The sequence below is a fragment of the Epinephelus lanceolatus genome, chromosome 14 (assembly GCF_041903045.1).
Source record: "Epinephelus lanceolatus isolate andai-2023 chromosome 14, ASM4190304v1, whole genome shotgun sequence".
In the NCBI taxonomy this organism is placed as follows: domain Eukaryota; kingdom Metazoa; phylum Chordata; class Actinopteri; order Perciformes; family Serranidae; genus Epinephelus; species Epinephelus lanceolatus.
The window spans coordinates 7,841,060-7,985,238 of NC_135747.1; the positions used below are offsets into that span (position 1 = coordinate 7,841,060).

Consider the following 144,179-nt stretch of genomic DNA (forward strand, 5'->3'; position numbering starts at 1 on the left):
CGAGGGAGCGTGCCATTGGCATGCAGACTGCAGGAATGTCTACCAAAGCTGCGCATGAAGTTGAACACATGGAATAATGAACACCTGAAACATGAAACACACTTCTCATTGTTCTTGTCATCAGTGACTCATATTTGGTTTCCTTTGTGGACGGCTTTATCGCCATGCCAGATAGCTGGCTCAGCTTTGGCGTCACATCTACATCTGGAGCTGATGTACAGATGCAGATGCTTTGTAAAGGGAAGCACGGCATCCTGGTGACCCTCCTCTCACTTCTGATGTACATAGTTTGCCTCCGTTTCCAAGGCAACAACAAGTCTGGCTGCAACACTGCTGAGATGGCCACAAAAGATTTGCTTTGTATAGTTGGCCCATACACCCCCACATTCAGTGAGCGCAAAAACCTTTGTCTTCTGTGTTATTGTCCCTAGTCTAGGGAAACCTAGACATAACATACCATGTGACTCCCTACACTTCCCACAACCAAGAAAGGCCAGCTACACAGTATTTATCAGAAATCAAAATTAGCAGTTTATTTCAAACTTCAGAGTTGAGCTACGCCCAAAATATAAAACAAAAGTCCACTTGTTTAACCCACGCAGCAGCCTCAGAGGCTGAAAATGAAGCCAATGCAGAAGTGCCGACAACTGCAGTTCATCAAATTGCCACTTGAGGCTGGCTCCAATAGACTCCCATATTGAAATGCCCAACTTAACAGCAGAATGTTGACAGCATTTTACAAAAAACACTTTTGGTCTCTAACTAATTTCAACATTCATGACAACTGTTCAGGGCATGAATGTTTTCACAACTTCACATTTGATCAAGGCTTAGCATTATGCATATTTAAGGCAAGGGTGGAAATTCAATTTCATTGTTGAGGGGGGCAATAAACAAATATTTCACAAGAGCAATTTTTGGGGGGGGGCAACAAAGTTGCAGTCAGATTTACTGTTGTAACACATCTAAATGGAACGGGCAAATGTATTTAATAATTATATTAAAAGTAATAATAATGGTTAGAATGGTAAATGGTACCCATTCACACACACATTTATACACTGGTGGCCGAGGCTACCATACAAGGTGCCACCTGCTACTCAGTTTTTAACACACTTGCACACCGATGGCAGCATCATCGGGAGCAATTTGGGGTTCGGTATCTTGCTCAAGGATACTTCGACATGCAGAATGGAGGAGCCAGGGATCGAACTACTGATCTTCTGATTGGTGGACGACCCGCTCTACCTCTGAGAACAGCATCCCTTATCAATACAGTAGCCCCTATATTAAGATTTTTAATAATGTTCAACCTGCATTACCAAGAATGACTAGGAAGTGATGTAAAGGATATAATATTTTTATACATATTCTTTACTACATCCACAAATTTGCCATTAATACCTGCTTTTAACAATTTGTACCATAGTACAGTCCTCCAAACTTTATCAAATGCCTTACTATAGTTAATAAAAGAACAGAACAAACTTTTTTTTAAAAAAACATATACAACAATACATTTCAGTCAGTTTCAACAAAAGATGATATATGATTGATAGTGGAGTAACTCCCAAATCCTGCCTGAGTTTCCCCTCAGGATAGAATTATCCTCACAAAACTTACATAACCTTACATTTACTACATTTGTGAACAGAGGTCAGAGGTTCAAGTTTCACCTTTCAATAAATTGTTACAACCATTTCTGAAAGAAGGTGCAACACAAGTGATGACAATTGTTATTCATATCTACCAGGGTCGCCCAAACCAACCATTACTGATGGTTACAGTGTCGTTACCAACAGAAATATCAAAGATGTAAAAACAAAGTCCCTCATAATGAAGACTGAAATAGTGAGTGATGCAAGGGGCCATCCAACTGGTAAGAATTAATATTTCTCATGTATTCTGTGCAGAATGTAATCCTAAAATGAAAAGTTGTAAAATACATAACTTGGCTTCAGTAAAGCTTATTTACATCTCCATCTTGGTTTAGGCCTTTTATACACACACTTTTTAGTGCAAGAAGGCAACATTTACATGGAGCTTTTTATTTCTACTTTCAGGAGATGCTGTTGGACAGTAGGCACATTTCACTGCACTTGGTTCCAGTGTAATTTGTGCTGATAACGTATCTGGTGTCACTGTGACAGGGAACATGGATCTATCAGTAACTGTGAAACCATCACGAGTATGTGTAGGGAACATTTTACCAACTTCTGTTACATATTTCTTTTGTTTATATAGATTCTGTCTGGACATTACAGTAACACTGCTTTCTTCCTCTCAGGCATGGTAGATGGGACATCGCTTTCCTCTCAGGTACAGTACATACACAGTAAAATGCACATTTTTAGGTTAAGCACATATAGCGAGCAGCAGCAGCGACCCACCATCTGACACCGGCACACCGTGAGGACAGAAACAGAGAGTTTTTGTAAACACATATCTGAAGAACACCTTGAGGGAAGCTCTTCAAATTTGACACAAATGTCCACTTTGACTTAACAATAAACTCATTAGATTTTGAAGCTAAAGGTTAAGGTCACTGTGACCTTGTGTCTGTCTCATTCTTGTGAACAAATATCTTAATAGCACCTTCAGTGATTTTTCATAAATTTTTCACAAACACCCAGTTTGACTCAAGAATTAACTGAGAAGAATTTGGGGGCTGAAGGTCAAAGGTCACTGTGACCTCACAAACTCAAGCATCATATGCTAATTATGACAACATTTTCCACAAATGTCTAATAGGATAAAATGATGGATTGATGACATTTTATATCCAAAAGGTCAAAGGTCAACTTCGCTGTGACATCATAACATTCTGCAAAAACAACTCAGGAACAGAAGGGGAGACATTTGGTTAGATACTGAATTGGTGACACTAATCTTGAGTGTCTACCTTGAAACTGTGCTGATTGTATAGCTCGTCTGTGCTGTTGGGTTGAAGATGTGTGTGAGGCATCCATGTTTTCACAGACATGGATTTAAACTGTAAGAGCAACTTTACCGGTTAGTGGAGGCGTACAGCCATGAGGCCACCCCCACATGAAAAAGTTTATTTAGTTGAAATAATTCAACAAATATACTTGTTGTATAAACTATATACAGTATCTCACATAAGTGAGTTCATCTCTCCCATTTTTGGAAATATTTAATTTTATCTTTTCATGGGACAACACTATAGAAATGACACTTTGATATAACTTAAAGTAGTCAGCGTACAGCTTGTATAGTAGTATAGATTTACCTTCCTCTGAAAATTACTCAAAACACAGCCATCAACATGTAAACAGCTGGCAACATAAGTGAGTACACCCCACAGTGAACATGTCCAAATTGTGCCTAAAGTGTCAATATTTTGTGTGCCAGTCATTATTATCTAGCACTGCCTTAACCCTTTTGGGCATGGAATTCACCAGAGCTCACAGGTTGCTTCAGGAATCCTCTCCCACTCCTCCATGATGACATCATGGAGCAGATGGATGTGAAGACACCTTGAGCTCCTCCACCTTCAGCTTGAGGATGCCCCACAGGTGCACAGGTGAGTTTAGGGCTGGATACATACTTGGCCAGTCCATCACCTTCACCTTCAGCTTCCTCAGCAAGGCAGCTGTCATCTACTAGGTGTGTTTTGGGTCATTATCATGTTGGAAAACTTGATAATGCACACAAAATATTGACACTTTAGGCACAACACGTGTTCTTCCATCCACCAAATTTCTGTACTCACCATGCTGTTCAGGGAAGTTTATCTTACATACAAGGTGAGAAAGGGGACTACAAGCTGGACAGGTTACCAGTGACAAGGCAGAGAAACATTCACACTCAGGCAGACACTAAGAAAACAGTTGATCTCCACATGCACACCTACAAAATGCGCAGAAACATAAAAGCGGTGGCCAAGACTTTGTCCCATAGTTTCAAAAAATAAAATTGGTACTCAATGAGTGGAAGCAATAAGCTTCTCATTGAAATGTCACTGAAAATTAAGCTGGCTGTAAAGATTCACTCAAAATACATGAGTGATATGGTTTATCTGTGTGCTTTGTTTTTTAACTGCCCCATTTTACAGCTCAAAATACTGTTACAGGTACCTACCAAGCCACTAGATGTCACAAGTGTACAAGTTTTGTTTTTTTTGTTTGCCTTGTTAAAGGGTTCCAAGGTCATGAAAAACCTGACAGTCATAGAATTTCACAATTAATTTTCTTACAATAATTACCATTTGGAATAAAGTATGGTATGCAGTTCTGTTTGTGTTGTATGTTGTGTGTGGTCTTGGAAATTTTATTTTGAAAAAGTCAGGGAAAAGTTCTGAAATTTTGTACATGGAAATATGTGGGAACCCTGATGTTAATAAAAGTTGTCATGTATTTAATATACAGTGTTCCTATGCTCATGGAAAACTTGGAAATGACATCAATGAAAATTTTGTAAAAGTCATAGAATTTTGCTGTGTGTAAAAAAATTGATACAATAGTCTTTCATGGGTAACCTTCCACATTATGTAACATAACAGCAACATGGTAACTGGAAAAGTTTTTAAATACTGTCCATGAAAATATGCAGAACCCTGAATAACCCTGAATTTGTGATTCTGACGGGCATATAACATATAACATAGACATATAACATATTTAAACTTATTCAACTTTAAAGAAATTTACCTTAAAGTGGAAATAGAGTTAAAATTGTATTTAAAGTGGACATAGACATGCCATGTGATTGAACATATAATGAAGTAAATGTTGATTGCACAATGTAATGGCTGTAAAGACACCATCTGCATTTAGATTGGTTCCCTATAAGCAAATGAAAAAGTTGCAAGGCACTGAGGGTAGCAGAAAGTGATCCTGTTGTCTTTGCAACAGCGGCACCAACAATAATACCACTTGGAAACACATGACAGGTGAAAAGTTGAAAAGTTGTCTGCTTCCACTGTAAGGTTCCTCTGGAAATATGTCCTATATTTTTGTTTTCTTCTTCAACTCAACTTCCACATGCTCTGTTATAAACACATTCAATTTCCAAGATGAAAGCCAATGATCAAAACAAAGCATGAACATGAGTGCAACATGGGTGTTTTATTGGTTACACATTTCTCCTGACACTCATCCAGGTTTGGTGAACTGACCGCTGGGTAATGTGCTGTCCTGTGTGCTGTCCTGTGTAGTTGTGCCCAACAGATTGTCACAGTATGTCCGCTTTTGAATGCGCTGTATCATACGGCGTCCATAAAAGTCCCGATAATCTGCTGGGAGCTCATCCAGAGTGTGCAGTGCTCTCTCCAGTGCCTGAAGGGCGCGAGTCGCAGCCACAGGGTCCTTATTACCGTATGGGTCCTTTCTGTCATAGCTATCCACAGGTAGATGGCGCCAGAACACATTTACACCCACACCAAACTGCAGAGCCAGGGTATTGTGGAACCACAGAGCTGGGGAGAACAGGAGACTTGATGATGTAAAATCTGTCATATATGAGGAACTGTTTTCAGTATCACAAGTTTTTGTCACATTTGATGGAACTGTCACTATATCGAGACATTATTACATGAGATATACACCTCCCCATGGTGCTTCTGGTGGCATTTGCTAGAATCAACTGCTGCTGAACACAAACAACCAATCAGAGGTGAGGAGGTTTCTCACCTCAAATGTTTTCAGAAACATATTTCAGCGTACTGTTTAGCAGTGAAAGTTAGAGCCTGGCTGTCATGTTGGAAACACTCGAGCCAAAAGGAAGCACTGCCCACCAGCTGGGGCAAATGTTCTCATGCTACAGCTAAACAGTACACTAAAATATGTTTTCGGAAACATTTGAGGTGACAAATAAGCAGTGATTGACATGACTGATAGCTGCATTAAGGACTGTTTGGCTTTGATTGGTTGTTTTTGTGATTCTTGCAAATGCCATTAAGCCCGATCACACCGAGACACATCGCTAGAAGCACATCACAAGCAAGACCATGGAGGCGTGAGCTCCTGTCTTGCACTGCTGTTTTTAGACAGCATAAAAGTTAAAATATTCTCAACTTTTCAGCACAAGGCACAGAGTCACACCACTTGTCAATATTGCACTTGGCCCAAGCAGCCAATCAAAACAAGGAAGAAATGGCCGTGACTACTGTTTTAATGCTGGTAGATGTGGTAGGAACAGTGGGACAACGGCGAATGCAAATGAAAGGTTGATATTAGTGGAAAGTCACTCTATTACTGAAATACTAATCAACGATCACATGCATGGAGCTGCCAAGTGAGTTCCCCTGGTGAGTGTAATGCTGTTTACTATGCCGATGGCTCGCTAGTTAGCTGTTGGACTGTGAGAGCTCTACAAGGTATGTGAGAGGGAATTCCTATCTCATGTCATGATGGTATCAGATAGATAACTATCTGAGAGAGCCTACATGTGGGAGGGGCATGGGGGAAATTACAGGAAATAAGTTTGTGTGTGTTTTTTGTTAATCACATTTGATCACCCAGTTGCGAATGCAGCCCTGCTTCACAGGCAAACCGCCCTGTTATGCACGACACGCTTTAACAAGATGTTTTTGTAGCGGCAGCGCCTTTGGGTTGTATTCATATGAATGCTGTAACACATCTTGATGTGATCGGGGCCTTAGAAGCACTACGAGGAGGAGGAACATGATTTTTATATAACAAAAAGTTATTTTCATTACAAATTTTTGTTACTGGTTTAGCTTTAGCTTTAATGTGGACGGTTTGACCTACCAGGGATAAAAAGTAGATCTCCAGGCTCCAACACACACTCGTATCGCTTTGCCTTCACAAACTCAGGAAACCGTTTCAGGTCTGGGGAGTCGATGTCCAGAACTTCTGATTTATCACCTAATGGGTTACATTATACCAACTTTTCAAAAATAATTAGGTAGATGCAGTTATATTTTGAGCATTAAAACAAAGTGGCATCTTTCCACAGCTGCTTGCCTGACAGGTAAAGGTGCAATGCATCCTGGGGGCTGTAGAGAACCACTCTCTTCATCCCTGTCACCTGAGCCAGCAGGTTATCCATCACCTGAAGGAATGAAAGAGGGAGAAAAATTTTGTAAGAGAGAAAAGTTTAAGCATTAATTCAGTGACACTTAACCTAAGGTCCTCAGACCAAATCTAGCACACAATAGGGTGTTGGATGGCCCACAGACCATTCTCTATTTCACAGTGAATGTGAACTAATAACACTGGGAAGTTTTTGTTGTACTTTAAATGTAAATAAGGTGCCAGGGTGCATTAAAAGGAAAATAACAACAATAAACCTTGTAGATCAATAAAAAGTGCCCCCGGCCCTTGGGCAAAACAAGTTAAAAATTATACTCATGCACTGCCCACACCTGTGCTCACTGGCCCTGACGCTGCACGTCCCACATTATGAGACCAGTGTCTGACTCAATGATACAGACAGGCAAAAAAAATAAAAATAAAAATGGAAATTATTGGTAGAGAAACTACATGCAGGATACTCACATCGTAGTGTGTCCACAGCTGCAGACCACAGGAGCTGATGCGGAACACACTGGAGAAAAACTGCTCGGGTTCAAAGAACTGCGGGATGTGAAAATCCTCTGCCAAGTCTGGGAACTGTTTGCTCAGATCAGCAGGTTCCTGTGAGAGAGACATTTATATTCCTGGTCAAGAGCTTTTGCAGAGTCAGACTGAAGACATTTTGCCACATAAATAACAAAAACTCTCAGGTACAAAACCTAATGATTCATCTTCACAGATTCCACAACACTGAGTCCTCTTAATACCTTTCGTACGTCTTCTCCTAGTGATCGAAGATAGTAGCTCTCATCCTATAATAACACCAAAAACTTTGTGTCATTTAAGGATATATCATACTGTGAAAAAAACAGTTTATACCATATCCGTATTTTATGACCCTTGCCTCACACAGGAAGAAATCAGAGTGCTTTTTCTCAGATGCTCTTTTCACAAACTCCTTGAATGGCAGAGTCCTGTGAATAAAGAGGCATAGCTGGGAACTCTGCAGAGAAGGAGGACTGATTGGTGTGTTTGTGTGTATGTGTGTGTGTGTGTGTGTGTGTGTGAGAGAGAGAGAGCTCACTTGTAAACAAAGTTTTTGCGAAGGAAGTCCATCTGTGGCACAGTGGATACATGAATCTTCACTTCCTTATCTCTCCCTTTCTGTCCAAGATATTCAGCTGTCCATTTTTCTAGGCATGGTCCAAGACACATCCCTCTGAGCACGGCTGGTCTGCGCTGGAAAAGAATTGGTATAATTTAGCTGCCAATTCACATCTGCACAGCCTGTCTGATGGCAAATAAATGGACCCAGGATCTAATATTATTCACATTATTACACCTAACTTATAGTAGCACTCCACCAGTCACACAGGAGCTCTTTTAAGTTATAGAAAATAACCCAGATAATGTCATCAGACATTGTGTTACAAACTGAGGTCACAGAGTTTAACAGAGGTCCCTATTTACCAGGCTGGAGTGCTCTCATAGATAGACACTACTAAAATATATGATGGGAATTGTAGGAGTTTTTGGAACTCAGTATACCTGAAGTCAGGATACTTTGACCTTGAATGTCACTTCACACGCATGCAACAACAAAAACTGACAAACTGGAAGCTAGTGGACTCTTCATATCAACAACTTTGACTTCATTTGGTAATGTCGTTTATAGTGATCTAAAACAGAGAAAATCAGTGCTTTGGCATAGGAAATGTCTACACTCATTAACTGATTCTCATCATTGTAGGCGAATAATCTTCTATCATCATCTGTTATTAATTAATGCTGCAGAGCCTCTCTGTAAACACCACCAGTAACGTAAGACCTGACCTGAGACATTGCCTTTTATATATGTCTAAGAAGTACCCAATGAATTGTCTTTCAAGTGTCAAATGACAGTTTTTCTTGTAACAATGAGAGTGACAGCAGCAGAAAAAGTCAAAGAAGCAGCAGCAGTCTAGAAACACGGTTGGATACTGTCATAATGACACTAGTCTCCAGGGTTTATCTCACCTCTGGATAAATCTGTCGCAGAAACACGTCCTTATCAACTTCTGTAAATATCGGCACAGGTAACGTTACTTTTTCCTGGAGCTCCATTTCACATGATTTGCTTCAGATATCCACCAGCTAGTGACAGTAAACAGCTCTTGAACGTATGGGGCGTCACATTATTAGTGTTCCCCATTGAAACAAAAAAGACTAAGTGAAAGTGGACTGTAAACCCCCCTCCCCCCCAAAAAAATTGCTTCTTAGTTACAAAACGATGTGCTTGTTTGATAAATGCCAAAAATGGCGTCTGATTATCAGTATTTTGTGACATTAATATCTGTATATTTAAAATTGGCGATATGTTTCTAGCCGGAAGATATAAGTCCACGAACAAGAACGCTTCCGAGGAAAAACAAAGATGTCGCTTCCCATGTTAAGAGGTTGTTATAAGTTTCCATCGACATATAGCTTTACTCGTCTATTTTTAAATGAAAGTCTCGTTCTGAATCGGTCGGGTAAAACGCGGCTTCCGTCTTCATCGCCTGCCGCTTCGGCAGCAGCAGTCCGCCCGTACAGCTCCCACCGGGGCGGACAGAACCAGAAGGTGGTGGTTGTCGACATCCCAAATCCTTTTATCTGGTTTCGCACCCGAATATACTACTTCCTGATCAGGGCTTACTTTGATAAAGAGTTCAGCATTGAAGAGTTCACGGAGGGAGCCAAGCAGGTCTGTAAATACCTGGAAACACTGGGTGACAAAGTGGCTGTTACTCGACAGCTACAACTTCTCTGACAGATGTCAAGTACAAACATAAAATACATTTAATTTATAGGTCCCATATTATGTTAATTTTCAGGTTCATGAATGCATTTTGGGTTTCTACAACAACATATTTGCATGGTTTAGTGTTCTAAAACACCTTATTTTTCTCATACTGTCTGCCTGACTATAACTGCGTTCATCCTCTTTCTAAAATGCTCCCTCTCAGCGCCTGTCTCTTTAAGTCCCCCTCCTGAAAGGCCCAGTCTTGTCTGATTGGTCAGTGTTTCAGGGTCTTTCACATCTATGTTTTTGATAGGTCTTATTACACAGAGATGGTGCTGTAGAGCTGCTATGACGTGTCTTCTTTATGCTGCCTTTACATTTTAACATATACAACATATGCTTTGTCAGCACTTAATTAACAATAACAATGACATAGCATGGAAATAACAATCATTTACAATCTCTGATACATTGTGGCTGATCTTGTCCTCTACTTGGAGGGTAAGGAGCTCCCAGGACCTAATTGTTTTCCCAATTTGCTGACATTTTTAGCCACTATTCTTCTTCTTTGAGTAAGCTGCTAACTGCCATCCATGATTCCGTCCTGCTGACTGTCCCGTTTATACAGACATCATTTAGGCGCTGTTCTATTTCTGACTTAGAGGCAGCTCTGTCCCCCCCATTCCGCCATTGTACCTTTTTATACAGAATGGCAAGGCAACATAACAGCATGATATTTCCACAAGCCGGGAAATGACTGTAACAGCACTGTGGCAGCCCTTTCTATCTTTATAGACCATTTTGCTGGAATTGCATTGCTATGCAGCAGCTCGGGTTGTGACATCACAAATTCACAGGTGTCCTGACGGCTCATTTAAAGGCGCAGTTTTTAAATACGGACGACTTTGTGGATTTAGCATTTTGATTCTTTCACAGTATTTATATCGCACCTATACCTGCTTTATATTAAAAAAAAGACATGAAAATCTGACTTTATAAAATATGGGACCTTTAACCTTAACCCCAGTTAATACAGTGTTAGTTCTGTTCTATTGTTACTGAGATTGCTGTGTTAACTTTTGCAGGCCTTCTCCCATGTTTCCAGACTGTTGTCACAGTGCCAGTTTGAAGCTTTAGAAGGGCTTGTGGCTAAAGACGTGAGTATGGGAACCCAGCAAGTCCAAACTTGTATTATCCATTCTGTACCTGTCCATACTACTACGGAAAACTACTACTATTTATTTGTTTGTTTTGCTGTTAGTATTCAATGAATCCACTTCCGTCATGAGACATCTGTTTAAATGTCATAAATATGATACAAAGTGGTTGTCCAAGAATTTAACATTAATTTGATTGTTTTCCTAAATCTCTTTGGTGCTTTTTCCACCACTATCTGTATTGTGTGTCATGTTTAGCAGCTCTGAGTCCTGCCTCCATTTCTGCATTAGATTGTCAGTCAATAGTATGCATCATCTAGGGATCCGATACACCGGATCATTATCAGCATCCATACATTGTTAAGCAGATGTGGTACTGACCAAGACATCAATTTATTTTTTCAATGTCATTGCACAAATTTGTATCCATTGTTAGTTATGTTTGTTAACTGCAATCCCTGGCCCCAATAAGTGCCGTACAAACACAGACATGGCACCAAAGCAATGATATAAAGCAACCAGCTTTATATCATAACAATGTGGGTAGAATGTATAAATGAACTGTGGTAAACTTCCCTCCATCTTACCAGTGCCCAGATCCCACTGGCAGAACTGAGCTTGCTCTCGGGCTGATGCTCGAATGACAGATTGTATTTCCTCACTTTCATTGCCTGCCACCACAGAAACAAAGAGTATAGAAGTGGATTGGGAGAAAGAGACGCCCCTCTCTCTCTTTCTCTAAACCTGAGATCAAACTGTAAAACTAGGCAGTGCTGATCACATATAAACCTTTTATAAATCTTCAGAACATATTTCAATGTGCTGTTTAACTGTAATTCGCAATCATTTGTTACCAGTGGGCCACCATAGGCTATTGTTTCCTGTGTCAAAACAGACAAGCTCTCATTACGTCATGCACCTGCGGGTTTGTTTATTGGTCCAGTGTGGCGCAGTGCACTCTGGTACTTGTAGGTTTTCTACCTCATTAGCAAAAGCAAATGCTCTATCCCTTTATCTCTGTTTTCTCTGGTCACGTAGCACCAATTTCATAAGTATTTGCATCTTTCATCTGCAAAGACAGACAAGTTTTATGAAAGACTATTACCAATATACAGGATATTGGATTATAGTAGACAAGGCCAGTGGTTCCAAAAAAAAAAAAAGTATATTTCTTTCTTTTTTCAGACTATACTTTACTCTACATTTTCTCTTGTGGAAAAAGAGCAAATTGTCATGAAGGAATTGCTTTAATATACATGGTCACAAGCCAAATAGTTTGGAACCAGTCGTATAGGAGAATACAAAGGTGTGGATAACTAGTCATAACAATTATCTTAATGGACTTCCAGGTTGTCCCACAAGCCTGTTTGTAAGCAAACTAATAATAAAAGATGAACTGATAATACCAATCATAATTTAATAATTTGTAGAATGTAATCAATTAATAATATTACTGCCAAACATATCCCAATCTATTCAAGACTTGTTTTCTTGTATCAAAGGATATGCTATCTAACAGGCTTTCTCATTTTCATGTTGTCGCAGTTGATTGGAAAGCTTGAGGAAAAGTGTAATCTGCTGCCATCGAGCCACAAGAAAGCTCTCTCTGCACATCCTGATGAGATCATGTACACAACACCTGGAGACGTGGGAATCTACTATGATGACAATGGTCAGTATGTTTACCTTAAATCAACAACAATCCCACCAACAAGTAATTTCTACCCAGCCAAAGCCTGATATGTCTTCTTCCTCTGTGCCATAGAGCTCAGTTGTTGTCCAGAAACTATTAAAAACATATCAGTGTGTCACACTGTTGCACTGGGTGATATGTTCCTTCATTACTATGAATACACACACACTGTCGTTTATTTTGATTTAGTCCTACATATACCAGCCTGCTGTTGTAAATACTCACCTTTACCAGGGAAAAATGGAAGAAATCTGAGGCAGAGTAACTGAGGGAGAATCCTCTTCCAGGACAGCCAAACATGCAATAGAAGTGTGATTATTTGTGCTGTGTTAATCAGTGTCCGTACCATTTTCCCAGGGAGAAAATTTGTCAGTATTCTGATGCGTTTCTGGTATCTGACAAGTGCACGTCTTCCCAATGACACCATGGAGGGAACCCGTGTCTTCCAGGTGGCCATTGGTGGGGAGGGAGAAGCAGAAACTAAGAGACTGCTAAGTGCAAACTATGAGTGAGTATATCTTTTCTGTCAGGAGTGCAGTGACTTGTGCATATAGTGTACTGAAAATCCTGTGTGATGTAGAGTATTTGTTCTGACCTTTCTTTTTGATTTTCTGACAGATTCCAAAGGGAGTTTACTAAGGGAGTGGCTCCAGACTGGACCATTACGAGGATAGAGCACTCCAGACTCCTGGACTAAGGTGCTTTTGATTTGAGTCAGCGGTGCCAGTGGAAACTAGTCAAAGACACAAAATTCACCTCAGTATTTGTTTTCTAAAATTAAATTTAAAGAAAACAAAAACAGCAAAACTCCTCACTGGGAAGTCAGATGAAACCACCAGGACAAACTTGGATTCCACTGTTCAATGTAGAAAAGACACATGAGCCAACCTATCTATTATCCTAGATACTGCCCAGAACTGTCTGCAGCATAACAGTGTTTCTTATGGTTCTCTTCATTATCTCTTATCCCCCACCCCCACAATAAAAGAAACTGTGATCAAAACTTGACTAGGTTTATGAACTGGTGATTTGAAAGATTTTGTACATTAATTAATCTTGCCAGAGGAGTCTCCTCTTATTTTCAAATCAATTGTGGCTTTATTTCAACTTTTGTGTAACATCATATGAATTGGTCTTGCTGCAGCTGTTTTGGAAACTATTGTTTCTCTATGTAGGACTGTGTGGTACAAAGACAATGAAATGTACCAGATTTGCTTTCACACAGGAGATAACTGTCTTTTAATTTTAACACAACCTGTTGCACCTGACTCTGAAGCACATATTATATATGTACCATATGTGTGTACATGTAGGAGCTTGATGCAGCTGCAGCAGACCCTGATTGTTTTATTAAAGATTTGAGAGATGAAGAATGTGTCATTGATTTCCTATAGTTTCTTCACTTAACAGGGTTTGTGTTCACTTATTGTTTTCCTGTATATACTTTGACACAATGATTGCACAAACCATGGGACTTGTCTGCACAATTATGTATATTTTGTTGTTAAAAGGGTTAAAATTAAAATGTACACCAGTTAGCCAAAACATTAGAATAAAAGGCGTGTTAAGTGAATAACATTGATTGTCTTGTTATAATGCAATGTTGTGCTGGGAAACCTTGGGTCCTGGTATTCATGTGGATGCCACTGGACACACTCCATTCACCCAAACACTGTTGCACTCCCAGTATCCCCCCTCATGGCAATGGCACTCCCAGATGGCAGCCCAGTGTTGCATGGTGCATTAATGCACCATGCAACACTGCAAAACCTGCTCAGGAATGGACCAAGGAACATGACAAAGAGCTCAAGGTCTCGACCTGGCCTCCAAAATCTCCAGATCCCAAACTGATCAAGTATTCATGGGACATGCCAGTACCCCAGAGGTACCCCCCAGCTACAGTGGGGCCTCCTTGGATCAGACTTGGCTCTGACCTGTCAAGGCATGGACACAGGACCTTTGGGGGATGTCCTGTGATGTCTTGCACTGGGCTGCAGATTGTTTGAGTCCTGTGGGTTGTGAAGTGGGGTATCAGCAAGTCCCACAGATGCTTGATCAGATTGGAATCTGGGGAATTTTAAGGCCACTTCGATGCCTTGAGTTCTTTGTCATGTTCAACATGCCATTCCTGAGCAGTTTTTGCAGTGTTGCAAGGTGCATTGTCCTGGTGGGGGGGGGCATTGCCATTGGGGAGTACCGTTGCCATGAGGTCGGAGGACTTGGTCTAAAATGGTGTTTGGATGGGTGGAGCATGTGAAATGACATCCACATGAATGCCAGGACCAAAGGTTTCAAGATTAGCAATGTTTTTCACCTCACCCACCAGTGGTTTTATGTTTGTTGTCTGATCAGTGTATTTCTAATAACTGAACATGCAAACAGCTACTTATAAACATTATATTAAGGCCATTTGGAAATGCAGTTCTAGAAGACAAGTAAAAAAAATAATAAAACACAGCATGAAAAAACAAATCAAACTTGACTGAAGCAGCTAAATTTAGCAATTCCTGACATATAGTTGTGTCAGTCGCTGTCTGCTCTCCTATTGGTCTTTCCTCAAGTTCCCTCCTCCCATTGGCCGAAAAACCTGACAATCACTACTGTTTGTACAGTATATGGTTCCTGTTGTCAATGTTCAGCCGGTGAGCGTGGCAACCTGTGTAGTATCTTATGTGGTTGGGTGTTAACAGACTGACAATGAAAACATGGAGATGAGACACCTGTAATGTATGAAACCCGGAGTCGTAACTGAACCATGAAACTCGTCACTGTGGCCTTTTACGCTTTGGCTCTGGGGCTTCTGGCGGTTGGCCTGCGAGAGTTGCTGACTGGCTTCGAGGAGAACAGATGCAGTATGACCTATATGTTTGAATACCCAGAATACCGGGTGAGTAGCTAGGCTAATTATTTCACTCAACACCTCATACAATACGTTACGTTACCCCCGTTAGCCTATAGCGTAGCGCATTTGTCGCGTTGTTTCTCGCATAGGCTACAGTATCTTGCTAAATTGTTTTGGTCCTTTCAACACCGCAAACAGAAACGTATTTCCACCTGAACAGGCAACATGTATTATTCCTGTCGAGCGTCTGTGAAGCTATTTCCTGAATCCAGCTAACGTTACAGAGCCAGTTACACCAGGTGAAGGGTTGTGTTGCCTGATAACAGGGCTCATGTATGTATTTTAATGTGACATAACCAGTTTGGGAATGTTCCTGGACATTACCTTTTTATTTTTTCATGTAATGCTACTTTTATATTGGTCTTTTTTATTTTGTCTATTTCATAGTTTATATTATTTTACTCTATTGTAAATATTTGTAATATCTTTTTATACTTTAACAAGGAAGAGACTAAATGGCTACATAGTGATGCACATGAATAGCAAAAAGACACAAAGTAACAAACACAGCATGATCTCAGAGACATACACAAAATAACCACATACTAAATTACCACAAGGAGACACAAGAACACAATAAGATGCATTATTACTATAAAGAGTCGCTGAATAAGAAATACATTTAAAAATGTAGGAGAGGTGGTGGGGCCCTTTGCATACCTGTGCCCAGTGGCCCATTGTCTCATAGTCTGTCCATGGATGTGTGGCGTGAGAGCATGTGAAATGCGTCAGTTGCATGAATCTCAGTCAGTTTAGCTTTGGCAGCCCTGCTGTTTAACAGTTTCCGCTGACAACTCTGGCCGGGGACAGGCCACCAAAAACAGGGACTGTCCCTGGCAAAGGGGGGTGTCTGGTCACCCTAATGAATTTCCTCAATGGTTCCCATAAACACACACCTGTCTGGTTGGAAGTGTGTGTGTTTGTTAAGGAGTCAGATTAGATGATCCCAAGTTAGCCATGTTAAAACCATAAATCAACTGCTGATCCTTGAATCCTCTCAGCAGATCAGCTTTGCGAGATGTGGGGATGTGTGTTCCACATAAACTACAAGCCAGGTAAAGACTGTTGAAGATGCTGTTAGTTAATGTTAGTAATGCAATGTAGGTCACCTTCCCCTGCTTTATGCTCACTAATGTGTTCATCTGTCCAGAAGTGGAGCGCAGCTGGGGGCAATGCACTGTATGGGCAAAGACCCTAATTCAGACAGGAGTGTGTGCTTTTTGTTACGTTAAAAGGGAGGAAGACAAAAAATAGCTCCATATGTTTTAAATAAAAGCTTTGTTTTTGTTTTTGCAAATGAAAAAGAAAATCATTATTCAGTAGATACTTCTTGCAAGTAGGTTTAAAGGGATAGTTCAAATTTTTTTTTTAAGCTGGGTTGTAGGAGGGACCTATCCCTAGTCAGTGTACCAAAAACACTAGATGACAGCGATCTACTGCTGTGGATGGGGGTCAGCAACACAGCATATTTTAGCCACCCAAAAAAAAATCATTATATGTATATATATATATATATATATATATATATATATATATATATATATATATATATATATATCTTTAGGTAGCTAAATTAGATTTTGTTGCTGACCCCTGTTCGCAGCAGTAAATTGCTTAGCCTCTGTGTAGGACTTAAGTCTGCTCCTCCAAACTAGCAGCATGCCGACTAACATCTAATGTGCAATACACTGACTAAGTACCACGTACAACTTCACTTCAGAAACTCTGAACTATCCCTTTAAGTTTGAAAAGCTCTGACATCATGATCATGATCATGATCAAATCATGATCTGAAATCAGTTATTTTGGTCATTGTAATGTTGTGATTCAGCTATGTCTGTACTAACTACTAATCATAATTTTCGAATAATTGTATTGCTCTGTGTATTTTCTTCATTAATTGTTTGGTATAGAAAAAAAAGAAAAGTCCATCATCATACCATCAAGCACCCCAAGTAGATGTATTCAAACTCCTTGTTTTGTTCAGTATTTATTTACTGTAATAAGAAACTGATAAAAGCAGTAAATCCCCACATTTAAGAGACTGGAAACAGCACATTTTTGGCAATTTTGCTTTTAAAAATACTTTAAATGACTTATCAATTATAAAAAATTATGTATATTATGTATTGTATATTCATTTACTTTCAGTTGACTGCTTGATTAATAGACTCAATGTTTGAGCTCTAATCAATCCTACACATTCCCAGATGTAGCCTTACACTTGAACAGCACATGTGTCATTATCTAAAATGAAGGTCATGTCTTGAGCACATTAAGGGTTAACTAGGCCTATATCAAATACATCTCATTACTTCTCACATAAAAGTAGATTTAGAGTAGATTTACTTAGTGCTGGAGCTGCTTCACTGTGCTTCTTAGTGAGACAGGTGTGTGGTGTGTTTACAAGTGAGACCTAAAGGTTAATGAATTGTCTGAGATTGATGTGACTGTGGGACTTCACCCCCTAATCCGTGTCTGTGTGGGTGCATGTTGGGTTCACAGCGTGTGGCTCTGCCTCGTCGTGTCGCCAGATTGTACCCAGCGTACGGGCTCTACCTATATGGAGAGGGTCTGTACGCCCAGGAGACCAGAGCACTCAAACTCACCGGTGCCCCTGTGCTCTTCCTGCCTGGAAATGCAGGCAGTTACAAACAAGGTAAGTGCACAAAATGAATGGAGGGTTGAACAAAGGGAGAAAACAAGGCAAGTGAAAGTTGTGTGTTACAGCTTTGAACAGCAAAGACAGATGTTGAAGAGGAAAGAGGTGAAATTGTGGACAGTGGACATGCTGAGGTTGTTTAAGGACACGAGCGTGGTTTCATGCTTTTTGTTGATTAGTGTCTCCCTGACTGGCAAGTAGGCTCGATTGTCCTTCACAGTTTGACACACTAGCTTTCAGGTTGTTTTTTTATAAGACAATGGATGTTAGAGCTTTATTATGTAGCCTAAGAGAAATCAAGTTTCCACATTTCGTTTTGTGTATGTGGGGCTGGAATTCACATGTAAACATTAGAAAATTGTATTAATCTTGAAAACCTGACTTTTGAAAACATTTTTCAGTAGTGTTTGGTTTTTGTTGTTGTAGTAAGGAGGATGTGTTCTCCCAGAGCTACACACAATGTTGCACTGGATGACACGTTCCTTTATTACCATGAACACACCCACTGTAGTTTATTTTGAGTAAATCCCACATGCACCGTCTTGCTGCTTTAAATACTCGCTTAAGCACCAAATTTGTGTTAATCCACGACTAAGAATAGTCCTCAAGAAGCACACAGTTGACTCCAGTGTATGTAATGTTTGCTAAAATCTACAGTGCCTAGTAAGGCTGGGCAATATATTGATATTGTTTCAATGTTATGATATTAGACTAGATAATGTCCTAGATTTTTCAATTTCGTAATATCATAAGTGCTGTCTTTTCCTGTCTGAATCCTGATTTGATTTTCTGAACTTACCAGACTCTTCTAGCTGCACTGCTATTTGCCTTTACCCATTAGTCATCATAGCTACATTGCTGGTGATTATTCATGAAAAAGCTCATAAATATTTTGTGAAAGCACCAATATTCAACCCTGCAATATCATCCAGGTATCAATATTGAAGTATTTGGTCAAAAATACTGTAATGTTTGATTTTCTCTGTATTGCTTGGCCCTAGCCAGCTGTTTCAGAAAATGACATAGCAACTATAATGAAAGGAAACTGTATTGGTGACGCCATTTTAAAGATGTATGTCCTCAATAGGGACATATGTGCTTGGGTCTGAGCTCCACAGGTTAGGAAAACTAATGGACTAATGCAGTGCGGTTTTGGTCTTTTCATGAGTTTTGTTCACAATAAGAAATGTAGATACTTGCACACTGTATTGTCTATTATATTTTCAATTTATATTGGAGTTGGACATGAATTTGTTGTGGGAACTCAAGCATGGTACCTCTGGTGACATAAGTCTTGCACCCAGTATAAAGCAGCGCACTGCGCAGTGCAACTGTAATTTATAGTTTTTTCATGGCCAGCACCCACATAGTATAAGCAGCAAATGTACTTGCACCCATCTGTGCGCCCATGAGTGTGTAGATCTTGAAATGAGGTGTGGTCAGGTGCATTGTTGGTGTATTGCTATTTTCAGGCAGTAGAAAGCGATTTTGCCATTGACTGGCAACAAAAAACAAAAACCTGGTCTAAATTCAGAAAGACGCAGTGTTTTCCTGCTATTTAAATGCTGCATTATTCAAATAGTAAGACATGCTTAGCCAGATTAACAACACGTGTACACTAATTTTTTAAATGCTGAAAGAGAAGTTTCATTCTTAAGATTCACAAGTGGACCCACCAAAATCTTAACCCTTTTCCACCAACATGGAACAGGTTCTGTTGTGGTTACCGTACCCATTTTTGAACCGTTCTGGGCATTTTGACCAAAAAAATAAATTGGTTTGGAACTGAAGCTGTCGGTGAAGATTCTCAGTCATACAGGTCATGGTAATCATAAGTGCTAATATCGTAGGCGACTGGACTTGCTTGCGTTTCTTGAAGACGTTTCTTCTTGGATGAGAGGAGAAGTGTCTTCGAGAAACACAAGTCCAGTTGCCTACGATATTAGCACTTACAAACTGAAGCTGTGTGGCAAACAAAGCCAAAGGCTTCTCCAAGTATTAAATAAATTACAGTGAGCATGTTCATTACACTGTATCATTCCACTCTATTGCACATACTTATTATGGATTGAAATATTCTGATTTATATATCAGTGTGGTTTTATTGAGTTATTACCAATGTCCAGTCTAAATTTTAATGTGAATAACTGCATTTGAAATGTGTAATGGAAAAAATGTTAAATACTTATTTACCCCACAGGATGTTGAAAAGGATTTGCCATTCATTGCATTCTGTTTTTATTTATGTTTTATACTGCATCCCAATGTTTTTGAATTGGATTTGCAAGTGCACCTGGCTTTTAAAGAGAGTGGGAACTACATTTACATGCACACTAATATTTCACAATTATTGAGAATATGACAATTTTCAAACAGCACATTCCATGTGAGCATTCCTAATGTAGTATTTTCTGATTAGGCATGTGAGATATGCTAGTGTTATTCAGGTTTTAGGAGCATTCTTTGGACATGTATACAGCGCATTCAAAATATGCTTCCCAACTGGGGTTTTTACAGCAGTTTGCAACACACAGCATCTTGCCTGTTTATAGTCGGCTCTATAGATTGCCATGGATACATTGCACACATACCAACTTGCCAGCAGTTTGCAGGCTGTGGTAGAGAGAAAAGCCCACATTTCTGGTCCGAAGGAGAAACACACCAACTTTTAAACATCATGAAAGACTTGGATATGAAAGAGGGATACTGTGTTTGCATGGAAGAATAAGTGTGCCACTAGTGGAAAACTTTGAAAAAAAAGATTTTGATGCAAAGAAGCTAAATGGCATGAGTAGCTCCAGCCTTCCACTTTTCCACGTGCTGACGTGTTAAACAAGGGCAAGTTAATGGAAGTATACTTAGCTGCATGTAAACAAGAATATCAGTGGAATATTCATTTTCACTAGCCATGTAAATGGCTTGGTAAGAATATTGTCCTTTTCAGAATAAGGGCAAAAACTGGAATAATTTGTGCATGTAAATGTAGTCTCTGAATAGCTAAATTCATGTTACACCCAAAACACCTATACTTAACTGATTCAATACAACCCTTTCAGCCCCTTCCACCCTACTTTGCGCACACATTATGCGCTGTTTAACTAACAGTGTGGAGTCAGACACACCCTAAAAGCGCTTGCACCATGCACTTTCAACCGCACGCTATAGGTCATCTAAACAGGGCCGGTAATCTTTTCTTCAACTGATAACTTAGTTATGCTCTCAATGATACAAATCCTTTCTGAAATTATGCTGGTCCCCTGTTCTTGCTATCAGTTGTGTGTAGGAGGAGAACACCCACGCTTTTATTCATGTGAAAACAAACACATTTTGCTGTTACTGTAGTGTGTGTGATGATGGTGCATGCTCTCTGTTCGTAACATTTCTTGTCTTGCATTGAGACTTATCAAGCCAATGTATGAACAACAGCTTCCTAATGTCACAAGTTACAACAGCTTGATGGTATACCAGCATATGTAGGTGTAAATGAGATCAGGGTGTTACTGGTATGTTTCAGGGGCCTGCCTTACAGAAAAATGGTACAGTCTTTGTAAATTTAATGAGCTTTCTTAACAGTAACTAGAGAGTTGTATTTTTAGGTCACGAATAGCCTCCCCAGGGATCCAAAGAAGCCGAAGACGTGATGACTCTGATCAATAATTCAAAATATAAAAAAATTATTTGCACATAAGAGCTGTGCATAAATAATTATTGCAGCCTGTCAGTTGGCAGAGCATCTGAGCATATGGTTGTGATGAGCTAGGACTAGCATTGACCCCACATCTGTATGATTTTACTAAATTTTTCACACTTAATGCTGTCTGTATAAACACTGAGCCCAATCGCACTACTTGTCTCTGTCAAATGTCTGTTTCTCTTCTCTGAAGCTCGCTCTCTGGGCTCTGTAGCCTTGAGGAAGGCTGAGAACATGGATGGGGGGCTCCACTTCAATGTGTTCACTGTGGACTTCAATGAGGAGCTGGTGGCCCTTTATGGTGGCAGTTTGCTCAGACAAACTCACTTCCTGCATGAGAGCATTAAGGCCATCCTGAGGCTCTACAAGGTCAGTCCTCAAATATCAGCCACTCGTCAGACAGAGTTACTGACGGATATTGCCGGTGGAGTAATATTTCAGTGTTGGGGATACATATCACATTTCATCACCCTCCACATTTAAATTTTGATGCATATATATAATCCCTCTGGACTGCACAAGTTGACAAGGCAACAGTGGAATAAACTAAAATACCTAAATTGCCAAAATTACAAGAAGCCAGTGCAATCAAAATGCACGATTAACAGTAGATATACTAGTGTCCATTAAATGTTTATGTCTGTCAACCTGCAGGGGATAATTACCTGAACCATTTGCGATAGTAAACACAGCTACAGGGGAGCAGGATTATATTAGGATGAATGACAGTTAGCAACTTTCCCCAGTGGTCAAAGCAGTCTGGCAAGCAGCTCCTGGATGTGATGTTTAAAAAAAAAAACAATAATCAACTGGCAATGCTCCGATGAAGTCAGATAATTTGTGCTAAAACTGCAGGTCTAGTAGTCTAGTGATGCAAAATTGCAAAGTCATTTAATTAGGGATCAAAAGGAGCAGTCTTCAAAAACGATGACTAATCCCAAACACAAAGTGCAACATCAAAGACAAACAGAGGTCATAAGTTGGAACTGACAGTGTGAGGCACAAGAATGTTTGTTTTTTGCCTACCCCTACATATGGCACTATTGGATGCGATTACTAAGCCTTTCATTTTTCTAATGCTATGCTACTTTCTTGTAATTATTTGACCCTTAACCACATACGCGGATTAGGTTTTTAACCGACTGCTTTCTCCTTTTCTCTGCCTGCCAGCACCTGAAGACGCCCCCGCAGAGCGTGGTGCTTGTTGGTCACTCCATGGGAGGAGTGGTGGCCCGGGCGCTGTTCACTTTGCCCCGCTTTAACACCAATCTGGTCAGCCTCATCATCACCCAGGCCTCACCCCACCTAGCTCCAGTGCTTGCCTTGGACCCGTACCTGCTGGGTAAGGAGAACTCTCATGCTGGTACTTTGATACCTTGACCTCTGAGATGTGTCTGCAAGTCCTGATTTCAAGCCAACAGGACAACAGCAATAAAAAAACAGTAATGCCATCACAAATTTTCTGACAGTAACCCCTTAGGAAACCTAAATTCAAAACTCAAATGCAGGCTGTCTTATTCCTAAATGTGACTTGCTTATATGTGAAAATACAGAAAGAACTTTTTGAGATCACAAGATAAGAAACTTTTGTCATTATACGAAGTTACGATGGCACTTCCTAATATTTAAAACAATATAAAATTAAGTGCAAAATAAAAGCAGCACTGTATATCATAGCAATAATGTAAAATATGAATTCAGATTATTTAACTTGTCCTTGTCTCTGCTCTTTGTAGATTTCTACTCTGCAGTGAGACAGAAGTGGGTGAACCACGCGAAAAAGCTCAGGAATGTCACAGTTCTGTCTGTTGGGGGTGGTTACCGCGACTACCAGGTCCGCTCCGGCCTGACATCCCTACCTTGTCCGCCTGGAGACCCCAATAAGTTGTCACTGGTGGTAAGTATTGTTTGTGAATTGGTTAAGTTGCAATTGACCTTGTCATTGTAGCTCCCGCAGCAAGTTTTCCAGAAACCCTGGAATTTTTTCAGGAACTGAGGAGCTTTACCGATTTTTGCACTGAATGCACAAGATCAGAAATTAGTTCCTGCTCCAGAGGTAGCCATTTTTGCCTTGTTGGCAAACCATGCTAAAAGTTACTGGAAGTTTTGCAAAGGGGCTCTGTAGGTTGTGTTTGATCCTGCGCTGCTCTTGACACTTTGTTTCAATGTCATCTTGTTTTTGTCAAGGCAACTGCAGTACCCAGGACATGGGTGTCCACTGACCATCTGTCCATCGTTTGGTAAAAGACGTGGCATTATGTTTGGTAGACTATGCATTCCTTTAAAACCACATTTAAATAGAATGCAGATCATTAATATACAGTGTATATGTCTTTGTGTTCCAGGTGCAAAGAGCTTGTTCTTGCTACTGTCAGGGCATTCTTTGACCTCATCGACCCTGAAACCAGACAGGTCAGAATAACAGACATTAATATTACACACACGCTATGTGAAAAACATGCTGTCATAGATGAAAGACGTAATAGACGAAATAGTGTGCCCTCTGAAAAAAAAACAAAGCCCATGAAGGCTTAGAGGATATTTCCACAAATTTGCCTCAAACATCCACTTGGACTCCAGAATGAACTGATTAGAATTTGGTGGTCAAAGGTCACTGTGACCTCACAAAACATATTCTCAGCCATAACTCAAGAATTCATGCGCTAATCATGACAAAATTTAACACAAATGTCTAATGGGACAAAATGATGAAGTGATAACATTTTATATCCAAAAGGTCAAAGGTTAGCATCACTGTGACATAATAATTTTCTGCAAAAACACTTAAACTCTAGTTTTGATAGATTCTGACTTAACAACCCTCTAGAATTATTGGAAATGTTTGGATCACACCAAGGCTGGGTTAAAATAATGGATTCATCCAGTCGAAATTGATCTTCATGTTTAGCAACTTGTAAACATGTAGAAAAGTGATATTTCAATCTGCTTTGTCTGCAGTCTCTCATCCGCTGTCGCTAACATATGTTTTAAAGGAGCACAGAGAGCATTCCAGCTAATAGCAGTTTTAGCTTAGTTTGCCACGCATCTCAAAACTTACCAACGGTAATGCTACCTGCAGGCAGTGAATCTCCTCTGCAGCAGAGGGAGGAGCAGAGAGGACAGGAGGACTGATACTGACTGATCTATGTGTTCTTTATTCTTTCACTCAGTATTGTGATGTCAGGAATAATACTGTTGGTGCTCTAGAAACAACATTTAGTTATAAAATATTCTATTTTAATCCTGCTCTGAATTTCTTCTTCTTTAAAAAATATTCCTTGTAAAATTTACAGTATTAGTTCTGTGAGAATCTCTTTCACATTCTAGCAAACATTGGTATTGTAGCTAAAATATCCTCAAACAAATATATAAATATAATATATACAAAAAGTATAACACTAATAATATGAGTGTAGCCTAATCTGCAACTGTGCAGAAATACCAGGTTTAAATAGAATGGATTAAAAAAAGTCAACATTAGCCCTAATGCCATGTCATCCGTTTGCAAACTAACCATTGTGCTCTTATTAGTTCACAGTAAACCCAGAGAAGAAAATGGCTGTACTTAACCATCACTTCATCAGACATCCTGTCAGGATGGTGGGAGAGACTCAAGACACCTCAATCTCCATCTCAGGTTAGAGAGAAACACTTAACCACGGAGAGGCTTTAATAAATGGAGACATTATTCATTTGTCTCCTATTCTGAGCACATTCCTGTCCATGTACATTTAGAGACTTATCCTTTTGTATTTTTGCCAAATAGTTTTAATTTTTTTAAATTTTTAATAGTTTTTTGGAGTTTTCATTAACTCTATGAAGTGAAGTGAAAGACTCAAGTTTTGATAAAGTGACACTATTGAAGAATCACTCATATCTGTGTCCTGTTTCTTCCATTTTTCTTTCCAGATTTTCCTGAAGCATGGAGTGAAGTTAACACACTGCGTCTAGCTTACAGCACACCAAAGGTACCTGACTTTGTATCAATATAATAAATGGGTTATTTATATTAATCTGAGAAAATAAAGTCCTGATACAGAGAGAAAAAACTTTTTGTCTTCAGTGTTGCTCTCTGTCTACAGGAAGGACAGGTTAAATACTTTATGTTTGCCCTGTCGAGTCGCAGGAAAGCCTACAGCCATTTCTACTGCAGGAGCAACAACCTGGTGAGTTTTCAGCAATGTATTAATGTTATCATCCCCCTTGGGTTTGAGCTACAACCTTTGCAATGCTTCATGTTGTTAGCCAGGTGTCAGACTTATAAATCACCACCCACATCTTTGATTTGTTCAGTGATTCATATACAGTCAGGTCCATAATTATTTGGACAATGATACAGTTGTCGTCATTTTGGCTCTGTATACCACCACAATGGGTTTTAAATGAAACAATGAATACCTGCTTAAAGTGCAGACTCTCAGCTTTCATTTAAGGCTTTTTTCAAAAATGTAGTATGAAGCAGGATGAAAACTGAAGTGTTTGGGGCACCATTATCTGCTCAGATTCAACCAAATGCTTCAAAACTCATTGGACGATGCTTCACAGTGCAGTTGGACAATGACCTGAAGCATACTGCAAAAGCAACCAAAGACATTTTTAAGGCAAAGAAGTGGAATGTTCTGCAATGGCCAAGTCATATCATCTGACCTGAATCCAATTGAGCATGCGTTTCTCTTGCTGAAGCCAAAACTGAGGGCAAAACACCCAAAACACAAGCAGGAAGTGCAGACGGCTGCAGTAAAGGGCTGGCAGAGCATCACCAGGGAAGAAACCCAGCATCTGATGATGCCTATGTGTCCAACACTTGAGGCAGTCATTGACTGCAAAGGATTTGCAACCAAGTATTAAAACTGACTGTTTAATTGATGATTATGTTAGTTTGTCCAAATACTTATGAGCCCTTAAAGTCGGGGGACTGTGTGAAGAAATGGTTGTCATTCCTACACGGTTCATACTACATTTTTGAAAAAAGCCTTAAATGAAAGCTGAGAGTCTGCACTTTAGCAGGTATTCATTGTTTCATTTAAAACCCATTGTGGTGGTGTACAGAGCCAAAATGATGACAACTGTATCATTGTCCAAATAATTATGGACCTGACTGTAGATGAAGTAAAATGAAGCAGCAGTTCAGTGTGATTATCAGGCTACCATTTTGCTGTTTAAGATTTCAGTGAAAAGCCACATATTTAGTAAAGCAGAAAGCAGAGTAATCAAAGTTCAAAGTTCAATTCAGATTCTGTTTTGTTGATTTTGTTCAACAGGAGATGACTAGCTGGGTGTATGGCTGCGTGCACAAGAACAGTTCTTCATGGTAAGAATATGATAATGATGTTCGTCTTTCTCCATCACCTATATCCTCAATCAACATCTGAATTTTTTTACTGTCCTGATTTTTCTTCAGTGTGTTATCACTATAAGTGGTGGTGGTTATATTACAGTAGATATATGTTTATTTATATTCATAATTGCTCTTTAAAATTTTCAGTGTGCATGCAGTGGATCTGTCCATGGGAACTGAGCTTCTGCCACCCTACAAGGTAATTCTCTGAAGAGACACCATCTAGTCCCATCTGAGCTGCTGTTGGTTGCTCACTGCTGTCTGTTATTCCTCAGGTTCTAATTCTCAGTCTCAGTGACTTGTCATCAGTTACTCATCTGGTTGTTTCTGCCTCCAACCTCAATGGCAAACAGGTACTTAAAAATTATAACTCAAGATTCTCTGATGATAAAATGCTTCTCTCTCTGTTCTGTCTCTGTCTGTCTTGCTGAAATGCCCCCCTAATATAATGGTAGGGGAAACACTGATAACAGATATTGTATGTCTCACAACCACTAACACTGTGCTAGCTACTTCCAGTTACAGGCTAACAAGCTAATAAACAACATAAACTAATAAAAGATGCTAACAACACTCAGCATGATGATGCATCTGCTAGTTGCTGATTTTGGTGCACAACAGACTTCTCATTTTATTGAGGCTCAAACATGTATGGCTACATGTCTCCAATGTTTTCTTTAACGCTAATGTTAGCCATATTGATGTACACTGCTTTTTAAGCAGTCATCTTAGTGTGAGCAGCTCTGGAGAAAACGCGGAAAGGAAAGGTGAAACTTGGTGCAAGCAGCAGTGTTGGGCAGGGTGGAGGCCAGATCCAGAATTTCCTCATAAGGGAGAAAGAATTGATCTGCTTCCAGCCCCTTTTCAGTTTTTTTTCTCCTTTTTTCATGAAAAGACACATTGCATAAAACATTTAACATAGCAGAGTATTTCTTCACATTTTAAAACGTGTCAGGAGGGGGACTTCAAGGGTGTTGACACGCTAGCATCTTTTAATTAGCATTACAGCTGAGGATGATGGGATGATGGAATTTTATTAGTTTTCAACGTATTTGGTCATTAAGTAATATAATTGCCTGTTTTGACCCAATGATGCGCCAGAGGAAAAGTCAGAGGAAAACCAAAGTCAGTAGGATACATCATCTGGAAACCATGAATGTCCGAACAAAACAAAAGCAACCAGTGGAATCAGAATTAGAATCAGGGTTGAAACAAATTTAAAAAGAGATTTTGTGGAATATAAAAGCCTGAGACAAAGCAGCAAAAGCAGTCAGGAGAATAAAGTAAAGTAATGTTTATTTATACAAAAATCATTATAAAGTGTATCTGGTCCGCAGTTCACGGTGGAGTGCGAGTGGCAGAGACAAGAATCTCAGACTGTGTCTCTCCCAGCACCACATGTTCTGTCCTTCGGTGAGTAGTCTTACTGTGAATGCTGATTCTTTAAAACTTAAGAGAGAAAGACACAGTCCTGTTCAGTAACTGTTGGTTTTCCAGGTTTGTCCGTCAGCGATGTTTCAGTCAACTCCTCTGGACTTCTTCACACCATCAGGCTGCAACACTTCCACCAGGTAGCTTTCATTATTTCATGAAGTGCTTGCTGGATTCAGTATCTCTGCTCTTGCTGTGTTACTACATCTTGAACACCTCTGTGTCTTTAGGTCTATCAGGCTTTCAGAATCACTGTTGCAAGCCAGTGCAAAGTACATAAAGGTAAGTTTGTCTTGATCAGTAGGCAGGCACACATGTTGAAATGTAATAATAATCCTTGTATGTCTGTCTGCAGATAGGCTGCCCAATGTGTACAGACTAAATGTACCGTGGTTTCGAGAGGATTCTTTAACCACAGTCAGGTCAGTCATGTCTAACTGTGTCTAAGCTGATCCTTCTGGTTCTGACAGATCTATGTGTCATACTCACTGGTTCTGTCATGACTTTATGTGTCTGCCAGTGTGCCATCAGTGACTGAGATCTCAGGGATGCTTCACACAAGTCGCCCAGACAACACCTCAGGTGTCCTCCTTCAGCTCCACACTGCCCCCAACTGCCAATATAAGGTACTACTCAAGTGCTGGAAAGAACTACAGCCTTCACCCTCCTGCACATTCTGATGACAGTTCATTTTATCAAATGTGTTTTTTTTATCATTATCAGTTTAAAACATTACATGAAATAAATGATGTGTTAAACGTATGATTTTATCCTCAGGTGTCATTAAGGACTTCATTACCCAAGGTGCTGGGACAGGTACAACTCTCTTGTCTTGTTTTTTTGTCTTTTTCTTGACCGTTTGTTTGTTTTGTTTGAATAAGAACAGTCTTACGTTTGTTTATTGTTTTTCATGAGCAAAGAGGAGAAAGCTTATAGGTCTGATCTTCTCTTTCTTATCTGACAGATTTTGAGGTTCTGTGGCGCCATGGTGCCAGTGTACACAGCTGTAACCCTCCTCCTGGCCTGTGGGGGGCAGCTGTCCTCCATCCTGGCATCTGGGCGAGCCACAGACATGAGCCAGGTTGTGGGCAGAGGCCTGCAGCCTCATAAAGTCAATCTGCCTGTTTATATTCTGCACATCTTACTTAGGTAAGTAGTGTCATGTACTTACTAGCCGCTTTAATTACATCTCACACTATAGGAATGTTGTTTTTGAATATTGTATTAAAAATATGTGGATATTCTCAAATCCTGCATATTTTTTTCTTGTTTATGTTCCTTTTCCTCCCTCTCCTCAGCTGTAGCTGCTTTCAGGAGGTCTGGTCAATTCTTTACCTCCCCCCTATGGATACCCTCCCCCCAACTATCCCTGATGAGGGTGTGGTACCTGCTGAAGAATGGCCCCACCTCCTGTCCCCTCTACACTACATCTTCGGGGCAGCTGTGGCTTACTGGGGCAGCACACTGCTCCGCCTCCTAATGAGAGTGATCTCACTAATATTAGCTCCTCTACACAGGTATGATTGGTCATCTAAACATCAGAGTATGTGATTTTAAACTGTAACTGAATGGTCTTTGGGCATGCAGAATATAATACTACTACTACTAATAATAATAATAATGATAAAATTTATTTATAGAGCACTTTTCTTATAAGGGATGCTGCTCAACGTGCTTTGAAATAAAGATGCAACACAGAAGCAAAAAGAACAACAAGATTAGACAATAAAAAGACAGTTGATGATAAACGAAATGTAAAAGTGAAGGTAAAAAGTAATTTTGGGAGTGTAAATTGCCTGGAGGTGTAAATGTGAGTGTATGTTGTCTGCCCTGTGATTGTCTGGCGACCTGTCCATGGTGTAACCCGCCTCTTGCCCCCCCCCCCCCCCCCCCCCCCCACAACCCTGTTACAGGATAAGAGGTTAAAGATAATGAATGAATGACTAAAAGCCAGACTAAATGAATAGGTTTTCAGCTGTCATTTTAAAATGTTCACAAGCCCGCATCTTTTACAGCTTTTGGAAGGGTATTCTATAATTTTGGAGCATAGTTAACAAAAGTTGTGCTGCCCATTTTCTTGAGTGTATGATTGTGTTAAGTTAAAAACCCAGCAGTCTAAGATCTGAGAACTCATGAAGAATTCTAAAATGATCGAGATTCTGCAATGTTGGCTTATCCCAAACCATTAAGTGATTTAAAAACATGTTAAAGAGCCTTAAAATGTATTCTAAAAGATACTTGGAGCTTAAATGTCTCATACAACATTTTTTAACTGTAATAACGTTTATTTGCAGACCATCGGTCTCCAGAGACTGTGGTACCCTGCGACTGCGGACTCAGCTTCTCATCAGTGTGTGTCTGACTGTTATGGGTGGGATGTCCTGCGGGGCGTTGTCAATATCTGCTGCCTTTCTGCTCCACTTTTACAGGGTGAGTCGCATCATTAGCATCAATAATTAAACCAGTTTAAAGTGGAAACAGACAACTTTTTAGCTTTCCTTTCCCAGTGTATCCAAGTGGTGTAAGTGTTGGCACTGCTGTCGCAAAGACAATCAGGTCGTTTTCGGTTTTCCTTAGAGCCTAGCAACTACCAACAACACAGGATACACTACATTGTGTTTTCCACAGTTACGTTGGTTGTCCCAGTTTCCGCTACTGGGGAGAGAGATGTAGCCAAGTGTTGTGAGTTGTGCCTATCCTTCTGAAGGTATTAAAATAATAACATGGGGCTCAGTAGTCTGACCCAAGATGAAAAACCTCTTTGCTTCTCAGCAGCTCACAGCATCAGCCTTTAGTGTGACATAAAACATAAGCGTCGACCTATGGCGTCGACAGAGCTTTATAAACAATAACAATGGCATTAACATGGCAATAACGTTTATTTACTGTCCCTGTTATATGAGGGCTGATATTGTCCTCTCCTCTGAGGGTGAGGAGCACCTGGTCCTCATAGTTTTCCTAATTTGCAGACATATTCAGCCTCTGTTCTTCTTCTTTGAGTTAGCTGCTAACTGCTACGAACTACTTACTAAGTCTGTCTTGTTTGCCTTTGCATGTTCAGGTACTGAGGCTACAGATGACAGAAAGATCTTTGAGTCACATGTTGAATCTGGTAAGACTTTGCTCCATTCACACCACCGGCACCAGTTTGATGTTACTGTGGTTTGCTAGTGATGTAAATGCAGAGCAAGGGTTCATAATCTATTACAGTATTAATTGATTCTTGTCAAATTACACTTTGAAATAATTTAAGTTTTCCACTTTCATCTTTTCAGGCACCCCGGCAGCACAAAGAAGCTGAGAACGGCACAGTCGAAGCTGAATCCTTGAGCAAGTCTAAAGAATGCAATAGTGCCACCCTGCTGTCTGAGTGTGTTCTGCAGGAGGTGAGAGATGACTTACAGCTCCACCTCTGCCTATCAGCACTCTTCACTCTACCCCTCATGCTCATCGCACCCTCTCTCATCCACTGGATCCGCAACCTGAGGTACAGTAGGAAAATGGAAGGAGTATCTGAGAGAGCTTTGAGAGACAAAGCACCTGCACGGCTGAGCTGTTTTTGAGCGTCACATCTAAGGCTGGGTTTATTAGAGAGTAAACTAATTACCAGAGGTGGGGGGCTTGAGTCACATGAATTGACTTGGGTCAGACATGAGTTTGACTAACATTGATAGGAGAGTCAACTTAACTTTGAAATGGTATTCATGACTTATATATATTATACTTTTTCCTCCCTCTCCAGCGGTGCACTGATGTAATACCTTTGCAGAAAACTGAAAATGAAACTTAAGATCTAGGATTTCATACAGTTACTCCTAAAATGAGTGTGATGAGTAACCTTTCACTGAAAAGAGAGACATTGATCACATAACTTATTTATGTTTAATATAAATTTGTATTTGAAAATGATTTGCTGTGAATGTAATGTCTTAATGAACTCTTATAATAGTATGTGTGTGTGTGTGTGTGTGTGTGTGTGAAACAAAATGTATTAAATTCATCTGACATACCCCCACATTTCCAGGTATGAATTGGCACATTTTATGCAAGCTACTTCCTTCATGCAGCCTTAAAGATTTTATGAATATAGCTGTTGAATCTTTAACAGCTCTTGGGGTGCTGGTGTGGGTCAAAATTTGACCTCTGATTTATTTGTGTAACGGCTGAAAACTGAACTTTGCCAGCATTTTAACTTTATGTCATGGTCATTTCCACACAATAGCTGGATGAGGTGGCTGAAATCATTATACTAGTAGGATTATTTTTCCAGTATATTTGAATCACAATGTGGCAAATATACGTCCAGATCCGTAAAGTAATAACTGAAGTTTGACACAATGTTGAGGAGGTGTACATGGTGAATGGGTGTATGTTGTGATCCTCTGCAGGTATTCCACCCAGTTGGACCCAGACCCTTGTTGGCCACTCATTGTGCCTCTTATTACTGTGTACATGCTGCTTATTAACTGCAACACTTTAAAACTCAGCAACAGGTAAGAGCACATCGTCACCAACACACACATTCCCACACATTAGATTTATTATCCTGTCGGAGCCAAAGGGATTTCTGCTGCTATATCCACCTTGTTCTTCGTCTCTTTCAGTAAATTTCTGCCTCTGGCATCCTGCCTTCCTCTCCCCTTGTCCATCGCCATGGTGACCTTCTCTCCACTCCACCTCTACAGAGTCACCTATCTCCTGTTGGCAGCACTTGTCCCTCTGGCCTTGTGCTGTCTGCTCTGACGGTATCTGTATGGTTTTTGTCCACATCTCTACCATAACAAGCCTTTCCCTAAGCCTGACTTGCTGAAGCTGCTTGAGACTGATTTGGTCCAGGAAGACGTGCTCTATCTGGCTGCCGTGGAGCAGAGCCATAGACATACATAGCTTGGGGGAACTGTCTGCTCAATGTTAGCACTAAAAGCTCCATGGCAATTACACTATGTTTTAAAATGAGAGGCTGTAATGGCCTTGGAACATTTAGTGCGAATATGGCTCCAAAGGATTGACCTGAAACCAAGTTTGCCTTACTCTGTATATCTATAGCTCTGCCTTCAAGGAGCAACAACTCCACAACCAGTGAAGCTACTGATACTAGAGATTCTCAACAGGGTGTTACTGTTAAAATGTGTCATTTCTGGTGTCTACAGTGGCATTGTTCACTGCAGTCACTACGCTGTAAACTACTTCACTGCCTACTGCTTAGCAATGACTTATAGCTGTGTGTTATCTTAACCTATTGACTGTCGTAGCACCACCACAGGTTTTTCCATAAGAAAAATCCAAAGTAATCATGTTTACATTCTCCCATATACACCTTTTGATACAGATAGCAGCAAAATGAAGGTTTGCACTGGAAAAGGCTTCAGTGCATGTGCAGGTTCTAATCAGTCTGTCATTTTTCTGAAGAAGAAAATTATGATTGACTCCATCTTCTGTAAAATACAGTGGTGTAGCCCAACAGTTTTTATAGATGTGGCCAGTCTGTGAGCTATATTTGTTCTGGGTTGGCATATAAATTCTGTGACTTGTTTTGTCTTCTTTCTGCGTGGCAGTTCACCTTCATGTCATTCACTCTTTAATTCCCTTACTTAGGCAACACTGACTGTTAAATAAGGAGCAGGCTAGCAGCTTATCCTAAAATAAGCACCTAATAGTCTTCTGGACAGAAATAAAAGTGATTTATTTTCCTACTTGAAAGAAGTGTGTCAAGAACTCAAAGAGAAAGGCTACTTGGACTTTCAAAATAATCTAAAGTCAATATGTGGGTGTTGTGCATGTGCAAAAACCTTTTCTCTCCACTTAATGAAACTAGTCCAACCCAGCACTCCATGTTCAGTCATTCTCTTTATAAATTCAGGATAATGTTTATTATCACAGCACTGCTTCCATTGGTACAGTTACACAATTCCTCTTTAACAAAAACACTATTCTCACTCACCCCCTACTTTGCTTTTGTTGTGTAAAATGAAATGTCAATGAAAGAAAAAACTTCCTGCACAGATGTTTCAATTAAAAGCTTCCCAGTGGATCATATTCCATAATTCTTCCTCGCTTTTCTTAGTAGGCTTTTTATGTGAAATATCAGTGCAGGAAGTCTTTAGTTTCACTGACTGTAGCTTAACTAGATAAAGAAAACAGCAAAGCAAAGGCAAATTTATTTGCGAATGATTTTAAAAAAGCAGTGTGGTAGCACTGATGGAATAAATGCAATTGAAATGTACATTATGCTGATCTGACCGTGTGAGTGCAGCTACAAACTGTCCCCAGTGGTGCTGTGTGGCGGTGCAGCAATGGTTCAGTACCAAAATAAAAGTGACCCATAACAGTGCTGTATGGGGTTGTTCTCCTATAAATCAGTGATCTCCCTGCCAGCTGTTGACGTGCCAAATAAAAAATGGCACCTCTGAATGGGGCAGAGCCACAGAAACATTCAAAGCCACGGTGCCTCTCAAAAACAAGTTAGCTACAGAAGGTGGCCGGGCAGCTCAGTCAGTCAACTGCCAGCAAGAGCAGTAACCTGTCACACAACAACAAGCAGCTGGCATCAGCTGTAGCTCATAACCTATGATCTAAATAGCTTTGATTGGTTGAGTCATATGTGAACAGGACACCTTCCTCTGTTGTGGAAATCATCTTTATGCTTCATCATGGCTTCAATGGTTTGTTAGCTCAGCCAGAGGTTCCTAATGACTGTAATTATAATGTGGTCGTTGTTGGTAGGTTGGGGGCTGTACGTTGTACGTTGTTCTTGGTAAAATTTCAAATTGGCAAAGCTTAAAAAGCAGATTATTTACTTTCTCCAAGCCGCGGATTGATGTCCTGTGGCGGATTATGGGATGTCTGTTCAGTATTGCAGCTGATACACATATACTGTATGATTGGAGCTTTGAACAGCAACTTCAGGCTTTTAACAGGAAGTGTTTAAACCATGTATTGTGTTTGGAATTGGCATTGCTTTGCTGCTGTATCGTGGATAATAAGAAAGGTGTCTTGTATTTCATGCTTCGTGTTTATTAAGACAGGCATAACTATCCTCATGGTAGGTATACAGGTGAATACTTCTGACCAAGGAAACACCATCTTTTGTCTTACTTTATTTTTTCGTTTTGTTGTAAAGACCCTATTATCTGAAACCTTTTTAATAGGAATTTAGAAGAGGAGGCTGGAGTAGTTCTATATTTTTCTTACTGTCAACAAAAGCCATTAATGCGTTATTTTGTCTTAGTCCACAGTGTTTCCTACTGATGATGTAAATCTTAAAAAACTGCTCACAAACATAGTGGTTACATTTTTTGTTTAAAGGTTCAGTAATTTCCTAAAACAGCTGGGCATTGTAGTTTTTACTGAACACAACTCAAAGAGACAGAAATAGTTTATTTGCGTGGGACTATTTACAGCTGTGGATTAATCACATTTGGTGATCTAGTGCGGTGGTTTTCAGCCTTAGGTCACAGACCCCATGTGATTAGATTTTGCTTTGGGGACCTCCATCTGAAAATATTTTGGTTTGTTAGATATGATTAACACCAAATTTTTATAGTTGTCTTCAACAGTTGAGGAGAGAATGGTGGAGGAAGCAAAACCTCTGACCAAAATAGTCACTCTTATGACTCTCTTATGATGTCGTATCCACGTGCTTCTCGGTTAGTCCCAATTTCCCAGTTTGGAAGTGGTTTTTCCGATTGTGGTGTGTTCATGAGCTTTAAATCGTAATGTAGAAACAACATGGGCGCTACATACAGGATGCGATGCATTTCATTGCTTAGAGCATTTAAACAGCACATTGATTATAGTTTGAACCTTTACATTACAAAGTGAATTTGGCTCAGATTTACTGCTGCACCAGTACATCCCCTAAAACCACTAATATATTGCCTTAACTGACTAATGCTAATAAATAACTTTTCCAACTAATCTAGGTCACTCTACATAAACAGCAACTAATTACACATGAGCAATAAATTGACATGCAATATATAAATTCATAAAAAGTTCATTACCATCAACTGAACATTTACTTTCATCCCCTGTTTTCTTGCATATAACAACTCTAAATTTTTTTGCCAACTTTCAGAGTTGTTGTTCCAACTTGAGAGGGTGTTTGCATGAATTTTCCCAGTCGTGCACTAATTTTTCACATTATTCTGACAACACATGAATACAGGGTGACCCACATCGAGCTGACTTTCATAGTGAATTAAATAGTGAATATAAATTATTCCCCATTTTTCTGTGGACCCTCTGAAACTCTCTCAATGACCCCTTGGGGTTTGGAACTACTGCTCTAGTGAGTATTTACAGCAGAAGTATTGTGTGTGGGATTGAGTCACAATTAGCAATAGTGTGTGTGAGGAAACATGCCACTCAGTGCAGCAGTGTGACTCACTGATGTGTTTTTGATAGTTTCTGGACAACAATGGAGCTCTGTGGCACAGAGAAAGAAGATATATTAAGCTTTAGATACACACAAAATACTTATTAATAGGATCAATTTGTTGTTGGCTTTGGTTGTGCAATGGTATTTGTTGACCGAAAGAGAAGTATAGAATATCACCAGACTTCAGGATTTCTGTTTCCACAGTTGCTTCACACCATCATTATGATTGTTGTTGAACTGTTTCCTGTGTGCTGCTGGTGCGTGTTATGAATGTGGTGTATTGTTTTGCCATATAGGCCAAACATTTTGTTGTTGTTGTTTTTTTTTTACTTTAGTTTTGGTAGCCAGTCACTTTTTAAAGCCGGTTAACTGTTGCACTCACTCTCACAGCCTTTAGCTGTTAGAGTTTCATAATTGAGTTTTATGATTAAATGAGATTCAGAAAAAAATCAACTTAAAAATGTATGAAACATAACTCATGACTTGTGATTTAGTGTGTGAGTAACATGACGTGATCAGTATTGATCTACCACAGCTGTGCTGTAGTTTGAGTTAACCTTTTTTGTACTTGATGCCTCTCTGTGTTGAAAATTGTGTCTTATTGCTTCGTCTTACATCCTCCTGCTGTTGCTCACACCCCCTCATGTCAGTGAAGCAGCTGTCGTGCCTTTCTGCTTTCTCGTGTATGCAGCAGTGCGTCTGTTTCATAACTGCCTATCAGTTGAAAACCATTCAGTCCTCAGCAGCAGTGTCGTGGCTAAACGATGAAGGCCAACAGTGAATGTAAGTGTACTTCAATGGCTCTGCGTGAATGTGTTAACTCACTTAAACATTTCCTCAACAAGGTACTAATGATTTTAGATTTGCGTGACTTTATAAAGACAAGATACTAAAGATCAGTTCATTAGGGACCAATGACGCTTGCCCTTCAAGCAAGCATACAATCTTACGTCAGCATGCTCTGCAAAGACACCACTGTTGTTCCCAATGTGAATGTACCTGCACCAAATGTCTGTACGTCTGTTTCAATTTATACAGTAACCACTGGTGTAAGTGATCAGCTTTTCTGTGCACTTGTCTGTCTGGTGCAGTTTTAGTGCTTTGAGATGCACATCATCTGCCTCGTTGTGAATTGGTGGCATACGCTACTTTGTAGAACAGGTTAGTAGAGATGAGAGCTGTGTTTTATATAAATATAAATGTGATTTATATCGGTGTTCACTGTGATCATGTCGTAGTTTCAGATTTACTCAAGAGTGTTATCTTTCTAAACTGGAAAATCATCACTTGGAAAAAAAGATGTGACATTTCCTCAGACATGATAATGGTTTGGAATATCAGGCATTTAAAATGAGGTAACATTTGGGGTTTTTGTCTCTCCTCTGAAAAGGAATATCTCACATTCCAGCTCCTTGAATACATCTAGCATTAGGTTGAAAAACGTTTAAAGTGGGACTAAAATAATATGGGGTATCCAATTTCACATTTTATAAACACTTAGTCTTAAATGCTGCCATTTTAAAACTGGTAAAGCAAACTGTGGTCCTGTTGCTTTCTTGTTGTGCAGCAGTGAAAAATGTGTCCATATGTCATCTATTTATTTGTGCTACATTTGGCAACATAGTTTGAATTCAGACAAGGGTTTCTCCAGGTTATTGTTAGTTATTTTCTCCCTATTAAAATGCTTCTGGATTTGTAAAAATGGAGTAAAGAGTAGACTATTGTCCAGTAACTTTTCTGTCTTGATTGTGCAGTGGGTGATACCTCAGGCTATTTTGGTAGCTTATTATTTTGTTATCTTGTCAAATGCACATTCACTCCTACAGCATATAGTACGATCAAATACCATCATATATCCTACAGACAGACGTCAACACAGACAGAGATTTCTCCCTTCTTTTTGAGAGCTTACTTTTCTTGTTTCTGAGCATTTTAGCATTTAAATCAAAGCACACTTACTAAAAATCATCTGCTCCACTCACTGGGATTGATGGCTGTAAACATCCATTTGGCAAATGCTGTGCAGGTGCCTGAATTTAAGCTGAAAACACAGAATGGGCTCTCAGTTCAATTTACTGAAAATAAGTCAGTCAAAACAAATTCCTTTTTAGAATCAAGTTTTCAACAGAATTTTTTTTTGCGCATTGGGGAAGTTTATTCCATTGTAGATCCTGTGATGTTTCAAGCACATAGCTCTTGCATTAATTAAACTGGAGTACAACACCGCAGTATGACATGACTTATGACAACCAACATTGAACTCTATGAGACTATGAAATTCAGTGTCAAAGCTGGCCATTGTTGAAAAGTTATCACAACCTGAGTGTTAGTAGTGTTTTTTATTATTTTAGAGATGGCTGTGAAAATGATCTTACATTGGTTGTTTGTATTCACTATCATTTTACTGGCCAAGTAATGATAAATGTCTTAAACATGGCCATTTCCACTGTTTATCTGTTAATATAGAAGTAAAAATCATATTAAATGTTACTACTATTTATAAGTGCTTTACAGTCTGGTAACCCTATCAGTTTCCTTTCTTCTGCTTCTGCCTAGAGTGACTTTAAAACCTGTAACCTCCCGCTAGCTGGTCCTTGTTGTGCAGAACTAGTTAGTCCTCTGACCTTCGCTAATATCCTGTAACGGGCAGTCAGGTGAAAGAAGTGTAAATGTACCATATCTGAGGGAAAGTTTCTTTAGTTTATTGTTTTCTGGTGAGGCTCCGGTGTGGAAGAGTATTTTCTCCTCAGGTTTAAGCATTATTGTGTCAAAACTGATTGCTTTGATGTTTTTATATTTCTCACATTTTTATCTGATGTCATTGTAAATGGGCAAACTGTGCAATTTTTGGCACTATTGTTGTTGGAATAAAACCAAGAAAAATAAATATAGTTGTTTTTTTATTATTACTTTAGAAATGTTATGGGTATAAAGAAGTATGCTTTAAAAGCCTGCAACACCCACACAGATGTTTGCTCTTACTCTGGCTTGTTAGACCCAGACATGTTGACTTGAGTCACAAATTTGATTTCTGAAGACTTGACTTTACTCGACTTGGATTTGAGCCTGAAAACACCAGATACCTTCTCCCAAGCCCAAAGATTAAAACGTATGTCATTTAAAAAGTGTGGCAAGAATCAATTCATTTCCTGAGTCAAACAACATTAACACTATTCATTAGCAGCAAGTTGACACTTAATTCCCCAGATTCACTTTGTTTGAATTAAGTGAACAGCATTCAGATAAATTGCAGGAGAGAACCATGAAGAACTAACGTTACGTTTCTGACCATCAATTGGAAAAAAAGATAACAGATTATTTGTTACCGTACAAAAACTACACAGTGGCCAACAAACTTTTTTATAACCAAAAAGCACAAATTTTAAAAGCATTCATGATTTTCATGAATTTAATATATCTTTTCTCTTCTGTTAAAATGGCATTACATTTGGTAAAGAGTGCAGTATGACTTGTTCAGGACTCAAACTCAAGATTTAAGACCTAGGACCAAATTCATTAGGATTTTTGCACAATGACGCCAAAGTTAGACTGCCTAGCCCAGCTTTAAGTCATACAGAGGAAAACGGATATCCTATCAGTCACTACAGAGTAACATGGCTTTTTCCCCATTAAAGGTTTTTTTTGGTGGGAGTTTTTCCTTATCCACTGTGAGGGTCTAAAGGACAGAGGGATGTCGTATGCTGTAAAGCCATCTGAGGCAAATTGTTATTTGTGATATTAGGCTTTATAAATAAAACTGATTGATTGACTTGACTTGGGACTTGTGAGTCTTGACTTGGGACTTGTGTATGACTTGAGCTGACACCTTCTCTTGACTTGCAAGGCAATGACTTGGTCCCACCTCGGAGACCTCTATTCAAGTTGAAGATAGGTGGGGCTGCACTGGGAATCACACAAGGTCATTTAACTACATGTACCAATGCCAATAAGGTGTAAGTAGTCCTACCTTTAAAGGTGCAACAAGAAAGTGAGGAAGATGTGTTGCACACTGTAGGCACCCACAAACTTGGTCCTATTAGGTGTAGCAAGTGGAAACACCTGTGGAAATGTGCCACCGTTTTATATTAGATTCAATTTTATTGCACAGAGTACATCCCCTGAGACAATAAAATAGAGGAAACACCGAGTTGAGACCACCTGGCCAACGTGACTAACAAAGGCCTTTAGTTTTCTTACATTCTCTTGGGAAATGGACAATAATGGACAAAAATGGCAAATACTTTTGAGCTGTAATTTGAACTGGAACTGTTAATTATGATTTGGGGGAGAAAGAAAGAAAGAAGTCACACCCCAGTCCCTTACTGAAGGCAAGTGTGTGGAGGGAAATACAGTCATGCAGTCTTTAAACCACAGGGAATGTAATAAGGCTTCCACTCTACAGGCAGTTTGTTCTGTATATATGAATTTATTTATGAGGTATGTTTTGTTATTTCATTTAGACTTTAAAGGTGCATTAAATATTAATATGGAATCAAATAATTGAAAGAGATTGCTACTACTGTACTATGCTACTACTCCCATCACTGACAACAGGCAGCTGCTTACAGAAGAGGAGCTCAAGCTGACTGTACCGGTCTGTCCTGCACTGAGAAGCAAAGTGCTAAAACTGCAAAATAATGAAGAAAGTCTTACATTTAGTAGGCTATAGGCGTCTTTTGTTACACCAAACCTGGCCTAAAAGGTAAGTGAATACTTGGCGTATATGTTCAACAGTTGACCGGGCAGAAATAATGTCGCAGTCATCTTCTAAAACCTTACATACTGCAACTTAGCTGTTTGATAAGCTAGTTGGCTTCGTTGCTACTTTTGTTGTGCTAGTTTCCTGTCCCCTGGTGGTCAAACATTCTCACTGCAGCTGTAACAGGTCGCTAAATGCCAGTTAGATGTGTTGTAGTAGTTAGAAAATAAACTATTGAACTCAGGTTTTTTAATTGAGACTGGATAAGGTTAGCGCAACTGCGGACCCTCCACCACCGCCACCTGCTCAACTGTCTCCTCCACTTTTGATGTAGCACTCCACTGCTCTTCATCCTCACCATCTGTAGTCAGGACGTCAGACATCAGGTAAAATGGGACACGTGCTTTATAAGAAATAGTCATTTTTATTGGTCTGAGATAACTAGGATGGGCAGTGCAAATATTAAAAAAAAAAAAACACTGGTCTCAGAGGTTGCCAGGAAAGCCATGGGGCATGGATGTTGCTTTTTTATAGTAGTTTGACTTATAATTACAATACACTTTAAATGAGAAAGGTTTTTGAGTGAGTACTTAATGCATTCAGGTAAATTGGGACATATTTCTGAAGGTAAACGTGCATGTTTTAGGCTACCAGGTGTCACAAGTGATACTACTTTGTGCCACCCTGTAATATTACACTTTTTGGGGGTTATTTTTGTCACTTACAAAACATCAAAGATGATGTGTGAGGATAAAGATGATGAGTAAGTCCCTGTCAGTTAACTAAGTCCAGAATTGCCTATGATTTTTTTTTTTACACACAAACATGTCTTTTATCGACAGTTGGCACCAAGGAAAAGAAAAAGCATGTCAAAAAAAGTTTCAAATGAATAGTTAGGTTACTCAGTGTTTTAATAAATTAATGACTGAACTGATAAATGGATTCAACTGTATAAAAACCATTTTAAATCTCCCATTTTACCTGAAAACATCATCCAGAGGCATTGTAGTGGGGAGAAAAGGGGGACCAAATACCTAGGGCCTAAATGAAAAGACAGGTGATAAATACTTATTTCGAAGTATTTAGTTTAGGGCAGTAGTCACCATATACATTGAGGGGGACACATTCCCATCATCTAAATAAATACATTGTTTGGGAGGCTAAGCTTTGTGATAAAAACAAACGAACAAAAAAATAATAGTGAAGGAACATCACTATACTATAGTGGAATGCCATTGCTCCTTCTTTCTGTTTTCTCTGATCATTTAGCACCAATTTCAAAAGTATTTGCATCTTTCTACCGCATAGACAGCCTAATCTTGTTGAAAGACGATCCTTCCAGTGACACAGTTCTTTAAGCACCTATCACTTACTTTTATTGTTTATATGTGATGAGAACCATTCATAATGACTGCCATAATAATTAGTGACAGATTTGTGTGTATGGTTGTTGGCTCAATTATTTAAATTACCATAAAACTTCAATTAGTAGCCCGGGCTAATATTTGCTTAAATCACTGAAATCAGCATGCTTGTATTTGGGACAGATGTCTATATGAGAGAGGGGTTGAATTCCTTCTATGCGAAACTGCTGCTTAGCAAGGATGAAAAAAATTATCGAATTGTTTATTTGAACCAGTATGAATATTACTTGTATAAAAATTAGCCATCAAATAAAAAAATCAATCATCTAGCTAGACAGACAAGGCATCAGAGAGTGAGCATTATGACACTCTTTTTACAGCACTCTAGGATTAGGGCACCCAACATGGAATTCTGGAATTTCTCCATTATGGGATCAATAAAGGTGTATCTTATCTTAACATACTGACCCAGCACCACTTTATTCTGTTAAAACAATATTCACAACTTAGATTAGTTTATATTACAAACCCTTTTCATTATTTTCATCAGTGTACTTTTAAGAACTAAAGGAATATGAATAACTTACCGGGTAATCAAGGAATGGACATGTATTCTGACTTTATGACCGCTTCAGAGGAACCCATTTTCTTTTCCTTATGCCAATAATTCTGAATGAATAATGGTCTTTTCTGGTGTTCATGGTTTCAGTAAAATGACCTGAAAGATTAAAATGAGGAGAATCTCACAGAGCTAACAATGTGTAGCATCTCCATATTGACAAAAGTTTAGACATTTATATCTGTATGTGTGATCTAAGCAGCTAACTAACACTAGCTCCAGTGGGTAGCCAACAACTTGTTTTATACATCCAAAGAACTTTGTAAAAATGAACTGCTTGGCTGCCAGACCAGGCATCTAACTGACACAGGTGTATATTTGTCAAAATGTGTAGCCACACTGTGCTAGTAAGAGGGACTGGATGTTAAATTGAGACTAGGCTTTTAACTGAAGTTTTACAGTATTTATGGGGGAAAAAAAATAAAAAAAATCAAAAGATGCATGAGAGCGATGTGGATCAAGAGAGAAGGAGGGCCCCCAGAGACTGCTTGTGCATAGGGCCCAACATTTGGTCCTATTCCCCTGATGTCATCGTAGTAAGGTTGGTATTTTTGATGTGTTTGGAGGCCCAACGTTTCTAGTGTTTTACTTGGTAACATATTTCTTTCAGTAGGCTAAATATAGCAAAGATCCATGTCAAGATCTAAAAGTAACACTTGAGGTAGTCATCGGAAAAGGTGGTAATCTATCAAAAAGAGCCCCACATTAACTGACTTCACCCCTACTGTAAGCTTCTTGCTGTGTTAATGGATTTTGGAGTAGCCTACTGCTGCACCTCTGCTGACCGGCCACAGGGGGGCGCCGTGTCCCAGCCAACACCTGATTACAGACTGCGACAATGGAAAGTATGAAGTTGCAATACGGCTGAATGAATGTATACTTTCTTTATGTTTGCTGTAGTGTGTTAATGTAGGTGCCTCCTTTCACTTCCTCGGACCATTATTCTTCTCCTTTGTGATGGAAAGTGTTAAATCGGAATCCCATAGGTCCTAATTTGGTTTAGGCTCATTGGCACAGGACTATCTGGCATTAATTGAAAATTACTGATTAATGTCATGTATGTGTTGTCTCCACTCTCCAGGCGTGTATGCTTATTCACCTGCGTATGTTCAGTGTGGAAAAGACATGGGAATAAAAGCAATACCACAACGTAAATATACTCAGGTAAAAGTCCTGCAATCAAATGTTACTTCAAGTGTTGTCAGTACTCACTATGCAGGAGTGACAAGTCTCAATATAATATCCTGTTATTATAACTGATGCATCAGTGCAGAAGCAACATTTTAATGCTGCAGTTAGTTGACATGGAGTTTTTAAACATGCTCTCCTTAATCCACTGCTCATTTGTATTCACTGCTCCTTATTATTATCATTATTATTATTATTATTATTATTATTATTATTGCCATTTCTTGTATTTTTGTACTTTTTTGCATGCCTAATTTTTAAGTTTTTAAATTTTGAAATTTTTAATCTGACTCTTTCTCCTTGACTGCTGTAACACTGGAATTTCTCAACTGTGGGATCAATAAAGGTGTAGCTTATCTTATCTGTTTACTGTTGAGTGTTAAATCTCTAACAGTGCATCATAGTGATCACGGTTTTTATTATTGTAGCACAGAAAACACTATTTTACCACTGAAATGTAGTGGTAGTCGATTACTGTAGATAATATAAGGTAAGCCTACTTCAAAATTGCACTTAAGAGCAATACTTGAGTAAATGCTCTCATTGGATGTATCTGTGCAGTGTAATTGTTCTACAGGTTGAGTGATTCAGAGTGTGTGTGTGTGTGTGTGTGTGTGTGTGTGTGTGTGTGTGTGTGTGTGTTCCCTCTCTCTCCTCCCACTCTGGCATTTTCCCACATTAATATGCAGTGTGTATATATTTTATCAACAGCAAAAAACATGTCAGGCTCGACAATGCTCTGAATAAATCCCTCCACGCCCCCCAGCAAGGAGAGCCACTCCACTGCAAATAACCAAACATTACGCCATCCTCCGGTAGGCTACGTTTTTTTCTCCTCCTTTTGGACTGACAGCGGTTACACGCTCTGCCCAGTCAGATTTTGTGCATCTGCTGGGACTGGTGGGAGGACGTCGACTCTGACTGCAGCGCATTGCAATGCAGAGAGGGAGAATGCGATGCCTGTGTGAGCTGCACGCCTGAAGCCCACAGCAGCAGCAGCAGCCTCCTGTGCGGACAGGGAGCAGGGAGGTGCTGGTGGAGTTATGCGCACACACCTCTGGCCGCTGCTACCAAAGAGGGCCGAGGTGTCTCTGCAGCGCCGCAGCAGCTTTTCAGAGGGATACCGTCTCGATACGTGACTTCGAGCCCAAAGCTGCCCTGGCTCGGGATCTGAGAGGGAGGGGGGGCCCTACCGCGGCACCCCGCCCGTCCCGCCTCATTTGGACTGCAGGGATAACGACCTAAACCGTGATATCCCCGCGCAGAAAGCACCGAGCAGGTGTTGGTGGCAGCGCTGTCATCATCCGTACACCGTTCTCTTCCATCCCGCACCTCTGCGCCAAAGGTAAGCTCTGCCACCCAGTGCGCCGTCAGGAATGGAGGGACGTGTAGGTGTTCATGGCTTCCAGCAGTGATGGTGATAATGATGATGATGATGATGATGCTTTAAGCAGCCGAATCTGTCATTAAACAACCGCAGCGTCGTCTTCTGCGTATCGTGTTCTTTTGTTGTTGTGGTTTTGCACTGAAGGAGATAATTGATCGATTTTGGTTTCATGCATGCGTCTTGTGAAAGGGGTGCATTAGAAGGAAAATGACGTAGGGAATTCCCACAGTAATCCAATAGCGAGCGATGACACCTGCACATTCCGCCAGTGCGGTCCCTGTATGGCCTGCTCAGTCATGTACGCAAAGCGGCCGTGCGCGGCCTCGGAGGCGCACAGATTGACTTGAAATGATTAAAGTTGGAGACAAACTGTTATGTAACGTGATTTTGCTGACGTGATCTTGCTGTAAGCGGGAGTTACCTTCACGTCTCTGTAGCTCCGAGATGTTGAGATGCCCGTAGTCCAGAAAGTGGCCTGTGTTTACATTTATTATCACTAAGCTCAGACATGTAAGACCTCTGGCATTTATCTGCAGTGAAATAATGACATGGTCATAATTGAGATTGGGTGCTGTAAGCTTTCATATGGGCCTGCAGTGTCTTTGCTAAATTCCCTTTGACATCTTACAGTGCAGAAACTGCTTATTTCCAAGTGTGATCAGTTTCTAAGGTAGGGTTTGGCTGAAATCTGAAAAACTGCACAGCTTTCTCAAAAACATGATCCATTAAGCAAATCTGTAATCTGAGACAAACTGGAACAAGCAGAAATACAGTTTTGTTAGAGTTTTGTCCCTGCAGATCATCACAAAACTCCCATATTTCCTCACTTGACAGAATTTGACAAGGGGACAACCTGTGAACATTTGGCTCTGACAACTGCCCAGACTGTGCACAAAACCTATAATATCATTTGTGTTTGATAACTGATGGGTAAATATGTGAAGTTTTTTGAGTTGTGGATGGGTAGATGGGTGAGAGAAAAGTTAGGGAATCCAAAATGCCCTCCTGTGTACTGCAGAGTCCATAATTACCTGCTACACCCCTAAATGAAAGGTAGTGGCAAAGGCGATGTAGAAATCCTCTTTGACCCCACCATTTAATATTTATAAGAAATGCTGTCTACACACTAAACATGCAGACAAAGAGCTGGCTGCACACCTTCACACAAGTACATATCTGTCTATCTGCCTTCAAAGCAGATTCGTACCTTCTAATGATAACAGTGACTATCCTTTGCCCTGTGTCACCAATATATCATGCCTCAGTACCCACACTAAAGTGATCAAAGTGGCAGATTAAAGCACTGTGAATAAGGGTCACTGTTAGAATCCATCATAAGCCCTCCTTACACGAAGACCAGCTGTCCTTTAGATGACCTGAGGTCGACTTTAGAGGAAGTGATGTTTGATGTGTTTGACTGCTGAGGGAAACGAAATGGGGCTGTCCTTTTATAGCGTATACTATTTGTCGAAGCCCATACAGACTAATGCTACCACGCAGGTGTTTTCACTAGGGATGGCAATCGAGAGAGAGAGCCAGTTCGAATTGTCCAGTCTATCGCAATCATATTCCTCTGAGCTTATCAATTCCTCTTATTGATGCTGGCATGTTTTTTCAGTTGTGCATTTTAAAACAATAAGGTCAAACTCATGCGTCTACACTGCTGGAAACTTTAAGTAAGAGAGCTGGCGTTGGATTGCAATGGTATGACATTTTCAAGGTACAATAACTGTCTCAGAAAATATCGTAGTTTCATGGTATTACAGAATTATTGATTATATCGGACAGAGTGACCCTTAAAGGAATAAAAACAGAGGGAATATTTTGGTTTGATAAACGTTTTAGTCCTATAATTTAAACTTGAAACTATTATTTTAATGGAAGTATGTGTAAAAAGTCTCCCTACTGAGAATAACTTCAATAAAGGTGACATTCTCCATCATAGATAAACAAATGTACAGGGTATAATGTCATTTTTTATATCACAGTATACCTTGAAACTGGCATACTGCTGCAATCCTATGGTAGAGAGAAAACAGTCTCAAGCATGGCTTTGTTTCATGAAGAAAGATGGCACTGCATGTCAAGTAAGGGTTGAAAAATCAGTAAAACATCTGTTTGCTCAACATAGGCTAAGAGTCCAGGATTGTCATGTTTTTGACTACGACATCCTTGGGCAAGAAACTGAACCCCACATTGCTCCTGATGGCTGTTCCGTCAGTGTGTGACTGCATGTGATTGGTTACTAAGTAGCAGGTCGCACCATGCACGGTAGCCTTGGTCACCAGTGTGTGAATGTGTGTGTGTGAATGGGTGATTGTGACCCGTACTGTAAAAGTGCTTTGAATGGTCGGATGACTAGAAAAACACTATACAGGTGCAGTCCACTCATCATTTACCATTTAAAAATGTTGCCATTTGCTATATATCATTGAAAAGGAAAACCCCATCTCCATCATCATTCTGTTTGTGTGTGTGTAAAATAGTCAGTAGCAATCAATAACAAAATAATAAGCTTATTCTATATTCAAGTAAATGAATATTTTCTTATTTTCTTTGGTATTTGTGTCATATACAGGTATGAAATCATGATTGTGGGCTAATATATATGTCGATGTCATCCAGTGTCAAGTCTCTTTTTGATCATGTGATGAGACGAGATAATACATGGTAGCTAGTTCAGATACAAAACTTGGCATGGGGGCCCATCATAAAAGCCTGCACTGGTGCTTGTTGTAACTACCTTACGTCACTATGTTACCGAGGGTATATATCCTGTTATAAAAACAGTAGCACCATGCACGCAGGGTTAGACGTTTTTTTCTTTGAATCACTAAACTTAAATAAAAAAATGCTGCTGTATTCTCTCATTTCATCAGCACAGTTTGCAGACTCAGAGATTATAGAACAGTTGTGTTGACACTGAAAACCTGTGCAGGCCTACTCTTTTTGCAAACAGAAAATCGATCAGGAATCAGTAAGGGCATCAACAAAGAATTGGACAATTGGAGTAGATAATGGCATTGTATTAATAAAATCTTTTCAATATCTATCCCAAGTTTTTACTTATTTTACCTGATCAGACTTCCCCTTGAGGATCTATGGGTGTGTGCAAACTGCTCTTCACTGACATCTTCCTTAATAGTTTTGTTACACCTGTCGGAGTAGGGGCAACTTGCTTCGTTATAATTCTTGTTACTACAAGGAGTTTGGCGACGTTACTTAATTTGCAGCAATGATCCACCCAACTTTATATCTGACTGGAGTTTTCATCAGAGGTTTTAAAAACACCTTTGTGGGTATACAGGGCCTTTAGATAGTCGTCTTTCACATCAGACATTTTGATTTGTTGTAGCAGGAATGGCACAGGTATTACTAATAAAATAGCTCTGTTCTATTAAAGTCTCAGTAAGTCATGACTGTGTGACAGTGGGCCAACATGCACAATACTAGGACCCTGAAACTGAAGTAGCTAAATGAAAGCCATCATTTGTCTGATTTACGCTTGTGATTTTCCCACTGTGACATGTCAAAATGTCTTCTGGTAAAAAAAGGCCTGTTGTTATGCTGTCGTGAAGGTTTGTGTCGATCACAGTGTCAGATTTTTTGTTTGGTTCCTGCGGCTGCAATCCAACATCAACTGAGTGAAGTTGACACACTCAAGTATTTGCAAAGTCCAGTCAGCGATGCTACTGTATATACAACATTATGTAACGATCGCAAGAGATCTTCAAACTTAATCTGTTCCCACATTCCATCGTAATGGTCCAGTGTGTAGGATTTAGGGGGATCTAATGGCAGATATGGAATATAATATTCATGAATATGTTTTAATTTTTGTATAATTACTTGAAGCCAAGAATCCTTGTGTTTTCATTAGCCTAGAATGAGCCCTTCATATTTGCATAGGGGGCGGGTCCTCTTCTGCAGAAGCTCTACAGTAGCCCAGAACGGACAAATACTGGCTCTGGAGAGGGTCTTTTGCTTTTCAGCATTACCTGAAGGCCACTGTAGGTTCTCTACATGCTTGGAAAGAGAGGGGTGAGGGGAGAGGTACTCAGTTGATTGAACCTCACCACTAGATGCCACTAAACCCTACACACTGCTCCTTTGATACCCCTTTCCCACAAGAAACAGCACCTGCAGGTATATGCCTTTCCCATTGCCAGTAAACCAGAGCCATGTACACAGCACTGCAGTAGACGAGTATGCCTGTCTTTCTTTTTTGTTTTGTCTTTTCCCACTGATGTGTTATGTACGTTGTCACAGACACACCGGAAAACGGGTTAGTAAACAGTAGAAAGCAGCATGGAGGCCAGTGGAAATGCTACAGTGGTTACTTCTCATCCATTACTTATTCAGTCTCTCTTTCAAACTCATTTGGAGTGATGTGTGAAGGACGCTTGGATGGAGGCACTGCACCATAAATGGGGCAGAAATTAGAGTGTCCACCCCATTGCCCTGTTTCCATTACTGCCGACTGCAACCAATTGGAGCTGGAACTGATAAATACCTGTGAGTCATTTGTCCCAGGAATGAATGCTGATCGTAACCTTTCCCATTAAAGACAGAAGCTAAATGTTAGTGGGTGTTAGAGGGTTTCATCCCGTTGGAAATAAACTTAAGGTGATATTAGAGTGACCACACCCAAAATGAGCTGGGTATTGGACCATAAAACTTTATTGATACCAATGAAAATGCACCTGTAGCAGCAATTGTTGAAAAATGTCGATTATCAAAAGCTGGCATTTAATATCAGATTCATCGTCTTGTTTGCTTACCCTTCAATAAAAGTATTTCAGATAACATTTTACAGTTTTAAGGTTCGGTAAGTTCCCACCTGGCTGCTTGCATTTGACAATATGTAATTTTTGTTGAAAATGTACTTGTCTTTTCAACTGAAAAAGACTTTGTGGAAAAACATGTATATTTCTCAAAGTATGGTACCAGAATTTTTTTTTTATTGAAACTTAAACTGAGGCACTTTATTGGCACTACTGTATCAAACAATACCCAGCCCCTTATGTACCCTTCCCAGCTGGCTACCAACGTTGTTAGATGTTGATATTTGGTTGAGTTTAGTTTGTGACGTCTTGCCAACGTCATTTTGATGATGTTGATATTTTGTCGGTTTTAACTTGTGTTGTAAAATAACCACAATCTAACATCTTCCAAATATATCATGCCAACATCATCTTGACGTAGAATACCAGCATTTAGATGTTAAGTATATGGAGAACAAAACCCAGCGTCTACAGAATGCCACAATGTTATTGTCCATGCAACGTAAAGTTCTAAAGTTTTTAGACATTTGAAATATTGTAAACCAGATTTTAATTCCAACTAAAAATTAACATCTGTTTATCAGAGTCCAACGTCTTTCTGACATCATTTTGACGTCTGGTGCCAGGGCGCTAATTCACCAGCATGCGTTCTGTTTGTAGAGAGAGTTGTGGAGTGTGAGTTAAGGTGAAATATAATGGTTTAGTGCAGTGATGTGGTGAGAAAGAGACTGATGATTGAATTAAAAACGTACACTGACTTCACAAGCTGTAAAGCATTGAATGAGTAAGGAGTTAAAATGGGAGAGGGACACAGAGGTTGTGTCACCCTGCAGTGATGTCAATGTCTGCTTCATGGACGGGTCTTTATTAATCCATCGTTAACCCTTTAGCACACAGTTTTCCCCTTTTATTTCCCCTCAAGTAGTTTTAAGGTTGTTAAAGCCATCTTTTCCCACACTGTCTTACAGTATTGTATGTCTTCATGTTCTGGCACAGCTTCAAGTTTGCTTTTTGGGGTGCATTTTTGCCTAAACTGCAAAACTGACAGCGATGAGGCAGATAGGAAATTAGGGGAGAGAGAGAGGGGGATATGACATGCAGCGAAGGTCCATGGCTGGAATCCAAGCAGCAGCATTGCTGTTGTGCACCATGCACTCTAACAATTCAGCTATAAAGGTGCTCCAAATGGAATTACCCTACATATATTGCGCATCATTTGATATACATTAACTCAAAATTCAACCTGTGATATCTGGTATTTTTGGAGTCTCTGCTTGAATATGAAATATAGTCATGTCAGTTTGTACAATGTGCACTTGCTGTACAACTAGAATTTTGTTTTGGGTTGAAGAAGAGAGATTTGTCTGTTGAGCAGCTGAAGTGCCTCCAGCACATCCATCTGTATGCTTTTGTACATGTCTGTATGCAGTTTTTATGTCTCTCATAAATCCATACACAACCCACTTTCCCATTTATAGAAAGGTCAGCGTTCTAAACTTGGAGAGGGTGATATCAATCAGTCTTCAGGCGTAAATGCCATTTCTGACTCGCTGTGGCCTGTCATGAAGGGATACCTCCCGAGGAGTGACTCATCCCAGACATGTTCTCCCAGGGGGATGTGTTTAGAGAACTACCCTGAGTGGGACAGTGCTGCACTTTTTCTGGGAAGTGGAAGCACTCTGGCACCAACCTTGTAGCCTGTGTTCTCTCAGAATGACTCACAAAGCCGCGTCCTCCAGCGAGACCTCGCTGCGGTGAGTTGTAGTCAGGTGGACCGCTCAGTCTTCATCCACCTTTAGGGTGAAGTTAGAGCTCTGTGAGGAGGTAGTTTGTGAAGAGAATGTATTTTCATCTTCTGAGTCAGAAACACTGTTTGTATAAGCGTGGATAAGAATGTGTGTGTGTGGTTTTGTTGAGGGGCGGTGCATGTGTTTTAGTGTGTGATGCCTCTTTGTGCTGGTTTTGTGTTTTGTTCTTAACATTATGTGTCAGTGAGGCACAATAAGACCTCAGTGCCACTGTGTGCGTCTGTGCCAGCTCCCCAAGGTGCCCGTTCTGTCAGGCTGTACAGTGCAGCAGTCACCTCCACAGGGGCACAGAGGGGTCCCTCTGCTGACACCAATACACACACACACACACACACACACACATAGCCAGAGAGGAACAGAGGGAAAGCGGGAGAGGAGGAGGAATCCCTTTACTGACATCACAGTACCAACAGCTCACAACACATATTCAGTTTGCAAAAACACAGGTTTAAACTGATAATTATAATGTATTACTGATACATCTCTTGATTATTTACATTCATTGTTTCCATGTAATGCCAGAAATGAGTGAAATATGCCCACCACAAGTCTCTAGTTATGTAAATGTGAACAAATAACTTGGTTTGTTAAACTGACAGAATCCCAAAATCATCCAAACACATTCAAACCAAAAATTAAATCAGTAGTTTCTAACATTTTTGTGTTGTAAACCCTTAAAACAAAGTGAAATCTTCGGTGTACCTTTTTCATTAAAGATGTAAATGATGTAAACATTTTCCTAAATCAGCTGGGCATTGTAGGTTTTAGCAAGCATTACTTAGAGGAGGAGGAAATAGTGCATTTAGTGGATTGACCAACTGAAAGTATGTGTGTATTCATGGTAGGAACATGTCACCCAGGGCAATACTGTGGCTCATAGATGTGCTGTTAACAGTTTAACCAACTCAGTTGTCAGAAGAAAATGTTGGCATTGTACGTTTCATCAAACCATGGATACATTTGTAAGTTTATATGTATCATTTCAACATTTTTAAAGTAACATACTTATGATAACATGTATATATGAGCTGAGTTTTCCTTTAGGAGGTGAAGGGGAGGCTGGATGGTGTGACACCTTGGTGAGACAGCTGCCAAGCTGCAGATCACTGTTTGAGAACAACAAATAACAAAACTGGTTGTTTTTTATTGAGACATCACAGCATTTCCAGCCATGACTGCGCTACCAAAAGCAGGTACTCTAAAGGGACATTTTGGATTTTTTGAAGTGGGGTTGTATGAGGTACTTATCCATAGTCAGTGTATTACCTGCAGTAGATGTCAGTCGGCACGTCCCCCAGTTTAGAGAAGCAGCCCTGGAGAAGCTAAGCAAGGTAGTGCTGTGGATGGGTCAGCAACAAAACGTATTTCAGCTACTTAAAAAAGTCCCACCTAAAAATATCAATATCACTTTAAGTGTAGGCCTACGCTATATTGAGAGGGGCATGCTGTCTGACATCAACTGATTGTAACTTACTGTCTATGATACATGTAAGTACCCCATACAACCCCACTTCAAAAAATCTGAACTATCCCTTGAAGCCAAAACATGACCTAACCATAACCAATCAGTTTTTGTGCCCAAACCTAACTACACTTTATCCACAGTGTTGTTGAAATGTAAAGTTTCAATGTATGTGCTGCAAGATAACGCACAAATGTTACATATCAGAGGTTTGCAGAAATGAACAATGCCAACCTTTATTCTGGCTTTTTGGTTGAGTTTTCCTTTAAATGATTATCCAAAGTTATTAACTGTGCAGTTCTGTTATTTAATTGTCTGTCAATAAACTCTAGATTAATCGTGTGTGTGTGTGTGTGTGTGTGTGTGTGTGTGTGTGTGTGTGTGTGTGTGTGTGTGTGTGCATGCGTGCGTGCGTGTGTGCGTGTCATTGTGGAGATTCAGCACGTCTTCTTCTGGCAGTAGGTGTGTAAGGGGAGGTGTGCAGCCGTATTGCTACGACGGTGCCTGTCAGTCATGACTGTCACATGGGACACTAAACAAGACAGACTTTTTCAGCCTCTACATTCATAAAACAGAGAGCTGTCACAATGAATGACATTATTATAATTCCCAAATACCTAGAAATCCTCTAATGTCATCCTGTTGTAGAAACAGTTTCTTGACAAGATATAAGAAAACAATAATCCAGCACATTCTACCATGCTCCATCAGATCCTCTGCTGCAGATGTGTTTCTTTTTAGTATTCACTGCACAGCAATGCAGAGTACAAAGTATTTGGTGCCTATTAACAGAACAGTACTCAAATAACTGTCTTTGCAAGACAGGTGTCAAATTTAACATTGTCCCAGAGAATGGTTAGAATTAGAAACGCAATTTGATTTTGGGATACTCATATAACACCTTGTTTATCTACGTCTATTTCCTGAGAATCAATCACTAATCCCGTATCGAGTCAAAGCTGTGCAGAGCAGTCAAACTGGGGTTTTAAAGGGAAATGACAGTCTTTTAGAAGAAAAAGCACTGGGCTGAGTCCAGATTGTTCAGTGCTCCCTCCTGAGGTCATGTTTTGGTCTGTGCTGCTCTTAGCTGGTAGACAGACTCCTCATCCCCTCTGCTTTGAGTGGGACGAGTGCAGCCACGGCATCTCCCACTCCACGTCACAGTTAGACAATGCCTGGCAAACATGAGGGGGGGCACTTGCACCGCAGGAACACTTACATAACAACTCAGCAGTTACATATACACTTTTTTTTAGTTTCTTCTTCAACAGAGTAAGCTTCTGCTTGTTTATGGAAATAAATGACCCCTCCCTTCTGGTGCTTCATGACTGTGTGTGAGGCCATGAGCACACGTGAGCGGGATTTACGTATTCCTACATCTGTGATGAAGGTTTTATTCTGTCATAAATCCCTGTATGCCATGTTCGTGTGTGTGTGTGTGTGTGTGTGTGTGTGTGTGTGTGTGTGTGTGTGTGTGCGCGCGCGCGTGCGCGCGCGTGCAATAGAGCCGCACTCTGGTAATCTTGTTGAGTCAGGGACGTCCAGGCTTTCCCCCATGTCAAATGCAGCAGATCTTGTTTCAATATAAGGCCTGGGTTATCCGGAAACAGAGCCAATCCACATGCATCAGCACAGAGGCCACTTCATCATTTCTGTTCAGTCAGTTCAAAATGCAAAGTGAATTGATTCAGAAGCTCAAGAGCAATATACACAGTATATTAGACAATTTGTCATACAAGTCACTGCATCTGAATGGCTTTTGAAATTATTTCCAATCTTTGCATGATAAAGAATTTGCAACATCAAACTCACACGCAGTCTGTTAGCTCTCTACATGGAAAGTGCAAATGGATGATACAACTGACACAAGCAGAGGAGACTCTTTGAGTCATAACTCAGTCAAATCTCAAAACACAGATTCAGTGTTACTTATTCTTTATAGTGATAACATAATCTCCAATCATTTATCTTGAATTAATATTATTAAGTCTTCTTAGAAATCTGAGAAGAAAGATGCTCCCAGTGTCCAAAATGAACCTTCTGACTCACCAGCAAAGGGGACTGGTTGATAAAAAACAAATCCACCAGCCAAGCATATTTTTACCAGACGAAATAATAAATTGCCCCCTTGTGTCACATATACATTTGTTTCAGTACATTTCTTTAAGATGATAATAATTTAATAATGATAATGATTTGATAATACTTTTGTTGAATACAAATTTAAAGTGGCCAGAATAAACTGTGAAGCTGAATTATTTCAATATCAACAGTTAATCAAGTCAAGCCAGAATATTAAGAAGTACCGTAAATGTATCTTAAATCTCTTCATCAAACTCCTCGCTCTCTACCGCAGTTACCCACTTCTTTGCACAGTCCATTAAGTCTGGACTCCTGCTCCTGGTTTTTATTTTAATGGTTGGCTTACTCCGCTTTTTACCAGTAGACAGATGGCGAGTAATAGTTTAGCAGAGTAGCTGAGGTCTAATACGGTGCGGTACCACAAAACTAGAAGCTCTTGAGATGATCATTTTCGTGGTATGACACACACGACAGAGTGTGTGTGTTTTAAACTCTGGCACAGTCAACAGAGGACAAAAGCAGCTACCCAGCCTGTTGTCTGAACTCTTCAAATACTGCCGCTTAGAGCAACACATTCTCACTCCGACCCCATCACATATTGACGTTTGGTCATGGACTGTCCATGTCCAGATACAACATGCAATACTCTGGGTGCATTGGTTGTTAACGTTCTGGGACGCCATGTCAACTTCTGCCTGCTACATACATTGTCTGTTTTCAAAATATACTTCTGTTTTCACAGGAAATGTACAGTTTGCATACTGTTTCTTTCAAAATAAATGCACTGTGTAGGTACAACACTGGGAATTGCCTTTCTTTTACTTCAACAACAAATAAACATGGTTACATTTTGCCAACACACACAGGGTTGGGTGTAGGAAAAAAGAACAGGGTTTGGCTTTACAGTCTTATGGAAAGCAAGCACCAGCCTCCTGGGTGAAAGTCGAGGGTTGTTAGACCCATCCACCCCTCTCTCCAAACCTACTTGGGCTTTCGCTGCCTTAACTTTTGTTCTTGTCCCACCACGTTTCCCTCAGACGCCACCTCCGGCACACCCTCAGTTTTTTTTTTTGTTTGTTTTTTTTTCCAGTGGTAGATTGTCATCACTGGTGCTTTGCTGTAATTTGCTGGGTACAATAAAGCGATCCATTGTCCCACATGTTTTTTCTCCATTTAAATGTTATCAGTCCTCATGCTGGCTGCCAATCAGGGCTCTTAAAGTGTCACACACTTATAATTCCCACATAACAATGCCGACAAACAGGTCCCCTTTCAAGGTTTTTTAAATTAAATTAAATTACATTTTTTTAGCTAGAGTTTGCCATTTTATTAGAAAATGGGTGCACACCACATACAAATACAGTCAATTAAAAATTAATTTATAACTTTTTGTATAGGCCCAGTTGAATATTGCAGTAATAATGTGTGGTTATCACAAAATCCCATGGCACACCTAGATTGACATCATGGCACACCATTTGAGAGCCACAGATTTAGAGGCACCTTTCATTTCGGTATGATAGGCACTAGGCACGTCAGTTTTAGAGGCAGTGGGCAACAACCAAAATTGTCAAATAACGCTGGTTTGTCAGTGGATGTTGGTGTAAGACACAATTTGTGATGCCACAGACAAGCTACGTATACGGCAGGCAGGTGGGGAGATGAATGGGTCAGGAAAACTCTGGACTGTCACGTGGGAGCTGACTTTTCAGTTCCCGTGTAAATTTTAAGTCAAACCATGATGTTTTTTTGTGAACCTGACCACATGCTTTTGTTGTCTTACCTACGTTGTAAGTTTACTTTAAAAAAGACGGTATGCCTGTAACAAGCAAAAATTTGACATTTCCTGTGGGGAAATGGGAATGTATTTTGAAAAGACACAATGCATGTAACAAGTGGAAATTGACATGCTGTCTGTGAATGTCCAAAACAGAGGCAGGAGGGTACCTAGCACATCATATTTTGACGTGTAGGTCCACTGACAAAGCCTCAGTATATGACGAGTTGGGATGAGAAAATGTTGGCATGCCCTTAAATGACACCAAAACACAGAAGAGACTCTCTAACTTTTAGTCTGTTATTTTATTGCATGACTATACTTATAGGAACATTTACCCGCCAGTAGGGTAAATGGCCTTCCAAGATTTTTACCCAAACAGAAAATCTACCTGCATTTGGCCCTTGGCGGGTGTTACACTCCTTGTAACTCCAGAACTTGCCTGAAAATCATTTTATTTTTAAGTTTTCTTCAGTATCAAAGTATCAAGTGACAGTTATTTGTACATCTATTTGTACACTGCAAAAAGGAACTACTAAGCATGTTTTTAATGGTGCCAGCTTGCCAAAATATAAACAAATGTAGGCTTTAAAAGTCCCTAGACCCAGCAACAGTTGTCAAACAGCAAACAGTCTGATTATTTTTCTTGTACGTTTTGGACAGAGCCAGGCTAGCTCTTTTCCCCTCTTTCCACTCTTTATGACAAGCTAAGCTAAGCTAACTGGGTGCTGGTTTTAGCTTCATATTTTCCATACTGATATTGATCTTGTCATCTAGCTCTTGGCAAGAAAGTGAATAATATTTTAATAATAATATTTCCCACAATGTTGAACTGTTCCTTTAATATCAAAATATAAGCGGGAGTGTAAGCTTTCAATGACAGTTCTGTTCAGTCATTTCAACTGGAGTGACATCTAGCCCGGGTTTTTAGTTTTGCTCACATGAAGGATAATAATTTATCAATCCAAATGTTTTTATTAAATACAGTGATGCATACAGTGCAGACTACACACAGGCCTGCAGACGAAGCAGTGATTTCAAAGCATCACTGAACAGCTCAGCTTTTGAGACGTATACGCACTTAAAATGCCAAAGATATCAGGGCTTAGCTCAGACTTCAGCCCACATGGTTTTCCAGTGACTGCACCAGGCACATATTAGCTGAATATTACCAAACCTATTCTCCGTCAGGAAAAAAATAAAAAAAACCTCTGCTTCTCAGCCCGTCTAAAACCAGCTGCCTCTAGGTAGATTCTGAAGTCACATGCCATCCTCCCTTAAAAAACAAAATGGCTCTGGTTGAGACTCTGATGGCACTCCCCAGACAGTTCCCAAACTGGCATTTGCTGATTGAAGAGCTTCCTGGGAGGCAGATACAGCTGCCAGTCTCCTTTCTCTGTTCTTATTACTAAGGCAGCTTCTATAGACAGAAACCATAGAAACCCACTTGCAGAGATGTGTGTGTGCGTGTGTGTGTGGGTGTGTGTGTGTGTGTGTGCGCGCGCGCGCGTGCGTGTGTGTGTGCATGAGCGGGGGAATCTGTGTGTGTGTGTGTGTGTGTGTGTGTGTGTGTGTGTGTGTGTGTGTGTGTGTGTGTATTAGGATGATTTAAAGATTTCTTTTTCCAGTGGTCACGTAGAGATAATGGATTTCAAATGAGATCATTTCAGTCTACTCTTCCCCACTGTGGGAAGGTCTGTTTGTACCACCAACATATTCACTTTAATTAAGTGTTTCATTAATCATTCAATAAAGTAAATCGAGTATTGTGTTTCATCCTTACCAGTCTGACACTAGTATGCAATAAATTCATTAAACATATATATCTAAATGAGCAATAAAAATAAAAGGAATTGTGCACAGTTGAAGCCATCCTCACATCCATTTCTTCTTTCATTAGATGGGTTGTCATAGAAGATGGTGTGAAATGTTTTGTTATTTGTGTTGGTGACAAATTCTTTGACTGCAGACAACTCCCCTGGTGACTAATGCTTGTTTAGTCATTTGTTGATTGCAACTTACTGCATTTTATTGTGTGAGAGCAGTTTTGTAGCTTACTGTTTTCTCTTTCTCTCTCCTCTTTCCCCATCTTTAGGGTCCCATTTTCATTGGACAGCATGAAATGTGAGTGGCGAAGATTGTGACTGTTGTTGGATATCTTCTACTTCAACAGTTCTGATATGATGCAAGGATCAGAAGGGCCGATAAGAGGAGCCTCTATGGAGAAGGAATCAACACATTATTTCTAAAGTTTCCTCATGTTTCCAGGCATGATGGCCTCTTCAAACCAGCTCTCACAGTTTAGGATTTAGGGTTTAAGATTAGTCTGCGGGGATGAATCAGTAAAATGTGTCTTAACATTGCCAACCAGCCCAATCGATAAGAAGGTCCTACCCATCTCTGCCTCTTTTCGGGCTGTTTCCAACAGTTTTTACTTCTTGTTGCTGTCTCCTTACCAATCGCCAAACATGCGTCCTTCCCTCGCCACAGCAGTCCTACCGCCCAGGACCCGCTCCCACAATCCACCCAACCTCTCAGTGGGGGGCCGCGAACACCTGTCAGCTCCACGAAGGCGTAGCCCCCACCTCCGGCACACCCTTAGCCCTGAGAACTTGCGAACTCTGGCAGAGAGGGGCGGGGCTGCCGTTGATACAGTCTCCGTTATCAGCAGTCCTATTGGGCTTCCCCGGGCTAACAGTGACACAGATCTGGTGACCTCCCAGAGCCGGTCTTCGCTAACAGCGTCCACTCTGGAGTACACGCTAAATCGCGGCCAGAACCTTGTCATATCCTGGGACATCAAGGAGGAAGTGGATGCCACTGACTGGATCGGGCTGTACCACATTGGTGAGATGATGATTTTTACATTTGTAGTTGCTTGTAGAGCTGCTCTAACTCTCCTGGGTCAGATCCAGAGGCAGAAGGACAAATCTCCAGTCACTCAAAGCAAGTCCGAGCCAAGACTCAAGTCCTTGAGGACTGGTTCAAATTGCAAATCAAGATGAAATCCTTTAGGTTTGAATGCTGACCTGAAAAATGACACAGCATTTGAACAGCTTTCTCTCAAAGCTGTGTTGATGGTGTTTACTGCATAAGTGAAATCAATGCAAAGTTCACATAACAAATATACAAGGTTTGCAGCTATGCAAGGCTTTCTTGTTGCTGTCCTATTCTTTTTTTAATGATCTGGGATTTGAATAGATCAGAACTTGAATGTTTCTGCTTTTAGGTCTGTAGTCAAGACTTTACATACAGTACCAGAGCAGTTGTTATCAACAGCAATCCATAAGAATTCTACTCTACCTTGGCTTGGAAATGGCATCTAAAGCATTATATTGATATTGTCTGTGGAGTGGCTGACTGGGGTAGTGGTTCCCATTTGTCAAAAATGGGGCTGGAGGGTGTGATTTTCCAGGGTATCATACTGCTCAGCCTCCCTGGTAAAGTTTATTCTAGGGTGCTGGAAAAGAGGTGCCAATTGATTATCGGACCTCAGATTCATAAGGAGAAATGCTGATTCGGTCCTGGCCATGAAACAGTGAACCAGCTCTTTACCCTTGCAGGGCTGCTGGAGTGCTGGTGGGAGTTTGTCCATCTAATCTAGATGTGTTTTTGGAGAAGACTGACACTTGTGTCTGCCAGGGAGTCCTGTGGGGGATACTGCGGGGATATGGGGTACGGGGTTGTTGCTACAAGCTATTCAATCCTTGTATAACCAAAGTGAGAGCTGTGTCTGTATTATCAGGACAAAGTCAAACACATTTTGATTGACTGTTGGCCTCCTGGCGCCCCCTGTTTGAGTTTTTCCAGGCACGTCCAACTAGTATGAGACCCTGGGGTAGACCCAGAACACACTGGAGGGATTATAAACCTTATCTGGCCTGAGAATGCCTCATTGCTGGAAAGAGGGGTGTCTGCAATACCTTGCTCAGCCTGCTGCCCCCATGACCTGACCCCAGAAATGGGGGATGATGAAAATGGATAGATGGATAGATGGATGAATATTTGATTCTTAAAGTCATTACAGCTACTGTGTTTGCATTGCAATTGATCCATCTCCATGACAATCAGCAAACTTCAACTAGTTGGGATCATCTTGTCAAACTACAGTTTTTAATACTAAGAATTCACTTTTATTCTTTAAAATTAGCTGTTTTTTAAAATTATTTTCAGGTTTTATTAAAAAAAATTGCGTCATTGACCTCTTTCACAACAGACAGATTGCCTTGTGATGGTATCAAAAGCACAGGAATTACTAATAATTTTAGACAAGAGTCACAACCAAAAAATTCACCATGTTCTTTTCTGATTGTCAAATACCGTCATCGAATCAGGGCCTTAAGTCAACTTTTAGAGCAGTCAAGTCCAAATAAGTGTCAAGTGCGAACTTTTACGTCTGACTTGAGTCCAAGTCTTAAGTCTACGAGTCTGAATGCAAGTGACTTGAAATTTTAAGAGGGGTGATTGCTTGATTTTCTCAGTCTGCCTCTACACAGTTTTTTGTGCTTTCCCCCAAAATATTTTTGTTGAGCTATTTGGGAAACTTGCAGGCATCCAGGACTTGAGCTGACTTGACCCTACCTGTCCTCAAAGCTTTTCAGCTGATCCAGGTTTCTTACTTATTGGGAGCTGAGAATAGCCAGGTAGAGTCTTGTGTAGGAGCTTCCAACTCCGAGTCAATACTGCAACAGGAGCTGTTGAGACTTTACACAGGACTGGAGGCTGAGTCAACATGTAACAGCTCTACCTCGGTGTACAATAACATACACACCATCACAAAGCTTGCACGTCTCCGAGGCGAATGGGGTGGTCTCCAATAATGTATGCTAATCCTGCTTAGAGACAGGAATTTGACAGGGGGGAATACATTGACCTCTGTGCTGAGGAAGGCTATCAGGCTCAAACTGTCAGACAGATCCGGCCATCGAGGTGAAAAGTAATACAGAAGCAATAGTGATAATCAGCAATTTTGTTATAAAGAATCTATGACTTATACCCTGTTTATTCACATTCCACTAGCTTCTGTAACTCAGTGTCCAATTCAGCATTTCTTTCATCGTCTTTCTGGAAAAATTAAGTGTGTTTCTGTATGTGTGTTCTCCACATACAGACTTTGCTGATAAAGGGTGAAACCTTTGCAATTTTAAAGGACAGTTCACCCCAAAAACAACAATTCATGTTTTTCCTCTTACCTGTAGTGCTATTAATCAGTCTAGATTGTTTTGGTGTGAGTTGCCGAGTGTTGGAGATATCGGCTGTAGAGATATCTGCCTTCTCTCCAATATAATGGAACTAGATGGCACTCGACCAAAAGTCTCTGTTTTAGTGACCTAAAACTTTGTTTACGTGTAGACAAGAGGCCAAAACAGAGATAAAAATATCTGTTTGGTAAGATATCTGTATACATGTAGACAGGGCCTAAGAGTCAGGATATCTTTGCCAGTGTTGCTTTGATACTGATCATACATTTTAACCTGTCTCTTGAAAATTTATACCTGCTGTTAGTCACTGGAGTAAGCCTTTAAATTAACCCAATGAATAGATTGTTTTATAGAACTGACCTTCCTTATCGCGACATATGAAGTGAACCATACGTCATACTGTTAGACATACAGTTATGTGAAGAGACTGGATTTGTAGTTACAGTCAGGTCCATAATTATTTGGACAATGATACAGTTGTCGTCATTTTGGCTCTGTACACCACCACAATGGGTTTTAAATGAAACAATGAATACCTGCTTAAAGTGCAGACTCTCAGCTTTCATTTAAGGCTTTTTTCAAAAATGTAGTATGAACCATGTAGGAATGACAACCATTTCTTCACACAGTCCCCCGACTTTAAGGGCTCATAAGTATTTGGACAAACTAACATAATCAACAATTAAACAGTCAGTTTTAATACTTGGTTGCAAATCCTTTACAGTCAATGACTGCCTGAAGTGTTGGACACATAGGCATCATCAGATGCTGGGTTTCTTCCCTGGTGATGCTCTGCCAGCCCTTTACTGCAGCCGTCTGCACTTCCTGCTTGTGTTTTGGGTGTTTTGCCCTCAGTTTTGGCTTCAGCAAGAGAAACGCATGCTCAGTTGGATTCAGGTCAGATGATATGACTTGGCCATTGCAGAACATTCCACTTCTTTGCCTTAAAAATGTCTTTGGTTGCTTTTGCAATATGCTTCAGGTCATTGTCCATCTGTACTGTGAAGCATCGTCCAATGAGTTTTGAAGCATTTGGTTGAATCTGAGCAGATAATGGTGCCCCAAACACTTCAGCTTTCATCCTGCTGCTCTTGTCAGCAGTCACATCATCAATAAATACAAGAGAACCAGTTCCACTGGCAGCCATACATGGCCATGACATAACAGTACCTCCACCATGCTTCACTGATGAGGTGGAGTGCTTTGGATCATGAGCAGTTCCTTCCCTTCTTTCTTCTCTTGTCTTCCCATCATTCTGGTAGTTGATCTTTGATTTATCTGTCCATAGTATGCTGTTCCACAACTGTACAGGCTTTTTAGATGGTTTTTGACAAACTCTAATCTGGCCTTCCATTTTTAAGGCTAACCAATGGTTTGCATCTTGTGATAAACCCTCTGTATTTATTCTAGTGAAGTCCTGTCTTGCTTACAAGAGCAGCAGGATGAAAGCTGAAGTGTTTGGGGCACCATTATCTGCTCAGATTCAATTAAATGTTTCAAAACTCATTGGACGATGCTTCACAGTGCAGATGGACATTGACCTGAAGCATATTGCAAAAGCAACCAAAGACATTTTTAAGGCAAAGAAGTGGAATGTTCTGCAATGGCCAAGTCATATCATCTGACCTGAATCCAACTGAGCGTGCGTTTCTCTTGCTGAAGCCAAAACTGAGGGCAAAACACCCAAAACACAAGCAGGAAGTGCAGACGGCTGCAGTAAAGGGCTGGCAGAGCATCACCAGGGAAGAAACCCAGCATCTGATGATGCCTATGTGTCCAACACTTGAGGCAGTCATTGACTGTAAAGGATTTGCAACCAAGTATTAAAACTGACTGTTTAATTGATGATTATGTTAGTTTGTCCAAATACTTATGAGCCCTTAAAGTCGGGGGACTGTGTGAAGAAATGGTTGTAATTCCTACATGGTTCATACTACATTTTTGAAAAAAGCCTTAAATGAAAGCTGAGAGTCTGCACTTTAAGCAGGTATTCATTGTTTCATTTAAAACCCATTGTGGTGGTGTACAGAGCCAAAATGATGACAACTGTATCATTGTCCAAATAATTATGGACTTGACTGTATATGTGCTACTACAAATGTGACTTTGAATGAGGCTCTCTTACTTCTGGAACAGAAAGCAAACCTTTTGGTTTGACTTGAGCTCACTATAGTGCCATTTTATTTTATCTCATAATGATTAAAACCTGCTAAATATCTAAAGCTTCCACTGGTTTCCAGATACACACTGAAAACAGCTCCCGGAGACATCCTGCTGCCCTGAAGAATATAGTAAGGGATTTAAAAAATGTATTGCCATTTTTGCTAGTATGATTTTTTTAACTACAGAAGCAGTGTTGTTCCAGTCTGACAAACTGATCACTGTAATCGTTGCCTGGCACATAAATTTGCCTTTACCCAGTTCTGATGGGTGCATAACTGTTACGGTACATTATACAGTAAGGCAAAAAAAGTTGTCTCTTTACACAAGATAATTATTAGTATAATGCAGTGACGTTCAGAGGAAAATTACAGCCTGTGAGCTGTTCAGTATGATGTATTGTGTTAGTAATGGATAATGGATTTCTGAAAGCAATGGGTGTCTTTGACTTGTGAGAGGTCAGACAAACTTGCAGTACAACACACAGCAAGAGATTGTTGACAGCATGTGCTTATTTTATTAAAGAATGGATCATAATCATTTTAACTTGTTTACCAAACCATTAGTTACATCTCTGAGGACCTCCTGGACTTCATCCATCTTGATTAGTTGGTTAGATATTCTAAATGCTTCCTTGTAGGTGAGAATGCTGTATCGGAGAAAGATAGTGTAAACTGCTGGTGCCTGGCAGGGCGTCAGGTCACTTCATATTGATCATAAGGCCGCCAGGACTTCATTACCTTCTGCAGGGTCTTATACCCCAGTGGGGCTACCGCTTTCCTCGACTAAGCAGACATTCAATGATAAACAACTTGCCCTAGTCTCCTCCACTCCCCTTCAAACACACACACACACACACACACACACACACACACACACACACACACAGGCATGCTCATGCACACACATATACAGCACAGACTCCTGTCTCACTCTCTCCACCAGTCAGCTGAGTTTGGTACTTCATTAATCTGTGTACGAAAGTGCTACGTACAGCGGAATTCCCCCTCCCTGTTTTTAACTCAGAGGAAGTTTGGTGTTTGTCCTTCTGCTTAGAGGTTGTAGGGAGGCTATTTTGGGAATGGATTTCACTGATTAAAGGCAAACTTGTGTTTTGGACAAGAGAGTCCACAGACTAAACATACTGAAAGATGGAGCAGATGCAGCTTCGCTGCAGTTTTTCTTAGCGAGAAGCAGGATCTAGAGCCTGAACACTGTCATCTGTTGTTTGTTATGTTTAACAGTTGGCTTGAAATCAGGGGTAATGTAAACACAGCAAGAACACAATTTGTCGAAGCCCAGAGTTTACATACCCTCACATAACTAACAGTTCTCCTCTTCTTTAGATGAAACCAGTCCGTCCAACGTGTGGGACTGTAAGAACCGAGGAGTGAATGGCACCCAGAAGGGTCAGATTGTTTGGAGACTGGAGCCCGGGCCCTACTTTATGGAGCGTAAGTTACCATAGGCAGTCGTACCTGAGAATAGTTTCATTCCATTTTTCACTTTGAAAATGTTCTGTAAAATATTTAATAATCAAAAGTGTTAATGTTCTCCTACAACAATAGCTTGAAATGGCTTAAAGTTTTACTTACCCTGATCATAGGATGTAATGAAATGTAATGATTCTTAAATCAATGCAGTGTATTTAGATATGTTACATATTATATATACAGTACAGGCCAAAAGTTTGGACACACCTTCTCATTCAATGCGTTTTCTTTATTTTCATGACTATTTACATTGTAGATTCTCACTGAAGGCATCAAAACTATGAATGAACACATGTGGAGTTATGTACTTAACAAAAAAAGGTGAAATAACTGAAAACATGTTTTATATTCTAGTTTCTTCAAAATAGCCACCCTTTGCTCTGATTACTGCTTTGCACACTCTTGGCATTCTCTCCATGAGCTTCAAGAGGTAGTCACCTGAAATGGTTTTCCAACAGTCTTGAAGGAGTTCCCAGAGGTGTTTAGCACTTGTTGGCCCCTTTGCCTTCACTCTGCGGTCCAGCTCATCCCAAACCATCTCGATTGGGTTCAGGTCCGGTGACTGTGGAGGCCAGGTCATCTGCCGCAGCACTCCATCACTCTCCTTCTTGGTCAAATAGCCCTTACACAGCCTGGAGGTGTGTTTGGGGTCATTGTCCTGTTGAAAAATAAATGATCGTCCAACTAAACGCAAACCGGATGGGATGGCATGTCGCTGCAGGATGCTGTGGTAGCCATGCTGGTTCAGTGTGCCTTCAAGTTTGAATAAATCCCCAACAGTGTCACCAGCAAAACACCCCCACACCATCACACCTCCTCCTCCATGCTTCACAGTGGGAACCAGGCATGTGGAATCCATCCGTTCACCTTTTCTGCGTCTCACAAAGACACGGCGGTTGGAACCAAAGATCTCAAATTTGGACTCATCAGACCAAAGCACAGATTTCCACTGGTCTAATGTCCATTCCTTGTGTTTCTTGGCCCAAACAAATCTCTTCTGCTTGTTGCCTCTCCTTAGCAGTGGTTTCCTAGCAGCTATTTGACCATGAAGGCCTGATTCGCGCAGTCTCCTCTTAACAGTTGTTCTAGAGATGGGTCTGCTGCTAGAACTCTGTGTGGCATTCATCTGGTCTCTGATCTGAGCTGCTGTTGCGATTTCTGAGGCTGGTGACTCGGATGAACTTATCCTCAGAAGCAGAGGTGACTCTTGGTCTTCCTTTCCTGGGTCGGTCCTCATGTGTGCCAGTTTCGTTGTAGCGCTTGATGGTTTTTGCGACTCCACTTGGGGACACATTTAAAGCTTTTGCAATTTTCCGGACTGACTGACCTTCATTTCTTAAAGTAATGATGGCCACTCGTTTTTCTTTCGTTAGCTGATTGGTTCTTGCCATAATATGAATTTTAACAGTTGTCCAATAGGGCTGTCGGCTGTGTATTAACCTGACTTCTGCACAACACAACTGATGGTCCCAACCCCATTGATAAAGCAAGAAATACCACTAATTAACCCTGATAAGGCACACCTGTGAAGTGGAAACCATTTCAGGTGACTACCTCTTGAAGCTCATGGAGAGAATGCCAAGAGTGTGCAAAGCAGTAATCAGAGCAAAGGGTGGCTATTTTGAAGAAACTAGAATATAAAACATGTTTTCAGTTATTTCACCTTTTTTTGTTAAGTACATAACTCCACATGTGTTCATTCATAGTTTTGATGCCTTCAGTGAGAATCTACAATGTAAATAGTCATGAAAATAAAGAAAACGCATTGAATGAGAAGGTGCGTCCAAACTTTTGGCCTGTACTGTATATATATATATATATATATATATATATATGTATATAGTGATTTTAAGAATAGTAGGCAGATTATGTTTGCACTGCTTCCACATCCCATAACTCTTTGCTGTTTCCTCTGCAGCTGAGACTAAGATCTGTTTCAAGTACTACCATGGAGTGAGTGGCGCCCTGAGAGCCACGACCCCGTGCATCACTGTGAAGAACCCTGCAGTCCTGGTCTGTGTGTGTGTGTGTGTGTGTGTGTGTGTGTGTGCGTGTGCGTGTGTGCATGTGTGAGAATCAGTCTCAGGCTTAGTTCTGTCGTTATGGTTAAAACTTGGCATTGGGGGTAAGATTACATCAAGTAATTATAAAGTTACAAATATTTTAAAATCTGATTACTGAAAAGTGATCAGTGGTCAAGTACACATGATTTGTACCTAATGGAGCCACGTGGTGGTTCAAGCAAACATGTAAGTCATCGTTTGACCATGTGTGAACTGATGAGCAGTGCATCCTTGCTGCTACACCACTGCATGCTTTCAGGAATTGAATTCCCCCTTGCTACCAAGTTGTCTCCTGTATTAGCATTTAGATTTATGTGCATTTATTAGGACAAGCACAGGTGTGTGTTTGCTGGAATACAACTTGGTGTGTATTCTCTCTGTGGTGTACATAGTGTGATGTTGTTTGTTCTCTCTCAGGTGGAGGGCCTGGCAGAGCAGGTTGGCATCGAACATCCACGCAAACTGATCAGCTTCACTTTAACGGGTGAGTTGAGAAGTTTACATGATGGAAGACATTTTGACTCATGTTATAAAATGCAGATTTTAGTTACACACTGCCATGCAGATTGCTTTTGTCATGTAATCAATCTCAATAACAAATCAAAGAAAATTTGGAGCTGCAGTGAATGACTGCAAGTCAATTGGACAAAACCTTTAAAGACACAGACAGAATTTAGGTCTTAAGCTGAGTGATGCAATCTCGTCCTCAAGTTTGTCTCACAAAAGCTAGAGTAAACTTTGAAAACTGTGTGCAGGAAACAGAGAAAGGCAGGGAATGTTTTCAATTTTCTATAGAAGCTAGGATCGGGATTTTTAAAAGAAGTTACAGAAAAATATCAGCATGTAGCAGTACAGCTCGTTACAATAAAAGATTCCTTCAGAAGTGGCTTTTAGCTGTTTTGCCCCGCTGCAAGCCCAACCGTAGCATTAGCATTATTCCACATGACAACATTAATAAACCAGGAGGACATTGGAAGTGCTCTGATAAAGTTACATATCAAATGGGTCTCACTCCCAACTCGTCAAATATGAACGCTTGGTCAGTGGCCCCGGGCGTCAGATACTGATGCAGTGAGGCACCCTTTAGCGGTTACACTCGTGATGTGACCTTAGTAACAAACGTTTTACTGACCATGATGTTTTTTATCTAACCACCTGCTTTTGTTGTCTAAACATATGGAGGTAAACCTAAAAACAAAATCCTACATTCTAAGTTTATTGTAAAGGAACAATGCATGTAATGGGTGCAAATTGACATGACATCCCTAAGCGTCCAAAACTATTGCTGGAGGCATACCTGATTTTTTTATTTTTTTATTTTCAGTAAAACAAACTTACACAATAGACATAAAGCACCCAGTACTATTTACAGAAAATAACAGAAAGAAAGACAGGGGATTGATATCTAGAACTTCAGTCCAAAGCTGTCAGACGAAAGCTATGCTGGCAAAACAAGAGACTGCCCCTTCCGCCAAACAAACAAACAAAAACAAAACCAAACAAAGGAAAGCACATGTGGGTGGGGGGCTGCCGGAATATCAGTCAGTATACAGTATGAGGCAGAATTTGCACAGAATAAAGATAGATCACAGCTGCAGAGCTCATGAGTCATACAGTCAGGTCTCATCAAGCAATGTCAACTCCAGCTTCCATATCTTAAGGAAATATTTTTGTGAATTTCATTAGCTAAAGCCAATCTGCTCCATCGTAGCAATAGAAAGCATTTGTTAAGCCCCCTCCTGAAACATGGGGAATGTTTGAAAGGATGCCTATTTTATATTGCTTGGACAACCAATTAAATATGGCCCACCCAAAATGACCTTCCACACTGAACAGTTCCAGATAGAGCATCACAGTTTGATGTGTAGGTCCCACTGACCAGGGGTCAGTATTTAAGGAGTTGAGAGTGAGAATGTGTTGCATATATAATTAACCTATGGCTAAGCCACACCCCCCTCCACTCACTCGGACAAAATATCAACATTCAGTGACTGGCGCTATGGCAAGTGTCACAGTACACGGCATTTCGCAGGAGGCAATTGATGATTTTTGGAGACATAACGATCAGATGATTGAGAAGTAACCAAAGGGGCCTAAACTAGGCATTGGACGGATATTAATCATTTTATTGTTGAGCAGGTCGATGAAAAGCTTAAATTACAAGCCAAAATTTACTGGTCCCAGTGTAAGCAATAAACCACATCTCGTTGCCGTCACCATCAAAGACAACAAGATAGAGGATCAGCATTGTTCCACTGAAGTTAAGTTTTTTGGCTCAGAATATGAGAAAAGGATAACAGCTTTTTTACCATCTTTATCAAGAGTGTCTCTCCGTTAGTTTGGTGCTACAGTACTTACACTGAATCATTCAGCATAACGTTTGCCAACCTTTGTTATCTCTGCGATTACAGATAAGATAATGAAGCTAAGCTCCAGAAGTTAACGTTAGTTTAACTAGAGCCCTTTGGACAACAGCTAACAATGATGTACGATCACCAAAGTACAAAAACTCGAACAAAATAGGCTAATGAACTCCCAGCAAACAAGGTGACATGATAAACAACGCAGCTAGGAGCTAATGTTAGGCTAACTTTAGCTAATGTTAGCTAGAGATGTTAAAGATAACTTTATATTTCTTCCCAGCAAAGTGACAATATGTTGCCTCAAACACGATGTTGACTTACCTTAGAACAGATGTAGACATCCTTGTTAATCTTATTCACGGTGAGTTGATTTTGTGGTCTACCGCACAACTTTATCCAAAGGAGACACTTTTCTCGGTTGAGATGTGGTTTAGTAAAGGGTAAAAAATACACCCCGTCGCCCAGCCTCTCAGGATACCTTGTGACGGAGTTGCACGTACCCCATGCACACCGTTTGACCACTTTTAAACTTCAAATCTGAGAAAAAGCGTATAAACCGAACGAAACTGACTTTCTGTTATGCATTTTAAAGGACGTCCAGGCAGAGAATGTCGGAGTGTATGGGAATGGCTATATGCACTGTGATTGGCTTATCGCGTCTGGGGGCGGGGTTTAGCCATTGGTCAATTATTAAGATTTTTGTATGGACTCAGACAGAAAAGGAGTTTAAGGAAGGGTCAATAATATGACGAAGATATGACATTAGAGAACTTGTCACCCGTAGCACTTTCTTCTGTTTGTCATTATGCATCCGCAGCTGAAGTTTTATATTACAAGCAACTTCAGAATAGTTTAGTGTGGCTCTTGAAATGGCAGCATCGGTCAGTTGGTTGGTCCACCACATTGATACTAAATTATTACCACTGCAAATATGGTATGGATTTCCACAGAACTTGGTACAGATATTCATGGTTCTAAGAGGATGTGCAGAGGATAAGGATGAAATTTAGCACAGATAGACTTATGAATTAATAAAAATAATAACAATAGTAAATTATATATATACATAGCACAATTTATCCATAAAATGCAACACAAAGTGCTGAACAAATCAAAACATTTGTAATAAAAAAGGAGAAAAGGATGATAACAGTTAATAAAAATAAACAGAATAAAATTAAATTCAGTTAAAACTGCAGGCTAAGACAACATAAAACAACCATCGGTTATAAACTAATTTCAGGAGAAAGCAATGGCAAAAACAGGTGTCTTAAGATTCCGTTTCAACAGATTTAGAGCCCCTAAGACTTTCAGGCCAACTGTTCCAGAATTTCGGAGCATAATTAACAAAGGCTGCCTTACTGTGCCTTTTAGTTCTGCCCTCTAGAACAGTCAAGAGGTTTGAGTCAGATGATCATTAGGGCCTAGCAGGCACATATAATAATATGGTGGTTCCCAACTGGTGGATCACAGTCCAAACGTAGGTTGCGGGTTATTCTGAATGGACCGCAAGTGACTCCCGAACGTGTCAGGTTTGTGGAAAAGACACTTTGCCTTGTAGTGAAATAAAGTACGTTTCCGGCACAGGGCTTTTATGTTGCAATGGTGTTTCCTGCTGTAGAGAGAGAGACTAACAGACAGCTAAATGACAGAGACAGCAAACTAGCTGGCCAAACGAGAGTATGACCCTGAATATATCAAACTGTGTGGTCCTTGCACTAATGGCTAAAGAGAAATCTGGACTCTTTTGGTGGACCAGTTGGGAACCACTTCAATAATATATAATTTTATATAATTACAGTATAGTCATCATATAATTATAGTATAATAATAATAATAATAATAATCATAATAATAATAATGATTATTATTATTATTATTATTATTATTATATAATGTAATCACTTAACCTATCTTACCTAACTTTCCATCTAACATCTTTGCAGTACTTTGTTTGTGACCAATTACCTGTAAAACTCATAACAGCCCCATTAGCCTCAGCTGTACTTTGCATTTAGTGCTAATTAGCAAATTTTAGCATGCTAACAGAATATGCTAAAGATGGTAAACATGGTGAACATTATAACCCTAAACATTCGCATATTAACATTATCATAGTATTTAACCCTTTCTTCTTCACAAGCCTGCTGTAACTATTACTTTGTTCCAGATTTGCGGGCCACTGGTCTGAAGAAGGGCATGTTTTTCAATCCGGACCCGTACCTGAAGATGTCCATCCACCCAGGGAAGAGGAGCGTCTTCCCCATCTTCAGCCACCACGGACAGGAACGACGATCAGCCATCATTGCTAACACCACCAATCCCGTCTGGCATGGAGAGGTGACACTTTTATATACAGTACAGGCCAAAAGTTTGGACACACCTTCTCATTCAATGCGTTTTCTTTATTTTCATGACTATTTACATTATAGATTCTCACTGAAGGCATCAAAACTATGAATGAACACATGTGGAGTTATGTACTTAACAAAAAAAGGTGAAATAACTGAAAACATGTTTTATATTCTAGTTTCTTCAAAATAGCCACCCTTTGCTCTGATTACTGCTTTGCACACTCTTGGCATTCTCTCCATGAGCTTCAAGAGGTAGTCACCTGAAATGGTTTTCCAACAGTCTTGAAGGAGTTCCCAGAGGTGCTTAGCACTTGTTGGCCCCTTTGCCTTCACTCTGCGGTCCAGCTCACCCCAAACCATCTCGATTGGGTTCTGGTCCGGTGACTGTGGAGGCCAGGTCATCTGCCGCAGCACTCCATCACTCTCCTTCTTGGTCAAATAGCCCTTACACAGCCTGGAGGTGTGTTTGGGGTCATTGTCCCGTTGAAAAATAAATGATCGTCCAACTAAACGCAAACCGGATGGGATGGCATGTCGCTGCAGGATGCTGTGGTAGCCATGCTGGTTCAGTGTGCCTTCAATTTTGAATAAATCCCCAACAGTGTCACCAGCAAAACACCCCCACACCATCACACCTCCTCCTCCATGCTTCACAGTGGGAACCAGGCATGTGGAATCCATCTGTTCACCTTTTCTGCGTCTCACAAAGACACGGCGGTTGGAACCAAAGATCTCAAATTTGGACTCATCAGACCAAAGCACAGATTTCCACTGGTCTAATGTCCATTCCTTGTGTTTCTTGGCCCAAACAAATCTCTTCTGCTTGTTGCCTCTCCTTAGCAGTGGTTTCCTAGCAGCTATTTGACCATGAAGGCCTGATTCGCGCAGTCTCCTCTTAACAGTTGTTCTAGAGATGGGTCTGCTGCTAGAACTCTGTGTGGCATTCATCTGGTCTCTGATCTGAGCTGCTGTTAACTTGCGATTTCTGAGGCTGGTGACTCGGATGAACTTATCCTCAGAAGCAGAGGTGACTCTTGGTCTTCCTTTCCTGGGTCGGTCCTCATGTGTGCCAGTTTCGTTGTAGCGCTTGATGGTTTTTGCGACTCCACTTGGGGACACATTTAAAGCTTTTGCAATTTTCCGGACTGACTGACCTTCATTTCTTAAAGTAATGATGGCCACTCGTTTTTCTTTCGTTAGCTGATTGGTTCTTGCCATAATATGAATTTTAACAGTTGTCCAATAGGGCTGTCGGCTGTGTATTAACCTGACTTCTGCACAACACAACTGATGGTCCCAACCCCATTGATAAAGCAAGAAATACCACTAATTAACCCTGATAAGGCACACCTGTGAAGTGGAAACCATTTCAGGTGACTACCTCTTGAAGCTCATGGAGAGAATGCCAAGAGTGTGCAAAGCAGTAATCAGAGCAAAGGGTGGCTATTTTGAAGAAACTAGAATATAAAACATGTTTTCAGTTATTTCACCTTTTTTTGTTAAGTACATAACTCCACATGTGTTCATTCATAGTTTTGATGCCTTCAGTGAGAATCTACAATGTAAATAGTCATGAAAATAAAGAAAACGCATTGAATGAGAAGGTGCGTCCAAACTTTTGGCCTGTACTGTATGTATACTCAGAGGATGTGTCCAAACAGGCTTTCACTCAGACACACACACATTCGCTCTCAGATACAATATGTACTGACTGCATTTGTTTGTCCGCCTCTCTGCAGAAATACACGTTTGTAGCACTAATGACAGACATCCTGTACATTGAGGTGAAGGACAAGTTTGCCAAGAGTCGACCGATCATCAAACGCTTCCTCGGTCAGCTTACTATCCCTGTGCAGAGACTTATTGAAAAAATACCAGGGTAGGTGTGAAACATGCAGACACAAGTTCATGCAGGAATAGAAAGTACATACTCTGTGTGTGCTTTATGTAACAACAGTCAGCTTCAGTTCAGTCAGAAGGACATTTTTATGACTTACTCTCATGGCGTTAATGTATCTGTTTTTCTCTTTGCTGTCCAGAGTCCAGCCTGTGAGTTTCCCCCTGTGTCGCCGCCTGCCTACTGAACATGTAAGCGGCCATTTGCAGTTCAAGGTGGAGCTCACATCGACTGGGCCTGATGGTAAATCTGGCTTTAGTTTAATTAGCCACTAATACATTTTTCTTGAAATTTGTTTCTCTTAACAACACAACCTTTTGTGCCTGCTGCAGGTGCCTCTCCTGAGTCAATCATTGGCATTTCGTCCCTAAATGGAGCTCCAGGGACTCCCTCTGATGATGAAGACCTGCCCCATCATCTTCCAGGAGTGGTCTCTTCTGGCCCTTCCCCTACTGGCTCCCAGGGCTCCCAAAGCATGTGGGAAGGTGGGGCCACGGCCTACCCAGAAAAGGACTTGCCTCTTGTTGGAGCTCAGGGTAGATTTGTGGAGCATGAAAGCCTGTCATGCCATGAAATGCTCCAGAGGTCACTCAGTGAGGGCCTTGATGCTATCGAGGCCCCCAAAGGCCCTGGTGAAAGACCCCTGGGTGCGGCCTCGCCTAAACTGCGCTCCAGCTTCCCCACACACACAAGGCTCAGCGCCATGTTGCACATCGATTCAGATGAAGACGATGAGAGGTCTGGAGCCAATGACATCATTCCGGTGCCACTGTCACCTCTGCTGATGAATGGGGTACCTCCAGATGTCGGTGGCCCTGATGAAGATGATGCGTTTACTGAGCTCAAGCAGAAGCCGGAGCAGCTGGAGCCAACAATACTGGAAGAGGAGCCCGAGGGTGCAGGCGCTTTGACAGAAGACGTGCCCCCTGAGGCAGAGGTGGCCCTGGAGATAGGGGCAGGTCTGGACCTGGAGGATGTTTTGGAGCCAGATGTCTTCTCTGAAGTGGAGGAGGCTCCTTTCACAGAGGCTGTGTCCCATAATGCTATGCCAGAGGGTGAAGTACATGATGAAGGAAGGGGGCCTGGCGAGGACGCCTCCTCAGAGATTGACACCTGCTCCATGGCAACAGCCCCACAGACAGTCTTCTCATCATCAGAGAGCTGTCCAATCACAGTGACAACTGCTGTGGTGAGTTCATTATCCTTATATGGTCATAACCCAAGATTCAACTCTGTATCTTCTGTATATTTTGCTTTTGTCTAATTTCCTCGTTCCATGTCTTTATCTTCTTTATCTCTGAGTGAATGTGTAGCTGCTATGGGCGAGTGTCATTACTGTACCCACAGTGCACACATTGTACTGAGCAGCAGTCTCCGCTGGGTCCTAGCTCCAGCTGAATTCACGTGACACTGCACCATAACATTCTGCTGTAGCACCATCATTCCACGTTCAGCATGCAGTGTTAAATGCATATTCTCAAGCAGTGTGTTTGGAGGGGATAATGTTGCCTATTATCCGATTGTCTTGTACCAGTAGTGATTTTCAAGGAACAGAACTTGAGTGGGAACCAGTGATCTGTGTCCACTTTGATGGGATTTTTAGACAAATGTTCAATGACTGTTTCCTTTTACCACTTGTGCCTACGCTCCAATGCATATTTGCATGAAGTTCAATATTACTCAGCTTTCTTTTGTTGCCTTGGTGATGGTGCCAATGCTGCCTCATGTTGTGAGCTGGCTTTGGGGGTGACTAACTCTCTGTAATTCACAGATATTTGATAACAGTAGCTGTGAATCATGAATGGCGGTAAAAAGAGAACTGGGTGGCCCTGTTTACTCCTATGAAAGTTGCTCAGTGGCATATGAGACCAAAGAAGTTCAACTGCCATGTATAAATGATCCGTATGATCGGCACTGCCTCTGCACTGTGTGGACCATAGAACAGGCACACTAGAGACTTCTGCTGGTGTTGCTAGATACCTCTGGTTTAGCACTCTGCTCCCTTGAATGGGGACGAAATTATTTGATTTTGTGTCTCTTCTGGACTTTCCAAATGTTATCTGATGGAATGCATCATGTGATGGTGTATTTACATTGTTTGGCCACTACAAAAACTGGCATCAAAGCCAGGCATACTTCCTGGGGGCCTGGTGCGAATGCCTTGCATAGATACAGATGGTAGCCTATATCTGGGAATGCCCACAGATCATCACGTCCTTTGATGTCGAGGGGGAAAACAAAGCATTCACTTACATGCTGATGAGTTGCTGAATGTCTTTCTACACATCCAATAAACTTTAAAATCCAGAGTTAAAGGGTATTTTTCAACCTAGACCATATTTTCCTATGTTTTTGTGTTTAAGTTATTAATGGGAACAATATATTTTCAAAGTGGTCCAGTACTGTGCCAGAGCAGCAGCCAGGCTGCAATGTAAACACTCAGGGCATGTTGGTATCATCAATTTATGTCCAATAAATGTGCTTATTTTTGCCATTGACAGGCTCAGATTTTTATTTTAAGTGTCTGACAAGACTAGACCAGACTAAATTTAAAATAACAATAATTTTATCCATGTAACACACACTTTATTCAGAGTCGACAGAAACAAAACAAAACACAAAGAAATCATCTTGGTTTGTCTTTCCACTGTTTTAATAATCACCAACTTGGATTTGGTTGAAATAAACCTTTGATTATTCCAGTTAGATGTGTCAACATGCTGCCTCTGACACGCTAAAGTTACTGTTTAAAAAAATTGAGTGTGGTGGTTTTGGTGATGGCGATTTTTGGGCTTCTGGTTTCTGGTTAAACAAAAGGGATCTAATGCTTTATCAGAACAGTACTAGGTTGTCTAGACACACAAAAAAGTTGTTGGCCTCCAGGGGTTTGTGTAGTTTTTGAGGTTGCAAATCCGTGTGTGATAACTTTATAGCGCATCATCAAAACACAGGCTAATGACATTTAGTAACATCAGTGCTGCTTTACTGTATTGAAATGTGCATGGAATTCACTTAAACATGTTGTCTTTTACATCATAATGTTAATGGCTATAAGGTGCTGATATCATGGTAAGTTAAATTCATTGTATATATAGTATACCCCGCCCCCTAAGTATAGTTAGACACTGAGGGCCGAATTCACAAAAGGATTGCGTGGCTTTTGCGGCTGCTAAACCGATATAAATAAGTAAGTAAGTAAACTTTATTTATGGAGCAAACAGATACCGTCTAATTCACAAAGCACGTGCAGAGGGTGAAATGCTCCACTAACTGTGCTGCCAAGCAGATTGCGTCTTGGCGCTCTGGTGTTATTTGCACGTATTTAAATGAGGTTATATGCATATATTTGTGCAGTTGTGGTGCAAACTGGGCACTCCTCTGTGGAAGCCTCTCGCCCAGACTTTCCAGTGATCATCTGTTAAATCAGTCTGTAAATAATATTTTGACATTATTATTATAATCATTATTACTTTAATGGCATCCGAAGATATTGATGCGATGAACAGGTGACAGTCTGCAGTCGGCTATCAGCGGCCACAGTTCATTCTTTGTGAATTAGGCCCTGATGGTATCTATACCAGTGTATATGTATGATTAACTTACTTCAGTGATGTAATTTTTTTTATTGATTCTCCTCTATAAGATTATCATTCAGTCAGGACAACTTGAGTCAATGAAAACTATTTCCATTTACAGTATTATATTTGGCAGTATGGCTCTGTTGTGGGGCCTCTCAGCCATTCCTCAGGCCTACACAGAGAGCCTAAGGCGGAGAGAGCACACCTCTCCGCCCTTCCGTGCGCATACAAGGAAAGCCTGAGGCAGAGACAGCAAACCTCCTTGCCCTTCCATGCACCTATGCATGGCTGTAAGGCAGGGAGAACAGCAGCAAAGATGCCCCAGGAAGAGAATCAATGACAAACAGAAATGACATTGATAAGTTAGAACCTGCATGAAAAGGAGGAGCTGGGGTAGAGGCTGGTTGCAAAGCGGCCTGCAGAGGAAGAAGCAACAGTAGGCAGGCCAAAGCAGTTTAAATAGGGTGCCCTGAATGAGATTTGCCAATTGGCTGCACAGAAAGGAATCATGTGATCGATCAGCTGACTCCCTCCATCAGTTGATTGGGCTGTTGGAGATCAGCTGATGTAGCTGGGATGTGAGCTGAGCTTGACTAGCTTGTCCTGCCTGAACTAACGCTATGCTCAATATTTGTCTGTTGTTTTCACTCATTATTTTTTTTTATTTTGTGGGATATTTTGTAGGAAGCGGAGGAAGGAGCTGAGACGGCCATCGATCCAGGGGGAGACGTCATTTCTGGAACCCCACCAACTAATCAAGCTGTAGACGATGAAGGAGGTGGGCAGGTTGCTACCACTGAGACTGCAGGAGAAGGTCCCCCACCCTTCGAGCGAGAGGTGGTTGAGGAGATCATTGTGAGGAGGCTGAGCCTGCAGGCTGCTGGGGGCATGGCTGAGGAACAGGAAGGGGAGGAGACAAAGCCGCACGAGGAGGTTGGCTCTGCTGATTCAGAGCAAGCCACCACAGAAACAGATGGAGAGGAAGGTACTCAGCTTTAAACTTCTCAGTGTTATCTGGCAGTAATTTATTTTTGAAATGAAACGGTTTGGGCTCTGGTTGGATTTTACTGTCCAAAAGGTGTTTCACCTGCTTAGAAGTTAAGCTGAACAAAGGTGCCACTACAAACTAAACTTTTACCATTCTCATCATATTGTATGTTTTCTGTGTTCAGGCACTCACGTTAACGGCCATCCTGTACGTTCGCTTCCTTCTGTGCGTCATGACATCCACAGATACCAGCGTGTGGACGAGCCTCTACCTCCCAGTGAGTGTGTGTGTCTGCATGCACCGTATTGTTTGTCTATTGTGTCTGTGTGTCTTTTTGTTTATGTGTCTGTGTTTGTGTATGTGTCCATACTGAATGACCCTAACTTAAACTACACATCCTGAGCCACAAATGAATCACATGGCTTTCTTACTTTATAGTGAGATATGGTGGAAAGAGGATGTAAGTAAAATTATCTGAGGTTTTGCATTTCTTTATAGCCACACTAGTAGGGCTTCCAGTGTCTGTCAGCAGTATATCAGTCCACCCACTCCAGACTGAAATATCTTGATGATTACCAAAAATGTTTTCAAAGACGCTCATGCCCTGCAGATGATAAATCCTAATGTTTTTGGTGCTGTTGTGACTTTTCATCTATTCCACCTTGAGGTTTTCCTGTAAGATATGGTGATGATTATCAGGTGGACTGTTGTGAAATCTGGTAGAAGTGAAATAACTTTACTGAATCTCTGACTTTTCCTGTAGCACACACGTCAGAATTTTAGTTTGTCCAATACTTTGGTTTATGACATAATCACTTAACGGTTCTGTATGCAACATGCAGGACATCATTATGGCAGCAAACCACTATTAGTCGTATAAGGATATAGTAAAGTTATGGCACCCAGAGCAGAGAATAAGGTCATACTCCCTCTGTGTGTGTTGTAATCTGAGCTTCTCTGTTGTTTGTTCTGATAAGCCGGTCTGGTCATGCGTGCATGTTAGTGTATGTGTGTATCCCACTGGCTCGCTCATCCCCACTGCTTCATACTGCGCTCAAACTGTGGTTACTGCTGATATCGGGACAGCTTCGTCACAAAGGTGTAGCACCCACCCTGCTGTTCCCCCCTGGTTAACACCATGAGCTCTGTGAGCAATGTTGCAGTTGTTTAGTGCTGGTTATGGAGTTAACATCATTAGCTGGTAGGGCTGCCACTAACGATTATTTTCATTGTCGACTAATCTGTCGATTATTTCTTCGATTAGTCAACTAATCATTCCATCGAAAAATGTGTTAAAATGTTGAAAAATGTCGGTCTGTCTCGCCCAAACCCCAAAATTACGTCATCTAATGTCTTGTTTCATACTCATGCCAAAGGGTTTTAGTTCACTGTCATGGGAGAGTGTGTAAAGCTGCCAATATCTGAACGAGGAAGCTGCAGTAAGAGTATTTTGGGGTACTTTTATAGTACTTTTCTGTGAAAAATGACTCAAACCGATTAGTCGACTACTAAAATAGTCACCGATTATTTTAATAGTCGATTAGTCATCGATTAGTCGACTAATCGTGGCAGCCCTATTAGCTGGTAGCTGCTGGCTAAGCCACCGGCACGTTGAGAACCATGTCCAGACAACTCGTATGCTCTTTTGCTTGAATTACTATTATTAATATCAGAAAATGTAATGACTCACAGAACTAAGATAGTTAACATGGCAAACATTTAAGCTGCTAAACATCAGGATGTTAACTTTGTCATTTAGAGCAGTGGTTCCCAACTGGTCCAGCCCCGGGATCCAGATTTCTCCTTAGTCATTACTTCAAGGTCCACACAGTTTAATACATCCGGTGTTATACTTGTTTTTTGCCATGTCATCGGGCCAGTCTGCTGTCTCTGTCAAATAGTTGTCCGTTAGTCACTCACTCCACAGCAGGAAATGGCACTTCAAAATAAAGTGTGTTTCTTTACAAACTTTACACATTTGTAAGTCATTTGTGAGTTTGTGGGCTGTGGTCGAAAAGTTGGTCACGGGTCCATTACGAATGGACCCTCAATCATTCAATCAATTGGCTCATCCTCAGAGAGCTACTACTGTAGCATGTCGGCAAACTAAGAGTTTGCCGACAGTTAAGTTAATTTTGACCCAGAATTAAAGACCATATACAATAATGGACGTAGCTACCGTGATGTCATCCATTTGTCTGTGGACTGTGGACTCCCGTTTTGAAGCCTCAAATTCAGCTCTTTGGCTGTCACCAACTTGTTTTTTTGGAGCCAGAAGTGACCATATTTGGGTGAGAGGCAGGCACTCTGGAGCGGCAAGGGGTGTATCTGACTTAGAAGCCTAGGACACTATTGGCAGACAGCCTGTCACTGAAAGTGTCCAGCCCTTAACCATGAGTAATTTTAAATCGTAATAAAATGTTAATTAGTTAGTTATAAAAAAACTTCACACCCTGTACAGTTGTCATGAAGGGGGAAATTAACTGACCGTTTTCTTGTTCCAGACTGTAAACACGTTTATTTCTTCGGTAAAGTTAGTGATTTTAACATGGGGGTCTGTGAGCATTGACTTACTCTTGGAGGCAGCCTCAAGTGGCCATTTAAAGAACTGTAGTTTTCAGGCATTTCAGCGTTTCATTTTTCAGCCACACAGGTTGCCACTTGCCCAGAAGTAGATAAAGAATAAAAGATTTCTGATCACTGATGACTTTATTCAGTTGTTGATGTTATCATCAAGTCATTAATTGCTGGCTAACACTTATATTTACAGTTGTGTTCCCCTGAGGCATTAAACACCTACTGTGTATCAATTATTAATCGCCTCTTAGACTGGGAGGCTCGGATCGACAGCCATGGGAGGATCTTCTTCGTGGACCACGTGAACAGAACCACCACATGGCAGCGTCCCACCGGACCACCTGCCCCGCAGGGCCTCACTCGCTCTAACTCCATTCAGCAGATGGAGCAACTCAACCGCAGGTGGGTTTTGTGAAGAGAAATGTATTGCAATAACCATTGTGTTTTTCTCAGCAGCAAATGCCATTATTTGATGCCATTAAGTATAGCAAAATGTTCAATATGTCACTGAACAAGGTCTTACTATTATCACTAGAGGATTTAAACAGACGACAGAATCAAAACGAACTGACAAAAATGTCCCAGTGTCACAGACCTGTCTTTTCTGTTATGTATTCTTTATAAAGCGACATTGTCTGAATATTTTTTAGTTTTTTGAGCTAATGTAACTTTGTATTAACAAAGGTATACAAAGGCTTTCAGTAGAGAAATTCAACCAGCTTTTGCATTAATCTCTCCTTGCTAAACATGCCCCTGTCTTAGTGCCCCCCTTTTTATTTCACTTTTAGAGAAATTATTTAAGTACATAGTTTTATTAAGTAAAAACCTACATTCTTTGCTGAAATAGTAGAAAACTATACTTTCACTACAGTAACTTTCTCTTAACTCTCGATCACAGGTACCAGAGCATCAGGAGGACCATAACAAACAGTGATCGGGCAGAGGAAACCCCAGTTGACCTGCTTCCTGAACCAGAAAGTGAACTGTTGCCTCACTCCATTTCTGGTTAGTGTCAATGGACCTTTTAGAGAAAAACACACAAATTGAAAAATTAGAGGTTTCATTTACCAGAGCTCTGCACTATTTTTGAGAAAAAAATATTTGCCCAATTATATGACTCACCTCTTGAAAATGATTCATCTCTTGAAATACTACAGTAATCCATGAGTCTAAAAAAGCTATTGTGTCTCAAAATAGCTGTAGTCTGTAGTCTGTTTCCTTTAAAACCTGACAGATAATGCTGGATATGAATATGAGTTTTTTTTTAATTAAATAAGTGTCTTTTGTTAGTGTCTGCCTGTCTGGGAGTTTGAATAGTACGTGTTGATTTTGTTGCAGAATACCGACGAGAAAGTGCTGTCGCTCACTCCAGTGGTCGCTCGCGTCTCTCTCTGCTGCTCCAGTCACCCAGCGCCAAGTTCCTGTGCAGCCCTGACTTCTTCACCGTGCTGCATTCTAACCCTGTCAGTCCAGCATGCTTCAATTCCTCTGTTACCTTTGATCCTGTGCTCCTTTTACACACATCTGTCTACATACAGGCAGACATACAGTATCACTGCCCTTAAACATATCATTTTGACTGGTTTAGCACTCGCCACAGTCATGGGACTCAGATACAGTTAATGCTGCCTGAATGAGTCACAGTGTCAGTCTGCCGCCCACAGTGCTACATTTCAGTACACTACTGTAATGTAGCAATGCTGAGTGTGTGGCCCATTGTTGTTGTGTAGTAGAAGTCATACAATGCTGAAATAGTTAACCAGCTTCTCATAAGCAATGATCAATGATGGAAATCATTTCTCTCTTACCTCCAGTTGTACCTGGCCATGCAGATAAGTTTTGGTTTATGTGCAGTACAGGTTTAGTTGCAAATACCAAAGAACCTGGGCATGCACAGAGAAAAAAAGTGTTAAGCATTGTTACAGACACAAAGGGTAGTGCCACAATATGTTGCAGTATAGTGTTAAAACATGTTTAAAGGTATACTTTGCAGGAATTGTCTGGTCTATTTGTAAACAAAACATTCAAATTTGGCCCCTCCTCCCCACAGTGCTTATATGCACACAGCAGGCAGCTGTACAGTTGTAGGTATGTTACATTTATTGTAATGGAAAGCAGATACTTTAGCAAGCTAACTAGGCTAACCGCCAGCGCATATCTGTCCAACAGAAAACAGGCCACCTCTACATCACTCTTTATCCTCTCCTTCGATGCTCGACAGCGACAGTAAAAGCCCACCGAGATTCACTCTCAAGCTTGTCGACTTGCCGTTTTGCCTCATTACATTTGCATTTTTTTCAGTACTGTGTCTGCTGTTTTTTTTAGCTTCCTCTTGGATGCATGCTGCTACTACCTGCTTGCTACTTTTTTGTGAAGTCCCAACCTCATCTGCACACTGTCGGTTTGGGTCTACACGCTCTCAAATGTCCCAACTACAGCCCTATATGCTTTTTATGAATGTTGACAAAACAAATACTGGTTCAAGTCTTAGTTTAAGATTCAAAGTAAGTCTCCTGCTCCATATGCCATATGGAAGTTATGGCTGAAATCAATATAAGAGCTGCGCTCTTTTGTATTATGCGGTTCTGATTTTTCTCTAAAACTGCAAATATTTAAAGATAACTTGAAAATGCTACATTTTAGATTCAGTTACTAAAGCAAAGTGACATTTTCCTATTTTAACACAATTTTAACACCATACTGTATGCAGTACTGACCCAACACTACCCAGCGGGCACAGGGTGTCAATATGACGGCAGAAGGAAGTCAGACTCTTGCATCAGACAGATGTTAAATTTGACTGGAATGAAAATCGGGTTGATGATATTTTGAATGTCAAATGACGTAAGATTTTCATGTTGTGTGTACGTAATGATTATGACATTTTGCAGACTTTGGGTTTTGGTACCTCATGACTAAATATCATAGTTCTACATCAAGATGACGTTGGCATGAGTCATTTGGAAGATGTTGGAATTTGCTTAACAGCACATCTTAAAACCAACAAAATATCAACATCATGTTTCATCAGTTCAAACTGACCTATGGCTAAGCCACGCCCCCCTCCACTCACCCGGACAAAATATCAACATTCAGTGACTGGCGCTATGGCAGGTGTCACAGTACACGGCATTTTGCAGGAAGCAATTGATGATTTTTCGAGACATAACAATCAGATGTCATTGAGAAGTAACCAAAAGGGCCTTAGTTTATCTCTTTTGTCACTCTATAAGTCAGAAAATAGTCTACACACAACAGTAATAGAGAAATCAGTTTTCACCATGTATTTAAGAAGAAAATGTATATATCAGGCTGTGAATTATTTGTGAACAAGCCTTTGGAAACTGGAAATTTTGGTGCATCAAAGTGCCACTGAAGTTAAGGGTTTTTGGCTCAGAATATGAGAAAAGGATAACGGCCTTTATACCATCTTTACCAAGAGTGTCTCTCCGTTAGTTTGGTGCTACAGTATTTACATTGAATCATTCATAACATTTGCCAACTTTGTTATCTCTGTGATTACAGATAAGTTAATGAAGCTAAGCTCCAGAAGTTAACGTTAGTTTAACTAGAGTCCTTTGGACAACAGCAAACAATGATGTATGATCACCAAAGTACAAAAACTAGAACAAAATAAGCTAATGAACTCCCAGCAAACAAGGTGACATGATGAACAACGCAGCTAGGAGCTAACGTCAGGCTAACTTTAGCTAACGTTAGCTAGAGATGTTAAAGATAACTTTATATTTCTTTCCAGCAAAGTGACAATATGTTGCCTCAAACACAATGTTGACTTACCTTAGAACAGATGTAGACATCCTCATTAATCTTATTCACGGTGAGTTGATTTTGTGGTCTACCGCACAACTTTATCCAAAGGAGACACTTTTCTCGGTTGAGATGTGGTTTAAAGGGTAAAAAATACACCCCGTCGCCCAGCCTCTCAGGATACCTTGTGTCAGAGTTGCATGTACCCCATGCACACCGTTTGACCACTTTTAAACTTCAAATCTCAGAAGAAGCTCATAAAACTGAATGGAACTGACTTTTTGTAATGCATTTCAATGGACGTCCAGGCAGAGAATGTCGGAGTGTATGGGAATGGCTATACGCACTGTGGTTGGCTCATTGTGTTTGCGGACGGGGCTTAGCCATTGGTCAATTGACGATGGCATTAGGTGTTGTTCTGACATTGAATTCTGGTCGCTCAATGTCACAACCTAAATTCAACCAATAATCAACATCTAACATTATTGGTGGCCAGCCAGGGTATTTAAGACTGTAGAATGTCTAGCATCTAATTCAAGTCATTTTTAATTTACTTGATTAAGGACATTTTGTGGATAAAAAAAACATCACAATGGCATTAGGAATATATTATCCACGTTGTCTTCCATCTTGAGTGAGAGAACTGAAATGACCGCAAAGCTGTTCTCTGGTCTGCTTCTTGTCCCTCTCTGATGACCTCATCTTTCTGCCCTCTCTGCCCAGAGTGCCTACCGCATGTTTACGAGCAACACCTGCCTGAAGCACATGATCAGTAAGGTGCGTCGGGATGCTCATTACTTTGAGCGCTACCAGCACAACCGCGACCTCGTCACCTTCCTCAACATGTTCTCCAACAAGCAGCTGGAGCTTCCCCGCGGCTGGGAGATGAAGCATGACCACACTGGAAAGGTGTGTGAGTGTGTGTTTGTGGAAACCCTCAATTTTTGATTATTTACCTGGGATTACACTTGAGATTATGTGCATCAGATGATTGTAATCTCTGCCCAGCTGTCCAGTAGACTTTACCCTTTTATAATCCTTACTTTTAGTGTACTGCATGTAAAGATGTGTTTCTGTATGAACATATTGGGGTTCATCAATGCATGACCAGGGGTATTTACATCTTAATCCTCAGCCCTTCTTTGTGGATCACAACTGTCGCTCCACGACCTTCATCGACCCCCGGCTGCCCCTCCAGAGTTCTCGCTCCACTGGGCTGCTGGCCCACCGCCAGCACCTGAGCCGCCAGCGCAGCCACAGTGCTGGGGAGGTGAGAGACTAGCCGCCACTGCACCACTTGTCACCTGGAGTCAACTTAAGGCTAGGAGAGAGACACTGCAATGTTTATAGAGGCCAGTTTGAAGGAGAAAAATGCTTCGCTAGTTTCTGCATTGTGGGCATAGGCGGGGGAGTTATCCTGCTAGTCCCTGTGGTGGAGCCATCGAGCAAGGACATTAGTGCTACTTTCAATGCAAGATTTTTAAGACCTCAAATGTAGTTGCTTTTGACTAGTCTTTTGAGATACTGGAATGAGTGGAAATCCTCATAAACACACTGTATGTAAATATGATAAGGAAGAGAGACAGTTTCCTTCTGTCTTGTTGCCACTCATCTCTTCCAAAGCATCACTCAGTCAGTGTCAAATATAGTATTGATACTACAGTATGCTACCTATCAACACTAGGGGCCACAGTGAACATGAAAGATAGTTTTTGTTGCCTCTTAAGTCAATAGTACCTGCAGCATTATTGGGTTCACTTATCTGGTTAAGGTAATGGATTTTGGATAGGTCTCTTGTTAGGAAAAAACTGTGCATTGCATGCTAATGTAGCAGGGCATGTGTTTTAAAAATCATCCATGCTGATGCATTCAACTGCTTTTCGGAATATCTGATATCTGAGACTGCTGAAAAATAATATTTTTATTACAGGCAATCACAATTTTTTCTGTTTAGCAACACCCAGAAAGACCCATTTCTTGCTATGTTTGGCTTTTTGTGATACAAAGAGAATGCATTTTTATGCTTCTGCATCAGCAGAAGCCATGGCCAGAGGTATTAGGTTTTCCAGTTGTCCGTCCAGCTGTATGCCCATCTGTCCATCCTGTTCTTGTGAACGCAACATCTCAAGAATGCCTTGAGGAAATTTCTTAAAATTTGGCACAACCCTCCACTTGCACTCAAAGATGAACGGTTAAGATTTTGGTGGTTATAGCTCAAAGGTCAAAGGTCAGTGTGACCTCACAAAACATGTCCTTGGCCATAACTCAAGAATTCATATGCTAATAATGACAAAATTTCACACAAATGTCTAATAGGATAAAATGATGATTTATATCCAAAAGGTAAAAGGTCAGCTTCATTGTGACATCATAATGTTCTGCAAAAACACTTTTCTAGAAAACTCTCTATCTCAGGAGCAGAAGGGGAGGCATTTGGTCAGATACTGAATTGGTGACACTAATCTTTGAAACTGTGCTGATTGTATAGATCTTCTGTGCTGTCGGGGGGAAGATGTGTGTGAAGCATCCCTGTTTTAAAACAGTGGCTCCCAACTGGTCCAGCCAGGGAGTCCAGATTTCCCTTAGTCAGAAGTTCAAGGTCCACACAGGTTAATACATTCAGCATCATACTTGTGTTTGGCCATGTCATCGAGTTCATTTGCTGTCTCTGTCAAGAAGCTGTCCGTTAGGCACTCACTCTTCAAAATACAAGCTCTTTGTTGGAAATTTACTGTGCTTAAAAATAATGTGTGATATTTACAAACTTGACACAATTGCAAGTCATTAGTGGTCCATTCAGAATGGATCTGCTACCCACCAGTTGGGAACCACTGTTTTAGAATATGTAACTTATTTGCAGCAACATCCGTATTTGAAGCAATGTCTACTGTCATGGTTACAGCTTTGTGTTCTCTCCTGGTAGTCCACTACAAGCTCATTAGTCTTGCTTATATTGAGCTTCAGGTGATTGTTGATGCACCATGTAACAATAGTCTTTAACTGAACACAGCATTTTTCTCACTGGAAATTAATCCCTGGAATCATACCAATATAGATATGGCTTCTGTTTTGGGTCTGTTTTGCCTTTAATGACAGGATAGTTTTTGAAGTGTGAAAGGGGACAACGTGCAGCAAAGGGCCGTGGGCTGGAATCGAGCCCCCGTCGCTGCGGCAAGGACACTACCTTTGTACACGGGGCGCCTGCCCTACCTACTGAGCTACTGGGCGCCCCGTAACTTCCGTTTCTCCAAAAAATACATGTAATACCTTTTGTTAAATTGCTTTGAAGTCTTCACTACGTTATATGAGTCTAGGCAGACGTGGATGAATACCTGTTTCAAACAAGTTTAAGTCTCTGCAAGTCATAAACTGACACAAATGGCAGCTTGGAAATCTTTGGAAAATGGTTGGCAGAAACATAGGTAAGAGTTTTGTGGTTAATTCGCGAGAACATGCAGAACTGATAGGTATCCAGCTGGAGTTGAGGTCAGTGTTGGCTGAAGACTGGCGGGTGGATCGGCCTCAGAACTAGGATGCGACCTGAACTGTAGTGCTTCCTTTTGTCACAGGTGGTGGATGACTCTCGCCAAACCAACCCACCCGTCATGCCCCGACCATCCAGCACCTTCAGCGGCTCCAGTCGGAGTCAGTACCATGACGTGGTACCTGTGGGTAAGTCAGACAGAATCACATGTATGCAATCATTAAGTGTAAACACACACAAGACTCAAATATAGATGCGCATTTCTCATTTCCTCCAGCCTACAATGACAAGATAGTGGCGTTTCTACGGCAACCCAACATCGTCGAGATCCTGCAGGAAAGACAACCCGAGCTTGCCAGGAATCACTCGCTAAAGTATGTCCCTCACTCTGTCTGTTTTCGGCTCCATTCTTCCTCCTGTCTTTGTCTCATTGTTTCCTTTTGTCTCTCCCTCTCTCTCTTTCTCTCTAGCCTTACTCACACCCAACACCTCCATTATCATCAGTCAAACTGAGCACACAGTTAACCTTTAATCCTAATGGACTGTGTCAGTTTACCCCCTGACGTGTGTGTGTGTGTGTGTGTGTGTGTGTGCAGGGAGAAGGTCCAGTTTATTCGCAGTGAAGGAGTCACTGGGCTGGCTCGCCTCTCTAGCGATGCTGACCTCGTCATGCTGCTTAGGTGAGTGCAGTACATGTGCGTTTGTGTGTTCAGGTGAGGGACTGATCATCTGTCACTTGTGAAAACTATAACCAGCTTGCTCCAGCACTTCTAAAAATACAAGTCTACTTCCCATTTTACCCACTGCTGATGCTACACCGTTCTTAGATCTGTGTGTACTTATGTCTTGTCTCCAGCTTATTTGAGGAGGAGGTGATGTCATATGTACCACCGTTACTCCACCCAAGTTACTGCCTCTCGTCTCCTCAGAGCTCCCCTGGTGAGTGTCTGTCTCACTCTGTCTGCATCAAGTTTATTGGCATGATATGCCTTTTTAATAAGTTCTTTCTTTTTATTACATTTCACACCTTCCACCATGAGGTTTGGTTTACATTGTCTTACTAAATAAAAGAAACAATTTCATAGTACCTTCATACAGTATATAACATTGGTTGTATAACACATATAACACTTATACCCCTTTTCCACTAAAATTAGCACGTTTTTAAACACAGATAAACCTGCTAAAAATAGTCTAAAAACTTCTTTCCCATTGCCAATAGACCAGCACTGTGTACATGGCTCTGCAGCAGATCAGTATTCCTTTCTGCGTGTGGAAAGTAAACAGTAGAGAGGAGCATGGAGGCCAGCGAAAACGTTAGCGGTTGCTTCTGTTTATATATCTCTTACTAAGTCAGTCGCTTTCAAACTCAGTGCAGACTAATTTGGATCAGTCTTTGAGCACTGTTTGGGCAGTTTTTTCTGGTGGAGAGGTGCCGGTAGAGGAGCTAAATTTAGCACGTTCACCCAGGTGTTGTGTTGCTGATCAGAAACGGAGGCAATATATACCCGTGACTGCTGCAGAGTCATTTGACCTGGGTGTGAATGCCGAATGCCTTTTCCAGTTGCATTAAAAAGCCAGATATTAGCGGATGTTAGCAGGTTTTTTGGGCAGTGGTAAAAGGGGCTTTAGTTTTCTGTCCTTTATTCTCCTCATGTCCTCAAATGACAATATACTATATATTTTTTATAATCAAAAATAATAATTTACATAATAGTCTCCACAATAAAATTTGTGTTTTTATGCCTCCATGTCAGTGATAGTCGTGGCCAGAATCATTCTGTTTTTGGCTTGTCTGTCCGTTTGTCTCTTTGTCTGTATGTCTGTCCCATTCTTTTGATTGTGATATGTCCACAGCACCTAAAGAGAATTTCTTAAAATTTGGCACAAATTATCCCCTTAGACTCAACGATGAGCTGATTCGATTTTGATGGTCAAAGATCATGTCACTGTGACTTCGTCCATCGCATTCTCGTGAATGCGATAGCTCGAGAACACCTTGAGGAAATTCCCCAAATTTGGCACAAATGTCCAAGAATTTTAGAATTAGAATTTTATATCAAAAGGTCAAAGGTCAACTTCACTGTGACATTATAATATTATGAAAAGGCCTATAAGCCTTTTTGGTTTCCAACCGTTCCTGTACAGTGTTTTAAAAGCACTTTTCTGGCCATTACTTAACGTCATATCTCAAGAACAGAGGAGGAGACATTTGGTCAGATACTGAATTGGTGACACTAATCTTGGGTACCCATGGTGAAACTGAGCTGATTGTATAGATCTTCTGTCCTACCAGCAAGGAAGATGCATGTGAAGCATCCATGTTGTCACAGACATGGATGTAAACTGTAACTGCAACTTGACTGGTTTGTGGAGGCATATAAACATGAAGCAGTAATTCTAGTTTGACAAATTGTAGTGTTAAACTTGTGTTTGATGTTATGATAATTATGGCTGGTATGGCTGAAAATGTATCTGAAAATTGAACACATATAATCACAAATCTGAAACTTTATTTACAAAACCATAGACTGTATATGTATCCTTAAAAACAGTCTTTGTACAAAACATTTTACAAATGTCACATCTTGAGTTGAGTATAGAGAGCACCAAAATTATCTCCCTAGTACTATCAAGTAAATTAAATGTAATTTATGATTGTAATACATGAAAGAAGGAATAAAGCAAACTAACTGATGAATCAATGATCAAATATACAACAGATATTACAATATTTGCTACTCAGTGTTGAATGACCATCTATTGAATTACTAAAATAACCCTCAACAAGTTGGCCTTATATAAAATATGTGTAGCCATATATTTTTTCAACATAATTAAAATCAATAAAGTGGCGTCGATGTGTGTGTAAGTAGTTGACACATACACAAACTCACACTTCCTCTCTCCAGCTGATGTCAGTGTTTATCTACAAGTGTCTGTCTTTCTGTACAATCTCCACACCTCTCCACACTGAGCCTACCTCTAATCTTTAACTGTTCAACAAAAACACAGACAGTTGAAGAGGTGCATCTGTGTGTATTGTGCATCTCTCAAATTAATGTCAGCTACAACAGCCTGATACAAAATAACAATCCAGGATTAACCTGCATACAGCACTTCCGATTCCCAGATTTCAATTCCTCCTCCTCCCCCATGCAGTCTAAAACCAATTTCCGCTTTGGATCATTTAAATTTCATTTGATCTCAGTCTCCCTGTATCTGTTTCCCACTTTTTACCCATCTCTTTGTCTGTTTATAAGTCTGTTGTTGTTGTGCTTGATGCCTGACTTACATCGTCCATTTTCTCTGTCTTTTTCTCCCTTATTTCTCTCTGTCATTTATATGTCAGGCACCCAGCGAGCTAATGCGCGTGCTCCAGCTCCATATAAGAGAGATTTTGAAGCTAAACTGAGGAACTTCTATCGAAAGCTGGAAACCAAGGGTTATGGACAGGGACCAGGAAAAGTCAAGTAGGTGTACACCCTACAATTCAAGAGGATTTGTATATGGATTGTCTAATTTAGTACTGATTTGTATAACTGTATGAACATAGTGAAAAGATAAGGGTGGGACTTAGCAAGGGCCATTCTCGGAACCCATCGGCCATATTCAGCGCCTGACTTCCGGCAGATGGCAATACAGCCTCTGGGGGCAGACCCCTGATTTTTTGGCATTCCGGTTTGATTTGGGTGGAGGACGCCAATTATGTTCCGCCTCGTTAGTTCACCGCACAGACCGTTTAACCTGGCAACAACTGCAGCCGGCTCAAACGTGATTGATCAATATCACATGGACTACAAACAGCCAACAACCGGAAACCAGGGCTCTTTCACCCTTCTTCCGGAGGCAAGATCTCCGGGGTTTGCCTACAGACTCTACATTCAGTGAATGTAGAGTCTGTATATAGAGACTAAGCAAGGGCTAATTGGGAAAGTATTGTTAGATGGACTATGGCATATTTAGCTTGGCTGTATTATGGGGTTGTGGCCAATAACTAGTCTTACTCATGTAGATTGTGGGTATCAGTCTGCCATTAATCGCTTTTTTCAGATGGAACTCTCCTCCCCTCCCACTATCTCTCAACACTATTTTGCAAGGGCACCATTGATGCATCCTGGGCTTAGTGCTGCATAAGACGATTGGGATTGCTCTAAAGAAATACAAACAACGATTTTCCTTAGTGTGCAATTATGATGGATTCAGACAGACTTTTCTCCAGTGCTGGCACAGCACTAAAACGAAGTGTGGAGCTAGGTCTTGATATGCGAGACTACTAGTCAGTGACATACCCTCTTTGGCCTTATAGTAGAAGTCTTAAGAATAAAATATGTATTTAATCAATTATGAACACTGTGTTGATACAAAGTGAAATATTAACATGATCACCATTGTTCATGTCAAGTCTAATACTGCGGGATCTGTGTGTGTGTTTGTGTGTGTGTGCTCCCAGGCTCATCATACGCAGGGACCACCTCCTGGAGGACGCCTTTAACCAAATCATGTGTTACTCCCGGAAAGACCTACAGCGGAGTAAACTTTATGTCAGCTTTGTGGGAGAGGATGGGTGAGAGAGACGCGTTTCATTCCCAATTAATTTCCTTATCAGTGCGAGTGTTAAGTGAGGGTATTTGTTAACTGTAATTGATCCAGGGGTGTTTTGATGAGCATTCATTCTCATCTTAAGTTTCAACATGTACAATTACACACACATCTGATAACATCCCAGTAAACCCACAGTCGTCTGGTGAATGAGCAGCTGGAGCAAGTGGGTGGGAAAGGAACTGCATGAAATATTTTAACATTGACTGTAAACAGAAGCTCATTACAGAGATGACTGACAGCATCTACACTGTGTTTCTGAATGACTGTTGATAATACATGCTTTCTTATCAGTTCTTGTAATATCTGTTAATTATTGTATCTTTTTCTTGAAAATGCACAAGGGCCAATGATTGTGGGGGTTTATCTTTGCTGAAATAACCACTTCTCTAGATTTCACTCAGACTTTTGTCGACACCAGTATTTGCAGAACAAGACAACATATATAGACAAAAACATACAGGTATTTATGTTAATGTGTCATGATTGCAGGCTGGACTACAGCGGACCCTCCAGAGAGTTTTTCTTCCTGGTGTCCAGAGAACTGTTTAACCCGTACTACGGCCTGTTTGAATACTCAGCCAATGACACATACACTGTCCAGATCAGCCCCATGTCTGCCTTTGTAGACAACCACCATGAATGGTGAGGTTTCAATATGTATATGTATATACAGTATCTATCAATCTGTCTGTCTAATGTATGTTTGTGGGAGGTAGTGTGCTGCTGTGCTGACTGTAAAGTGTTCATCTTGTCTGCTCTGACTGCTGCGTGCTGCTCCCAAAATAGAAGTCATTTGCGGGGTGCTGTGTGGAAATTTGGATCAGCAATTTGTGGCTCACCAGCCAATTTTGCCTCAGTGACAGTGATTGAATAGACAAATGGATGGATGGATGGATTGATGGATCATCACATGATGGATGGAAGGGCAGACAACTCGACAGGGCTATCATAATATGATAGGCTGGATGAAGAAGATTGCAGATGTAGCAACATAAGTCCTCAGGGATTTGTTTGTCACGCTGGACAAGCCTCGTGGCTTATCACTTATCAACTTGAAGAATGTCAAGTCAATACTTTTGTGCTTGTCAAGACAATCTGTCTGACGTTAGAAAAGTTCTCAAGACAGAAAGGGTAGAGAAACATGTTCCCTCCTCGTTCAGTTGGTCTCTGTACGATAGACTTCAGCACTGTTCTGACTCAATGCATTATGATCACAGTAAATCTTGAGGGGTTTTATTTATTGTTGTAAACAATGTCACCATCTGCTGCATTCTCAGTTGAAAAATGAACTTCAAATTTCTCTTAAGCCTGTTAAATACTACATGAAACACTCCATGGAAGAAACAAGCCAAATAACTTCCACAGTGTTTATACATCAGCAGAAAGAAGATTTAAAACCAATCTGCTATGTTAAGATCTTTCTGTCAACATCTGAAAGAGTAAACCCGCTCCATCTGGTACTCAGAGCAGGCTACACCAAACACTTGTGAAAAATTGTTTGAAAAAACTGTTCATTCCAGTTCTGATGCTGATGCTTGTATTTACATGTTTTTTCTTCTATTGTGTCTAGGTTTCGCTTCAGTGGGCGTATCCTAGGCCTGGCCCTCGTCCATCAGTATCTGCTGGATGCCTTCTTTACCCGACCCTTCTACAAGGGGCTTCTTCGCATGTAAGTCCCTCAGCCTGCTTCCTCTGACTTCCCATTTCACACCAGCCTGCAGGGCACCAGCATTTCAAATCAGATCCCCTTCACTAACGCTGTAAGACCGTGCTGAGAATCTAAGTATTTCAGTCAGATCCTCTCAGCCAGCAGCTGGCAGTGGGAGCAGCATCCTTATTAATAGCTTTGTCCAAACAGCCTCAAACCCTGCCAAATGTCTGCACTAAGGACAGATGTTTATGTCATTATAAGGGTTCTTCACCTCTTCAGCAACATGGATCCTTTTTTGTGTTTTAAATTCTAATGCAAATTACATACAGTAACCTCTAATGGCATCAAATATTTGATGCATTATGGGGAAATGTGCAGAAAGTAATGTATGAGATATCTTGAATTTTTTCAATTGCTGTAATGATGTAATATATATATATATTTTTTTATCATATAATAATGTGACCATGTGACTTATCATCATCCAACAGTAAACATGGAAAATATATATATATATATATATATATTAATAAAAACAAAAAACATCCAAGTACCACCAGCATGCCAGTTGGTTATTATTATTCTGAAGGTATCAATATACTGTATGGCATGCCAAGCTAAAACTTGGTGACACTGACGATGCAATAAGCCTGTGAATTAATGCAATGAAAACCAAAAATTCAGGGGGTTAAAAAGTACATTTAGAAGAGTGTTTGGGAAGTTAAAGGTAAAAGTCAAGACCAAGATGCTCAGAGTGTTACCTTTATATAACATGTATTAGTATAAAGATCCTGTAGGTTTGTTTTGCCCTCTACTTTTATTTATTACCTTTGGGTCTTGGTAAGCATCTCACATCCCTCATAACTGAGCTGGTACATCTCGAGGGGTTTATCCTGATACATAATAAATTTGAGCAAACATATTTTCCTGCCATGCACCATGCTGTGTGTACATTTTACTACCTTTGGGGAAAGCTGTCTTATGCTGTTGTACATCAAGTAATTAACCTTTAACCTCCCTTCTTACAATCAGCCATAGTTTATGGGTAGGACAATGCATCAATACCTTATTGACCTCTCTGTTAGCTCTGTGTAACCTCTGCCTGCCATCATGCAGCCCATGTGACCTCAGTGACCTGGAGTTCCTGGATGAGGAGTTCCACCAAAGCCTGCAGTGGATGAAAGACAATGACATTGAAGACATGCTGGACCTCACCTTCACTGTCAATGAGGAGGTCTTTGGACAGGTGTGTGTGTGTGTGTGTGTGTGTGTGTGTACTTCCTGCATTTGTTAAATCTGTGACTGCAGCCTGGTAAAAATACATCAGTGTGTAACTTTGAAGTGTCCACATCTGCATGTGATTCTGCAGATTACAGAGAGAGAGCTGAAGCCAGGCGGGGCTGGTATCCCTGTGTCAGAGAAGAACAAAAAGGAGTATATTGAGCGTATGGTCAAGTGGCGTATAGAGCGAGGAGTGGCCCAGCAGACGGAGAGCCTGGTCCGAGGCTTTTATGAGGTACAGCACTTAATATCAGTGTTATAGATATTAATGAGGCTTTCTAATGAAATGGCAATCAGTAAGTCTTTCTTCTTTATAGCTCATAGAAGCTATAATACACTCTATGACAGGGATTTTGATCAATACCAGTGACTCAGTGTGGTTACGTCATTGCATCAGGTGCTAAGAATTCTTTTTTTTTTTTTTTTTTTGGAGCAGTATAAACTCAAGAACTCAGAGCATTCTTCCACCCACCCTCCTACTGACATCTGACATTTTCACTGTTGGATGACGATGCGTTGAGCAAGTAACTGATGTAACAATACAATCCAACTACAAATGCTAAAAATAGTTTTGATCAAGCTAAAAGATGCAGCTAAAATGACAAAGCATCAGTACATTTCACTTAACTACATCCTGACATACTAGCTCTCCATCAGACATGTTTGCTCTAGATCAGGGGCCAGAACTGGCCCATCAAAGGGTCCAATCCGGCCCTCTAGATGACTTTGCACACCTAATGCTGATGCACATGTGGAGGCTGAGAGGTTTCAGGAGCAATTTAAACAGTGAGCAGATAGCTCATGTAAAATACCTATCACCATGGAAATGTAGCATACCTATCACAATGGAAGTGTAGCATCCCTTTCATCATGGAAATGTAGCATACCTATCACTATAGACATGTAGCATACCTATCACCATGGAAATGTAGCATACCTATCACTATAGACATGTAGCATACCCATCACCATGGAAATGTAGCATACCTTTCACTGTAGAAGTGTAGCATACCAATCATCATGGAAATGTAGCATACCTATAACTGCAGAAAGGTAGCATACCTATCACCATGGAAATGTAGCATGCCTTTCACTGTAGACATGTAGCATACCTATAACTGCAGAAAGGTAGCATACCTATCACCATGGAAATCTAGCATGCCTTTCACTGTAGACATGTAGCTTACCTATAACTGCAGAAAGGTAGCATACCTATCACCATGGAAATGTAGCATGCCTTTCACTGTAGACATGTAGCATACCTATAATTGCAGAAATGTAGCATACCTATCACTGTTGACGTGTAGCATACCTATCACCATGGAAATGTAGCATACCTATAATTGCAGAAATGTAGCATACCTATCACAATGGAAGTGTAGCATCCTTTTCACCATGGAAATGTAGCATGCCTTTCACTATTGACGTGTAGCATACCTATCACCATGGAAATGTAGCATACCTTTCATTGTAGACATGTAGCATACCTATCACAATGGAAGAGTAACATCCCTTTCACCATAGAAATGTAGCGTACCTATCACCATGGAAATGTAGCATACCTATCACTATAGACATGTAGCATACCTATCACCATGGAAATGTAGCATACCTATCACGATGGAAATGTAGCATACCTATCACTATAGAAATGTAGCATACCTGTCACTGTAGACATGTAGCATACCCATCACCATGGAAATGTAGCATACCTTTCACTGTAGAAGTGTAGCATACCTATCATCATGGAAATGTAGCATACCTTTCACTGTAGAAGTGTAGCATACCTATCATCATGGAAATGTAGCATACCTATAACTCCAGAAAGGTAGCATACGTATCACCATGGAAATGTAGCATCCCTTTCACCATGGAAATGTAGCATACCTATAACTCCAGAAAGGTAGCATACAGTACCTATCACCATGGAAATGTAGCATCCCTTTCACCATGGAAATGCAGCATACTATAAACATGTAGCATACCTATCATCATGGAAACACAGCAAACCTACCACCATGGAAATTAATTTGATATATAAACAGATATAATAGGTTACTCTTCATACTTGTTCCATGCCTGCTGTAACTCCAGATTGTACACATGGTTACTTATATAACAGAGACAATGTTAAGATTTTGTGCACTACGTAGTTTGGATGTGAATCCAAGGGCACATTCCTAAGAGAGGACAGACAGTTCAAACTTTGAGAAATGATGGTTAGTTTAGAACTGTAAGAAGATGAATGTTGATATTTGATAGCTCACAATCCAACACGCTGTGGAAGCTCAGCTTGACTAAGTGAACTAAGAGTGGACTGTAATCTGGACTGGTGCTCAAATTCTGCTTTTTCTCATGTGTTTTCATAACTGGTACAAACCCAACCCCTGCTAAAGTCCGTTCCCTGGCAGGATGACAAATTACCGGGTCTTTGTGGGCTGCATGTGTGTCAATATGAGTTTACAGGCCTCGCTTTGCTAAACAAATCAAATCCAACATTTGCAGTAAACAAACTGGTGGAAACTTTTCCCAGTAGTGTTTATTCTACTGCCATCTGTGCCACTGTGTATCTCAACAATAAGGATCTATTGAAACTGCCTTTTCTCAATGCTCTGAAATTCCTCAAACAATGATGTATGTGGCAAGCCTGTAATAAATGATCAGGTTTTACCATATGTTATACCATGTGTTGATCTGTGTGTGTGTGTGTGTGTGTGTGTTTTAGGTGGTGGATGTGCGACTGGTGTCAGTGTTTGATGCGAGGGAGCTGGAGCTGGTGATTGCAGGCACTGCAGAGATCGACCTGGCAGACTGGAGAAACAACACAGAGTACAGAGGAGGTATGTAAAGCTGGGGGGCAGTGGTGAGGCAACAGAGCAGAGGTGTAGATGAAAGTGTTAATGGCACACTCACAGCAATGTCAGAAAACTAGAAAGGTCAAATGCATACACTGGCTCATTTTCAAGTGACATATTTATCTACAACTTGGAGCTACAAGCACGCAACCACTAACCCTATGGTTTGAGCGGTGGGGGATTAGTAGGTGCCTTGTGTTAGAGTGCCTCTGTACAGAGGTGGGTTCAAGTATTTGTCGTTTACTTTTTCTTAGCCAGTAGAGGGATGAAACCCAGAAATCTGATCCTGATAGGGAGGTGTAGGAAAAAATGAAATGAGATTGGAAGTAACCAATTTCACATCGGCTTATAAAACTTAAACCCCCAATTTCCATACATGCTGGGTCCATTGTGACTGTGATCCACTGCAATTCGAAAGGCAATTTGCCAATGTCCACTGGATGGGAGAGCACTTAAGACCTCATAAGATCTTATTAAGGCCTAGATGCACCAAACTGACATCAAAGAACTAGTGGTGACACAAGCCGACTATCATGTCGCCTCACATTGCAGTGCCAAAAAGTTGTGCAAGAACACACTGCAAAGACTCTGTATTTGTTATTCGAAAAGGTAAACTGGAAGACTGTCATGATGCTAGTTAGCCAGCTAGCACATTAGAAACACAATCTGATGTTGAAAGAACAAAGCATATTTATTGTGTGCAAGCAAACAGTAACACAAACAATTACAAGCCTTTTCTGTTAAAGAGCTCAGTAGCTAAAGAGAATATTCTTACCTAATATAACAGGTTTGTTTTGATCTCACTCCCTCTTGACTATAGTCATTTCATTGCTTTCCTCACTTTGTTTCTCTTCTTGTGTGCTGAGCTTAACATCCAGTCAGTGTGATTTCAATCACTGATGGGCTCCGCTGTATCTGATGCCGATTCAATATGCTGAATCGGCCCAAAGAAAGCCAACAAAGGCTGACAAGAGCCAAGGATGCGGGACACACTGCAAAAACTATGGTGACAGAAGCTCACTGCCCAACATTGACCAGTGGCTGACTGTCAGTTTGGTGTGTCTGGACCTTTAAACGCTGGCCATCAGGATACCCTGCAAAACAACTTTTGTTGTGTTTCCTGTGATTCAGAAGAAAGAATGCAAGGGTTTTCCCTAACCACCATGCTGGCTGTGTTTACAACGTAGGACTGTTAGGGCGGGTGTAAATCGAAACAAACCAATCACGTCTTGTCTTTTGACAAGTGGCTCAACCTCACACACCTCATCCCTCTCCTCGCATCACTGTGCCGCTAACAGCTAACTGTTGAAAAATTGTTAGCGCTGTTAGCTGTGATTGCATTACCTTTCTCCTTCAGCAGCTCTCTCCACCTGGGAAAGGCTACCCTGATGTTGACCCTTGTTTTATGAATTTGCTGGTCACCTTGCCTTTTTCATTCCCTTTTGCGCTTTCTTGGCGACGAGGATTCCGTCTTCTGTGATGCTGCATATGCATGATCCTGCATTATGCTCAAAGAGTGGGACTTTGTTATGCTGCAGTAGTGCCAGGGTAGTAGCGAAGCGCTTCTTGCTCCTCTCCTTCGGCTTCTCAGTCATGCAGCGCTGCCCTGGCTCTCAACGAAAACGCCGAAGGTGGTGAAACGTTATGGAACCCCCCAGACAACTTACCTGCACAATGTACAAACAAATCTGAAATTCTCCTTTTACGAGAATAAGTCAGATTATTGGTGGAGGTAATAATACACCAATGGTGACATATTTATGAATGCAGACATTGATTTTTGCCAATAAACAACTGAAAATGCTACACAATGTCCCTTTAAGCTAACATATTTATTTAGGAAATACAGCTAAAAATGAAAGTGTGCTGTTGACAGTAGTCAGCAAAGACAGCCCCAAAGGATCTGTTACCAAAATCATCAAAAATGAGCTGCAAATGTTTATTCAGTATGCTTTCAAAACAACAGAAAAGTCACTAAAACAACTCTAAACAATATAAGAAATGTGGCTGCTGAAGAACAGGTGGACCCCTTCTGAAATGCTTCTTAATTTAAACTGCGACAGAGGCATCATGTTGTGGCTGTGCCAGGACACAATGTAGCTGCACCCATCGAATGGACATGAGGGGTAACTTACTACAGCATATCTGCAGCATATAGTCCTAAATGTGTTTTGATTTTTATTGTCTGATCGGGGAAAGATTATCAAATAGTTATAGTTATATTTTTAATTTAAATATCAGGAAGGGATCAACCTTTACCTGGATTTTAAAACTGAAATCAGTCAATTCAAGTCTATTTTCTATTAACTGATCCAAAAAGGTAACATTATGTATTACACTCTGTAATTATTGCTGTTATCATTTTTAACTACTTGTGCTATGATAAATAGTGATTCATTAGTTTGAGAAACAATTTCATTACCTATTTAACATCTGTATCAGGTTTTACTGTAATGTACTGTATAATGAGCACTTGAAACTTTGGGGAGTTATTGCTATTTAATTATTGTAATGCATATTGTGTACTGTACAAGTATGCAAGCGCCAGTGTCCAAACCATTTATGAGAGATCACATTAAAAGGCTTTTTAAGGGTCTGGCCAATACAGTTGAAAAGCCGCCAGCAGCAGGGAGACAAGAGAACTCAAACCGACAGTCGGCCATGACTCAGTGTGAGGCTCTTTTAATAGATGAATCGACTGAGACGGACAAAACAGCTCCGCCATTAAACATTAAACAGCAGAGCCCATTCAAAAATCACAGATTTTGAGATGGAAGGAGCAAGGGGGTGAGGAACAGGGGACAGAGGCCTTATTTGTTATTCATCCGACTCATGCACCATCATCATCTATCTCCCTCCAGGTTACCATGACAACCACATAGTGATTCGCTGGTTCTGGGCAGCTGTGGAGAGGTTCAACAATGAGCAGAGGCTGAGACTGCTGCAGGTATTGCACGTTGGTGACCACATGCACACAGGCTGCCCCCATGTGGAGGCTGGGTGCCCTGCAGGTGCTGCAGAGTCGTGTTTATCACAAAGCACAGATACACACCAGTGTATGGCGGTGGTTTACCTTTTAGCTTGCTAATGTGCTTGAGGCTGGAGAGGAATGTCATTTTAATCTCTCCTATATATTACTAGATTATACAATTTGCATTTAATTTTCTGTTTTCACTATTGAAATATTCTCAGATTACTTGTTTAAATTCATATTGAATATATGCAACTGAGAAAGGGTGAGGGAGCTTTGGTGAAGGCATGTGGCCTTGTGCTTACCTAGCACTGTCATACCTTGACAGTAAAAATCATGGGAGCAAGGTGTGGGAAGTCATGAATAATAACAATGTTTCAGGGTGCTGCTTTTATACTTTGTGTGACTTGTGTGGCCTTCTTCTTTCCAGTTTGTGACAGGCACCTCCAGTATTCCTTATGAGGGATTTGCCTCTCTTCGGGGCAGTAATGGACCCCGCAGATTCTGTGTTGAGAAGTGGGGGAAAATCACCTCCTTACCCAGGTAGGATGTCTAAAGGGATAACTATGTAGCCTTAAATGCACAAAAGGGATTCACTTTTTTTTTTTTTGTTTTAATACCTTTAATTTTTTGTATTAGTCTCCCCTTGCTAAATTAAATATTGATTATTACACAAGATCAGTGGTGGGTAGAGCACTGAAAATGTATACTCAAGTATAGGCAGTAGTGTAATGTAACTAAGTAATAATGCTTCGTTACAGTACTTAAGTATTTTCTTGGAGTATCTTTACTTGATATTTTATATTTCTGTCAATTTCTTTCACTTTTATTCCACTATATTTACTAATAAAATGTATACTTTTATTTAGATACGTTTCCCCTAAGCATCTTCATTACAACAAAATAGGGAAGGAAGGGAGGAAGAAAGGGACGGACAAATGCAGAAACAGGAGGAAAATAAAAACTGAATTTATTTTGTTAAATTCTTTAAGTTGTGACAATGACCTCTTTTTTCTTCAAGTGTAATGTGGGCTGCAATTTTAAGGTGGCACTAGCTTTTTTTTTAATTAGCAACATTTAGTACAGTACATGTCACAGTTAATATCAGATACTTTAAGACTTTTACTCAAATAATATACTAATAGGTGATTTAAACTTCTACCAAAGTTATTTTCTGGTAAGATTTCTGTACTTTGACTCAAGTGTGGCTTTCAGGTAATTCATCCACCACTGAGTAATAGTACAGTTACTACCATGATCAATGCCTCAAGGAAAAGTGAAAATCACCATTTAATAAACCTACTCAAATAAAAGTAAATTCATTTACATTCAAATCAAAAAAGCAAAACAAATTAGACCTTACATTATCTCCTTATACATCTATCTGATAATGTTTTGTTTGTGTGTGTGTGTGTGTGTGTGTGTCTCCACAGGGCTCACACTTGCTTTAATCGCCTGGACCTCCCACCCTACCCCTCCTTCTCCATGCTCTACGAGAAGCTGGTCACTGCTGTAGAGGAAACGAGCACGTTTGGCTTGGAGTAACCTCATATCAGCTCACGCCCGGGTTTAACTTGGGAGAGAATCACCTGGAAATCCACCCTTCTCACTTTGGAGAGACATGGAAACTAAAACTAATATCCTCAAATGGCAACTAACCCTCCCAGTGGACAACTCTGCTGTTTTTTCCAACTGGCTTCTCTTCACCCAGCACGCACGCTTCGTTCCGATTCTCTGCCTTTCTTTCATATATTTAATAGAAGTCAATCAAGTGAACACCTTCTGGAAGAAAGGCCGAGAATCGGAGAACGGTTTAAAAAACTGAATAGTACAATTTCTTTTTCAGTTTTCATGGTAACATTTGTTCGTTGAGCCACATGTGTGCTTTATCTCTTCAGTTGATGGCCTTCTTTACTGGATTTCTAGCACCTCCCCTTCTCCTACTCCTCTTCCTCCAACCTGCACCTCAGAGACAGCTGCTCAGAAACCACTAAGCTCCCTTCTCCCTCTCTGGACCTCTAAACTGTGTCCTTTCTGTACTGGGGCTGCAACGTTATGAACTATAATACACACACACACACACACACACACACTTATCACCTTTGCACAAGACACACAAACATGGAACACTTTGTTTTTATTGATGGTGCAAACCAGTGTTTCCCCCCAAGATTTTTTATCAGCATGGAAAGATGTGACATTTTAGGCTTAGAAATGGATGTTGGCTGGTCCTCCTGTCTGTTAGAGAGCAGGGGGAACACTAGTGTGCACAAATACACACACAAACAGATACACAAATTGCATAGAACCAGTTGTTCTAAGATTCAAATTACACTTGTTTTCACATTCTTGATTCCTGAATAAGGTGGACAGTGACTCACAAATCATCAGTGACACTAATGGACATTGACTCGTTGTGATACTGACGGCAGGTTCTTGTCAGGACTGTTAGCTTCAAAACTGCAGTCAGAGCTCTTACAGGGGCAAGAAAGGTAAATACTCATCTGAGACATACAAACACATGCATAAAGTGTGACAGCCTTGATGCTGTGGGTGCACTCTCTTACAGTGCAACAGATGCACTCACTCCACAATACAGATACATTTACTGATACACTTCAGTCAGATAGAAGTGCAGGGCTCCTCTCTGTCAAACAGTTCCACACATTTATCATGAGCAGTAGGTGCACTTTCTCACACAGACAGATGACATCTACACACCAGGTCCTCCTCACTGATGTAATCCCCTCCCACCTATGAAAGTGATGAATGTACCAAATAAGTGACTGAATGTATGAACCTCAAGCGACTCTGTTCGGCCCCCTGAGGAAGATTTCACACAGGCCGAAGAGTATACACAAAGTGGAGGGAAAGGAAATCAAACGAGACATGGTTGCCTGAGGGATGAGAACGCACTTCACTCGATTTTGGCACAGGATTCAACCTTGTGAGCTGAAAGACACTAGCCTGGTGTCCCCCGGGTACCTGGTCAGGGTTCAGTGGTGGGATCTTTTTAGTGCCTCTTGGGTTTTCCTGACCATCAAGTGAAATTTAATAGGATATGTTATTTTATTTTCTTGTAAAAAAAAAGAAAAAAAGACCAGATCAAAGATGGTGAAACTTAAGGAATTGTGGTTTAAATTCACAAAACAGATATCAACACAAGGGGGCAGTAAGATGTCTTGTCATTATCATGGGTCCTCTAAGAAGAGAACCAGTGATTTCCTCCTTTCTGAATGACCAAACCAGATGTGACGATAATGTTGTCAGGAACAAGCACCAGCCCTTAGGGCTGTACAGATACTATACTTTAGAATTTTTAGCATACAAGTCCATGCCAGGCAATAGTTTTGTCTTAAAAGCATGTGATAAAACATTTCTCTAAGTGCACGACCCAAACCCTGAGGACCCTGTCACTCACACACTTTCTTACATGCACACAAAAACACACACACCTTCTCATTTTTTATGGGGTGCATGCAAGATTACACCTACTGTACAGAGTCCTGTTGGAGTTACACCACAGGGGCTGGAATAGTGCTAGACAGCCCCACATGTGATGTGAAATGTGGAGGCAGACTTTCATATCCCAGCCCCCTCCCCCCCTACTGGTCCAACACTGCATGCGGGATCTTCCTGGTCAGCTCTGTGAGCTGTGCCGGGGTTGAAACCCCTAGATGGCGTTGTGTTATAGCTCGATATTGCATGCTGAAATAGTGCAACACACTGTCCTTACTAGCTTTTTTGCATGAGGATATTGCTATCCATTCAGAAAAAGGGGTGAGGGAGCTGGTTAAGTTTTGTCACTTTGGTTGTGGCGCTCATTTGGGGCATGCAGCCTTATGCTTACCTGGCACTGTCATACCTGGAGTGTTAATCTCATGGGAACAAGGTGTGGGAAACAAATGCTTTAGTCACTTAGTTTTAGCACTGGGAATGGACAATGTGTGAATGCAGGGGTTTGTTTTCTCTGTGACAGTGTAAGGGCGAGTATCTTGGCAGCATGTTTCAAAAATGTTGTTACTTTCACATGTGCGTGTCTGCCTATCTTAGTAATAGGTTGATGGTTATGGTTCATTGCTCATGAAACAGTGATGAATCAATAGGGCTGTTTTGATTTTGTGAAACGTGAGAGCACATGTATGTGTACCATGTGTGCAGTCCTGTTTGTCTCTTTGTATATAGATGTATATGTATGTCTGTCCTGTTGTGTGTATAAATATATATTTTGCACCGAATGTACCAAAGGTTTGGGGCTTGCAAAGTCAACCATTAGGCCTGTCTAACAAACACATCCCACTTCTGGCTTCTGCCAGATCCTACAGAGCATCACCTCATGTTTGCTTGAGGGGCAGATTTGTGGCATGGGCAACACATTTCACATTAGGATATACATTCACTTGGTCAGTTTGACATTTTCCATAATGAGGCTTTTCTGCTGCAGAAGACTGGTAAGATTAATTACTTGCTTCACATCCAGATGAAGACAGTTGCACCTCTTGTCTTTCCTAGTACATTTCTGACAGGACATGGCTCCGGTTTTCAGAATTCCACTCTATGCAAAGCTCCTGTATGTGTGTCTCCATTTCACCCCGATGATTGTAATAAAAGAGAACAAATGGCAAATTTTGATTAATGCTACATGACCCTGATTTATCTTTTTCAATAGTTTTGTACTAGTTGAATGAGTAAAATAACAAATGTATTATCATTATTGTACATCATAAAACTTAATCTGTTAGGAAGCACTTCATCATCAGCTACCACTACCTCTCCTTGATTAAGTAATCCTAACTAAAACCCAAAGTTATAACATTTTCCAGCCAGATATGTCAAGTGCAAGTGCAACAAAATAAAAATAAATCTTAAAGGACAATATTGAAAATAAATATTAAATTCCAAAACTGTCCCTATGAATACTTCATACATTTGTAATTGCATGGTGCTATATTAAGTTGAATGATAAGTTAGATGCTGAGGTGAGCGTGAAGCTTTCAGTGCCCTCCAGATGCTTTGCCAGATGATAATAAATTTTAATGTGTACAGTGGACAAATTAATGGAGAGGTTCATCGCTGACAGAACAAAACCTAACTTGATGGAAAATAAAGATATTCATGGTAATTTAAAATGATAGCATAATGACCCATATTTACAATGTACTGACTAAAATGTTTGACTTTCTATGTCAACAAATTTGAGAAACAATAATGAGATATTAACTATAGTACTTATGAGAGATCTCACAAATTTGACGTGGTATAGCTTAATTTTGATTTGCAAGTCAGTAAGTTTTTTATCATTATTATGTCGGTCATTCCTGAACTTTTTGTCCATTTTCCTTTTCTTTGTGGAAGTAAACTGCCTTTTTAGCTGTCCTCATTCGCTAATACTTATAGTCAAGGAGTAAATGATGAACGTTACATGTCACACAGCTGCTAAAACTGAGCTCACGTTTAAAAAAAACGACCGACCTCGCTTCTTTCAAACCCAACAATAGTGCGCATGCGCCAAATTGTGACGTGTCAGGAAAGTGTCAAACAGAGGGATGTGAAAATGATCGGAAACTCACTAGATAAACTTATTAAGCTATTAACTAGTCGACCGCAGAGGCAGTTTGGATAGGACAACCACTGGACTCTGCTGTAGGTATACAATTTATAGTCTAACCGCTTCTCTTAAGTTAAGCAGAGGAACATCGGTTTAACTCACTTTTGAACCCGCGACATTGATCGTCGAGCTAACTTAGTTAGCGACAGTTGAGCTAACGGGAGTCGGTAAAGTAACGTTAGCCAAGCTGGACAGTAATGTTAGCATGGTGACCGGCTTAGTTAATATTAACATGTAACCAGAGCGAAGCTGGCTCTGTTAACGTTAGATAACCGCTTAGGTTAGGTTTGTCGTCCGTCTTTCATTTACTGAGCGTTCAGCACGGTATCCAGCCCCCGGGTAGCTGGCAGCAGGTCTGATAACGTTACTAAAGGAGAGGAGCATGTCTCGGAGGCGGCTGGATAGTCGCAGCGGGCCAGCTGCGGGGCTGCTCAGCGAAATTCAGACCCCAATCAGCACGGAGCCGGTGGAAAGTGTGTATGAAATCACCGGAGAGCTTGGAAGGTGAGTCTAACTGATAAAACTGTTGTCCCGGGACTATCATGGTCCATGAGAGTTTGAGAGGGTCTCCTCTGGGCATAATGCTGTCTGCAAGAGGGTTAAAAGTTGTTCATTTATGCACTTAGTTATTATACTAGGATGTCAAAGGGTTGGGAGATATCGAGTATAATGTTTGTATTTGAAATTAATCTGGATGTTAATGTGAAGCCCAGCTGGTATAGACATACTAACAGGACAGTTGTATTATAAAGCTTGACAACTGACAGTACTGAGAAGAGTCTTATAAAATCCAAAAGTAAGGAAAGCCTGACTGAGACTGTCATACTAGTCGATTTTTATTTATTATAACAATCAACTTAACGGTAGGTTGTATGCCTACTACTATTAAGTATTTTAATTTTAAAAAATTATGTGTATATGCCATACATGAGTCACAATCAGTGTATTGATACATAGTTACAAATGACAGTGAGTCTCTGTATTATTGAAACTTAGACTAAAAGATACATTGTCAACACAGATTTAGACAACTTTAAACATGAGAGTAAAAACACAACAACTGCTACACATGTGGCAACAGATACAGTTAAAGCAAGACTGAACAATATTCTTCGGCAAATATTAATGTGCCCGTTATCTAACCAGTCGTAATAATGTACACTCAAGTCTGCACTGTTGCTGATTTCTGTATTTGCATACACGAATAGCACAGATCATGTATTTCAATGCACTAACTTTGACTGCATTTGGACTCAGGGCTGTAAGCATTAACCACTATAAATACACAAGCCTTGCAGTGCCAGAGGACCTGACTCGATCGTGCTACAGTAGACCATTGTCATGTGTTTAGCACTGTGTTTGTGTGCCATGGCAACAGCTGATGGTTGATGATCATATCCTAAGATATCTGAGGTGTGTTTGAAGTAATGTGTCATGCAGCATGTACTATATAATTCAGATTTCAAAACAGGAGGAAGGAAACAAGCGCATGTGGAAACCAAAGTTTAGAAAGAAGAAATGGCACATGCCACTTCTGTTCACTTATTTGTAATTTATCAAAACAGGAAGTTCTGAGGTGCAGTACTTTCAAAAACATGAGGGCAATTCTAGTTCCACTTTTGACCCCCAAAGGAATGTGTGATTCCCAGCTTTGGTATGACATAGTCTTACATAAATGAACAGTGAGTAGAAAAATTCTGACGGTGTTTACCTATCGCTTTGTCAGGCTACAACTTTCAGCTATATTTATTGTCAATTAATCTGTCAGTATGTCTTTATGAACTTGGTTTTTCATGCATTCATCAGTATTTTCTATATTAATATTGTATGAAACAACTGTGTAACATGACGGGACAGTTGTAGAATCAAGAAGACAGTAACAGAAGTCCAATTTTAAAACTGGTTTTAGCTCACTGTTTTGGCTTTACAGCCTGAACATGGAGTTAATGGTTAGTCTCAGACACACTCCACAACCCTTGTAGACAGCTCTTCACAAAACAACTTTATATTACCTGCCCAGCATCAAACGTAAGACAAAGTTAGCATGTAGCTGGTTAGCTTCTATTCCAACAAGCTTAAGAATCATAAATGTTTGGTAGACCAAACCAGGTGAAGATGAGTTTACCATTCACAAGGAGTGTTATTCAACCCATAAAACAGGTTGTACAATGTCACTTAGCCTTGTCAAGAAAAAAAAACCCATGATGACATCATCAGTGCTTGGAGACTACAATTATTTTTACAGAGAGTACAGTCAGTAAGTTATTGACAAGAGGCATCAAGTTTGAAAGGTGTGGGTATTTACCAGGCAGGGAGGGTAATGCCTGTCACAATAACTACTTTTGGTTGACAGTATATTGTCCTGGAAAAATTGCAATAAACAATGTTACTGTTGTTTTACCACCATGTTATGCCTCTGATTATAATGATGATATATCAAAAAAAAATTAATTAAACCCTCTCAAGAGCAAACAAGTTTTAGTTTTAAAGAATATTCAGAAATCGGAATGGGGATGTGAAGAAAAAGATTAAAATATCCAAATTAAATAGAATAAAACCCTACAATCAAAACAATAAATAAAATAGACTCTTAGGCCCTGTTAACAGAACTTGCACTAAATATGAAGCATTTGGCACAGGGGTATAAAGACTCATTGATAACAGACAATGTAGTGCCGATCCATGCTATTTGGTCTGGCATCATGCTGGGTGAAATGTCGGTGACATTATTGTGTAAACAGACACACATGTAAACAGAAAAATTGGTGCATATCAAATGCTCAAACTACATGAAAACATATCTTGTAACAGTGAAGGGTGGTGGTGCAGAGGAGTGGAATAGTTTAGCACCATTGTTCTGTTCTTTAAGAGAAGTCCTTCTGGGTCTGTAACCTTCACAGCCATTGCTCTTTGGTTCTTGTAATGAAGTTATTTTTGGATTTAAATTGTTTTTCTTGTGTCGCAGTCATTGCAAGGCCCTGTGGAGAAGTGTTTCCACTAATTGCATATCAGCTGAATGCAAACTGTTTTCTTTTTTTTAGAGAGAGGAAGTTAGTTCTAGTTCTATAAACAATGTTAGAGTTTATAATTTTGCTGGCCTTCTTGTTCAGGTATAGCTTAGGACATAAAGTATTTTAAAAAAAAAAAACATAGACTTAGTCAATATTATGTGTCATAAACACCACATTAGCACTCCGTGTTTTTGATAATTCTGTACTGTTGAATTTTTGGTTCTCAGGTTCATCAGCCATGATGAATTATGACACCTAAATCTAGTAGATTGCCACTCGACTTGTATCTTCCCAGTCTTGAGTAACAACTCAGCAATTTCACCATTGATCAAGATATGGCAGCAGCATTAACACCAAGCTGTTGGGAATGTACTGGTTTTAGATAACACACAGATGCTATCTAATGCCTGTTATTGTATAACACCATTGTCCCAGTGCTGCAATCATTTACAAATAGCCATGTCATGAAGGCTGGGAATATATAAGGGGTGGAAATCACCAGAGCCCCTCAATTCAATGTTATCACGATACTTAGGTCACGATGCAATATTAATGCCATTTTAAATGTTTTGTGTTGGAATAACATATATTGCAATGTATTACCATCTTTCAACTGCAAATGAATTGGGATGCACAATAATATCGGTACATCGGGGAAAAAAAAATAATAATAATATCGGTACATCATTGGTATTGGCCATCAGAATCAGCCAGTTTTCTTATTTTGGACAATGAATGAATATTACATACATAGAAAAGCATTGTATTTCATGTCTCCATCTGGTTGTGGGCCATCACAATAAGTGTATGTATGCATAATATGACATTAATTCCACTACAGGAGAGACTTGATGATCACCACAATTAGGTGGGGGGAAAAAGTAGATATATCAATATCGGTATCGGCTATTGGTCAAAAATCCAATATTGTGCATCCCTACAAGTTAAGTAAAAACTTTGGCAACATCTGCTTTTATCTAGTAAAGTTTTCAGTCTGTTTACCTCTCTTTAATTATATTTATTACAGCAACGTGTCTTAAGTGGACTGAAAAAGCAATTAGAATAATTACCACTAATTAAAAGGGAAATGTTTATTTGCAATATTAATACTTTATGTAATACAAAATCAATACTTGGTATCCCTGTATCGATACAGTATTGCCATGCAAAATATTGCAATACTATGCTGTATTAATTTTTCCCCCACCCCTAGAATATACAGTAATTTTATTAATATCACTTATTGTATTTTATTTTGAAAATATCATGGAAGAAACACTTTGTCCTCATTTAACATTATTAAGTGAGTAAATTTAGTTAATACTACCCAGGCTGCCTTTGCCTCTCCTCATTACCATCCACTTTTAATGTGAGAAACATCAGCTTGACAAATTGACCTGTGATTTTCTATGTCTCAACATTTATTGTGAGACATATTGAGATTGAACTTTTTCTTAAATTACATATTACCCAACCCATAAATGCAAAAACAGGAGAAATCAAAGAAAAATGAATCAAATATGGAATAGTCTGACTTGAGGATCCCAGATTCTATTATATTTTGTTCATGAAGCTGATTTGTGTCTGACTAAAGGGTGCCCATTAACCACATGTCCACTTTTGCTTCCTAGGGGGAAGTTTGCTGTGGTCAAGCGTTGTGTGGAGAAGGCCACGGGGAAAGTGTTTGCTGCCAAGTTCCTACGGAAGAGGAGGCGAGGTCGAGACTGCCGGGCAGAAGTCATTCACGAGATGGCCATCCTGGAGACAGCCCGTAACAACACCAGAGTGGTCAACCTGCATGCTGCTTACGAGACAGATCACGACATCGTCTTAGTGCTGGAATAGTGAGTTCACAAACAGAGCCAGTGACATATTCCTTCACCTTTTTAAATTTATATATGTTTCATAATACATAATCATCTTTAAACCAGCCTAACACTGACTAAATGTTTCCACCACAAACAAGCAAAAACATGCACCAACAGCACTATAATCCTGTAAATGCCTTTTGAAGGGCAAAGTCCTGTTTGTCCAATCTTGAAGAGCTGCTACGCTCACTGTTTTTCATGTAATGCTCATGCTTCCTAACAGGTTTATCAGGATTTGTTTCAAGACCAAAAGGCATGTTAGCTAAATCACTACACAGGTTGAGCTGAAACTCCACATCTGAATAACCTGAATTGACTTTTTTTGTACCGTCAAAACAGAAACTAGGTGACCCAGATTGTAAATTAGAATACACAGGGGTTGTCTTGAAGTGAATCAATTCAACAACTAACTTTGTTGATCTAACACAGCCTGGACAACTGAACAGAAAGAGCCTTGAGAAATACCCAGTAACCTGAAATGTAATAAAATCAGGTGAACTTTGTACTCTGTGTACCAATTTAGGGCTTTGTGTCAACTTTGGCTGCTGCTCTTACTTACAGTGCTTTCAGTGAGTAAGCAGGAAGGAGGCAGCCTTTTTGCTCAGTAATACTTTGCCAGGACATGTAAGATCAAACCAGTGGCCCTCTGGCTGTGGGTTTGCCGGTGAAACCACTTAGCCACCTTGCAATCATGTTTTCTCAATTGTATACACTATATTTCTGTTTCTTTTGTGAAAGTGCATTTACTGCTAGCTCACCAAGCTCAACTGAGCCAGCTATTGTTACAGCTCAGCTGAGGAGGACGCCATTAACGTTTAAATCTTGTGCTGTCACAAGCACGAGCCTCTCGTCCATGAGCAGATTCACACTTGCTTCTACACGGTGAAGTAGTTGGCGGGTGTAGTTTGGCAGAGAGAAAATAGTTCCTACATGAAACTGCCCACAGTGAGGTCTCAGGATTATCTTTAGTAACTGGGTCATGATCTCTAAAAAGAGATATTGCTGTTGAGTTTTTCAAATATAGTAGCGCAATCTAGTTATATTGGAGAGATGGCAAACATCTCTACAGCCGATATCTCCAACACTCGGCAACTCACCAAAACAATCTAGAGGAAAAGTATATAGTTTTAATTTTTCAGAGTCACAGAATTGTGTGGTATTACTGCCCTTGGACATTTTAGTAGATGAGCATTTCATGAACAGTGTGTGTCTGTGTGTGTGTCTGTGTGTTAACAGTGTGTATTCTCTTTGCCCAGTGCTGCCGGTGGAGAGATATTTGACCACTGTGTGTCTGAAGAGCTGCTGCCAGAGGCCCAGGTCACTCGTCTGATGAGGCAAACACTGGAGGGAATCCACCACCTCCACCAGAGCAACCTGGTGCACTTAGATCTGAAGGTCTGCACACACATGCACACAGAAAATCACATGCATTAATGTAGCTGGAGTTGAGGGAATCTATTTTTACATGTTCACTTGCTTCACCACAAACTTCCCCCTTAAGTGCTTGGCTGTGTATTTTTTTTTTTAGAGCAGTTGTGGACTCAAAACACCAATTTCCTTGCTTCATGACACAGTAAAGCCTACAACTAGGATTTTAGGTGGTAACAGAGCCCTTCGCCCAGGGCAGATTGGGAAAGCAGGTTTTAAAATGGGTGATTTTTACACTTCTGTAACATTAGCCCTTTTCGCACAGAGATTACACTATAGGTCTGTTACTAAGTCCCTTCTTCATGCTGCCATTGTATTTTTACACAACAGCAACACCACCATGCTGCTCCAGTGTTTGATTTTAGACAGCATGCCAGCATCACAGAATCAAAATAGGCATGACAGGCATGACATTAACTGCGATGGCCCATAGTGTGACATATAACATATGCGTCTGCAGCATTTTATAAGCAATAACAATCACATTAACATGACAATAACAATCATTTACTGCTGCTATGATATTGTGACTGATCTTGTCCTCTGTTCGGAGGGTAAGGAGCTCCTGGACCTCATTGTTTGTCCAATTTGCAGACATTTTTGGCTGCCGTTCCTCTTCTTTGAGTTAGCTACTAACTGCTATAAGCTGCTTTTTAAATGTCCCGTGGTGGGTCGCATACGTAACATGTTATCAAAATGTCACACCCATGTCGTACATGATCCCGTCCTGCTGGCTGTCCCATTTATACAGACCTTGTTTCGGTGCTGTTACTACCACCGATACTGGCTTAAAGGCAAGACAACTCTATCCCCTCTGCCCTCATACCTTTTATACAGACTGGCGAGGCAGCATAACAGACATGAAATTCCCCTCCTTGAAGAGGCAATGTAAAAAGGGGCTGTGTAAATGAAGGCTTTGTTACCAGGCCACAGTTGTGGATGGATCCTCATGTTTAAGGCATTTACAATGAAGCTAATCTAAACTTAACTAGCGCCAGAAATTTTACATGGCAATTTATATCCATATACAGTAGATGCTAATTGGCTTCATCATCACCAAATACATTGGTGTGTTTGGTGTAAACAAAAGGAGAAAGTACTGAGTGTTCTCTTGTAGAGAATGATACAATAATTGAATAATAGCAGTGTTTACACAGTGTCATATGGTCAATATATTTTCAGCACTCAAACAAATAATCACGTTACAGAAAGGTAAACACCTCTCCCCTGGAGAGCAAAACGTTAGAGAAAGTGTTCAAAGGGAACTTGAGCTATTTAAGTTTCACAATAAGTTTTAAGTGTGACTTTCCAGTAGTGCGACTTTCCAGTACTTTCCAGAGGTCTTTACGTGATGTTCACCACGTGTTTCCTCTTTGTTTTTAGCCGCAGAACATTCTCCTTACCAGCCTGACTCCTCCAGGAGACATTAAGATTGTAGACTTTGGCCTGGCACGCAGATTGGGTGCGGTTGGAGAGCTCCGAGAGATTCTTGGCACACCTGAATACGTGGGTAAGGTGATTTTCATAAAACAAGCTTTGATTTCTCAAAGACATCAGACAGGAGCAGCCATCACCAGCATAACCACATGAAAGCTAGTAAGAGTCAGAAAAACTCATCTTGAGTGAAACCTATCTTGTGTAATGCTAATGAGATGCCTTTGTAGGTGTCAGAGAAAATAAATACCTCTAGTGTACATTAAGTTTTTATCATTAGCATGATTTCCCTATGCTTATAGAGGAAGGCATTACCTTTTAAATACAACCCTGCTGTGACACAGACCTTGAAACCTCGGCCTGTCTTGTTTCATGTTTAGCCTTCCCATGTAAATTTTCCTCTGGCAGCTCCTTTGTGGGTTAAATGTGGTTGTTTTGTACATTTCTAAAATAGATAACACAGAAACAACAAAGACAAAACATAACTCCAAAGCCAGTAGTGGTAAAATGAGGTATGCATTGATAGAGGGAATGACAAGAAGACATTCTTGCAATATTGAATGACAAAGGACTTTTTATTTTTCATCCAGCTCCTGAGGTCCTGAATTATGAGCCAATCACAACAGCAACTGACCTGTGGTAAGTCCATTCTTGTTTAAATGACAGTGACGTCATTGTGGTGATTTGAAAGAGCATGTGACCGTCATTTCTATCATTTGAACTCTGTAAATGAAGGTGATCCATTGCAGTGTAAAACCACAAAGTAATTCTGCAAAAGCTAATAGCTGTTTACAGTTTGGATAATTATTTTAGTGGTCACCTTTGTTCTCATGTTTGTGGCGGCCTAAATTATGAAATAGGGCTTTTTTATAGAGTCATTTACTAAATGAGCCACCCTGTGTGCCCTCTGGTATTCAGCCCACAGGCACTCCTGTACATGTTTTCACTGTGTCATTGGTGTATGTGTGTGTTCCTCAGGAGCGTGGGGGTTATAGCCTACATGCTGGTGACGGGCGAGTCTCCGTTTGCCGGGGACGACAAGCAGGAAACGTACCTGAACGTGTCCCAGGTCAATGTGGACTACAGCAGGGAGACCTTCTCCAGGGTGTCTGAGCTGGCTGTGGACTTCATCCGCAAGCTGCTGGTCAAAGCACCAGAGTGAGTAAAAGACAGTGTGTGAACTCAAACTCAAACCCTGAACAGAAACACAGTTAAGTGATTTCGTTTGAGTGAAATCAAAATGGAATGTTAGCACGGAGCTGTAGACAAAAGGATGAGATGGTTTTCCACAAGGCAGCCCCAACCGTCATTTAATATTTTACTTTGGACCAGCTATGAAGAATTCACGCAGATCAGCAGCTGCTAATAACTAACAGCCACCAGCTAATGTTGACTAGTTTCCTTCCTGCTGATGTCAACATGGATTAACTGCGTCCTTTCATCCCAATGGTCTTTCAGGGGAGAACTCTGTTCATCCCAGACATGTTTTCTGTTGTCCCTGGGATGACAGGAGACTGTTAGCCTTGAGCCCTGCTTTTTGCAAAATTGATGTGATACAACAGAAAATCATCAGCCACTGCCACCAGTGAATGTCATCTTATTTGCCGATAGGCTGATGCTAGTTGACAAGGCGAATTACAGCTGATACCGATATTTGGCTGATAAATCTGTGCATCCCTAACACAAGTATCTTTTTGTTCATATGAATGTGCTGATGAAGCAAGTACACCACCTCCAGACATAATTTTGACTGTTCTTCATCATGTCAGGTTTTCTCTGTTTTACTAAGTTTGGTCACAAATGTCTTAAAATCCATGTTAGTGAGCACGCCTCTTTCAATATAATCCATCCACCTTACAGGTGTGACTTATCAAGATGCTGATTTAACAGCATCATTACTACACAGGTGTGCCTTGGGATGATCACAATAAAAGGCCACTCTAAAATGTGACATATGATCACACAACACAATGACACAGATGTTACAAGTTTTAAGGCAGCGTACTATTAGCATGGTGACTGCAAGAATGTCCACCAGAGCTGAATGTTCATTTCACCACCATAAAATGTCTCCAATGTCATTTTCCTGAATTTGGCTATGTATCCAATCAATGACACAATAGAACAAGTCAGTTACAATGAAGAACTGCTGTCAGGTGAAGACCCTGGTGAGCACAATGAACTCGCAGATGAGCTTCCCAGAGACGTTTTCTGATGGTTTGTGCAGAGTGGAGTGGCTGGTCTCAGATGATCTTGCAGGTGAAGACACTGTATGTGGAGGTCTGGGGCTGGTGTGGCTACATGTGCTCTGCAGTTGTGAGGGCGGTTGGATGTACTGCCAAATTACTGAAAACAACACCGGAGACAGTTTATGGTAGTGAAATGACAATCGGTTAACAAGCATCGGCTCTGGTGGACATTTCCTGCAGTCAGTTTGCCAATGACATGATCCCTTAGAAACGTATTCAGTTGAATTTTTGTTTAATGTAGATTGTACAGGAATAAGTTTGGTCACTGTGGGCTCTTGGAAAGTTTGATTGGCTTTTCTTTTTTTATGTAATTTTCTGTCATTTCTTAGACCAAATTATTAATGGAATAATCACAAATATAACCAGCATATTAATGGGTTATAAAAATCATATATAGCTGCAGGCTGCTAGAAGTGTTTAATGCTGTGCTCTGACCACAGGGACCGGCCCAGCGCTGCAGAGTGTATGAGCCACCCCTGGCTGTGGCAGCTCTGTCTGAGCCCCGAACCCGCTCCCACCCGCACCATCCGCGACAGGAGCTGTGGCATCAAATGGGCAGCCCTACCCGAGGACCCAGAAAACAAGGAGAACTTCCGTGACTCACCTCACTCTCACGCAAAAAGGTTCCGCTCCGAGGAGGAAACACCCACAGACGGTGACTTTTGAAAAAGCGGGTGGAATTTAAGTGAGCTTTTAAAAAATTTTAAGGCTGTCTGCTACCCACCACTCAGAAGTACTTAGATTGTGTTTCTGTTCCACTAATTTGCAGAATTTCAAGATGGCCCACTCAGACCAAAGATAACAAGCTAAATTTTAAGATCTGTCACTGATCCATTGCTGTTAAAAAGTGTGAAAATTGTACAGTATGTCTCAATTAATGCAGTGTGTGTTTAACCTCAAGTATTTAATACCTTGTTAAAGTCTCTGGTATTTTCAAAGGGCTTCATAAGCCCACTCTTTGTTGTGTCTGTACTGATGAAGGCTAGTGTGGAGTATTTCTAGGGAAATCTATGCAATTCTCTGGTGCATTTTAAATCTATTTTCTCCGGAAACCTTAACAAAGTTTATAACGTTCTGCCTTAAGGTTTATGGTTAAGTGTTGTTAGTCATCTGTGCTTCAGCAGAAATGTGTGATATCGAGATAAGCATCTCCGCAATGAGGAAGTGTCATTATGTCTTTATTTGCATGTTAAAGAGAATTAGGGACAGCTGATCTGCAGCATTATGGGAAACCTTTTGACTGAACCTCTAGGCTCTGTGGTTGGGTTCATGTCATTCAGTCACAATTAAATTTTAGGTTTATAAAACGTGCTGCTGTATTTCACATCCAAGCTGCCTCTCGACTTTAAAAACAACCAGCAGAAGGGCAGAATTACACATGAGTATATAACATTACTTCTATGTTTGCATAGTTTTTCCATTGCATTTTCAACTGTTTTATCCAAGGCCGGGTGGCAGGGGCAGCAGGCTGAGCCAAGTACTTCAGGTGCCCCTCTCCCCAGCATAGTCAAACTGTCATTTTCTCCATGTCTGAGACAGCATGAGGGATTAAATTTAGCTCAGAGTTTTAAATAAAACTCTCTTAAATAACTCCAAACATAGCATAGTCCCCTTCCAAAGAACTGCAAGGCTTTTTGGAAGAAGCTGCTTTGACAGGTAGGCTCAACATGAGCAACAAACAATGGTATTCATGGCATTCTTTTATATCCTTTAGTAAGATAGAATCATGAAACTGTACCGGCTGAAAAAAAACAGTGACTCATGCAGTTGCTCACATGCCACACCCGCACTTACTCAAATGATTTCCTCACTGAGCTGTACAGTAAGTTCCTCTTTGTTAAGCAGAAGAAGAGAACCACGACTTTAGCACTTGCTTCATAAGCACACGTATTGAACTGATAAGCAAAAGGGGAGCTATTTCTGATAGTCTGTATGTTTGCTTGTCCTTGAAAGGTTCACTGTGTTTCTCACCAAAGCCATTCAGTGTCCTTTCATTAAAAAGCTCCAATAGTCCAGTTGGGTCAGGCTGTCTGAAGTCCTATATTCCTGTTGTTTTCATCTCAGGGCATGCTGCTCACTCTCTGCTCACTTTGTTTTGTATTCTTAATGTTATTCTTATAGGCTTATTATTGTTATTATTATTTATGCGCTGGACTTACTTTATATTTTTATGTAAATAATGTGCTCACGTCTTATAAGGAAGCGCTGATTGTGGCAGGAGAGGATGATTATTTAAAACAAGCTGGTGTGGTTCCAGTGGAATGAGTAATTACTGGAAATGTTTGACCGCAGTGGGTTGGGAAGATGAAAGCGAGGGAATGGTTTTGAGGTGGTACTGAGAAGTAAAGCAAGAGATGAGTCAGATGGTTTTAGTCAGGAGGAAGGTGACTAAATACTGGAAATGTGTCAGTCTTAGAAGAAACGTTAAAAGGTATCGTTTTTTGGGATTTAAGTGTGTTTCCCAAACTACTCCTTTAAGTTCAGGTGTGGAGTGTAAAGATATGTAGGCGTGAAAGGCTTTTTAGGTGATGAGAAAGTGGGAACAATGATTTCAGAGATGGATGTTTGTCCCAAAAGATGACAGAACCACTGTTTAATGTGAAATGTGAGGTGCTGTTGATTCACAGAATTCGCCATCTGTTGTTCACTTTGAATGGAGAAAAAAAAAATCTCACCTCTTGTAAAAGTGCAGTGCTGGCAACTCTGAGTGCTCTTAATCTCCAGTGAAACATTCCTCTTTTTGTTGGGAGGTGCCGAACCAAATAAGAGCACATTGTGTTTTTGTTTGTTGTTGTCACCAGCTGGTACAATGGCCTTTGTGTGTGGGAGATGGGCGTCTCCAGCCACGACCATGCTCTCATCTGTATGCTGTCATCCTTAGAAACTGGAACACCACACTGTAAAAGGTTTTCATCTCAACGAGTAATCTCACTGAGTTTGCAGATTCCACTTGAGCTTGTTGTAAGAATAGATCTGGAGAGTTTATCTGTCTAATAGTGTCAGGTGATTTCTTTTGCTACTGTATGAGGAAATAAGCTTGAATCTTACTTCATCTCAAGAGTTAAGTATTTTCATAGTCTACTCTGCTTTTTGTAATACCTCTCCAAACAGGTGTCGGTGTAAATAATCTTGATTCAGGCTGAAATGATGCGACTTGATACTTAAAGTTTCAAGTTTAAATTTGTACAAAAACAAGCTAAGCATTCTCTTTCCTGAAGCATCTGTAAAAACAAGACTTAAAACTTGATGAGCAGCATAATTTGAAGAGAAGACGGATTGTTTTGCAGTGCAGTGATGTCAGAGATCTCACTTTGCAGGATGACGAAATGCTTGACAAAGTGGCTCGTGTTCGCAGGCATTGTCCGTCTGTCACTTGAACATGACTTATGCTGGTGGTGTTGATGTTGTTACTTTATACAGCTATTGTACTGTGTTATTTTCAGCAGCTAAGTCACTTGTGGCCTGTGTGTGTGTGTATGTTTGTGTGTGTGAGCACTCATTGTCTGAGCGGGAGGTGCTCAGCTCTCACTCAGGCCGTCATCCTCGAGAAGTGGAGCACCAGTAACATCAGGTGACTGATGTCACCCAACATTCCTGTTTTGTTCTGTGTGAGAGTGAAGGATACTGTAGGTTACAGTCAAACCAGCCACAAGCACAAGCAAATAATTGTTCAAGAGATGTATGTTTATTTTGCATTTTATATTTTTTTAATGTATGAGCATTCTGATTGCATCTGAAATGACTAAAAAAAAAAAGACGTAATCTTTATTGTATTCTGATCAACTGCAAGCTAATATGTAGGCATCACAAAGCAAACTGAAAAAGCTCATTAAAGGTTGTAGAAAATATCTTACGTCATGTCTTTTTTTTTGTTGTCTTGGGTCAGTCCAGTGTAGTGTGTCAATTTCCTGCTCTCTACTTTTTCCACACTGCTGCCACCTGCTGATTCAGGAGAGCTGAAACAAGCTCCACTCCATTAACTAGTGTCAAACACTTTTCTCTGTAGTATCCTCTCAATCACTGGCTGAGAGTTAACAGGGCAAAATAGCATAGTGACAATGTATACCAATTAGCAAGCAGGAAATTCAAAATAATGCATGTTGTCTTGGCTGTGCACTTTGTAAACACCTTAAAAGCTTCAATCTTATCTGTCCATTAGAACAGCGCAGCATACGGCAAGTAGTAAACATAATGGAATGATTCGAAGTTACATTCAGCAAAATGAGTTAACAGCCATCAGCATAGTGCAAAGACGCTATATAAGCTCACATAGAGATCATACAGAGTACATCATACAGAAATTAATACACATGCTGACACATTCCCACAACACTAGCAAATATGTGTGTTTTTACATAGCATTACGTTGCAATAAAAAGAATATATAATGTGGCATTTCTGCCACATTGACAAAAAGAAAAAAAAAACAAACAGAAAATTAAATAAACCGTATGGTTAATACGTCTCCCAACTTACTTCGCTTTTTTTTTTTTTTTTTTTTTTCAAAAGGTCATTAAATGAATTGAAAGGTAATCTGGTATATTTTCGAAACAAAACTAAGATGTGTAGTGGGGAAATGTCCAATCAAAGAGACAGCAAGTAAACATGCTTTGTTAATATTTATAAGTGATGAAGTGTCGAAGAATGTTGTCGATATAATATGAAGTTCATTCTTAAACTTAAGAACAGTTGACAAAATCTCCCCTTAAGGTCCACATGGTCTTCATCAGCAGGATGGAGTTAAAAGCAATCAGCTCCATTTGCTGAAAAAGATCATGTAATATGACTGAAAGCTCCACAACAGCTACAAAATGGACCTCGAGGTGAGACTTTGTTATCAGCTGCTCAGTTTTTTACCAAAAGTGCAGCTACGTGACGTTTTATTAACGAACAGTCCACTACTGGGATAAAACTAAAGGAATGTCAACAGACCAAATACTTGGCTTCATTCTTTGGCCAAACATTTGAGTACAATCAAGAATAACCAACTGATGACGTCTGAACCTGACACTAACATCAAGTTCACACACTCAGACATTCACAGGTCTAAAATTAGCTCAACACAAGTGCAGGTATAAACACAATGTAATAAGCTGTTCTGCTTCAGCCAAACATACATTAATTAAAAATCACAGCAGAAATTAAAAGAAATATAACACATCTTATACACCTTAAATTAGAGAAATTCCTGCGTAAGCAAAATCCAACTGAAACAACATGAATCATCCCTGTTTCTAAATCCACAGCTCTGCAGCAGCTTAAAGCTTGAGCCACAATCAAATGTACAAAGTTACATTTAGCCTGAAGAATAAAGAAGGAAGACCATTTTCTTACCTGCATATCCCTACTCAGGGCCACTGGGTAGAGTTGGGTTTCTAGTTTTGCCGGTCCGGTCGGGCTTATGAGTGTAAACTGGTTTGATTTGATGCAAACCAGGTGAGCCGGCAAATAAATTGATTGATTGATTGATTGATTGATTGATGTGTTTGTCATCATGACAAGTCCCACAAATTCAAAAAGTAGCCTACATCTGCAACCTGTGCTGAGGGCATCACAGCACTAAATCCAACTTGTGTTACATTAGTAATAAGCAATGTGACAATGTGATTAATATATATGTTTACAAGTGCAATAAAGGAGCAACGAGTGTCTAACAGGCTGTGCACAATTTACTGCCAAGCTGAGGCCGGCAACACCAAGGAGATCAAATTTTAATAGAGGTCGGAGGAGGGACAAGCGGTGCACATTGTGTTTGATCAGTTGAAAGTTCATGTGTGTTTTTGGGTGACCAGATGAGCCTTGGCAGAGTTAGTCACTCAAGAAATCTAAAACTGCACCAATATGACAACATTTTGGATTTGAAACTGGCCACAAGTGAAGCGGTGCACTGTTTAGAGCTTAACTTTTGTCAGATGCCCTGTTTCTATTTACTCCTGTCTCTTGCTTTAAAAGCGCCGTAATGGACGAAGAACAACCGAGTCATGAAGTTGAGGATGAGAATGAGGAGTTGTCTACACAATATCCCCTCATGTCCCTACGAAAACCTTAATAAGGTGTCAGCTGGCTGGAGGGAGATCGCTGGGGAGCTGACAGTTTCTAGTAAATGACCAACTCTAATAACAACCTACTTGCTGCTGGCTATATTTTATATGACTTACAGTAAATATCACAATATAAAATGTGTTTTCTGTTTTCCAAAGTACAAACCTAGGAACATAGCAAGTTGGCTACTTACCCATCTTTTAAGTGGTTACATCTCTGGTCTGATCTGTGTGCACAGCTGACAGGGATGTGGTTTGTTTACATGATGTAACAAAAGTTGATATTTTATGGATTCAATGAGAGCTCCAGTGTTATGTGATGTGACTATGATTGGACGCTCGCTGGCTTTCGGGACACGGTGTTATTAAGTTTCACTTGGAAATGGATGCTGAGTCACGTGTGACACCTAGTATTAAATTCAGTACACCGGTTCAGTCTGGTGTCTGTCTTAATATCAAACCACTCTACCACTGGGAGCAGGAGAAAGGCCCCTGGATCATTCAAATTCAGGTCAAGTGCATTTAGCAGTAGAAAGGGCAACACACCAGCATCTGTCATATGCTCTAAACTCTGAGCCCTTAAATCAGAAAAAAAATGAGGTAAGACCAGCGAATAAGACAATCTGTACATAAGTGCTCACAGCCAATTCACACCAAACTCAAAAATCCTGGATGACCCTGAAGTGGTTGTCGATGGAGGGGGGTTCGTCTTCAAAGTGCAGCTTCTTACTTGGAAAGGCGCCAAACTCCTCCAGGGTCTTAATGAAGTATCCGTGCTCACGGCCCACCCAGGCCCGCATTGGGTCACACACCTCGTAAGGGGTCACGTGGGCGTGAATTGACACTCCACTGACAGCGAGTTCCTTCAACACCTGCTTGTTCGTCACCCAGGTCTCGCTGCCTCCCGGATGCCCGCCGTCCAGCCAGTACATGTCCGAGATGCATTTCACAAAGTGCGACAGCTGAGGGTCTGCGCGGGCCCCGGCCAGCTCATATACCATCTGGTTCAGCACCACGCAGCCTTTGCTGAAGCCCACCACAGTCAGTGAAAACCCTGAGGGGATGCTGTCAGCGCCTCCTTGTGGCTGAAGGGGGTTTGGTAGGTTGGCTCGCTCCATCCCGTGGCTCAGCAGGGCCCTGCCATCAGAAATGCTGATCAGACACACTAACTATAACACTTACAATACAGTCACCATGCAGTAAATACTCAATTGCTAAAGCTGATAATGCTGTGTCGAGTCTGTCAGAGGTCATTTAGCAGATATCCTCTTTAGTGTCTCTCAGTCAGTTGTGGTAAGAGTCAATTTGTGACCACTGTTCCTTTTCCCAAGTGCAGCTTTTCGGTTTACCACATGAGACATAAGCAATGCAGAGGTCTTTACAACTGATGCTCCAACAATTCAGGCAAATACAGTAAATAACAATTATAATCAGTAAAAGCTGAGGCAATAACTATTTCTAAGATTTTTTTATGTCTGAAAGGCTATGGAATAAGAGACTGTAAGCTAAATAAACTTACAGTTACTATAATCAATATTACAACACACTGTACACTACCTGCCCAGCAGACAGACACAGTTAGTGACTAGCTGGTGAACATAGCGAAGCATTGAGCAGTTTAAGAGACAGAAATTTCTATCAGGAGTTGGTAAAGACTAAAATACCGGGGCTCAGCAATAAGGATGGCCCGATGTGGACAAAACTCCAGCTATGCATTACGCAGTATGCCGCATGTTTGAGAGTAGGGTGGATTAAAGTGAACTGTTTTTCATAATGATTAAATCCAGTATTTGTTGTTATTTGATAACAGCTGATAAAAAAAAAATCGTACATGGGGCAAGTAAAAATTGAATAAAGGACTTACATCCATACTGTGGACACAAACATGACTCTGACTGAATAATAACGTTGCTATGTGTCTACTGGATTTGTAAATAAGCAACAAGGTGCTAATATGTTTTCCATTTCAACTTAAAAGGCGATAATATTTCAGTCTTGTGTTCAAAGCTTGTTTCTGCTGCCCCCAAGAGACCAAACTCAGGCTCAACATAACTGATAATGTGCAAATATTAAGGCAAGTTAAAACAGGAACTGTAATTCAGATTGGCAAAACTCATCAAAGAAGAAAAACAAAAAACAAACCTGAGGTGGCTGAATGCTCCAAAGTCAGGTGAGTATGGTGAGTGCTCTGGTGCCCCGAACATGTTGCTCTCCACAAAGTTATGGTAGCAGCTGAACTTGTGGAGATACATGTGGGAGGCTCTGACCACCCACACATGTCGGTCAGGGAAACGTTGGCCCAGGATGAGGGCGACCTGCTCCAGACTCCAGGACAGCCACTGCGCTCCTTCAGGCTGCAGAGCCATCTCCTCCTGGAAATTCTGCACAAACAACACACAGAAATAGGTTGTTTAAAGCTGCAGTATACAACTTTCACCCCACTGGAACAGCATGAAATATATGATATATACGCATTGTCACTCTGCATCTGTTTGTGTCCAAGAGTATACCGATATGTACATCCCATAATCTGACAGTTTGCAAGTACACAGCTTTGCAAGATAAAGTTTTGACATCAACTTATCTAGCTAGGGTTTTTGGGGGGGCTTAAAATGGTTAAAAAACTTAGAGGGAAGGATAAAAAAAGGATTAAAATAAAAATCAAAAATAAAAATCCTATAAAAGTAAAAGATGTTTCTAAAAATCATAAATGTATTTCACTGACAAATGTTGGCTTCTACCTCTGAACCAACCAAAGCATGTTCCCTCCATCCTCTCCAGCCATGGTGAGAGTCAGACTAAAAACATCACACACATCAGTCTCTCTCTGACACTCTTAATTCGTTCCATCAGCAGCATCTCCTCAGTCTGCTGTCAGACTGTGACTGCATGAACCTGAGCACAATGACCTCATTCATTTTATTTACATGGAAACATCACTGTGACAGCATCCTGCGCATACGAACGTCTCCTGGCAAATACCAGCACACTGTGGGAATATTAACACATGCCTGGAAAGTTGCCTAATGAATTGCAAATGAGGACAATGAATAGATGGATTGGGCACTAGAGAAGCTTTGGTAAATGAGAGCAGTTCTTGAATTCTTGAAAGGAATTAAAAAGTAAAACAAATGGGTGACGTTTAATCTTTTTTTTTTTTTTTAACACTTGATTTGTAAGTGTTCCTTCCACATGCTATAAAAAGAAGCAAAAGGCCTCTGATGAGACAGTTTTGCATAATCTGACAGCATAATCTGGCAGCTGAGGCTACTGGATGTTTGGTACAGGCTGGATAGACACTACCTATTCTTTAAAGCAGTTTACTCAGAACCGCACACATGTTCAGAAACACTCTGCTTCTCTGCTGGTCAGCTCTGCAGATTCATCCCACGCATGCATGCACGCACGCACGCATGCACGCACACACGCATGCACACACGCTCGCACGCACACACGCACGCACGCACAGATGTCTCTGGGGGAAAACTAAAATGTGCCCGAGTGCTCCCATCCAGAAAAGTTTAGCTTTAAGTGCTCTGCTCTTCAAAACACTTAAAAAAGCATTAACTTCCTCTGCTCTCATGGTCACATCCAAAATAGTGGCTTAAGGACAAAATATGTCCTCTTAGGACACTCTGCATTTGACTGTGATTGTTTTGTTTTGACGGGGGGTTTTTTGTTTCTAATATTGGTAACATGACAGCTAAGGTCAGATAACTGGAAATGCTGACTTCAGTTTCAAGACTAATGTTTGCTACTCCGTGGTTGAAAAAAAGCTTCAAAACATTGAATGCATTAAAAAAGTATTTCACGGCTAAAAATACGGTCTTTTCATAAAACTGGTCTGTCAATGCAGTAGAATGATGTAGATACTAGTGAAAGTGGTGCTATATGACCAGAGAAAACAGAGGAAAAGGGCTGTGGCATTTGCTTTTGCTCCAGAGGTACAAAACCTACAAGTACCAGAATGTACTGCGCCATTCCAGATCAATAAATGCTCCTGCTGGTGGGTGACGTAATGCAAACTTGGCCGTCCTTCCACAGAACGTGATATGGCGGCCAGCTGGTAACAAATAATTTTGAATTATGGTTAAACGTTAAGATAAAATATGTTTTTGAAACCAATTGAGCTGAGACAGAATCTGTGTTCATATTTTATCAGCACTGCTTAGTTTCACAGTTTTATCAGTTATATCTGCATGAGAGAGAGGGGTGAGTCTCTCTCTAGATGAGATTCTATACTCTTGGTGTTGGTGGTGCCGTTATACGAAAATACAGAAGGACTTAAAGCAACAGCCCTAGAGCCAGAGAAAATATGCTAGATGACACAATTTGGGCTGGAAATCAGGGTCCGAAATTAAACCCCGCCAAATGTTGGTAAATTTTCCATTTGGTGGGTTAATCTCCTAGGGCTACCCGCCATGCTGACAGGTAAATGGGTAAATAATCATGTAATAAAAAACAATGCAGAGTCTCTATCATATTTTGGTGTCATTTAGGGGCTGCTCTGCTGTCAGTGTCAGTTTCACAGACACACATAAACTACAGAGGTGTTTTTATGCACGTCTTAACAGTGCTGCAAGCTGATCAGCTGATCTGCTAAAATATTGCTTACGCCAGTCTGCCGCTAGCTTCCGCTAATGTGTAGCCAAGGGTTATAAGTTGTCCCCATACTTGTGACAGTAATTAAGTAATAATGCATAGGCTCTGTAGTCTAAACCAAGATGATAAACTCTTTATTGCCTCCCACATTAACGGCAGCGCATTACGGCTTCACTCCTTCAGCTCTTGACACTGACACTGCATCACTCTTGTCACATGTCTACCAGGGAACTTATTCACATACTGAGGCTGTGGTGATGAGTTGTTTAATATATTACAATTTTTTTTTTCTTTTTTTGCTTTGGACTCTTAAGTTTGCATTCAACATAACACCTCATTATCTCAATGAAATGTACTAATACAAATGTATATGTCACACAAAAAGGCAATTTATTATTTTGGTCTGTAAAAAATATACTTGGCCAGTGGATTTTTTCATCTACCAGTCCTCTTGGCTGGTACGTCAAAAAGTTAATTTCAGACACTGCAGGAGATGAGCAGGGAGATCTGGGTGCTAGTAGTATTTGTTGTTGTGTTTTTATTGAATCTATTTATAGAAACACACAACTTAGAAATGCAAGAAAAATACTGTCTTAGTTGCAAAATACTATAGTGACACATTAATAACAGCATGGTAATGAAAAGAATTAAATATCTGAGCATTAATATTCATTCTTGACGTTTAGCAGATAGTATAATGATCAAAAACCCTCATTTAGGTCACATGATGGCACCTGGGTCAGCTCCAAACACTGAACAAAGGATCGTGATTGAGGATTCTGACAACTAAGTGAGCTTTGAGCTTACAATATCCTTATGACAGACAATAAAATCAAAATAACTAAATCTATCACAGTCAATAATCATTAAGAAGCCGCAAAATATGCAGCCGTATTAGAAATCAGTGATGTATTTGAAGAAAATGTGGCCTGTATGAGCGGCACATCTCTCCATGATGATAAACCCTGTCCATGTATGTAAACCATGTATCTTTAGATTTGATATATTTTGTTATCAAAGTGATTCTGTCTGAGTTGTCAGACACACTGAAGCAATGAATTTAATATTATGGAGGATACTTGGAAGGCTAAGAGGCCTGTTATGCTGTAGCCAGTAAGAGCACCTGTTCCTTCTGTGTGAGTAGGTTTGATTTTAGTGTGGTTCATATTTTGACTCTACAGAAAGGCATCTTACTAGAAGGTTGCTGTTTTTTAAATGCTACACAATCTAACCAACCAAAGCCTCAGAAACACCATGCTGCCCTATGCTACATGTGACACATGCAAAGGAGAGGAGATGAAGAAAACATCTTGTAATATGCCAGGTGCAAGCTTTGATGCTAGCAGTAGCACTATGTGAATGAGAAAGAGTGATGGTGGATGAGCTCAGAGCAGAGGAACTTAGCTGTAACATTGTCAAGTGTTAGTAAATGTACAATGTTTCAGTTTGTCTGTGAATAAATGCTGTAGCTCCTGAACATACAGCAAAAGTTCCCATGTCTTGTTTCCCAGCTGCTGGGTGAAGTGAAGGGGGTTAACCCCAAAGTGAGCATCAGCGTCCCCCACCATGGGCTGGAAACTGAAGCAGCACCATATTTACAACAAGGCTTAAAGTTATCTAAATAGGTTTAGAGTGATACAGCCACAGTCAGTGTGCGCTTTAGTTTGTATCATTTGTTACAGTACTGTTACTGACTGAATATAAGTAGGATTCATATTAATTTTTTAATACTGTCAAGCTATGCAACATTATCATATCATTAGCTGCCACAAGCAGCTCTATAAGTTTCTCCGTCTGTCGGTCGGCCCTAGGAGGATGAATTTTGGCATGGAGGACGCATGTGTGTGTGTGTGTGTGTGTGTGTGTGTGAGAAGGTGTGTGTTCGAGACAGCAAATTTGCGATTCTTGGTATGTTATTAATATTATTATTAACATAATCAATCTTAAGTTTAAATGTACACCATGTACCATGAGATAATGTAGTAAAAGTAATGGGTTAATGTCACGAACATCATTATTCAATCGCATTGCATGGTGATGCGAAATGTTACATAAATATCAAACATGAAGTTACAACACAAGAGCCCACAGTGGACACCTAGTCTAAACTACTAGCGTCCTGTCATGTTTCATCTTTATAAAATATTTCATATCTTTTGGACAACACATTTAATATTGATTATTTTACTGTAACATAATATGTAACATAACACATCTAATGCAGTGATTTTAAATAAAAGTATTTAATTATAACATGCAGGAATGTTGGTATTGCACACATGAGACTAAGACTATTAAAAATAAGAGAGGTATTGTAGTGCTCCTGCTCCAGTCTTGAAGGGCGTCTTTAATTTTAACAAACCACCAGATGTCACTGCACTTGCTGAGTTTGGCTGTACTGACCCATTACTGTTACACAGTTTCAATTCCTGGTGTTCTGTGAATGATGTTGTGTATGTTTTCCTCTTTATTTTATTTAAAAAGCTATTTTGAAACACTGAGCATGTTTGTATTTCATAGCTGCCTGTGTCATGATACATCACAACAGTAGGCAGTGTCTTATTACAGTGTGAATTGTCATTTATTTTGTCATTTCTACCCATAAACTCTTTGCACAGAGGAATTCTGGGAATTGTAGTCTGGTCATTTTCCCGCTCAGATTACCATGTTCAGTTTTGTCATGTAACGTAGTGCTTCTTACACAAAGCTGATCCAACTCATAGCTAAAGGTGGCATAAATACAGCAGGTGCACCATCTCCCTGCAGCATGGTCTCCAATTATGGTCCTCTCTTCTATGCGGTATCATAGCTGTACCTGTGTGCAATATACTCTGCTTGACATGCTTTCACTTGGCACTGGAAAGTGCTTCTTTAATATAAAATTTGAGACTTACTCCTGAGCACTAGAGAGTCTCCCCCATACAGTATAAATAAACCTAACTTGATATCAATGCAGCTAAAAGCAGCCAAGTGCGACAGGGTCAAATATCGGCTTTCATCTCTTAAAAACCTCTCTCAGACTTACTGTTTTCAATCTCCTGTATGATTTTTGAGCTGCAGATTTTTTGTACATTGTGACAATTAATAATAATTTGTGCAAAATTAACTACACACTACTAATCTCAATGCAAGCAAGCCTAAATCTCTTTCCCTGTGTATTAATAACATGCAGGTGATTCTTTGGGTTTAGTGAGTTGTTTTTATAAAGCAGTAAAACAAAGAAGGAGGAGTCTGCTGGTGACCTTTCCTGACACCCATGTGATGTCACATGCTGTAAACTTTTTTTTACATCTGCAAAATAAATGATCATTACCTTGTAAATGTCACAGGGTGTTTAGCTTTCATATACATAAGCCAGGTGGCTGAACATTCAAGAAATACAGCTACAGTGACACAAATTGTGTAGGGCCTTTGAGAGAGAGTTGAGGTTTTTTGAAGTGGAGTTGTATGGGGTACTTATCCACAGATAGTATATTACATACAGTAGATGTCAGTTGGAGAAGCATGCTGGAGTGTTGACATGGAAGCTAATAATCTACTGCTGTGGAGCGGTCAGCAACAAAATGTATTTAAGCCACCTAAAAAAATCAATATCAGGATAGTGTACACTGTATTCAGAATTCTTTTATTGCTTTACCTTAATATCAGTGAGTGATTTTCACAAAGTGAAGCCATCATATCAAACTCTTCAAAGCCAGACTCCACTGAGAAAAGCAGTGTTTTTGGTATTTAAAGGGTTGGTTCACATTCACCAGAGACACACAAGCTACTGATGGAAGCAGCAGCTCCCATGTTTAGCAAGCTTAAATGACTGTTTCTGTCAGTGGAGTCTGGTGCTTTTGACAAGAGCATAGATGGGGAACTGAGACCGTTAACAACTTCCTTATCGGAACAGGCTGTTTTATGGAAAAGTAAAGTGGTGAAAATGTTCTCAATATGTTCTACACTTAATCTGATATTGATTCTTTGGAGGTTTGACTTCTTAAGGTGAGGGAAAAATAATTCTAGTTGCTGACCCCGATCCACAGCAATGCATTGGTTAGCCTCCTTGTCAGACTCCAGCCTGCTTCTCCAAACTGGGAGCATGCCGACTGACATCTATGGTATGTAATACACTGACTATAGATAAGTACCCCATACAACCCCCCTCGGGCAAGGAGACACAAAAAGGGGTATTTGTAAAGTGACTTTGAAAAGTACCAGTGTGACTTAGCTAAATCAGACTGCTGAAGCCTAACATCAGCTTCAGCTGAACTTCAGAATGTTTTTTTTTCCCAGACATTGTCCCCATGGTTGTACACTAGGAGAAGCTTGTTTTACTTCATTTTCTAAAATATGTTTTGTAGCGGACCCCCATCCACAGCAATACATTGCTTAGCTTCTGTGTTGGACTCCAGCCTGCTTCTCCAAACTGGGAGCGTGCCGACTGACATCAACGGTATGTAATACACTGACTATAGATAAATAGCTACCCCATACAACTCCACTTCAAAAACTCTGAACTATCACTTTAAATTGCTTTAAAACTGCATGCACAAACTCAAAAAAGGAAAATATTAATCACCATAAAATGACACAATACATAATTTGAAACACATTTCTCAGGAGGTCAGTATGTATTTATTAGAGTGAGACTTTGTAAAGTTTGGTCAAGGATTAAAAAGCTTAGTGGGTGTGATCCACACCTTTCCAAATCACCTGTGTAAAACATTAGCTGCTTTTACACACTGTCAGGTGGTCAGAGGGGTCACGACCGTAATACTTATCTGACTTCACTGAGCTACTATCTCCTTTTACTGTGTGACTTTGAGCCCCCGCACAGGTTTCATTTACCTATCTGTGTTTACTGTGGGTGTCACCAAATGGAAATATTATAACAACCCCGTCTCAGTAATAACTTTAACTAATGAAAATCGTTCAGTTAGGCCAGTCGTCATCCTTTTGTTGGAAATCTGAGATCAATAGACCCCACAAGCCGCATGTCTTCATACCCTCCATCACACTCACCTGAATATCTCCGTGAAAGAACACAACATGCCTGTTGCTGCTCTTCTCCTTTGGTTCTGTAGCAGTGTGACCGTCTGTATCAGGCCGGAGGAGCAGCAGGTCGTTAACTCGGTTCAGGTCGTATCCTGGCACCGCGAGCAGCTTCTGGAGCCTGTGTCGCGGGCAGCCTGAGTGTGCATCCCGGCTGGCCGATGCGTGAAGCCCCCGGGATTCAGAGGATGTCTTTGCTGCCACAGAGGTCATCGTTCTGGCCACAGATATCAAAGTGATGCCCACCGCAACTGCTCGAGCGGCTAGCATTGACTCTAAAATAAGAAAATGATTTGGCGTTTTCCTTCTCTACGCACTTACTCCATGTTCCTGCTGCTGCTGTCAGCTAGCTAACTAACGATAGCTGTCTCTGTTAGCATCTTTATCTTAAGCTAAAGTCAAAGCAAACAGTCTATGTGTGGCTAGAGCCCAAATACTTACAGTTGCACCCTCTGCTATATTCGTCGCCTGTCTCACATTGTAGCAGTTAAACAATAAACTCACACATGTATTTAATTCTGACAGTTATGGGTGTTTTTGTCCACGAAGAGGCGCTGTTTGTCAAAGCTCACCTACCACCCTTAGCTGCCAGCAAGCCACTAGCACTTCTGCGCATGTCTGTTTTTCTGACTCCAGAGATACGTCAGAGTGGAAAGTGGTGAGATGATGCACTCCTATCTACTTCCGTTTTTAACGAGTCCGTAACTACGCCGGACTGTACAGTGAGTCGAGGGCTGAGGTTAAAGACATATAGATGAAATGTAAGAGAGAAATAAATTCAGAAGGGACTACATTCTCGGATGAATATGAAAAAGCGTAAACATAAATATTGCAGACATTACAGACAAACAAATGCAGGACATCAAATCAACAGATACAATTATTTATTAAAGGACTATTCGTTGTTTATGAAGGGGTAGGAGGTAGTGCAAAAAGGGTAGGCGTGGTGAATATTTTTTTAAGTAGTGAGGAGGGACTTAAGTTTTTTATTTTGAAGGACATACAACTTTAACAGGCAGATTTCAAAGGCATTTTTATATGATGATGATGATATTGTTTAAAAGGAGAATTAGCATTTTGCTTAAGAAAGTCGCCTTGTTTTGGTGATAACTCAGCCCCCGTGCTGTTTGCTCATTGCACTGGCTCCAATACCTTAATTTGGCATGAAAATCAAGGGAAGGTCATGAATTCTTCCCCGATCACTGAGGGAGGCTTAAAGAGGGTCAAGATTAAAAAATAAATAAATAAACAAATAAATAAATAAAACACACCCCAAGCCACCCCTCTCCCTTATTTATGTATTCATTCATTCATTTATTGAGTATTCACAAATAGTATATATAACATTTTGGCCAATGCGTAACACCATTAACACAACCATTAAACACCATAGGCTTATATGCCTCCTTGCTCTCATGCACAGAAGAGGATAAGTCATACAACCAAAAGTCAACAGATGAAAACGGAAGAAGAAGGAAAAGGTACGTAAGACAAAGTGGGTTGGAAACAGGAGTGAATCATCTTGCTCTAAACTGTCTCATCTTTAGCTACAAATGCTAAAGTCCACTTGTGTTTATCCCTGCATGGATTGCCAGCAGCTGCACAGAAGTAAGTGCTGTGTTGGTGTTTATGTACAGAAATCTGCGAATTGCGCATTTTCCCCGTGGTACAACACCAGAGAATTCACTGCACATGTCAGTGCTGAATGATCGTTCAGTGTAACGCAAGTATGACATACTTTATGGACCGATTTTAGATACATGTTAGTTAGTTTTGTCCCGCTTGGACTTTGAACACGTTTGTAACTGTCAGCACTGATGAGGAGCAACACTACTCAGAGAAGTGATTCCCATTGGCTGCACTGGACGACAGTATAAAATGTTGTCACTTTTAGATCCTGTCTAGATTGAAGCCCTTTCATCATCCTACTTATGTAAAACATATTTCACAGAGACTACCCTTATGTTTCCGAGATTCCCATGGGTAATTCTCTTTAGGGGTCCGTTTTTTTCGTTAGGGGCAAAAACAACTGTTACTGTATTCTATTTATTGATCCCATGGCAGAAGGCAGCTCCACAAACTGTCTGTAGATGGCATTATCATTAAAGCTAACTTTTCATTCTGAATGAACAGTTGTGATCCGGCAGTTTGTGGTTAATGGTAGCCTTGCAATCAATTAAAAGAAAAACTTCATATAGAGAGGTAACAGTAACAGCACTTTTAGATAGGGAGCAAATTGTTAACAGTAGCTACCATAAGATAATGATACCAGAACAAGTGAGGTTGTAGAAACAACACCTCTGAGTGTGTTGGTTATGAATTCAAGTTTTCATTTAAGAAGTGACATACTTTATCATCTGTTGTCATGTACTTAGGGGCTGAAAAGAACATTTTCCTAGCTTCATTTATGTCCTGATACATTTGGCTTTGAGTGGAATAATATATATATGATTGGCTGTTCAATAGCTTTTGGTTTAACTGTAGTCTGGTCAGTGAACTTCATATTTCATTCCTGTATTTTCAGCAGCAGCTGTGGAAGAAACATGGCCTCAAGTTCTTTTGGCAGAAGACTGGTGGCATGTCTTCTCAACGTTTCTGAGGCTCGCAGAAAAGACCTGGTGGAGACTGTGGCCAAGGCAGCCTTATACAACACCGAAGGTGAGTGTGATTATGTTTGTATCCTTTGAAGAATTTAGGTCTGGGTATATTCAGTAAAAACCAGAGCCGCAATCACCTATTAAACATTGGGAGGGTGAGGCTATTCTCGATCTACACCTGGGGCCCCCTGCAGAAGGCCTGACCCTTCACTAAGTCTCGCCCCTCAAATGTGGACTGGCCAAACATAGCACAGCATCAGCCAGCTCCAACAAGGGTCCAAAGACTACACGGCTGTGCTCCATATCATGCATATATAACATGCAGTTCACTGTGTACACTACATAGTTACTTCTGTAATGCATACATTTTGACAGGGTAGTGTTATCTCCAATCAAACGCAGCTGTTGTGTACTTAACATAGAGTCACAAGATGTGATAACAGTCACAAGATATGATGCACACTACTTCTCTTCTGTATTTAGCTATGTATTGTAAAAAATGAGTGTGCTTTCAAGCACGTAATGAATGTCAGTGGCTGATACCTGCTGGCTCCATCATCAGCTGATCTACTAGGTTAATGATAGCTATGACTGCTGTTATAACCATAGACTATATAATTTATGCCACAACACATGTAATGTCAATGTCTGATGATAAAAATGTGCCACTGTTAGCTAGCTTGCTTTTATCTGACAACAGTATAATGGTTGTGAAAAATCCACATGTATGTTAGTACAGTGCTTCATTGTTCACTGCAGTAGTTGGCTGTCATTCCACAAGTTCAAAATAGGTTTGTGATCCCACCCGTTTTATTACGTACGCAAAATAGTGACCATTGAGGGTGAGAAGTATCTAACGTTCCACACTCACCTTTTTGACCATTAAGCGTGAACCATCCAGGTACTTACAGTGCACTGCATTTTGCCATACTTCCCAGCATGAATGCACTCATGCACTCCAAAAAATAAGTATGAGCAAAGAAGTATGTGATGTGAGACACAGCAGAAGTTAACTGTTAATTCACAGGCTACTATAAAACCCAAAGGAGCCTAAAATCCCTAAAACCAATGATAAAACAGCTGCCTGCCCTGTCACGGCTGGAATAAGCACGCATTTACCATGCCCAATCGGGCCCAGATTTGGCAACCACCAGCAGGCTAGAGCCTGTTTTGGAGCTGGCTGCCATTTTGTTCGGCAGCTATGTCTCAGCCAGGGTAGGCCCATGTCTACCATACCCAATCAGGTCCACATTCAGCAACAATTAACAGGCCAGAGCCAGTGTTGGTGCTGACAGCCGTTTCACCCAGCAGCTTGGTCTCAGCCAGGATAGCTCCATGTTTAAAATGGTTCTTCGGGCCAGGATTTGGCAACCATCAACTGGCCAGGAGCTGTTTTGGTGCTGGTCGCCAATTCATCCAGTTGCCGTTTGCCAGACAGAATAGGTCCATATCTGTAATACCTACATCTGGGCCAGATTTGGTAAGATTAAATGGGCCAAAGCTGGCTCACATGTGACACCATGGAGCCGGAACACAGCCAAGTCAGCCAGCACTCAGCCGTGGCTACCTGGGAGCTAACCTCATCTTAGAGACAAATCTTCCATATCATACTATTCTCCAGTTTCACATTATTGAATTTTACTGACACCACCAGAATACCCTGTGATGATGCTGATGAGTAACTTCTGTACTTTTATACAATAATACATCAGGTGCTAGACGCAAGGGGACCACAGTGCTGAACATCTTCAATGACCATGACTACAACCGGTCTGTTATCACCATTGTGGCCAGTATCGACTCTATCAGTAAGTATGCACCTTTTACATTTGTGGTGAAATATCATGTTTTACATTCATTCTCCTGCTCTTGAGGGAAGAACAGAGTCAGTTACTTGCTGCAGCGGTGCTTCTGCAGCAGGGATTCAGTCTCTGTCCGCTGCTCTCCAATCCTCTGAGAGGGAGCTTTGTCAGGGATTTAAACACAAAAAATTCAGGATGAACATTTTTCTGGCAAAGATCACAGTGAAAAGTTTATCTCATTGAATGCTTATCCCGAACATGACCTTCTGACAATGCAGCCCGAGCTGTTGAGGTTTACATTTGTTTGTCCTACACTCACTCCTGAAGACAAATAAATTAGCCTAATTTGCCCAAAGTCACCAAATCTTTTATTCTAATCATATTGAATTCAGTTTTCTTTAGGCTGCTATCAGCATTTCTGCTGAAGAGAAGACAAAACATTAAATTTAAAAAATGACTGCTTTCGATTAAGAGTTTATTTTCCTACCCATCACTCCAGGACTTTGCTTTGACGGTATGTTTGATGAATTGTTTTATATTGTTTTGCTGTACTACAGGGGAGGCAGTTCTGTCTGCATGTGAGAAAGCCTGTGGGCTGATCGACATGAGCACACACATTGGGGTCCACCCATGTATGGGTGCTGTCGACCTCATACCCATCTACCCCCTGGGGGAAGAAGTGGGAGTGGAGGACTGTGCTAAAGAGGCGCAGGGTGAGATGCCATTTGAGCATGCATGTGTGTGTGTGTGTGTGTGAGTGAGTGTGTGAGAGAGTGCACTTAGATATACATCCCTGTCTGTTGACTTGATCCCATATTGTATCTGTACATTAGCTTTCAGGGCACAATCATTACTTGTGACAAAACATCTCAATCATTCCCTGCTAGTTGGTTGCAGTACAGGTCATACATAATGTCTGCCCCTCCATGTTAGCAGACGGGACATGGGCCAAACTAAAAAAGTAGATATATGTTGTCCAAAGATGGTTTCCCCCTTTTGCAAAATGACAGGATGTCAGGCGCCAGTTAATAAACAAACATTAATGATATTTATCAGTACAGTAAATGAATTGCCTGTTTTTAACCTTTCAGCGTTTGCTGTCCTCACTAATCTTTGCCAAGAGGCAAATCCAGTCGCAGCAGCCCCACACAGGTCAGACGTATGCAGGGGCGTTTTCCAGGTTTTGAGGACATTTGGAGCTTAACATGGACCTCTCTCAGGGTGTCCCCACAGGGGCCTACCCTGGTGCTTTATTAATGTAAACAAGCTGTATTTTGAAGCTTTTTAATGCACTTTGACACCTTATTTACATTCAAAGCGCAAAAAATCCCAGTGTGAATCAATTTATTTTCATTGTGAATTAAAAAAATGGTTGATAGGGCACCTGGCACCCTCCACCATAAGTTGAATATCACTGGTCTATGGTGTAAACACAGGCCTGCCCACAGAAATGGCCAGGCCCTGGAAAAGGTCCAGTGAATGGGCCCTCCCCAAATCTGCTCATATCAATCCACCTCTTGGTTAGTGATATCGGCATTAACATTAGCTTCCTGGCTATCTTTCACCTCTTCAACCTGGCTGGGAGCAGCTGTCTGAAACTGTTGGTCATCACAATATTATATTTTTTAATACAATATTATTTTTCTTTCTTTTCTGACATCCCGATTTATGTGCAGGTCCTGGCATAGCAAGGAACTCCACTCCAACGATAGCTAACAGTTAGATTAGATCAGCATCAGATTTCTTAGGTCATGTGGTCAGCCACCTGTGGTCAATTCAGGAGAGAGGTTTTAATTATGAAACAGGCTACTTTTAAAGCAACAATAAATATGATGTTTATTGTTGTTGTTTGAATAAGTAATGGTGAATATTTGAAATAAAATGTGGTTATCATTGCGTATATTTAGGATTAACATGACTATTGTTGCCCCCTCCCCCGAAAGCTTTCCCCTTTTTACCTCCTTATAAGCGGCCATGTATATATATATATATATATATATATATATATATATATACTGTAATGAATTCATCCATAATGGCTATAGGAGTGTATCCGGTGGCTGATGATGTGACATCCTCAGCTTCCTGTGCTGTTGATCAGTTTCAGTTTGCCAGCTGACTTAGCAACCATGTGTCAAGCAGTAACCCAGCATGTGTGCCTGCATGCCTGACATGTGCACTCTGTATACTAATCTGTGTGGTGTGATAGCAGATTTATAATCGGCAAACTCACTAACAAGCACTGTATTTATGCATGTGTGTAATGAGCAGCCCATGTGTCCATATTTTTTCCTCTTACTACACCCCCTCAGGTGTGTTTTGTCTGTCACGCTCTTATTGCTCTCGTGTTTCTGAAATAGTGTGCATGTGATGGCACACGCTCCATTTACTGGTTAACTAACATGTTTGTGTTCTTGCTGGGGCTCAGCTGTGGCTCAGGGACTCACAGAGCGGGTCCAGGGCACCAGTGCCTTCCTGTTTGGCTGGGCAGACTCGCCCCTTCAGCGGGGGCTGGCACAGAGGAGGAAGGAGATGGGCTGGTTCAAGGAGACGCCAGACTTGCAGGCAATCAGGCCTGACATGGGACCGCAGCCACAGAAACGGTTTGGTCTCACAGGTGAGCCAGAACTGGCAGGAAGTGTAAGCTGAAATTGATATGCCAGACATGCATGTGTAAATGTTTGAGCCTGTAAGGAAGGTTAGAATGTCTCTTTGCCAGGATTATACAATGCAGGTGACTTTGTCTCTGTATTTACAAAACTATGTTTGTTTCAGCTCGACCACAGGCCACCTCTCTCCTCTATGTGACCTATTAAAGGCCAAATCTAAACTGGAAAAAATTCAAAAGTGCTGCACCTTTCAACGATAGATTCATAAAATACAATATTCACATGGCATATGTATGTTGAAAAAGTAATTGGGTGCTCTGATCATTCTTCCTGTCCATACTGACCCTGAAGCTATCCCCTCTCTGCCCGACTCCAATGTGAGAAATGGGTAACCACAGTCCACAGTTCTCATTCTGTGGAAAATGTTTTCTAGAAGTATCCCACCAAATGAGATATGTGTAAAAGCACCTGTCTAGTTAGCTGCTATACAATGCAGTAGCAGTCGAGGTAACACTAAGTTCACAGGACAAACTATTTTGCCATTAACTCCATATCAAGGCTGTGTTGCTGAAACTAACACTCACAGATTTATGGGAAACACACTGATATAGCTTAGTATTAACATATTAAAGGGATAGTTTAGATTTTTTGAAGAGGGGTTGCATGGAATACTTATCCATAGTCAGTGTATGACCTACAGTAGATATCAGCTGACACGCCTTCAGTTTGGAGAAGCAGGCTGGAGTCCAACACAGAAGCTAAACAATGTATTGCTGTGGATGGGGTTCAGCAACAAAACATATTTTAGAAAATGAAGTAAAACAAGCTTCTCCTAGTGTACAACCATGGGGACAATGTCTGGGAAAAAAGCATTCTGAAGTTCAGCTGAAGCTGATGTTAGGCTTCAGCAGTCTGAGTTAGCTAAATCACACTGGTACTTTTCAAAGTCACTCTAAAGACCCCTTTTTGTGTCTCCTTGCTGAGCTGTGGTTGACCCACATTAGCTTCAGCTGAACTTTAGGATGTACATTTTCACACAACAAGGACTGCAGATTTTTGACCTTCAATTTCTTACCATGTCGTCACACTAGGACCCTGTTCAGACTTTAAAATGTGTCTTTGGCAATAGGATCACAAGCCGACAACACTAAATACAAGTGTAAATGACCATGTGATCTAATCACTCAAACCACTTGCGGAGGTGGTCTGGGTCATTTGACCACATATCGTTTGTTGCTTAAACACTAATGGGTCCTGATGTGTCCTCAACAAGGACATAACAAGAAGATATGTCATCAATGCAGGACATAGTTGTTGCTTTGGTGACACTGTGCCAACGCTCTATAACACTATGGAGAGGTCACTGCACGGTCATTATGAACACAAGGAATGATTACAGCCACCAAACACTGTTTCAGTGTACATATGACCTGATTATAACAAGACAGCCTTATCCTTTCAAAACAGGTGCTGGTGTGACCTGTCTTCCGTTGTGTTACATTCTGGTACTCAGTGCTATAAATTTCTTAACTTGAAAAAAAAACTTGGTGTCATCTGAAGATCTTTCTAGTGCTGCGTCAATAGGGTTTGGTGCCGAGTTTTTTGTTTATCTTCTTAAAACGTAAACTGTGTCAATCCCTAAGTGCAAGAGCATCTTTCCATACCTGCTGTTGTTCTCCAACGGGTTTACAGGGAGAAATCCCAATTTCTCCATCAAATGTAGCCTCAGTGCACTATGATGCAATGGAACAACACATTTTGAATATTAGCATTTTGATGCAAGACTAAACCTTTTTCTTCACTATAGAAGGTCTTCATCCCTTCTTTCTAATTGCTTACTCCTCTGCTGTTGTTTTCTGCAATATCAAAAATGAATGCTAATTTCATGGAGTTGTTGAAAGTAATCCTGGGAAAGAAAGGACAGCACTCGCTGAAGAAATAGCAGATGACACTAAGGTGCACAGGGTCTCACAAAGACAATCAAAGACAAAGGATGTTTAACATATTGAAAGTGTTCTCATTTGGCTGATGTCCTGCAGGGGTTGGGGCTAGTCCATACGTCATGAACTGCAATGTCACTATCGACACCCAGGACATAGCCATGGGACGAAGCATCGCCAGAGCCATCAGGGAGTCAACCCCAGGGGGCCTGCCCGGGGTGCAGGTACTGGCTTTGCCACATGAGGGCACTGTGGAAATCGCCTGTAATGTGGAAAGCATGAAGGGGAGCCCACCTGGTCACCTGTCTACCAGTGAACCATGGCCGTGTTTCAGCATCAGTGGCCAGGCGTATTGTCACGCTCCAGCTTCCCTCATCACAGCGAGGGTTGCAGAGTTGGCAGGGAGGCAGGGGGTCAGCACCAAGAGCACCGCGCTGGTGGGGTTTACCCCCCATGAATGCAGGGGCCTGGCAGAGTTAGC

General features: G+C 40.6%; 7 protein-coding genes across 14 annotated transcripts in view; 5 read left to right on the forward strand and 2 right to left on the reverse strand.

Moving 5' to 3' along the window:
* Positions 1-5,070: 5,070 nt before the first annotated feature.
* tyw5 (tRNA-yW synthesizing protein 5) lies at positions 5,071-9,185 on the reverse strand. The gene is made up of 8 exons (XM_078174286.1): positions 9,015-9,185; positions 8,083-8,237; positions 7,903-7,972; positions 7,766-7,810; positions 7,482-7,619; positions 6,948-7,035; positions 6,732-6,848; positions 5,071-5,437 (listed from the first exon to the last, which is right to left on the reverse strand). Exons 1-8 carry the CDS (start codon positions 9,099-9,101, stop codon positions 5,115-5,117), a joined length of 1,023 nt encoding a protein of 340 aa, XP_078030412.1. The 5' UTR covers positions 9,102-9,185; the 3' UTR covers positions 5,071-5,114.
* A 202-nt stretch (positions 9,186-9,387) lies between these two features.
* Positions 9,388-13,986, forward strand: maip1 (matrix AAA peptidase interacting protein 1). Its single transcript, XM_033616945.2, has 5 exons — positions 9,388-9,720; positions 10,845-10,916; positions 12,462-12,588; positions 12,967-13,117; positions 13,228-13,986. Exons 1-5 carry the CDS (start codon positions 9,412-9,414, stop codon positions 13,304-13,306), a joined length of 738 nt encoding a protein of 245 aa, XP_033472836.1. The 5' UTR covers positions 9,388-9,411; the 3' UTR covers positions 13,307-13,986.
* Positions 13,987-15,232: 1,246 nt separating this feature from the next.
* pgap1 (post-GPI attachment to proteins inositol deacylase 1) lies at positions 15,233-33,517 on the forward strand. The gene is made up of 26 exons (XM_033617604.2): positions 15,233-15,496; positions 18,017-18,170; positions 22,058-22,233; positions 23,035-23,206; positions 23,601-23,761; positions 24,052-24,104; positions 24,210-24,276; positions 25,396-25,501; positions 25,774-25,832; positions 25,947-26,030; positions 27,126-27,175; positions 27,350-27,401; positions 27,478-27,555; positions 28,540-28,615; positions 28,700-28,773; positions 28,864-28,915; positions 28,989-29,055; positions 29,154-29,259; positions 29,411-29,449; positions 29,598-29,782; positions 29,932-30,150; positions 30,928-31,063; positions 31,695-31,745; positions 31,909-32,120; positions 33,022-33,126; positions 33,238-33,517. The coding sequence occupies exons 1-26, from the start codon at positions 15,365-15,367 to the stop codon at positions 33,374-33,376; spliced, it is 2,805 nt and encodes a 934-aa protein (XP_033473495.1). The 5' UTR covers positions 15,233-15,364; the 3' UTR covers positions 33,377-33,517.
* Positions 33,518-45,596: 12,079 nt separating this feature from the next.
* On the forward strand, positions 45,597-108,102 carry hecw2a (HECT, C2 and WW domain containing E3 ubiquitin protein ligase 2a). 3 transcript variants are annotated; one of them, XM_033617766.2, is made up of 30 exons: positions 45,597-46,228; positions 60,279-61,030; positions 66,891-66,998; positions 68,956-69,050; positions 69,518-69,584; positions 73,634-73,803; positions 75,557-75,696; positions 75,857-75,957; positions 76,047-76,903; positions 79,977-80,277; positions 80,465-80,557; positions 83,109-83,259; positions 83,756-83,862; positions 84,196-84,320; positions 87,349-87,534; positions 87,761-87,895; positions 90,177-90,297; positions 90,387-90,483; positions 90,706-90,789; positions 90,966-91,048; positions 93,462-93,582; positions 94,563-94,676; positions 95,204-95,356; positions 96,285-96,383; positions 97,482-97,611; positions 97,735-97,881; positions 100,372-100,486; positions 103,363-103,448; positions 103,903-104,015; positions 104,906-108,102. In XM_033617766.2, the coding sequence occupies exons 2-30, from the start codon at positions 60,652-60,654 to the stop codon at positions 105,015-105,017; spliced, it is 4,590 nt and encodes a 1,529-aa protein (XP_033473657.1). In that variant the 5' UTR covers positions 45,597-46,228; positions 60,279-60,651; the 3' UTR covers positions 105,018-108,102. The 3 variants fall into 3 exon arrangements, with proteins under 3 accessions (XP_033473657.1, XP_033473659.1, XP_033473658.1); XM_033617767.2 differs by having other exon boundaries at positions 45,599-46,228; positions 90,195-90,297; XM_033617768.2 differs by lacking the exon at positions 80,465-80,557.
* An 883-nt stretch (positions 108,103-108,985) lies between these two features.
* On the forward strand, positions 108,986-120,822 carry stk17b (serine/threonine kinase 17b (apoptosis-inducing)). Its single transcript, XM_033617238.2, has 7 exons — positions 108,986-109,584; positions 113,723-113,935; positions 115,216-115,354; positions 116,771-116,897; positions 117,412-117,460; positions 117,800-117,979; positions 119,511-120,822. The coding sequence occupies exons 1-7, from the start codon at positions 109,463-109,465 to the stop codon at positions 119,734-119,736; spliced, it is 1,056 nt and encodes a 351-aa protein (XP_033473129.2). The 5' UTR covers positions 108,986-109,462; the 3' UTR covers positions 119,737-120,822.
* A 2,733-nt stretch (positions 120,823-123,555) lies between these two features.
* Positions 123,556-135,328, reverse strand: c14h2orf69 (chromosome 14 C2orf69 homolog). Of its 2 annotated transcripts, XM_033617240.2 has the most exons (4): positions 135,192-135,328; positions 134,721-135,025; positions 127,254-127,492; positions 123,556-126,248 (listed from the first exon to the last, which is right to left on the reverse strand). In XM_033617240.2, the coding sequence occupies exons 2-4, from the start codon at positions 135,018-135,020 to the stop codon at positions 125,771-125,773; spliced, it is 1,017 nt and encodes a 338-aa protein (XP_033473131.1). In that variant the 5' UTR covers positions 135,021-135,025; positions 135,192-135,328; the 3' UTR covers positions 123,556-125,770. The 2 variants fall into 2 exon arrangements, with proteins under 2 accessions (XP_033473131.1, XP_033473130.1); XM_033617239.2 differs by lacking the exon at positions 135,192-135,328 and having other exon boundaries at positions 134,721-135,168.
* Positions 135,329-136,296: 968 nt separating this feature from the next.
* ftcdnl1 (formiminotransferase cyclodeaminase N-terminal like 1) overlaps positions 136,297-144,179 on the forward strand; it is a 10,799-nt gene continuing 2,916 nt past the window's right edge. For 2 of the 5 annotated variants that reach the window (XR_013493257.1, XM_033616765.2), the window contains exons 1-6: positions 136,297-136,358; positions 137,275-137,408; positions 139,060-139,155; positions 139,707-139,862; positions 141,578-141,766; positions 143,798-144,179. The exon at positions 143,798-144,179 is cut by the window's right edge. Coding sequence is in view for 4 of the 5 variants with exons in the window: in XM_033616765.2 (XP_033472656.1) it covers positions 137,294-137,408; positions 139,060-139,155; positions 139,707-139,862; positions 141,578-141,766; positions 143,798-144,179 (938 nt within the window). In the remaining variant the exon portion in view is untranslated. Of the gene's footprint in view, positions 136,478-137,274; positions 137,409-139,059; positions 139,156-139,706; positions 139,863-141,577; positions 141,767-143,797 lie in introns of all 5 variants that reach the window. The other 3 variants (XM_033616777.2, XM_033616772.2, XM_078174305.1) reach the window with 3 other exon arrangements.

Bases quoted from the DNA above. Each gene is read 5' to 3' on its own strand.
- pgap1 (XM_033617604.2), top strand. From the start codon at position 15,365: ATGAAACTCGTCACTGTGGCCTTTTACGCTTTGGCTCTGGGGCTTCTG. The intron at 27,176-27,349 runs GTAAGAATATGA...TAAAATTTTCAG, and splicing joins CACAAGAACAGTTCTTCATG to TGTGCATGCAGTGGATCTGT. The intron at 27,402-27,477 runs GTAATTCTCTGA...GTTATTCCTCAG, and splicing joins AGCTTCTGCCACCCTACAAG to GTTCTAATTCTCAGTCTCAG.
- tyw5 (XM_078174286.1), bottom strand. From the start codon at position 9,101: ATGGAGCTCCAGGAAAAAGTAACGTTACCTGTGCCGATATTTACAGAA. The intron at 7,620-7,765 runs GTATTAAGAGGA...TCTCTCTCACAG, and splicing joins TAGGAGAAGACGTACGAAAG to GAACCTGCTGATCTGAGCAA. The intron at 5,438-6,731 runs GTAGGTCAAACC...TGTTCTCCCCAG, and splicing joins AGATCTACTTTTTATCCCTG to CTCTGTGGTTCCACAATACC.
- c14h2orf69 (XM_033617240.2), bottom strand. From the start codon at position 135,020: ATGCTAGCCGCTCGAGCAGTTGCGGTGGGCATCACTTTGATATCTGTG. The intron at 127,493-134,720 runs GTGAGTGTGATG...TTGTTTGTGCAG, and splicing joins TCTTTCACGGAGATATTCAG to AATTTCCAGGAGGAGATGGC. The intron at 126,249-127,253 runs GTTTGTTTTTTG...TTCTGATGGCAG, and splicing joins GGAGCATTCAGCCACCTCAG to GGCCCTGCTGAGCCACGGGA.
- hecw2a (XM_033617766.2), top strand. From the start codon at position 60,652: ATGCGTCCTTCCCTCGCCACAGCAGTCCTACCGCCCAGGACCCGCTCC. The intron at 66,999-68,955 runs GTAAGTTACCAT...TTTCCTCTGCAG, and splicing joins CGGGCCCTACTTTATGGAGC to CTGAGACTAAGATCTGTTTC. The intron at 83,863-84,195 runs GTTAGTGTCAAT...ATTTTGTTGCAG, and splicing joins GTTGCCTCACTCCATTTCTG to AATACCGACGAGAAAGTGCT.
- stk17b (XM_033617238.2), top strand. From the start codon at position 109,463: ATGTCTCGGAGGCGGCTGGATAGTCGCAGCGGGCCAGCTGCGGGGCTG. The intron at 109,585-113,722 runs GTGAGTCTAACT...TTTGCTTCCTAG, and splicing joins ATCACCGGAGAGCTTGGAAG to GGGGAAGTTTGCTGTGGTCA. The intron at 115,355-116,770 runs GTCTGCACACAC...CTTTGTTTTTAG, and splicing joins TGGTGCACTTAGATCTGAAG to CCGCAGAACATTCTCCTTAC.
- maip1 (XM_033616945.2), top strand. From the start codon at position 9,412: ATGTCGCTTCCCATGTTAAGAGGTTGTTATAAGTTTCCATCGACATAT. The intron at 9,721-10,844 runs GTCTGTAAATAC...TAACTTTTGCAG, and splicing joins TCACGGAGGGAGCCAAGCAG to GCCTTCTCCCATGTTTCCAG. The intron at 13,118-13,227 runs GTGAGTATATCT...ATTTTCTGACAG, and splicing joins CTGCTAAGTGCAAACTATGA to ATTCCAAAGGGAGTTTACTA.